Source organism: Lactuca virosa, chromosome 3 (genome assembly GCF_052849685.1).
Source record: "Lactuca virosa cultivar CGN04683 chromosome 3, Lactuca_virosa_CGN04683_v6, whole genome shotgun sequence".
In the NCBI taxonomy this organism is placed as follows: Eukaryota; Viridiplantae; Streptophyta; class Magnoliopsida; order Asterales; family Asteraceae; genus Lactuca; species Lactuca virosa.
This window is the reverse complement of record NC_136428.1, coordinates 411,790,134-411,934,312: the sequence shown is the minus strand read 5'-3', so window position 1 is coordinate 411,934,312 and position 144,179 is coordinate 411,790,134. Positions and strand designations below refer to the sequence as shown.

General features: G+C 38.1%; 3 protein-coding genes and 1 long non-coding RNA gene across 9 annotated transcripts; 3 read left to right on the top strand and 1 right to left on the bottom strand.

Annotated features, from left to right (window-relative positions):
- Positions 1-37,766: 37,766 nt before the first annotated feature.
- Positions 37,767-42,070, top strand: LOC145167798 (uncharacterized). 6 transcript variants are annotated; one of them, XR_013741437.1, is made up of 5 exons: positions 37,767-38,245; positions 39,402-39,600; positions 40,298-40,393; positions 41,128-41,461; positions 41,699-42,070. XR_013741437.1 is itself a non-coding variant. In XM_079087045.1 (4 exons), exons 1-4 carry the CDS (start codon positions 37,876-37,878, stop codon positions 41,216-41,218), a joined length of 756 nt encoding a protein of 251 aa, XP_078943171.1. In that variant the 5' UTR covers positions 37,767-37,875; the 3' UTR covers positions 41,219-42,070. The 6 variants fall into 6 exon arrangements, 1 of the variants encoding a protein (XP_078943171.1); XR_013741436.1 differs by having other exon boundaries at positions 41,542-42,070; XM_079087045.1 differs by having other exon boundaries at positions 41,128-42,070.
- Positions 42,071-42,618: 548 nt separating this feature from the next.
- Positions 42,619-46,611, top strand: LOC145163203 (uncharacterized). Its single transcript, XR_013739638.1, has 4 exons — positions 42,619-42,845; positions 44,015-44,584; positions 44,675-44,756; positions 46,526-46,611. It is a non-coding gene; the product is annotated as an uncharacterized LOC145163203 (long non-coding RNA).
- A 4,324-nt stretch (positions 46,612-50,935) lies between these two features.
- LOC145165032 (calcium-dependent lipid-binding protein-like) lies at positions 50,936-88,386 on the bottom strand. Its single transcript, XM_079083670.1, has 16 exons — positions 88,153-88,386; positions 87,364-87,471; positions 60,229-60,327; positions 59,950-59,957; positions 57,519-57,793; positions 57,319-57,444; positions 56,994-57,091; positions 56,763-56,813; positions 56,199-56,319; positions 55,999-56,120; positions 54,392-54,490; positions 53,554-53,634; positions 53,371-53,456; positions 52,907-53,132; positions 51,972-52,136; positions 50,936-51,453 (listed from the first exon to the last, which is right to left on the bottom strand). The coding sequence occupies exons 1-16, from the start codon at positions 88,384-88,386 to the stop codon at positions 51,304-51,306; spliced, it is 2,049 nt and encodes a 682-aa protein (XP_078939796.1). The 3' UTR covers positions 50,936-51,303.
- A 19,904-nt stretch (positions 88,387-108,290) lies between these two features.
- LOC145165030 (WD-40 repeat family protein / beige-like protein) lies at positions 108,291-130,222 on the top strand. The gene is made up of 32 exons (XM_079083668.1): positions 108,291-109,995; positions 111,347-112,131; positions 113,480-114,124; positions 114,654-114,788; positions 114,880-114,984; positions 115,871-115,984; positions 116,172-116,248; positions 116,346-116,427; positions 116,798-117,049; positions 117,747-118,378; positions 118,474-118,558; positions 118,688-118,882; positions 119,509-120,063; positions 121,009-121,152; positions 121,295-121,744; positions 122,275-122,393; positions 122,832-122,901; positions 122,997-123,080; positions 123,210-123,266; positions 123,374-123,442; positions 123,760-123,846; positions 123,927-124,043; positions 124,185-124,334; positions 124,835-124,919; positions 125,007-125,127; positions 125,200-125,296; positions 126,259-126,372; positions 127,040-127,406; positions 128,081-128,808; positions 128,887-129,009; positions 129,150-129,331; positions 130,048-130,222. Exons 1-31 carry the CDS (start codon positions 108,291-108,293, stop codon positions 129,282-129,284), a joined length of 8,484 nt encoding a protein of 2,827 aa, XP_078939794.1. The 3' UTR covers positions 129,285-129,331; positions 130,048-130,222.
- Positions 130,223-144,179: the final 13,957 nt, after the last annotated feature.

The window sequence follows — 144,179 nt, the reverse complement described above, 5'->3', positions numbered from 1 at the left end:
GATGGTGAGGAAACACTTTCACTAAGTAGATTTTAGCTAGATAGCAATTGTGATATTTGCATTCTCAAAGTCGTTAGTGGAGCGTGTGTGGTTTACCGGCACACTAACATGGACTTGTGAGAAGTGGCAAAGGTCTAAACAATTGAGACTATGATTAAGGCATCCCTTTTTATAGTTCTAAAATTGTTTAAACACACATGTGAGCTATCTAAGAGAGGTGTATGATTTTGATAAAGTTTTATCAAAACAATCTAGTATCAGAAATCTAAACTTTGGTAAGAAAGTCAGCTGATTTCTGAGTACATGTCAAAGCTAGTGGGAGCATAAGTGTTATGCTAATAATCATCATGTTAGTGGGAGCATGATAATTATGACAAAGGTTGCAAGTTAGCAATGTTAATTATAGAAAACAAAAGTTTCAATTTGTGAGGTTGCAGGGGTTGAAAAAGTTGTTTTGCTATAATTAAGGGAGAGAAAATTATACTTCATTTCAATTCTAAAAGCTTAGATTGAGATTTTAATCGTATTTAATCAAGGATATATATATGAATTTCATGTTGGAATGGCTCAACATAAGGAAATTCTATATATGGGTCCATTATTTGCGTTCTAAAATTCGATTATGATTACAGCATCCCTTTTCATAATCTGAATTTTGAGAACTTGGCAAATTGAAATGGAAATATTATAGCAAAAGACTGGTTTAGTCTTTATGTGAGACATCATGAATCGTGTCCTATATGCTTCGGATATAGGATCGATTACATGTGCTATATTCATCCTTTCTAAAATTTTCCAAATGCCTAGGGCATTATGAAGGGAAAAGGTCTAGAATTGGATATGACTAAAATGATTAAGCAATTGTCGAGGACAATCTAAGGTTTACCAAAGATTGGTTGCTCAAGGACAGTTGGAAGTATAATGTTAATTCTGGAAGGACCATATTGACATAATCTGTAAGGAGGCAACTCTTGTTCAGAAGTGATAGTCAAAATGGAATATGGAAATGTTTCAAAGTTAGAAATTATTCAATTTGTGTAAGATTAGGAAACTTAATGAAAGAAGGATGTTTCCAAGGAGCTGATCTCCTTTGGAATGCTCTGTAATGATTGTTGTCAACAGATTTCATTAAGAGTTTAGAATCTAACAGATTTCAGTAAATGACATGAATTTGGAATTCTTGCATTTGCAGTAAGGATTTGCGACTGTGAAAAGAGGATCATTGGAGTGATGTTCAATTGATCTATTTTACAAAGTAAAGATCATAGACACACATAGTATGCATACTTGGTGTATGGCATGACTAGTGTTTAGAAAACATAGTGTACATGCTTGGAGCATGGGACAACTACTGTTTTAAATTCAAGTATAAAGTTGATAAAACCGAAACAATGAATAATGAGTAATCAGTATGGTGGTAAATATAAGTGTTTATTTATATTCATAGGGTTTGATACCATATTTGATTCATTTATTCTTGTGTTTCACTTTGCATGTTTTGACTTCCAGAATAACTAAGTCGCTCTTCCTGAATGATTAAGTTATTCAAACCATCCACAGTCGGTCATATGTTAGAAGTAGATATGAATCAAGACTGTCATGGGTTGGTTTGTAGAGGTCCAAGTTGGTGGACAAAGTGGTGCTACAACACTCATGAGTGCTCATAAGTTCTGAGTATTGGATTCAACCCGTTCTCATTTGAATCACTTCATGGATTTTATCACGAGTGATCATGAGACGATAATATCTTATATTCTTCAAACCTAGAGATATGAGTTGTTACTATGAGTTGGTTATACATTGATTGCACGAAAACGCATTGGTAACTCGATGTTATAAAACGTGCCTTTATGTATGATTCAACAAGTAGTAGAACAAGCCATATGAGTCGAAGTTTATCCATTCCTTTTACCTTCGGGATAAAAGCAATATATGTGGGCCCCTCGATGATTTAAAGATGATACATGTGAGTGCTTGGCCAAGCCAGGACTGATTTGATTTGTTCAATCAGTCAGTCATCATGAATCGGAAACCGGGAAACAACAAATGGACAGAGAGAATGATTGATAATCCATGTCTCAGTCCATATGATATCTAGAATGGAGGAATATATGATCCCTTATCTAATGGACAAGTCATTGATAAAGGTCAGAGTTCATCGACAAGGTCAGAGTTCGACAGAAGCTTTTGAGAGCTACGATTGCTGATCGGTTCCTGAAGTCATACGCAATAATAGTTTTAGACTTATCCAAGTGGGAGACTGTTGGATTAATGTCTAAGTCCATAACTATAATTGGTAAGACTTGACCCGACCCGGCATGGTCCATTTGGGTTGCATGGCATCATGCATTTGGATAGACTATAATGAGATAAATAACACTTAAGGTTGGTTAATATATTATAAGTTCTAATATATATTAATAAGGTTATTTAATTAGTATTGATCAAGAATTAATTTGGAATTAATTAAGTGATCAAAAGGAGACTAATTAAATATATGGGTTGATTGTGTAAATCATTCATTCTTATATATGTGGGCTTGTGATCCAAGATTCCTTATGTTGGACTAAGTCCATGGGGTGACCCATGGATACTCCATGGAGGTTAAAATCCATGGAGCATAAGGAATGGGTAAAGTTATGAGTTACATGGTGTAACCCTAATAGCCACCATATAAAAGAATCCCATGGCTCAAGAAATCGTGCACTAATGTGTGAGTGTGAGGGCTAGACGATTTCAAGGAGTGTTCAAGTTTCTCTCAAGTTATTCCAAGTGTATTTGGTGTTGTGTGAACCATTTGAGGTGTCACACTTGGGGCACTAGGCACTCAAGCTTCATGAAGACATTCTACATCAAAGAGGTATGTATTCTATCTTGTTATATTTATTATTTTGTATGCTAGATTAGGATAATACCTTGGATGTTCATAATTGTATGTATAATAGAGAAAACATAGATCCAAGGTATTTAGGGTTGCATGTACACTTAGGAGTGTTAGAATGCTCATAACCCAACATGATAAGTGTCTCACCTTCTGCAGTAATATGAAAACCATAATAATGCTCAGGTGCATTCCTAACTCTGGTGGAACGCCTCAGAGGTATAGATTCTTCAGTCGACTCAACAGGAGTTTTCTCCTCAGGTTGAGGGCTAGGGTTTGAGGTTCCTTCACCACTTGACTCTTGAATTTCCTCAAGGTCAATTTGCCTCCTACTGTCTCCTTGGCTCATGAATTCTCTCTCTCGAAAGAATCATCTTCTTGCTACAAAGACCACATTATCATTGGGTCTGTAGAAGATGTAACCAAAGGATTTCTGTGGGTAGCCGATGAAAATACACCTTTCGCTTCGGGGTTCGAGCTTATCATGAGTCTCGCATCTCACGAAAGCCTCGCAACCCCAAATCTTGATGTGGTCTAGATTGGGAACTTTTCCAGTCCACACCTCGTGAGGTGTTTTGGCAACCTTCTTTGTAGGGACTAGATTAAGGATATGGGCGGCAGTCTCTAAGGCATACCCCCAAAATGAGATTGGTAGCGAAGCTCGACTCATCATGGAACGAACCATGTCTAACAAGGTCCGATTGCGCCTTTCAGCTACACCATTCAACTGTGGTGTCCTAGGAGGTGTCAATTGTGAGACAATCCCACATTCCTTAAGATAGTCAAGGAACTCAGTACTAAGATACTCACCACCACGATCGGATCGAAGCATCTTAATGTTCCTGCCCAACTGATTCTCCACTTCTTGCTTAAACTCTTTGAATTTCTCAAAGGTTTCTGACTTATGCTTGATTAGGTAGACATATCCATATCTACTAAAATCATCAGTAAAAGTCACATAGAACTGATTAACATCTCTTGTGGCGGTTCTGAAGGGTCCACACACATCCGTGTGTATGAGGTCCAACAAACCTTCACCCCTAGCACAAGTGCCAGTAAAAGGTAACTTTGTCATTTTACCAAGCAAACAAGATTCACAACTATCATCTGACTTTAGGTCAAATGACTCCAAGACTCCATCCTTTTGGAGTTGGCCTATGCGTTTCTTGCTTACATGTCCAAGACGACAATGCCATAAGCATGCTTTATCTAAGCTAGTGGAAGAGTTAATACACAATACATTATTTCCTAGATTATCTACAACAGATACAGTTTCATACACGCCATCACAAGGTAGTGCTTTAAAATAAAGAACATTATTAAAGAAAGCATCAATACTACCATTATTATTATCAAAATAAAAGGTAAAACCTTGTTTATACAATGCATGAAAGGAAATAACATTTCTTGCCATTTCTGGCGAATAATAACATTTATTCAAATCTAATGTAAACCCACTATTTAGCACTAAGGAATAAACTCCTATCTTGGTGACAGGTGAAGCTTTCCTGTTTCCCATGATCAAGTTTATCTTTCCCTGCTCCACATTCTCACTTCTTTTTAGTCCCTGCAAATCACAACATATGTGAATACCACAACCTGTATCAAGGACCCAAGACTTAGAATGAGGTGAGTTATTAGACAATATAGTGTATATACCTGCATGGTTGGGTTTTACTTTCCCATCCTTCAAATATTGCTGTTACTTTGGGCAGTTTCGCTTCCAGTGCGACTTTTCATGGCAATAGAAGCATTCAGCCTCATTAGGGTTAGCAGAAGGAGTGACAAAACCTTTCTTGGTTTTGCTTGAAGAGGAGCCTTCAAGGGTCTTACCCTTGGTACCCTTAGAAGGGTTCTTTCTCTTCTTCCCTTTGCCATGCCCGATTGCCAAGACATTGGCCGCAGTTGGAGTAGGAGTAGGAGTAGTAACAACCGACTTACCCTTTAGACCACTTTCAGCGGTCTTCAAGAGTCCTTGAAGTTTGCTGAGGGTGACTTCTTCCTTGTTCATGTGATATGTCATGCGTAATTGATCATAACACGATGGCAAGGAGTGCAAAATGATGTCTATTGCTAACTCCTCAGGGAAGTTCACATTCAGCTTCAGTAAACGGTCCACATACCTTTGTATTTTCTGCATGTGGCCCGTGATGGGTTCACCATCCTTCATTCGGGTTGTTATCATGGAGGAGATTATTTCATATCGCTCTTGACAAGCACTTTGATGGTAGCGGTCCATCAAGTCCTGGTGCATCTCAAAAGGATAATAGTCCTCATAGGACTTTTGGAGCTCGGCTGTCATGGTGGCCATCATGATGCATGCCACTTTTGTAGCATCTCTTTCATGTACGTCATATTCAGCAAGCTCTTCAGGAGTAGCAGTTGGCTCAAGTACCTTCAGCTCCTTGTCGAGAACATATTCTTTGTTCTCATACCGAGTGACCATCCTGATGTTTCTGATCCAATCTGTAAAGTTGGACCCATCAAAGATGACTCTCCCACAAAGATTCATGAGAGAGAAGGAGCTAGTAGGGTTTGAGCCAGAAGCATTGTTATTGGAAGACATCTGAAAAGAAGAGGGAATAGATTAGATTAGATATAGAGATAGTCCTTAACAAAACACCCAAATGTAATATTAAGGCTAGGACCCAACACAATATTTTATAACTTAGAAGAGGGATGCCGTAATCTAAGCTATAAGATATTTGAAGGTAGGTGAATGACGATTCACCAATTTCCACCATGAAAAACGAAATATTTAATTAGGTTTTAATTGGTTTAGAAACTCCTAGATTCTTTGAGATTCATTGAACTTTATTCAATGGCATGTTTCAATCTCGAGTGTGCCCTTCAAGTTTTGTGACTGGGATGCCGAGGATCACAAAACAAGGTGTGAAGTAACCATGAAAATTACTTGGTACCCTTAATGTATTACCCCTCAATCGATGTGCCGGTTAACCACACACGCTCCATCGATACTATGATAAACATTAAGTCACCCTTTACCTACCTTGTTAAGTTCAAGTTAGTGTGCCGGTTAACCACACACGCTCCACTAACGACTTAAACAAAGTGTAAAGTGTAATTTCATGGATTAGAACCTTATTCACATTTTCCTAAAATAACTAAGATTGGGAATTCAATAAAGTTTAGTTACTTTAGTATTATCATTATACTTTTAATGAGAATTTATAAGTCCTTGTCCTACCCGTTCGGCTAACGACCCTCCACCGATCAAGGAAGCGGTGGGTGAGAGTGGACACCCATTAAGTTGCCATTTTATAGGCAACAACCTTATACCCCCCTTATAGACCGGCTTCGTGAATGAGGCGTACTAGCGGTAAGACGACTTGATCATATACATATATAAATATTATTAAACTTATAATATTATAAAGTATAAGGGTTGAATTTTAACTTTTAAAATTCTAGGGGTTGGAACAAAAGTTTTTAATATGACTTTACATGTTCCAAAACTTGAGGGCAAGTTTTGTAAACTTTCAAAACTTTTCATTTCTCATAACTTATGAGTTAATGGTTATTAAAAATGAAGACTCTTCATTTTTTGTAACCTATGTGTTCTTTTAATGGTTATTTATAAATGTGACTTTTGGTTATCCATAACTTAAGAACTAGTTATGGACTCCATTAAAACACATAAAGATCAAGAATTAATCTAATCAATTATTAGCACATAATTTCTATGATCTTCTAAACTCATATGTTTATGAATGTTCATATCAAAAATTTCAAGAATCGTAAGTACATATACAAAACTTGAAATTTTGATACGAGCTTTTGAACAAAACTTCGATTTTCAAGTTTTTTTTTGCATCAAGTATCAAATAAACAAACCAGGCTCTGATACCACTGATGGGTTTTCTGCATTCTAACACTCCTATGGTGTACATGCAACCCTAGAAACCTTGGATCTATGTTTGACTAAGATACATGCAAATAATTATTTTTCCAAGGTTCTTATCCTAACTAGCATGGCATGGAGTACTTGAATCAAATAAAACTAGTAGAATTACTTACCTTGTAGTAGTAGTTGATTGCTTGGAGTTTGAGAGCCTAGCACCAATAATGTGGATGCCTCAAATGGAAGTCACAAATCACCACAAACTTGGAAGCTTGAGAGAATAGTCACAAACTTCTTGAAATCGGCCCTCTTAGTATACACACATCAACTAGTGCCATTTCAAGAACCAAAGCCTCCTTTATATAGTGTGGTGGATTAGGGTTACATCTATGTAAACCCTAATACCCATGTCTTTTCATTTCCATGAGATCCATGGGTTAAAGCTCCATGGAGTATCCATGGACTTTCCATGCAAGCCTAGCCCATTCCAAATAAGCATTAGCCCACACTATATAAATACAAGAGCCCATATTTAATTAGTCATACTTTTGATCTCTAAATTAATTCTAAATTAATTATAGATCAATACTAATTAAATAACATGATTTTATATTAATATATTAGGACTTATAATATATTAATAAATCATAACTTATACTATTCTCAAACGATTATCCATAAATTGTTCGGGTGAAGTGCAACCCAAATGGACCATGCCGGGTCGGGTCAAGTACATACCAAATATAGTTATGGACTTAGACACTATATCCAACACATGTAACTTAGCATATTCATTTAATAGTTAACTCACATCAATATGAGTCTCACAAAGCACAAAGCAAGCAACATTTGAGAAGTGAAGCCGACTAGCACCAAAACACCATAAAAAAATCAGGAAGATCCTTACACACAAATTTTAGACCACTATGCCTAAGCATCAAGGATACACATACATCTTGCATCTACTCACTCAATAGTGGCTAAACATTCCTCATATGGTCACCTGCTTACACATATACTCATCCATGAAACTTCCACCAACCTTGTAGCACTCGCGTATGCTAATCATATATAACACTGGATCCTATAGACAGTCGAATACTTGATTCTACCCGAATCCCACAACCAAACAAGGAACATGAAATAAGGCTAAACCAAACATTCTCAGGCTATAAAATCTTATTTATGTATAATTATGATGCATTCACTAAGCAAGTACAGTAATGATGTCAATTCCATACAAGAAGTAATCCTACACTATCAGGCATCATATATCAGGAAATTCTACCATGCAATTCCTAAAGATCCCTAACCTATCACTAGCACGTAGTTCTATCATATCATAACAAATAACAATGTGGTAACTTGGGGTATACTTTCTTGCTCCGGCTGATCGTACACATCTCCTCCTTACTGGGTTACTTTTGAAAACAATTTAAATTTAACTTGAAAATAATTTGAAAATCATTTTGAAAACTTGTAACATCCCAAAAATATAGGCCAAAAATTTCTTTTTAAAATCATTTATATTAAAACCATACGTCATCCATCATCATAAAGAAAACCATAATCATGTATCCCAAAACATCGTGTCAAAATACTGTATCAAAATCATATGAAAATATCAGAGTCTAAACATCCCAGACTGAAGCTGTGGTGTGTGCCATGCGATCATCCCGAGCCCTTCCCCTTGCTAGTGGAAGTACCTGAAACCAAAACTGAAAACTGTAAGCATGAAGCTTAGTGAGTTCCCCAAACTACCACATACCATACAAATATCATGCAACTAGGAGATACGGGCCCTGCCCACTCTCATGGAGATTCGGGCCCCGCCCACACTCCTCTGTCTAGGAGATTCGGGCCCCGCCCACACTCCGCTGTCTAGAAGATTCGGGCCCCGCCCACACTCCGCTGTCTGGGAGATTCGGGCCCCGCCCACACTCCGCTGTCTCGGAGATTCGGGCCCCACCCACACTCCGCTACTAACATGCATACAAGTATCACACAGACAACAAGTATATCTACCAAACAATCACATATCTATACTCAAATAATACTATAAGCATCCGGCCCCGCCCACTCTAAGCTACTATGAGATTCGGGCCCCGCCCATACTTAGTTACTACATATAAGCATCGGGCCCCGCCCACTCTAAGCTACTACATATCACTTATACGGGCCGGCCTTGGTGCCGTAGACCCGTTCCTATTGAAGGAAACTCACCTCGCAAGACTGACTGCTGAAAAATCGAGCGAGGAATCCCTGTCTGCTGCTTCGGCGACTCTCCGGCTATCAATTCCATAATAACACTTAATCAGAATCTGCTAATCCTCTCTTAGGGTCAAATGACAATTTTACCCCTAGTCAAAGTCAAGGTCAACTCCCAGTCAACCCAACTCATCGAGTTATCTCCCAACTCGGCGAGTCCCTAAATGCTTAAACTCGTGGTCAACTGAGTCAACTCGTCGAGTCCCTTAACAGACTCTTTGAGTCCTTGCTGTCATAGTAATCGGGACAACCTGCTTCAACTCGTCGAATTCCCCTGTCAGATTGAGCCATCTTAAAAGTTTAAGCCCTTATCTTCTAGATCCAAGGTTCTTAGCTCGTTTGTCCACTGGAAAGGCCTTCCAAAGGGTAAAGTTTCCAACTTTACTCGTTCATAACTCTTCTAAAAGGGTTTAGACAAAACCCTAATTCCTATAAGACATGAATCTTGTCCAAAAGGCCATAAAATCTCAAATCCACGCATACAAACCCAAATCTAGGGTTTTAGCATCTATTGGACACATAAAGCTCCGAACTTTCCTGCCATGCATGGCCTTTGAGGGCTAAAAAGACCATAAACTTGCTTATATGATTGCATGGGGCTTCCATGGTCATAAAGTTTGCACCTTTATGCCATGGAACCCTTTCTAGATCCTAGATCTGAGATATTAAGTCACTTGGGACGTCCCAACCCCAAGGACCAAGGTTCTTGACCCAAAACTTTCATAATATGGAGATAACTAGATCTAAGAGAAGAATGATCAAGTTGGAAGCTTGATTACTAGAAAATGCAGTAAATGAAGTGTAACTCCTGGATCTACTTCTTCCCCTTTGGGCTTTTTATCTTATTCTTCTCCCACAAGCTTCACAATGCACATAAACACTAAAAAATGGCAAGAACTAACTCCAAATCACTCAAGATGGATTAGGGTTTCGAGATTAGGGTTTGGAGGTGATAGAGGCTGGGGTGGAGGCCAGATATGATGTTTAAATAGGGTGCAAACCCTGAAGATTAGGGTTTCCTCCTAATGGACCTACTCGTCGAGTCCAGTCTCTGACTCGTCGAGTAGACAATTTAAATCTCGCGACCAAGCTGGCATCTACTCGACGAGTTAGGGCTACCAACTCGTCGAGTAGCTTTTACAAAAATGAATATTTTAAATGGATTGAATGCGTACCAGGTACAGGGTGTTACAATTCTCCCCCACTTGTTCTAGACTTCGTCCTCGAAGTCTTTTGCATCTGAAAATAACTTTGGGTAGTGCTCCCTCATCTCCTTCTCGGGCTCCCATGTCCACTCTTAACCCCTACGGTGCTGCCACTGCACCTTCACTAACTCAACTTGCTTGTTCCTTAGCTCCTTCGTCTTGCGATCTAGAATCGTCATTGGTCTCTCAATGTAGTTCAAGCTGTCATCAACCTGAATATCCTCAAGGGACACCACTGCTGAATCATACACTAAGCACTTCCGTAACTGGGAAACATGGAAAGTGCTGTGGATCTGACTGAGCTCGGCGGGAAGATCCAGTATGTATGCTACCTTGCCCACCCGGGCTATGACTCGGAAGGGGCCGATATACTTGGGGCCTAGCTTGCCCAGCTTCCGAAACCTAATAACACCCTTCCAGGGTGACACCTTCAGGAGGACCATATATCCCACCTGGAACTCCAAGTCTGAACGCCGCTTGTCGGCGTAGCTCTTTTGCCGAATCTGAGCAGTCTGGAGCCTGCTCCGGACCTGCTGGATCCGCTCTGTGGTCTTGAGTACCACCTCCGTACTCCCCATAACTCTCTGACCGACCTCACCCCAACAGATTGGGGTCCTATACTTCCTCCCGTAGAGAATTTCGAAGGGAGGCCGGTCTATAATGGCGTGGTAACTGTTGTTATATGAAAATTCCTCTAACGGAAGATACGTATCCTAACTGCCACCGAAATCCAAACCACATGCACGAAGCATGTCCTCGAGATTCTGAATCGTTCTATCGCTCTGTTTGTCCGTCTGGGGGTGGAAAGCGGTGCTGAAGTGGAGACGAGTACCCATCTCGTCGTGAAACCGCTTCCAAAATCTGGAAGTAAAACAAACATCTCGGTCTGACACCACCGACACTGGCACTCCATGAAGTGCCACTACCTCTCGAACATAAATCTCGGCTAACTTCTCGGCCGAGATGCTCTCCTGGATCGGTCCTGGGAACTAAGTGATGAAATCCATAGTAATGTCCTCCCACTTCCACACAGGGATGTCTAACGACTGCATCTTTCCATGAGGCCTCTGGTGCTCTGCCTTGACCTTTCTGCAGGTCAGGCATCTCTCCACATATCAAGCTACGTCCCGCTTCATGCAGGGCCACCAGTAATCGGGTCGAAGATCTCTGTACATCTTCGTCACCCCGGGATGGATGGAGAACCTCGAATTATGGGCCTCATCCATCAGAACTTGCCGTACTCCACCCCAGTACGGAACCCATACCCTCCCATGCAGTGTCAACAACCCTCGACTGTCATAATCAAATGAGGCCACTCAGCCCACAATCCTCTAGCACTTCTGGCGCTCCTCCTTCAGGCCCTCAACCTGCGCCTCTCGGATCTGCTCCAACAATTGAGTAATCACTGTCATCCTCAGACAGATGTCTCGAATCGAGGCAGCCACCGCCTTGAGGCTCAGGGCATTGGCCACTACGTTGGCCTTGCCCGGGTGGTAAAGGATCTCACAATCATAGTCCTTAACCCCATCTAACCACCGACGCTGCCTCATGTTCAGATTCGACTGATCCATGAAGTACCTTAAACTCTTGTGATCCGTGTAAATGGTACACCGGACCCCATAGAGATAATGCCTCCAAATATTGAGGGCGAATACTACTGCCCCCAGCTCTAAATCGTGCGTCGGATAGTTAGCCTCATAACGCTTCAACTGCCTCGAGGCATAAGCTATCACATGACCCCGCTGCATCAAAACTGCTATACCTGTGATTGACGCATCACAGTAAACTACAAAGTCATCTACACCCTCTGGCAGGGTCAAAATCGGTGCCTCGCACAACCGCTATCTGAGGGTCTCGAAGGCTGCCTGCTGCTCAGGTCCCCAGCGAAAAACTATCGATCTCTTAGTCAGTCGGGTCAACGGAACTATAATCTTGGAGAAATCCTGAATAAATCTCCTATAATGCCCTGCCAGACCCAGGAAACTCCGAATCTCGGTTGGAGACCTCGGAATCTCCCACTGCATCACGGCCTCTATCTTGGTCGGATCGACCAGAATACCCTTCTGGTTGACAAGATGCCCAAGGAATTGCACCCCGCGCAACCAAAACTCACACTTGGAGAACTTCGCATAGAGTCTCTCCCTCCTCGGTGTCTCCAGCACCTCCCTCGGGTGATCCTCATGCCGCTCCTGAGTCTTGGAGTAAACCAAGATGTCATCAATGAAGACTATTACAGATCGATCCAGCATCAGTCTGCACACGCGGTTCATGAGGTCCATGAACGCAGCTGGAGCATTGGTGAGCCCAAACGGCATCACCACAAAATCATAATGACCATAACGAGTCCTAAAAGCTGTCTTCTGCACATGATCATCCCTGACTCGCATCTGGTGATATCCTGACCGTAGATCAATCTTGGAGAACCAAGATGCGCCCTCCAGCTGATCAAACAAATCATCTATCCTCGGGAGTGGGTATCGGTTCTTCACCGTTACCTTGTTCAGGTCCCGGTAATCGATACACATTCGATGTGACCCATCCTTCTTCACAAACAGGATCGGGGCTCCCCATGGTGAACTGCTCGGCCTGATGAAACCTTTTTCTAGCAGCTCTTGCAGCTGCGTAGACAACTCCTGCATCTCGGTAGGAGCCAGCCGATATGGTGCCTTGGCTATCGGAGCCGCACCAGGGACCAAGTCAATCCTAAACTCAACATGTCTCTCCAGAGGTACCCTAGGTATACGTCCGGGTACTCTCGCACCACCGGTACATCATCAACTGTCGCCTTACCCTTATCCCGGGTATCCATGACATATGCGACGTATCCTGTGCAACCCTGCTGAAGGTGGCGCCTCGCCCTGACCGCTGAACATAAAATCGGTCCGCGTTGTGGCCTCTCGCCCTGAATCACTAGCTCTCCCCCACTAGGATTACGAACCCTCACTACCTGCTGCTCGTAGTCAATCACTGTCCCATTGGAACTCAACCAATCCATACCCACTATGACCTTATTCCCACGCAGGAGAATAGGAACCAGAGCTACTGAAAACTGCTGATCGAATAACTATAGCGTACATCCTCTATGAACCCTCTCAACCCTGACGGTCCTATCATCGGCTATCTCTACATCAAGTGGGCAATCCATCTCCCCCGGAGCTCTACTAAATCGCTTGCTAAGTGCGAGCGACACAAAAGATCGGGTAGCCCCCGAATCAAACAGTACCATAGCTGACATGTCGTTCACTAAGAACGATCCTATAGACAAACACACAAACATGAGTAATAATCAGAAATAATAAAGAGATAATGGAGAAGATAAATACCTGTAACCACATCAGGGGCTGCATGTGCCTCCTCTGCTGTCAACTGGAAGGCTCTACTCTTCGCCGCTGGCACCTCTGCCCGACCCTGACGGCTGTCTGTAATCCTCAAAGTGGTAGGAGCGGGTGCCACCATCTGTCCTGTTGATGCTAGACTCGGACACTGGGACTTCTTGTGTCCCCTCTGATTGTAATGAAAGAAAATCAGATCAGATGTTGTAGTGGTGGTGGTAGTAGTAGTACAATCCCTGCTGACATGTCCAGTTCGACCAAACATGAAGCAGCCCGAACTACCCGCCCCACACGGCCCCTCATGTACCCTACCGCACTTGCCACAACGGCCTTGGCCCTGCTGTCCCTTCCCTCGGGAATCTACCTTGGGCCTTTTACCTGAAACCCTCCGTGCCAGACACTGCCTCTGGCTTCCTCTTCATCTCCATCTCTAAATCAATCTCCCTCTCATGAGCCCTCACTATCATATCCTCCAGCGTCCTGCATCTGGATCGGCTCACAAACTGTCTGAACAAGAAGGGCCCTCTCCCTGAACTTGGCGGTAATCCCCGCCACTGTCTCGGTCATCTTTCGTAGATCCTGGAACTCCCTAGCAACCTGCTACACCTCAATAACAGGTGCGAACTCGGCCCTGAACCTGGTCGTGAAATCACTCCAGTTCATCTCATCCAACATTGCATCATCACCAATAGCTCTCCCAACATCCTCCCACTAGTCACGTGCCCTGTCCTTCAGAAGACAGGACGCAAGCCTAACCTTGTCCCCCTCGGGACATCTGCTAGTGCGGAACGCATTGGCAACATCAGCCAACCATCTGCTGCTAGCAATGGGGTCCCGAGCCCCATGATAGTCGGGAGCTCCACATGCCTTGAACTCCCTGAAAGTCAGTGTACGCAACCCCATCATGGCCGCTATCTCAGTGCGAAAAGCACTCAGCTTCTCATCCAGAAGCTCTAAAATACCCTCCTTGACTGATCCAAAGATCACAGGAGTTTGCTCTAGGATGCTGCGTGTAACCTCAGGCGAAATTAACTCCCTCGTCTGCTCATCCATCTGCTCAGATCCAGAGCCTGAGCCTGATCCCTCACCTGAAGTGCCCATCGGCCTAGGGCGTAGAACCACCACACTAAAAATATACCATAACAAACATCAGTATACTCATCAAATCTCGAGGGATCTAACATGCTACAAGTTTCCTGGATTCATCTCAGCCTTCCTTGATTCGAGTACGGATCCTCTGCTTTCAGTAGTACGGGCCCATACTACCTTCCACATCTATCTGTACTTTCCTCAAGAACTGCCTTGACTCCACCAAGTCCCTTCTACTACTACTGCTGATCTCATACTAAACTCTTCCTAGGCTTGCCCTAGGGTAATCACCAACCCACTCTCCGCTATCACCTACATAAGACGTCCCTGCTATCTCCCCTTAACTAGCTCGTGAATACTATTACATATCACTAAGACTAGATAATTCTTCGAATGAGAGATCCTACCCTACAACGGTTGGACTCAAACAAGAGCTGCGAAATAGAGCTAGACCTAACCTTCTGAAATTATCTAATCCTCGCAATATGTTACATAACATATTCACTTACTAGTTAGTAAAAGGTAACTAGAACTCCTAAAAGCACAAAGCAAGTAGCATTCAAGCATCGAGTAAACATAATCAAGCATATCTCTATCAGGCTATCCCTGACTAATCTATACTAGCATGCAGTTCATAAAGTTGAGATACATATAACAGGCACATAAGTCATCCTTCCTAGATCCTTAGTCCTAAACTAGCATGCAATTCTCATAAAGCTGATACACATATAATTGGCACATAAGGCATCCTTCCTAGATCCTTAGTCCTAATCTAGCATGTTATTCTCATAAAGCTGATAATCATAACATAACATAAACTTGTATGGGTAATTATTTGGGAGTACTTACTTGAGCTCGGCTGATTGCATGGACCACACCCTTTTCTCTTTTTCAAAGTTCTTTTCTCTTTTCAAAATTCTTTTCTTTTTCTCAAAGTTCTTTTTATAAAAATGATTTTCTTTTGAAAATTTTCATACCAATTTCTTAGTTTGAGTTCAGACACACCCGAGAGCGTGCCTGAATCCCTCAAACCAAGGCTCTGATACCAACTTGAAACATCCCAAAAATATAGGCCAAAAATTTATTTTTAAAATCATTTATATTAAAACCATACGTCATCCATCATTATAAAGAAAACCATAATCATGTATCTCAAAACATCGTGTCAAAATAGTGTATCAAAATCATATGAAAATATCAGAGTCTAAACATCCCAGGCTGAAGCTGTGGTGTGTGTCATGCAATCATCCCGAGCCCTTCCCCTTGCTAGCGGAAGTACCTGAAACCAAAACTGAAAAATGTAAGCACGAAGCTTAGTGAGTTCCCCAAACTACCACATACCATAAAAATATCATGCAACTAGGAGATACGAGCCCTGTCCACTCTCATGGAGATTCGGGCACTGCCCACACTCCGCTGTCTAGGGGATTCGGGCCCCGCCCACACTCTGTTGTCTAGGAGATTCGGGCCCCGCCCACACACTGTTGTCTAGGAGATTCGGGCCCCGCCCACACTCCGCTGTCTAGGAGATTCGAGCCCCGCCCACACTCCACTACTAACATGCATACAAGTATCATACAGACAACAAGTATATCTACCAAACAATCACATATCTATACTCAAATTATACTATAAGCATCGGGCCCCGCCCACTCTAAGCTACTATGAGATTCGGGCCCCGCCCACACTTAGCTACTACATATAAGCATCGGGCCCCGCCCACTTTAAGCTACTACATATCCTTTATACGGGCCGACCTTGGTGCCATAGACTCATTCCTACTAAAGGAAACTCACCTTGCAAGACTGACTGTTGAAAACTCGAGCGAGGAATCCCTGTCTGCTGCTCCGACGACTCTCTAGCTATCAATTCCATAATTACACTTAATCAGAATCTGCTAATCCTCTCTTAGGGTAAAATGACTATTTTACCCCTAGTCAAAGTCAAGGTCAACTCCCAGTCAATCCAACTCGGCGAGTCCCTGAATGCTTAAACTCGTGTTCAACTGAGTCAACTCGTCGAGTCCCTTAACAGACTCGTCGAGTCCTTGATGTCATAGTAATCGGGACAACCCGCTTCAACTCGTCGAGTCCTTCCCTGGACTCGACGAGTTCCCCTGTCTGATTGAGCCATCTTAACAGATTAAGCCCCTATCTTCTAGATCCAAAGTTCTTAGCTCGTTTGTCCACTAGAAATGCCTTCCTAAGGGTAAAGTTTCCAACTTTACCCGTTCATAGCTCTTCTAAATGGGTTTAGACAAAACCCTAATTCCTATTAGACATGAATCTTGTCCAAAAGGCCATAGAATCTCAAATCCACGCATACAAACCCAGATCTAGGGTTTTAGCATCTATTGGACATATAAAGCTCCGAACTTTCCTTCCATGCATGGTGTTTTAGGGCTAAAAAGACCATAAACTTGCTTATATGCTTGCATGGGGATTCCATGGTCATAAAGTTTGCACCTTTATGCCATGGAGCCCTTTCTAGATCCTAGATCTGAGATATAAGTCACTTGGGACGTCCCAACCCCAAGGACCAAGGTTCTTGACCCAAAACTTTCATAATATGGAGATAACTAGATCTAAGAGAAGAATGATCAAGTTGGAAGCTTGATTACTAGAAAATTCAGTAAATGAAGTGTAGCTCCTGGATCTACTTCTTCCCCTTTGAGCCTTCTATCTTCTTCTTCTCCCACAAGCTTCACAATGCACAAAAACACTCAAAAATGGCAAGAACTAACTCCAAATCACTCCAGATGGATTAGGGTTTCGAGATTAGGGTTTGGAGGTGATAGAGGCTGGGGTGGAGGCCAGATATGATGTTTAAATAGGGTGCAAACCCTAAAGATTAGGTTTTCCTCCAGATGGACCTACTCGCCGAGTCCAGGCGCTGACTCGTCGAGTAGACCATTTAAATCCCGCGACCAAGCTGGCATCTACTCGACGAGTTAGGGCTACCAACTCATCTAGTAGCTTTTACAAAATGAATATTTTAAATGGATTGAATGCGTACCAGGAACGGGGTGTTACAAAACTTTTACAGATCCTTAGTTTGAGTCTGGGTTCGCACGAATGCTCATTCAATTCTCTCAAACCAAGACTCTGATACCAACTTGTAACATCCCAAAAATCAGAGTAAAATTTTCATTTTTCCAAAACAACCCCAAGTCAATAATTGTTTACAAAAACTTTGTTTCAAAAGTATAGTTTGTAAATCAGATTTTCCCGATCATCTGAAGGATGTGCACGATCACTCCTTTGTTTTTCCTGATCATCTGAAGTACCTGAAACCATAACAAACAACTGTAAGCACGAAGCTTAGTGAGTTCCCCCAAAGTACCACCACACAAAAATATAACAATACAACAAACATGCATACATGGTTTGTTGGTCCTTGACCTAAACCCAACCATCCAGGGTTTGTTGGCACGTGGCCTCAACCCAAAAATTTAGGTTTGTTGGCACATGGCCTCAAAACTTTACCATACTGGGTTTGTTGACCTCCAGTCTCAACCCAACCATACCGAGTTTGTTGGCACGTGGCCTCAACCCGACAATCCAGTTTTGTTGGCACGTGGCCTCAACCTTTCCATACCGTGTTTGTTGACTGGCAGCACAAAGTAGTATAGTGTTAACTCAACCACACTATGTCGACATATGCAACAGATAAACATATAGCCAGTAAACAGATAAACAAGCAGATCTACAGATCACTACCGCATAGCAACATCCTAAATACCATGATACATATCTAACAGATTACTACAACATAGCAACATCATATATACCAAGATACATAACCTAGTGGGTCGGCATCGGTGCCTTCGACCCACGAGTACAGTGAGGAAAACTCACCTCTCGGTCTTAAAAGATCTCCGAACAGGACACAACTCTGAATGCCAGCTCAACGGATCACCTATTCATTAAATAATGACCAATCTCAAATATAACTCAAAATACCCAAAATACCCTTAGGTCAAACTTGGTCAAAGTTCCAAAAAGTCAAAAGTCAAACTCGGTTAACAATGCTGAGTACGCTCAGCGTACTTAGCTGGTACGTACGACGATCCGAGGCTTGACCAAAATGGGTAGTGTTAACCTCGTACGCCCAACGTACTTGGGTTACGCCCAACGTACGCGATGGGGTCTTTTTCTTCTTATTAAGAGCTTAATCCTTAAGCTCTTTTGCCCATATTCCAGATCTAATCTTAAAATAACGGTTTTAACCATAAATTTTCCAACTTTATGCCATTTCATGGCTATTAAGTTCCCAAACACAAAAACTCTAACTACTTAACCTATTAAGACAACCTAGATCATGCATGGAAGGAAACTAACAATGAAGACTACATTTTTATGCTTCCTAATAGCTCCATAATGGATAAAGTTTCCAACTTTATCCATTTGAATGGTCCAAACAACCAAGATCTAGTCTTTAAGTCTTAAAGGGACCCAAAAGTGCATCTTTATCAACTTAATCCATTAAGTCCAAGTCTCCAACCTTCAGATCCGAATCAAGATGATGTTTAGATGGATAAAGTTTCCAACTGTAACAACATAAATTTTCAAACAAAATTTTTCATTTAAAACCCAAATATCTCATTAAAAATCACAATTTCCGCAAACATCAAGTTATCAAAACACATGTCTCAAAAATTGTTTATAACACAAATCCAAGATCCTCCAAAATACAATCAAGTCGGCGCCTTCCCGTGATCCTGAGAAGTACCTGAAACACATAACACATAACACGGTAAGCACGAAGCTTAGTGAGTTCCCCAAAATACCACACACAACTCATTAGCCACTCTAGGCTATAACTCAATAAGACCCTCCTGTTAATGTGTCTCAGTGGGACCCTCTGGTCCCAACTCAGTAAGATCATAATAACAATACTCAGCATAAATCACAAGACATGATGCAAAATAGTAAGATACGCAGATAAGCTCAATAAACATCTCAATCACATAAAGGTACCACTCATGGTAAGTATAGTGAGAAGACTCACCTCGTAATCTAGCAAGTAAAAGTCTCGCACTCGGAAATCTAGGACTAGCCTCCGCCTAACACATAGGATAATTATCTCTAATTAATACTCTACTCATACCCGAATACCCCAAAGGTTGCTCTTTCTTTCTCTTCAACTCATGGAATGGGTAAAAGACCATTTTACCCTTCCATGGTCTCCATTACTCATGTTGACCAGTCCCTAAATTCAACAGAAGTCAACTCGAGTCAACAGTCTAGGTTTGACCTGACTCACCGAGTGCACTCATGTGACTCGTCGAGTCCAATCGTTCCTCAGTAGTCTCGCGAAGGTCCAGCTCATCGAGTTAACCCCTAACTCGCCGAGCTATAGGATGACCAGCTTATCGGGACAAACCCTAACTGACTCGTCGAGCCGGCTCATCGACTCGGTGAGTCCATTCAGACTCATTTCTCATTCAGACGATTTCAAGGCAGAGAACCTTCCCAAACTCTAGATCTAGACTCTAAAGGCTCGTTAATCACGTAAAGTCACGAGCTTTACGTACATGCATGGCACTTTGGGCTTGAAATGCCAAGAACATGCTCTAATAACGGTTTTTCACTCAAGAGCTCTATTAAGGCTGAATAAAGCAGGGACCTTTGGATTCTAGGGACCTCACAAGGTCCAGATCTGAAGTCTAAACCTCCATACGAACTCAATACCCTCAACGTCCCAATAATAGATAGAAAAGAAGCCCTAATCTCTAATAATATGAGTTCTATCCAAACAAATGAGAAAGGTATAAACTTTATACCTTTAACAGGAGCTCTTGGATGAAAAACAACGGATCTAACAGCCTCCTCTTGCTCCTTGCTTGAAATCCTTCTCTTCTCTTCCAAAGATGCACCAAAATACTCAATATTAGCTTACACACACTCTCTTTTAGCTAAAGGGCGATTAGGGTTTCTCTGAGTGAAGGCAAGCAGCTGATGATCCGCAAATGAGGCTATAAGTGCCCTTAAATAGGCCCCAAACCCGGGGATTTAGGGTTTCTCTTCACAGCATCTACTCGGCGAGTCGGCTCTTGGACTCGTCGAATAGTTCATTAATCCCACGTGCCACATCGCGACCCTACTCGATGAGTTGTAGCACCGACTCGTCGAGTAGCTCAATAGTCCTCAAAATAAATAAATAAACAATATACCTGGAAGTCCGGATGTTACAATTCTCCCCCACTAGAATCAGACTTCGCCCTCGAAGTCATGATCTGGAAATAAATCTGGATACTGCTCTCGCATCTCGGACTCCGGCTCCCAAGTCAACTCGGACCCTCTCCAATGTTGCCACTAGACCTGAACCAGGGGTACCTCTTTGTTCCTCAGAACCTTCACCTTTCGATCCATGATCGCAATCGGTCTCTCAATATAATTCAGACACGTGGAAGGTGTTATAAATATGAATCAACTCCGCAGGTAGCTCCAAACGGTATGCTACCTTACCCACTCTGGCGGTCACCCTGAAAGGACCGATGTATCGGGGCCCCAGCTTGCCCCTCTTCCTAAATCGGATCACCCCTTTCCATGGGGATACCCTCAGGAGGAGAAAATCTCCAACATGAAACTCAAGCTCGGATCGTCGCCTGTCTGCGTAACTCTTCTGGCGACTCCGGGCCGTCAGTAACCTCTGTCTGGCATGCTGAATCTGCTCAGTCGTCTTGAGCACTATCTTAGTGCTACCCATCACTCGTTGCCCCACCTCTCCCCAAAAGATAGGAGTCTGACCCCTCCTCCCATAGCATACCAATACTGGAATGGTGGCTGTTGTTGTAAGAAAACTCAGCCAAGGGCAAATATGTGTCCCAACTTCCACCGAAGTCCATAACACATGCTCGAAGCATGCCCTCGAGCGTCTGAATCGTCCGCTCACTCTGCCCGTCTGTCTGTGGGTGGTAGGTTGTACTGAAGTGCAATCGCATACCCAACTCCTCGTGAAACTTCTTCCAGAACCTGGAAGTAAAGCGTACATCCCGATCTGACACTATCGATGTTGGCACTCCATGCCGAGCTACTACCTCTCTTACATATATCTCGGCCAGTCTCTCTGCAGAAGAACTCTCACTAATAGCAAGGAAGTGAGCGCTCTTCGTCAACCGGTCCACAATCACCCAAATCGCGTCGACACCTCGCACGGTCCTCGACAATTTGGTGATAAAATCCATGGAAATATGTTCCCACTTCCACTGGGGAACCTCTAGTGACTGCAACTTGCCGTGAGGACGCTGGTGCTCGGCCTTAACCCGACGACAGGTCAAGCACCTCTCGACTACCCAAGCCACGTCCCTCTTCATACAGGGCCACCGATAATCTCTCTTCAGGTCCAAGTACATCTTAGTGGCTCCTGGATGGATCGAGAATCTCGATCTATGCGCCTCCTCCATCAGAATACGGGGAGCTCCGCCAGTATAGGGCACCCAAATCAGCCCTCGGAAAGTCATAAGCCCTCGACTATCCGTAGTAAACTCAGACACCTGCCCAATCACCCGCTCCTTCTTGCAGTTGTCCGGTCTCACGGCCTCCACCAGGGCCTCTCGAATGGTATCTAAGACCGGAGTCATCACCGTCATCCTCATACACATATCTCAGATCAGAGCACACTCTGCTCTACGGCTCAGGGCGTCGGCTACCACATTAGCCTTGCCCGGATGGTACAGGATCTCACAGTCATAGTCTTTTACCACATCCAACCACCTTCTCTGTCTCATATTCAGGTTGGGCTGATCCATTAGATACTTCAGGCTCTTGTGGTCCGTGTATATGGTACACCGAACACCATAAAGATAGTGATGCCAATCTTGAGGGCGAACACCACCGCCCCTAAGTCCAAATCATGGGTGTGATACCTCGTCTCATGAGTCTTCAGATGTCTCGACACATATGCTATCACATGACCCCTCTGCATCAACACTGCACCCATCCCTGAGATAGACGCATCGCAATAGACCACAAAGTCCTCCACACCCTCCGGAAGGGCTAACACCGGAGCTTCGCACAACCTCTGGCGAAGAGTCTCGAATGATGCCTGCTGCTCAGGCCCCCAAACAAAAGTAACGCCCTTCCGGGTCAATCTGGTGAGATGAACCGCAATCTTGGAGAAATCCCTGATAAATCTCCGATAGTAGCCGGCCAATCCAGGAAAACTCCTGATCTCGGATGGGGATCTCGGCACCTCCCATCGCATAACCGCCTCAATCTTGGCCGGGTCGACCAATATCCCATTCTGATTAACGAGATGTCCCAGGAACTGGACCTCTCGTAACCAGAAATCACACTTGGAGAATTTGGCATACAGCCTCTCCAACCTCAAAACCCCAAGAACCTCTTGCAGATGCTCCTCATGCTGCTCTTTGGATCTCGAATATACAAAGATATCCTCGATGAACACGATCACCGACCGGTCCAACATAGGCCTGCACACCTGATTCATGAGATCCATGAATGCCACCGGTGCGTTGGTGAGCCCGAAAGGCACCACCAGAAACTCGTAATGCCCATAACGAGTCCTAAAGGACATCTTCTGAATATCCTCCTCGCATACTCTCATCTGGTGATATCCGGATCTCAAATCAATCTTGGAAAACCAAGATGCCCCCTGCAGCTAATCGAATAAATTGTCGATCCTCGGAAGTGGATAACGGTTCTTGACCGTCAACTTGTTCAACTCCCGGTAATCGATGCACATCCGGTGCGAACCATCCTTTTTCTTAAAAAAAGGATCGGCGCTCCCCACGGTGTGCTACTCGGCCAAATAAATCCCTTCCCCAGCAGCTCCTGAAGCTGTGAGGATAACTCCTGCATCTCTGGTGGCGCAAGGCGATAAGGTGCATTGGCGATAGGCGCCGCTCCCGGAACCAAATCAATCTGAAACTCTACTTGCCTCTCGGGAGGCACACCCGACAACTCCTCGGGAAAAACGTCAGGAAACTCGCACACTATCGGAACCTCGGAGATAGAACTCTGCCTCTCTGACACAATCCGCGTATCCATCACGTACGCCAGGAAGCCCATACAACCTTGCTGCAAACTCTGCCTCGCCCTGGCAGCAGAGCAGAAAGCTGACCCTGATCTGGTACCCTCGCCATACACTATAAGCACTCCCCCACTAGGGTCTCGTATAGTCACCAACTGACGCTCGTAGTCGATCACTGCTCCAAAACGGCTCAACCAATCCATGCCCACAATGACACAGACATCACCCATCGCGATCGGTACCAGGTCAATCGGAAACTCGACACCAAAAGCCTCCAGCACACATCCTCAGAATACATCAGTAGCAAAAACCGCCTGCTCATCTACTATAGAAACCCTTAGAGGTCGACTCAACGCCTCACGTTGGATATTGATGTGACGACTAAAAGCTAAAGACACGAAGGATCGACTCGCACCCGAGTCAAATAACACTAAAGCAGGTACATAACTCACACGAAATGTACCTAAACATAGCACATAATAAGCATAATAAATCTCAGAATAAATAAATAAGGAAATACGTACCAGCCACGACATCAGGTGCTGCGTGGACCTCCTCCGCTGTCAGCTGAAAAGCTCTTCCACGAGCCTTCGGAACCTCGGCCTTCACCGGCAGAACATCAGTAGCACACAAAGCAGCAGGGGTGGAACCCTGGGCTGATACCTGAACAAGCTGAGGACACTCGGCCTTCCGATGGCCGGTCTGATTGCAGTGAAAACTGACTGCAAAACCCTTGGGGCAATCCTTCGCCATATGCCCTTCCTTGCCACATTTGTAGCAAATCCCCGCCCGGAAAGATCCCTCATGACTCTTGCTGCACTTGCAATAAGTGCGGCCCTTCTGGACTCCTGATCTCGAATCAGTGGGCTTAGCCCGCTTGGCTGCCGGCTTGCACTGCGCTGGCCGCCGGTCTCTCCCTTGAGACTCCGCATCCTCCCTTGCCTGAGTCTCCAGCTCGATCTCCCTCCTCCTGGCGTTTGCCTGAAGCTCAGCAAATGTCTGATAAGACGAGTTCGCCAAAAACTCTCGAATATCCCTCCTCAGAATGCTCAAATACCGGCTCATGCGTGCCTGCTCAGTCGACACATGCTCAGGGCAGAACAACGCCCTCTTGTGAAACATCCGCGTAATCACAGTCACCGACTCTGTCTTCTGCCTGAGAGACAGAAACTCCTGGGCCAACCGTTCCCTCTCCACAGGGGGAACATACTCATCTCGGAACATTACAACAAATCTCTCCCAAGTCACTGCAGAATGCTCAGCAGGAGTAAAACTGGCTGTCGCAAACTTCCACCAGTCCTTCGCTCCCAGGCGAAGCTGGTTCAACACGAACCGAACCCTCAAATGCTCGGGGCAAGAACAAGTGTAGAAACACCCCTCGATATCAGATATCCACCTCATCGCAGCAATCGGACCCTAAGCCCCATCAAACTCTAGTGGCTTCGTGTTGTTGAATTCCCGGTACAGCAACGAGTCACCTCCCTGTGGCCTAGCAGCAGCGACAGCTGCGGTGGCTGCAGCAGCAACGGCCTCACTAATAGCGGCATAACGCTCATCAAAAGTCTCAATCAAATTGGTCTTAATAGATCCAAACATCTCAGGAATCTCCGCTCGAATAGCTGCGGCCACCTCCTCGTGAATCATCCTGCGAATCTCATCATCACTATGTTGGATTAATGTCTAAGTCCATAACTATAATTGGTAAGACTTGACCCGACCCGGCATGGTCCATTTGGGTTGCATGGCATCATGCATTTGGATAGACTATAATGAGAGAAATAACACTTAAGGTTGGTTAATATATTATAACTTCTAATATATATTAATAAGGTTATTTAATTAGTATTGATCAAGAATTAATTTGGAATTAATTAAGTGATCAAAAGGAGACTAATTAAATATATGGGTTGATTGTGTAAATCATTCATTCTTATATATGTGGGCTTGTGATCCAAGATTCCTTATGTTGGACTAAGTCCATGGGGTGACCCATGGATACTCAATGGAGGTTAAAATCCATGGAGCATAAGGAATGGGTAAAGTTATGAGTTACATGGTGTAACCCTAATAGCCACCATATAAAAGAATCCCATGGCTCAAGAAATCGGGCACTAATGTGTGAGTGTGAGGGCTAGACGATTTCAAGGAGTGTTCAAGTTTCTCTCAAGTTATTCCAAGTGTATTTGGTGTTGTGTGAACCATTTGAGGTGTCACACTTGGGGCACTAGGCACTCAAGCTTCATGAAGACATTCTACATCAAAGAGGTATGTATTCTATCTTGTTATATTTATTATTTTGTATGCTAGATTAGGATAATACCTTGGATGTTCATAATTGTATGTATAATAGAGAAAACATAGATCCAAGGTATTTAGGGTTGCATTTACACTTAGGAGTGTTAGAATGCTCATAACCCAACAGTTGTATCAGAGCCTAGGCTTGTTTTCTTGTTATACTTGCAAAAGTAGCTGAAAAATCGAGTTGGATGCATATATTCGATTGTTTTGGCTGGAATTAGACTAGGAACATTACCCTAAGATGTTTTTGTAAACTTGTTTTTGATGTGGTAATGTTCATGCTAATCCAATTTCTAAGATAATTGTCATAATTTCAAGATTTGTATTAGTTTGTATGTTCATGCTAATTTCTTGAAGATTGATGATTTGAATTATCTTGTTCTTATGAGGTTCTTAGATTAATAGAAAAAGTTGTGTGAAATAGTTGTTTTCAATCCATTTTAATCTTAGAGTTGATTCCAAAGTGTGTTTTTGTAACTTGTCCTCAAGTTATATGAAAAGTCACATTTAAGAATCATAAAACTCATAAAAGTTGGCAAAGGTTACAAAATGAAGAGTCTAGTTCTAATTAAATGGTTTTATGACTCCATAACTTGTCCTCAAGTTATGGAGGTTCAAGAGTCTTTTCATTAAATTAAAAAAAAAGTGTAACCTTAATTAGTTCCATAAGTTACAATAAAAAAAAGTTATTTTTTTTATTAATTAGTTTAAAGTCTTCCATAACTTGTCCTCAAGTTATGGAACTTGAAGAGTTTTTTTTTTTTTAATTAAAACTACTTTAAACTCATAAGTTATGGAATTAATTAGTTTTGAATAGTTTCAAAACTTGCCCTCAAGTTTTGGATTTTTGAAAAGTTTTCACTTATGAATACTTTAATTCCAAGTTAGCCCTTAGAATTTTAAAAGTTAAAATTCAACCCTTATACTTTATAATATTATAAGTTAATAATATTTATATATATGTATAAGAGTAAAGTCAGTCTTACCGTTAGTAGACCTCATTCACGAAGCCGGTCTATAAGGGGGGTATAAGGTTACTGTCTATAAAATGGCAGTTTAATGGGTGTCCACTCTCACCCACCGCTTCCTTGACTGGTGGAGGGTTGTTAGCCGAACGGGTAGGACAAGGACTATAATTCTCCTTTCATTAAAAGTATTAATGATAAATACTAAGTAACTAAACTCTTATTAATACCCAATCTTAGTTACTTAGGAAAATGTGAATTTAGTGCTAACCCATGAAATTACACTTTGCACTTTGCTTAAGTTGTTAGTGGAGCGTGTGTGGTTAACCGGCACACTAACCTGGACTTAACAAGGTAGGCAAAGGACAACTTAATATTTATCATAGTATCGGTGGAGCGTGTGTGGTTAACCGGCACACTGATTAAGGGGTAAATATTAAGGGTACCAAGTATATTTGCATGGTTATTCACACCTTGTTTTGTGATCCTCGGCATCCCAGTCACAAAACCTGAAGGGCACACTCGAGATTGAAACATGCCTTTGAACAGTTCAATGAATCTCAAAGATCTAGGACTTTCAAATCCAATTAAAACCTAATAAATTATTTCGTTTTTCATGGTGGAAATTGGTGAATCGTCATTCACCTACCTTCAAATATTTTATAGCTTGGATTACGGCATCCCTCTTCTAAGTTATAAAATAGTTTGTTGGGTCCTAGCCTTAATATTTCATATTGGGTGTCATATTAAGGACTTTAAATCAACTATCTTGAATATCTCCCAAAAAGATGTCTGGTCTAGACATTTATGATCTTCCCAAATCTCTTGAAACAAGCTTTCCTAAATGAAGATGATGTCCCATGGATATCATACTTCTTTCACCTCCTCCAATTATTCTCCCTAACCCACAAGTTCCTAAAAAGTTTAAGGTCACTCAAGCCCTATTGGCAAGGCAAGGTCTAGGTGTGATCACATCTTGGAGATGTAGTCACATATTGACAAGCCGGGAGAGTTGGGTGTCAAAGTCTTGAGAAAGTTGGTGGCTCAACTACTTTCTAAGTCACATAGTGAGTTCTTTTGGGAATCCTATGAAACAGACTAAGACAAGACCCTTAATGATCTTATCCATTTGCTAAGATCAACTTCCAAAAACGCTATGGACATTGACAATGATGACATTGGATATCCAGTAAAGCTCTCTCTTCCCAATGGAAAGGGATCGGCCATAGTCAACTCGGTTGACCCAATGGTAAAGAGAGAGGCGAAGTCTGAGATAGTCCCATTATCAAGGGTCTATAGGTAACTATTGCCAAAGGAAGGGGCATTGGTTACGAAGCTGCCAAATTTACCTAAGGATGTTAAAGTCAATAAGTTTGGCTCTACTTCAGGTAAAGTCCATTGTCTAACTCTATTAAGTACATGTTGATTCTGATCGCGAAGATGGATTTCAATCGCATGGTTCGGTGATCAGAATTTTGGGCTATTACTTAAGAGTTATGATATTTATATTGCTTAGGAATAGATAACAACAAGGTTTTCATATGGATTGTAAGGATAAGTTTTTCCGCAAAGTTTTAAAATAAAAGAAAAAGGTTTTGATTTTATTTATTTTAAGTATCCTTACAATGGCATTTGTGAAAAGTTGTTGCTTATCAGATTCCATTGATAGCAATATTGGAAAAATGGATTTGATTCTTTCGGTTGTGGTGGTGTCTAATATTACCAAATAAGGAAAGATTCTCATCACCCAAGGTTCAATTAGACCGAAACTTGGAATCATGCAAGTTGTATAGTATGATGAATGAGAACTTTCAGCTTGGAAAATTAAGACTAATTCCTTATGTGAATAAGGAAAGGACTAAGGGATCGAGTACACATTCTTGTGCACTGGTCAAGTCCACCACAAAAGATCAAGAAGACTATTCGTCATGATTCAGTAAATATGGTTATACTTATAAGTTTAAGTATAAGTCTGTAGCATTGGAGAAGTTTCAATGTGAGACAGAACGAATAAGAAAAATCAAAGTATGCCAGAAAGATAAAAGTTTCTCAAATTTGAAAAGATGGGAGAGTACTTTAGTATCATGTTTATGATCATCTTAATGATTAAGATACCATATCACAATTGGTCCTCTAAAGTCATCTTAGTGCATTCTTATGACTAAGAAGAGGAGTCATGAATTGTTGAAATGGTTAAATCAAAAAGATGAGTCATACTTCGTTCCAAAACAATTCTTAGAGTCATACTCCAAGATTGTAACTTGAGTGACATATCTTAAAGAGGGTTTGTTAACACTAGTCAAATGTAAGAGTAAAAGGTTATCTACTCTTGTACATTTGAAATTGGTAAGTTGTGATGTTTTGGATAAAACAGAGACCAACTTAGGCCAATTGTGTAAAGTGTTAGTCTTGATAAAGAATCCGCACTATCTCTTGAATATTTGACCAAGGGAGTCTTATATGTCAAGAGGACAGTGGGAGTCTTAAAGCTCTTGAAAGTTTCAAGACTTAATCAAGAATAAAACCTAAAGTCCTTCACTAGCACACGACTTGAGGTTTATAACCTATCGTGTTGAAATTTTTGTGTCTATTCAAGTTGGCTTTGCATAGGAGTTCTGAGAGTTCTCAATTGGTTGCACAACTACTTGGAAGCAATAGCAGGCACCTGACCTGCCAAATGGCAAGAATTTAAGATTGCACAAGTTTAATCAATATGAGTTTGGATTTCTCACTAACCTTGTCTTGTGATTATGGTTTTGACAAATTCACATGGATAAGAACACATACACTATTAAATCTAAGTGTCATAAGGTTTCTCTCTGATTCATGAAAATGATGGTGAGGAAACACTTTCACTAAGTAGATTTTAGCTAGATAGCAATTGTGATATTTGCATTCTCAAAGTCGTTAGTGGAGTGTGTGTGGTTTACCGGCACACTAACATGGACTTGTGAGAAGTGGCAAAGGTCTAAACAATTGAGACTATGATTAAGGCATCCCTTTTCATAGTTCTAAAATTGTTTAAACACACATGTGAGCTATCTAAGAGAGGTGTATGATTTTGATAAAGTTTTATCAAAACAATCTAGTATCAGAAATCTAAACTTTGGTAAGAAAGTCAGCTGATTTCTGAGTACATGTCAAAGCTAGTGGGAGCATAAGTGTTATGCTAATAATCATCATGTTAGTGGGAGCATGATAATTATGACAAAGGTTGCAAGTTAGCAATGTTAATTATAGAAAACAAAAGTTTCAATTTGTGAGGTTGCAGGGGTTGAAAAAGTTGTTTTGCTATAATTAAGGGAGAGAAAATTATACTTCATTTCAATTCTAAAAGCTTAGATTGAGATTTTAATCGTATTTAATCAAGGATATATATATGAATTTCATGTTGGAATGGCTCAACATAAGGAAATTCTATATATGGGTCCATTATTTGCGTTCTAAAATTCGATTATGATTACAGCATCCCTTTTCATAATCTGAATTTTGAGAACTTGGCAAATTGAAATGGAAATATTATAGCAAAAGAGTGGTTTAGTCTTTATGTGAGACATCATGAATCGTGTCCCATATGCTTCGGATATAGGATCGATTACATGTGCTATATTCATCCTTTCTAAAATTTTCCAAATGCCTAGGGCATTATGAAGGGAAAAGGTCTAGAATTAGATATGACTAAAATGATTAAGCAATTGTCGAGGACAATCTAAGGTTTACCAAAGATTGGTTGCTCAAGGACAGTTGGAAGTATAATGTTAATTCTGGAAGGACCATATTGACATAATCTGTAAGGAGGCAACTCTTGTTCAGAAGTGATAGTCAAAATGGAATATGGAAATGTTTCAAAGTTAGAAATTATTCAATCTGTGTAAGATTAGGAAACTTAATGAAAGAAGGATGTTTCCAAGGAGCTGATCTCCTTTGGAATGCTCTGTAATGATTGTTGTCAAGTCTTTCTGACTTTGTGCATAATCATTAAGAGGATCAATGCATATAAGTTTAGAATCTAACAGATTTCAATAAATGGCATGAATTTGGAATTCTTGCATTTGCAGTAAGGATTTGGGACTGTGAAAAGAGGATCATTGGAGTGATGTTCAATTGATCTATTTTACAAAGTAAAGATCATAGACAAACATAGTATGCATACTTGGTGTATGGCATGACTAGTGTTTAGAAAACATAGTGTACATGCTTGGAGCATGGGACAACTATTGTTTTAAATTCAAGTATAAAGTTGATAAAACCGAAACAATGAATAATGAGTAATCAGTATGGTGATAAATAAAAGTGTTTATTTATATTCATAGGGTTTGATACCATATTTGATTCATTTATTCTTGTGTTTCACTTTACATGTTTTGACTTCCAGAATAACTAAGTCGCTCTTCCTGAATGATTAAGTTATTCAAACCATCCAGAGTAGGTCATATGTTGGAAGTAGATATGAATCAAGACTGTCATGGGTTGGTTTGTAGAGGTCCAAGTTGGTGGACAAAGTGGTGCTACAACACTCATGAGTGCTCATAAGTTCTGAGTATTGGATTCAACCCGCGCTCATTTGAATCACTTCATGGATTTTATCACGAGTGATCATGAGACGATAATATCTTATATTCTTCAAACCTAGAGATATGAGTTGTTACTATGAGTTGGTTATACATTGATTGCACGAAAACGCATTGGTAACTCGATGTTATAAAACGTGCCTTTGTGTATGATTCAACAAGTAGTAGAACAAGCCATATGAGTCGAAGTTTATCCATTCCTTTTACCTTCGGGATAAAAGCGATATCTGTGGGCCCCTCGATGATTTAAAGATGATACATGTGAGTGCTTGGCCAAGCCATGACTGATTTGATTTGTTCAATCAGTCAGTCATCATGAATCGGAAATCGGGAAACAACAAATGGACAGAGAGAATGATTGATAATCCATGTCTTAGTCCATATGATATCTAGAATGGAGGAATATATGTTCCCTTATCTAATGGACAAGTCATTGATAAAGGTCAGAGTTCATCGACAAGGTCAGAGTTCGACAGAAGCTTTTGAGAGCTACGATTGCTGATCGATTCCTGAAGTCATACGCAATAATAGTTTTAGACTTATCCAAGTGGGAGACTGTTGGATTAATGTCTAAGTCCATAACTATAATTGGTAAGACTTGACCCGGCCCGGCATGGTCCATTTGGGTTGCATGGCATCATGCATTTGGATAGACTATAATGAGAGAAATAACACTTAAGGTTGGTTAATATATTATAACTTCTAATATATATTAATAAGGTTATTTAATTAGTATTGATCAAGAATTAATTTGGAATTAATTAAGTGATCAAAAGGAGACTAATTAAATATATGGGTTGATTGTGTAAATCATTCATTCTTATATATGTGGGCTTGTGATCCAAGATTCCTTACGTTGGACTAAGTCCATGGGGTGACCCATGGATACTCCATGGAGGTTAAAATCCATGGAGCATAAGGAATGGGTAAAGTTATGAGTTACATGGTGTAACCCTAATAGCCACCATATAAAAGAATCCCATGGCTCAAGAAATCGGGCACTAATGTGTGAGTGTGAGGGCTAGACGATTTCAAGGAGTGTTCAAGTTTCTCTCAAGTTATTCCAAGTGTATTTGGTGTTGTGTGAACCATTTGAGGTGTCACACTTGGGGTACTAGGCACTCAAGCTTCATGAAGACATTCTACATCAAAGAGGTATGTATTCTATCTTGTTATATTTATTATTTTGTATGCTAGATTAGGATAATATCTTTGATGTTCATAATTGTATGTATAATAGAGAAAACATAGGTCCAAGGTATTTAGGGTTGCATGTACACTTAGGAGTGTTAGAATGCTCATAACCCAACACACTAGCCCCACTGCTCCCGGGGTTGTGGCGTGTACCTACCATGATGTCTCTGAAACACAACACAAAATCATCAGAGACCCGCTCGAGCATACCCACACTTGCTCACTCATCCTTACTTGTTCCTTGGCATCCTAAGGATTCTAACTTGGACTGCATACAGATCCGGTGTTTCCAGTAGTACGAGCCCAATACTACCTTCCACACCAATCTGTAGTCATCCCAAGTTTTCCTCTTAGGATTCTAATTCACAAGTACTCTATCTCTCACAATATCAGACTACTCTCTCAGGGGACTGCCCATTTGCTCACTTAGGTATCTCTCCCTAGATTATCTCTCGACTCAAAACTCAGAGCAAATAACAGATAATATTGATCAAAGCATCTCCTAAGCTAAGGCATCACATATCAAGCAACTCTAGCCCTAGAATATGCAATACCTAACCTACTCTCTAGCATGTATTTCTAATAAAATATTTCATAACACGAAAGTAAGGGTATTTTGGGAAATCACCGTTCGGGCTCTAACTGATTGTACACACCGCTTCAACTTATTTTCTCTTAAAAATTCTTGCTCGGTTTTAGAAAAATCATTTCTTTTGAAACCTTTTTCTCAAATCCTCAGTTTGAGTTCAGACATACCCGAAGGTGCATCCGAATCCCTCAAACCAAGGCTCTGATACCAACTTGTAACAACGTAAATTTTCAAACAAAAATTTTCATTTAAAACCCAAATATCTCATTCAAAATCACAATTTCCACAAACATCAAGTTATCAAAACACATGTCTCAAAAACTGTTTATAACACAAATCCAGGATCCTCCAAAAACATATCTCCGACACAGGTGTGTGTACAATCAATCCGACGCCTTCCCGTGATCCTGAGAAGTACCTAAAACACATAACACGGTAAGCACGAAGCTTAGTGAGTCCCCCAAAATACCACACACAACTCATTAGCCACTCTAGGCTATAACTCAATAAGACCCTCCGGTCAATGTGCCTCAGTGGGACCCTCTGGTCCCAAATCAATAAGCTCATAATAGCAATACTCAGCATAAATCACAAGACATGATGCAAAATAGTAAGATACGCAGATAAGCTCAATAAACATCTCAATCACATAAAGGTACCACTCATGGTAAGTATAGTGAGAAGAATCACCTCGTAATCTAGCAAGTAAAAGTCTCGCACTCGGAAATCTTGGACTAGCCTTCGCCTAACACATAGGATAATTATCTCTAATTAATACTCTACTCATACCCGAATACCCCAAAGGTTGCTCTTTCTTTCTCTTCAACTCATGGAATGGGTAAAAGACCATTTTACCCTTCCATGGTCTCCATTACTCATGTTGACCAGTCCCTAAATTCAACAGAAGTCAACTCGAGTCAACAGTCTAGGTTTGACCTGACTCACCGAGTGCACTCATGTGACTCGTCGAGTCCAATCGTTCCTCAGTAGTCTCGCGAAGGTCCAGCTCGTCGAGTTAACCCCTAACTCGCCGAGCTATAGCATGGTCAGCTTATCGGGACAAACCCTAACTGACTCGTCGAGCCGGCTCATCGACTCGGTGAGTCCATTCAGACTCATTTCTCATTCAGACGATTTCAAGGCAGAGAACCTTCCCAAACTCTAGATCTAGACTCTAAAGGCTCGTTAATCACGTAAAGTCACGAGCTTTACGTCCATGCATGGCACTTTGGGCTTGAAATGCCAAGAACATGCTCTAATAACGGTTTTTCACTCAAGAGCTCTATTAAGGCTGAATAAAGCAGGGACCTTTGGATTCTAGGGACCTCACAAGGTCCAGATCTGAAGTCCAAACCTCCATACGAACTCAATACCCTCAAAGTCCCAGTAATAGATAGAAAAGAAGCCCTAATCTCTAATAATATGAGTTATATCCAAACAAATGAGAAAGGTATAAACTTTATACCTTTAACAGGAGCTCTTGGATGAAAAACAACGGATCTAACAGCCTCCTCTTGCTTCTTGCTTGAAATCTTTCTCTTCTCTTCCAAAGATGCACCAAAATACTCAATATTAGCTCACACACTCTCTGTTTTAGCTCAAGGGCGATTAGGGTTTCTCTCAGTGAAGGCAAGCAACTGATGAGCCGCAAATGAGGCTATAAGTGCCCTTAAATAGGCCCCAAACCCGGGGATTTAGGGTTTCTCTTCACAGCGTCTACTCGGCGAGTCGGCTCTTGGACTCGTCGAGTAGTTCATTAATCCCACGTGGCACATCGTGACCCTACTCGACGAGGCTCAAATTACTCCAAGATAATGGAATGGGTTTCAATGGAGGGTGTTGGAGAGGTGGAGGCTGATAATGGAATGGGTTTCGGGAAGTTAAGGAGCTTAAATAGGGCTCAAACCACGAAAATAGGGTTTGGGCACTGATCGCGTATGCCCAGCGTACTCAATTTATTCCCAGGGTACTCAGTATGCCCAACGTACTCAATTTACGCCCAACATACTAGACTAAGCCTAAAACCTTCCTAACTTCAAACGGTCATAACTTCTTCGTTTCAACTCCGATTTCGACGATCTTTATATCCATGGAAAGGTATTGAAGAGATCTACAACATTATCTAAACATTTGGGACTATAAACTTATCGAACAAAAATCCATATTTCAAGCAAGAAGTCTGAAACATCACTTTTCCCGTTTTGCCCCTTTGACTCCAACACACAACAAGGGCTTGGATCGCACAACCAATATTATAAACATCCAATAGGGTCTAAACCCTATTCCATTGAAGCCCAAGGCCTTTACTTGATACATTCATTTCTCACGATCTCAAAATAAGAAACTTCTCGAAACAGGATGTTACAAAAAACACACACTTTCAAGCTCAAAAGAACACACACAAGAGATTAGGGTTGCAATGGACGAAATGGGGGTTGGAGGCTGGTGAGGGAGTGAGCATTTGAGAGTTAATGATGTTTATATAGGGTCCAAAGCTTAAAAATTAGGGTTTGTGGATCAGGAACGTACGCCCCGCATACTCTATGTATGCCAAGTATACGTGAGCTTGTCCCAAATATTACAAAAATGCAATTGTGGGCCATTTTGCAAACTTTCTCATATACAAGGGCAAAAAAGCAATAACTCTTCATACTTAGGGTTAAAATTGAAAATAATTCATCATCGGAATGTTACAGTTCTTGGGTCTTATGGAGGTCCCTATTAATAGTTGTAGGAAACCCTTATTTGAATTCAAGATATTAGTAAAATATTCCTAATCCTTATTAGTTTCTTTATCACCCAAGGGAGCTTCTAGAACCCTTCCAAGAAGGCTCCAAAAACGTCCCCTCCTAGGGAGGTTCTGGAATGCTCCTTGTTCAACTTTTAAACAAGTGCACTCTAACCCTTAGACCCATTAATTAATTCTAATTAATCAAAATAATTAATTAAATTAAATATGATTAATTCTTAATTAAGTAATTCTATTTCTAATTAATATATTAATCCAATAGTATATTAACAAATCATTTATCTCTCTCTTGTTATCAATCCAGGTCATTTCCCAGTTGTGAGGGTAACCCAAAAATGACTTTACTATTATTCAACCAGTTATATCAGTTTAGTTAAGGCCTTAGACACCCTAATCCAACAACATGTAACATCAGTTTTATGTTTTTATACAATTTTGTGTTATCTCTTGTTACATTTTCATTTTTTATCAAGAAAATTGCAGAGAATAGTAATATAGTCGATACTAATATGGGCAATGTAGTTTATCTTTTATGAATATTAGGGTAATAGCAACATACTTATTTCTTTACACATTACTATTATTGGTAAAGAAATACAAGTATGTTGCTATGATGTGTAGCTATAAGTATGCTACTTTATGAGTAATATATGGCCATTTTTGGTAAAAATAATATGTAACCTTGTGGCTAGTATGGTAAAGAATTACACTTATATTGACATTGTGGGTAAGGATAAAAATAAAAGCACATTGCTTATAATAATGGAAAGAGTAAAGTAGGTTGCTATTTCTATCTTACTAATTGGCAGTTTGATTTACTCTTTTGATAGTTGTTGAGCAGACTCACAAAAATGCTTACACCTCTTTGTTGGCCTGATTACGAGAACAAGAACAATCATGGATGAAATGGATTGTTTTGCTATATATGTATTTCTGTATCGACAAACAATATTTTTGTTTACTTTGAAATGTTTGTTTGCATTTGACATGTGGTGTACAATATTTTTTAAAATTATGACACGCAAACTGTGTGTCGTAAAATGCACGCCGTAAATTTATAACACACAAATGTGTGTCGTCTTCCTTTATTATGACAGAGGCTTTAATAACAAACATTTGCGTGTCATCTATACTTTTTTATAAAACGCAATGTGTATCATAAAAAAACATTTTTTTAATAGTAATGGCAGTAGATGCAATGTCTAGATAGACATATAAGTAAACAAACTTTTTCGTATGAGATGCCATAATGGAAACCATATATTGATTCAATATCAATGACCAAAAAACAAATTAAAAACAAATGACTATCATTTTATGATATCAACTCATTCTCTAATATGTATACATGTTGATCAATATTTTTATTAAACTATATACACATATTCTTTTTATTATTATTATAGAATACAAAGTTTTAATTGTTTTTATTCATTTATATAGTTGAACTTCTTTGCATTTGTAAATACGTTTTTTTAAGTATTTTGATACACCATGTGTGGAGTATGGATCAATAAAATAGTTGTCCAAGATTATTTTGGTCTGCCACGTGTGAAGGGATCCATTATATGTATGTATATTGATATTTTAATATCTAATCTAATCTAATAATTGGATAAATAAGTGCTATTTTAATATAATTTAATTATGCCATACAATTGGCCCACGTTATCAATATGTTTAAACTTGTGCGTTTGTTTCTAAATTATTAGTCGTTGAATCGTGATCCTTCCCCCCACCCCCATCACATCACACACATTAATATATAGGGATCCATTATATGTATGTATATATTCATGCTTTGAAGGCAACCTATAATCAGATCCAACTCTTTTTTTTTCCACACCATAACAACACACACATACAAGGACACCAATGGGCATGTATATGGGTTTCAAAGAAACAGGACTTTCCAAGTATATTCTATACGCATGTTTTGTTTTATGTTCAATTCAAAACATGGTTGTGTTTCTTTTTCGTTTCACCAACATCTTTAATTTGGCTCAACCCCACCATCATCACGATCATCAAAAACTATCTGGAAGCAGTCCTGTTTCAGCTGTGGTGACTCGTGAATTCCTTGTGGTCAGAAACTTCAAGGACATTGATGAGAGGAAAGATTTGCAGGAAAGTTGTGCAGTCTGCTTGAATGAGTTCGAGGGTGATGACAAGCTTAGATGCTTGATAAATTGTACGCATGCTTTCCATCAGGGTTGTTTGGATCGTTGGATGGATCATGTTCAAGGTACTTGTCCGATTTGCAGAACTCCAATTTTGCCATATGCATGTCAAGATGAATACAATAAATGACTCCATGTTGTCAATAATCTCCACATGAAGTCCTACTAGTTCAGAGTTTTTAACTTTGTTTGATATCATTGTTCTTTAGAATGACTAGATTTTTTCTTGTAAAAGTTAGTTAATGTTTGTTCAAATCGATGAAAGAGCAATTCACATATGTAACACGTATGTGTGTGAGACTGTGAGTTTAAACCTAACTCGAGCGGGTCAACCTGAGTCCAAATCTAGCCCAAGTCTTGCAAGAATTATGGACAAACTTGACAATTTAAAACTAAAAAGGAGGTTACTTTTTCTTTCGCAAGTGGCCAATGTTGTGACATGCCTACTTATTGGGGAGTGGGGTTGAGAAGTGGGTCGCCCTCTCCATTCAAATAGACTGATTTGCCTTTGTCTGTTTCCAACCTTTCCAGAAAATAGATATAGCACTAGCAATAGCCCTTTTGTTTCTTTATTTTGGCAGCACTATACAGTTTCATGTTATTTAATTGAAGGAAATTTTTGTCTTCAACTTTTCCTATCTCCCTTCTCAGTTCTCTTTGTTTCATCGAACCATTCCTACAGCCCTTAGCAATTTTCTGGTGACACATTCAAGCCTCAAACTGCATATATTTTGGTCATATTTTAATCCAACAAGTGATATCAAAGGCTCATTGTGTATGCCAAAGCCAACCATGCCGGTTTCGATTTCTTCCGGCTAAAATGAAGTTGGTGAAAAAGATACTGTCGCCTTACATTAATTACCCGAATCATAATAGGCTTTGAAAATGAGAAATGATTCGAATACAACAGTTTTTTTGCCATACCCAACAAAGCATGCTTTAGATGGGTTGTACAATATGCAAAAAGAGCATTTAAGGTACCTATATTTACCTTAAATCATTTTTGGTATCATATGACCACATTGATATTTTGTTGAAGGACAAGCAATAAGGTGCACTCACTAATAGATAATGTATGTAAGGTACCTATATTTACCTTAAATCATTCTTTATACTATGGACGACGGTGAGTGGAAAACCGTCGTCCATATCACAACCGTTGAAACTCTTGCAGCTTTTAATCTCAGCCCTTTAAACTCATTATTTACGGTTGTTGTGCAGTTCCAGCAATCGGTTTTCCGACGACCCTCCTCCTTCTTCTCCCCACTTTGCTTCCATGCTTCTTATTCGCTAACTGCTCCAAGGATGTCGTACAAATCGGCCTATATAATGATCCTTCTATGTTTAATGTTTCTATCTTTCACTTGGTAAAAAGAATTGCTTTATGGATTCCAGTTCATCTGAAATTTGTTCACCTAAGGTAATATTATTAACTTCTGCTTAATTTTTCAATGTTTCAATGCGTTTCTTTAATTGATTCCTTTGATTTGTACTTCATTGCATATTCAATTTCGTTGTACATTAACTGCTCTCCGCTCTCTTCATCGACCTAGAAACCGCCGACTCTCCTTCTGAACTTCTCTCCCACGTGGTTAGTCTATATAAGAGTACGTTGTGAAAGTAATTTCTTTAATCGGTTCATCAGTTGCTTCAATTGCTTGGGAGAAAATTCTCTGTGCAAACCCAATTTAGGTTTTGATTGGTTCGCGCTCTGAGATATTCGTTAGTCATCTTCTTTACTAATTTATGTGATACCTAATTTATCCATATTCTTGTGTGTTGTAGTGATTAAATTTAATTTTTGGTTTTGTTGAGATTAAAGATTCATGTGGGTAAATTTTGTTGATGTCGATAGTTTAAATTTTCTATTCTCGTAACAGAGATTGAATATAGCCCTTTCTTCCTTGGGAACGTAGGTTGGATTTCAACTTATATTACAAAAATTATTGTGTGATTCTAGGATTTAAGGTCTTAAAAAGAAATTTTGTTATGGTTTCAAGGATGAAAACAGTTTAACAATCATAGAAAGATCTAACTTTCTCAAGGAAAATTAGGGTTATGTTGATAAACAAAGCCTCACTGCTAACACTAAGGTAATGTTTGTTTTTTGTCTGCAGATCTGCGTGGCCTCTTCTGTCTGCGCCGCGCAGACCACGCGCAGACATTAGCCTTTGCAGATTGTTTGTTTTTTTGAAGACTGCAGACCTAAAAATGTATGTGCGCCCTCTTCTTGGCGCAGATGTGGACCAGAGTCTTCTAACATCTTCAGACATCTTCTAGCCTAAAAAAACATATATATATATATATATATATATATATATATATATCTTTATTTTTTTTAAGTTTTTTTTAATTTATATTTTTTCCAACTTTATTAATGATAAACAATTTGAAAAAAAAAATTACAAAACTTAAAAAAAACGTTCGACGATACAAACATGATATTTTTGACAAATTTATAAATAAAGATTTATTACAATAATAGTCGTTGAAGTTGTTTATATAAATATGAAAAAAAAAATCATAATATATTCTTATAGTTTTTTGCCAAATTTTGTAAAACATTATTTAATACAGTATTGTCAATTTCTCGAGAAAATATTTATGGTACGTTTTTAATGGATTTAGTTGAAAAAATCGAAGTTTATTTCCATCCATTTATGTATCAAATTCTTTGATCACTAATTATAATGTTTAGTTATAACTTTGCAACCAAAGTTGTTCGTTTTTATCAAATATATACGTTAATTCATACCATTTTTATTTTTATTTTTTATACTATAATACATAAAAGTTGATCTAGATTCGTTAATTATTTATAACAAAGTCATAAAAATATTAAAAAATCACTTTGAAGTTTAAAAAAATCATTTTATTTAGATTTCAGTTTATTTTAGTAGCCCGCAGATGTTAAAAAAACAAACAGTCTTCTTTTTTCAAACTGCAGACGTTTGGTCCACCTCTTCTACTGCAGAGGTCTACAGATGTGGTCCGCAGACTGCAGACATTTTGCCTCAAAAAAAACAAACAGCACCTAAATCTTCCTCCACCAGGCTACTCCATTGATGACAGGACTTGCAGTTGTAGCTGCTACTTATGCTGGTAGATATGGCATCCAAGCATGGCAGGTTTCCAAGAAAAAAGTAATTGGTAAGTAGGAATTTATTAAATTTCACTTGGTTAAGAAGTTTGTTCTATCTTGTAGAGCAGTAACCAGAATTTGGCAAGGTGGATGCCACTTTTAATGGTGTTTACTGATTTTTAAAGGAAATTATAAAAAGGTATGATTCATATTTTTAGTCTTAAGTTTTTCGTTTGTTGATGGTTTATTTGTATTCACTAAACTGTGTGTGTTATGTAGCATCACCTGTGAGTATATTAATCCCATCTAAATATAAGAAAGAGAATGTATTGGAATGGTGATATGCCCTTAGCTTTTCAAAGAACACACTCCAATACAACACATATTCAAATAAACAAAGAAATTACTGAATTCACTACTTCTGTCCCACATGTAGGTAATTGTCACTACTGAATTCACCTGTCAGGTATCAACCAACTCCTATTCTTTTTTTTATTAAAAGACCAAAATACCCTCGGTATAAGAAATTGGATACAGATGATACACCATGATTTATTACCTTCTCCCTTGGAAAATATATGTATGCTTAAATTTTCAGGTGGCCTTACTTAATGCCCATCCTCAGATATATCCTGCACTTTCTCGGTTCTCTTTTCTGTAATAGCAATATACTTTCAGACTTGTTTTTTTTTTAATACCATTGTATTTACATTTTTGCTTTTTACAACTTTCAATTTTAAAGTTAAATCTTACTAACAAATTGTACTTTAATCAACTGCTGTTAATTTTGACTTATTATTTAAAAGTACACTGCTACTTTGAGTCTAACATGTCAACGATGACTCCTATTTTTTGTTGGGGCTGAAAAGTTCATTGCTGTTTTTGGATCTCAGGCCTCATCATTTTTAACAATAATGTCAACAAACTTGTCATTTTTAACAATAATAGCAGTAAATATTGCACATGATCTAGATAAGTATGTTGTTATTACTATTGGGATGTAAGCTTGTAAGATATATTCTGAAATGTATTATATTGATTGAATTTAGCATGTAGATTTTATATAATGTTTACTTGTATATGCATGTTTTAAACTGAAATGAATGTATTCTTTGAATGAAATATATTTTTGTTAGTTTTCAGAGAATTGTCATGGTGTAGTTTTGCGGTTAGTTAATTAACCATTTTCTCTTTCATCTGATTAATGTTGAAAAAAAAGAAGCCAACACTTTACATTATCTTCTTTTTCTTTCGAAAGTCATCTATCTTTAATATCATTATTTGTAACATTTGACATTCGGTTTTCATTTTTACTGTTTTTGTTTAATTGATCAAATTATGTGCTTCGTTTGAAAATCAAACTCATTTCCCACAATGTTGGTGCTTGCTGCAGCGGTGAAAAGGTATTTTCTCTTTTGGGTTATATATTTAGGAGAAAGCTCCCATCTTTTGGACATTTGTTAATTTTGATATCTTTTTCATCAAAATATTGGAACATAAACTAGATTGTGGCTGAATATGTTGAGTATAATCTGTTGGCAATACGAGTTATTAGCAAGCATCAAGTTGTTGCTCAGGTAAGGGTACGTTTCTTAATTTTCTCCTTATTATGTGGTATGGACAAATTGTTGTATGGGTGAATCATAAATGATGACTTTCATGATAAAGTACTTAATGAACAAAATTGTTTTTTTTTTTCACTAAATGAATTTTTTAGATGATAATAATAGATCACTTTACCCCTCTATCTACAAACGATTCTTATCAAACAATACTTTTTGGATGATAGCAAATGACCACTTTACCCCTCTATCCACAAATTATTCTTACCAAAAAAAATATTTTTTAGATGATATTAAATAACTACTTCACCCGTGTATCTACAAATGATTCTTACCAAACAATACCTCTGCTATTAAAAACTATTACAAAAGTAAAAGTGTAACTAACAAAATTCAACAGAAATTTTTAAAATTAAATTAAAGTAAATAGTACTCACGTTATATATTATAAATAACGTCACCATTTAAAAAGTATATGTAAAATTAAAAATCATCATTTGAAAAAAATATATATATTAACTTTCAACATAATATCCTAGCAATGATGTTAAAAACATAGAAAATCGGTATCAAAATTGGTTTATTAAAGATAGACATTAGTTACTGGCTTATTTATGTATAATTATCATTATTTTAGATCAATTTCTTAAGCTGTATCTTTTATGTATACCCAACATTTCATTCAGTTTAGATAATTTACCTTCTTTTTTAGTCAAAGTATCAGCATGATTGTTTACTCATTTTTAAAAAAATTAAGAAATATTTACTAAAATTGATGAAATAAATAAATTATCTAAAATTTTGATTGACTAGAAAAAAGAACAGAATATGCGAAAGCTGGAGAAAGGGATAAAAAATAATCTGAATGGCTGATTGTGTAAGTTTAAGATTATAATAGAAAATAATATAACTTACTTTGTTTAATAATTTCAATAAAATAATTTAACGTGATGGTTAGTTAATAATAACGATTAAAATTTGTAAATGAATAAAGAGTCGATGGCATATGAAACCTCTTTATGACATTCTACAATAATATCCAAAAATGATTTGTTTTTAGTTCAATATGATACCTTTAAGTCTAATTGAATCGTGATATTTTTAAATTAGTATTACTTAAATATAAAGACTAAAGTGTAAACTTAAACATGACATTATATGTGACAACCCGAAAATTTTTATTGGATTAGGTCAAACACATGAACTTAAGGTCAAACTTATAGGTTTCTAGACCGAGTATACGTAAGGGTTGCGTGTTAGGAAGCGAACCACGTAAGAACCAAGAGCCTAGAACAACATTTGAGCCATAAAACCTCAACAAGTGAGGTTCACAACCAAGGACCATGTTCACGGCCGTGAACCCTTGTTAGGCCGTGAACTTATGCTATATGGATGAGTTTTAACCACTTTTCCTTCACTTCTTCTTCCCTTGGCCGCAATCACTCCATTCTCTCTCAAGTATCATAGTTCAAGAACACCATCTTTCACTCTTAAACACCCCTTTCCTTTGCTACTCCATAGAAGCTTACTAGGATCTTCAAACACTCACCAAAACACCAAGATCTTCAAGTGTTCTTCATCATTTGGGTCGTGAACATCAAGTGGGCCGTGAACCCTTCATCATTTGGGCCGTGGACACCATATTGGGCCGTGAACCCTTCATTATTTGGGCCGTGAACACCATATTGGGTCGTGAACCATTCTTCAATTTGGGCCGTGAACACCCTATCAGCCTCCTAACTTGCTTCTAGCACTCTTTGGTGAGTTATTCTTGCATCCTAGGTTGTTTCCCAATCACCTTTGTAGTTAGATTCACTAATTACATGCCTATATGTATCATTATATAACAGTTAGGACTCGTTTGTGCCTTGGGACTTCATTCGTGGAACTTGTCATCCTTACTCAAATCTTCAATTGAATCACCCACATAAGGTGAGTTCATACCCCTACAATCTATATTTTAAATGTTTTTAAATGCTTTTAAGGGGGGGGGGGGGGAATACAAGTTGAACACAATAATATTGTGTTAATATTTACATGTGATAACCATCACATTAAAGAATTTCTTATGTTTTTGTAAGTGATTAAATCAATTCAAAAACTCTTTTAAAAAGATGTTAGATAGTTGTTTATAAAACTCCATTTTTAAAGTACATGTTTAACTCAGTAGCTAATTGAGTCTTTTCTACAAATCAGGAACAGTTCAAACAGACATACTAGTAAACTATAATAAGTATAGTTTAGGGTTCAGTACATACTATATTCTAGAACAGAGAAACAATACATGATTCACGTACATATACTTTACACTCCTAGTAACCTAGGAAGGGAACGTATCATTAATTCATTTGTTTAAAACAAAATATGATAATACACATGGTATATGGATATATATATATATATATATATATATATATATATATATATATATATATATATATATAAGGTACATCTACAAAGTACCGGGTTATATATATGGGGTACATCTACAAAGTACCGGACAATAATAAATAAAACATAGCAATATATAAAACTCACAACAGTATCGACTGAGGCGTTTAGAGTACAAGATTTCATTACTTCTAGTAGTCTTCCTAACCAATAAAACAGCGCCACATAACTTCCTAGTAACATGAACATTCAGTTAGAAGGGGGCCTATAATGCTAACTTTATGATTCCTTGGTGGATACATTAGGGATATATATTAATCGGATCCAACAGGCAGTAGGATGTGTGCTTTCCGCTTCATTTCCTGTTCCTTGTTTGGTTGTGGGCTTAGAGCAGATTCGCACAGTCTACTAACTATTCGATCCTAGCTATATATATATATATATATATATATATATATATATATATATATATATATATATCATGTATACACCAAGTAATCATAGGGAGTAACAGGTATGGGTCAGGTCATAACATACAAATTCAGTATACCACTTTCTAGTACAAAAACATACTTTTTGGATAGAACATTAAGTAGGTGAAACTAGAAACTTATTTGTAAAAGGTTTAATTCACATTATTAAACCAGTATAACTTAAAGGGTCTTAAATGGTTAATTCTATAATACCTTAGTTTATACATCAGGGTTATATATAATTAATATCCGATAGGCAGTGGAATGTGTGCTTTCCGCCTTACTTCCTGTTCCTTGTTTGGTTGTGGGCTTAGGGCAGATTCACACAATTAACTGTCCGTTCGATATTAGATTATATATAGTTAATATAACCTAAGTGATTATAGAAGGAACTATTGTGGTTACCATTTTACTAAAGAAAATATATGATTTTCTTAAGGAATGTTTTCTTCAAATATAAAAGAACTATTACAGTTAACTCTGTAAGTACCAAATGAATACGCCAGAGTTATATACAATGAAGATCTAACAAACAATGGGATGTGTGACTTCCGCCTCATTTCCTGTTCCTTGTTTAGTTGTGGGCTTAGGGTAGATTCACACAATCGATTGTCTGTTTACTCTAAATTGTATATAACTTGTATCCATTTAGTACTCATAGAAGGAATTGTAGAGTCATTTTTACTTATCATTCATCACATCAGAAAATATAGGATTTTTTGGAGGAACAGGCGAACTTTTCTAAAGAAATTATAGTTTACTTTTTATAACTAAAATACTTATGAACTCACCAGCTTAAATGCTGATCTACTCTTTCAAAATAATTTGTATTCTCAGGAAACTAATAGACAGGTATGCGCTCAGGGATTCAGAAGATGGAGCATAGTAGCTTCATGTCTTGTTTTGCTATTTACTTTGGAGTCAATCTTTTGTGAATCACATACTTTGCAAACACTTTAATATTAATGCAATGGTTGTTTGTTACTTTGATTACTATGATGCATGTGTTGTGATACTACATATGACGTCCTCCGCCCCGGAACGTTTCCGTCGTTCCGGTTTGGGGGTGTGACATTATAAAATATAATATAATTTTGTTTTTCCATTTAACCATCTATGGTAAGAAAAAATGTGAACCGAAGACCTGAAGATTGTGCCTGTTAAGTTAGCAAAATTGAAGCAAATTAGAAAAATGGCAACACACTTTGCTTTATTTTCTTATTATATCATCCTACATGATTATAGTTACATCAATGCCACAAGAAAATATCATATTTTCCTTTTTTTGTTAGACTAAAAAATAGCAATCTACTTTGCTAGGTGTCAGAATAACAGAAGTTAAGTTATGAAATTATGCGATATGAAGAAAGTACAAAGCGTCCGTTGCCTAATGCAAGAGTTTGAGCTTGAATTCCATGGTTTTGGAGGTTAGTTTTGCCTTTTCACTAACCCATTAATCTCTCATCTTTCTATTAAAATATTTTCTTTTCTTTTATAAGAGAGGTGTTATGCTCGAACATAGCAAATATCTTAGCTTGAACATGAGTTAGGTTCAGTAAATCAAAAGCTTCAGGTACATTATCATTATCTTTATAGTAAGTTACATTTTTAGTCCCTGATATATATATATATATATATATATATATATATATATATATATATATATATATATATATATATATATATATATATATAAAGGGAGAGGATCAAACGAGAACACCTAAAAGGTTGAGAACGCGAGAACAATTCTGGATCAATCAATATATAAGGGCATACTAGTAATTGTATATTTTAATTAAATTAAAATAAAATAAAATTCAATCAAATTCCCTTAAATTTAGGATCAGTTACCAAAAAAGAAATAAATATTCAATTTTTTATTTTTCTTATTAATGGAATATAAAAAACATTTTTACCAAAATTTATTTTAAAACTGAAAAAAAAATTCTTAAAAAAATCAATTTTTTTTCTCCTATTTCACGTTTTTTTTGTGTTCAAAAAAATGAATAGAAATCGAACACCAAATTAGTATATTTGTATTCATAAATGATTTTTTTTTTCAAATAACCTGATACTACTTCAATCACAAATAAATACACATCAATTTACAAGTAATCTAATTCCTTTTTTTAATCAATTGAAAATAAAAAGAGTGTAAAAGTTATCATTTCTTCATAAAAAGAATACCTCTAATCATAAATAAATATACTCATTAACACATGCTTACACTATTATTCACAAATGAATACACTGCTATTAACAAATGAGTGCCCTGTTATTCAGAATTGAATAAATGAATACCTCTAATCATAAATAAATACATTCATTCACTGTTATTCACAAATGAATACACTTCTATTCATACATGAATGTACTGCTATTCATTCACTGTTATTCACACATGAATGCACTGCTATCCACAAATGAATAACTGCTATTCATAGATAAATACAATTTTTCATTCTTCCATTTCCTCTCACCCTCCCTTCTTTTTCTCCTATCTTCGAGGTGCAACAAAAACACCCCCACCAGAGGTGTTTGCTGGTGGTTTCCGGCGAGCCAAGGGCAACAGCCCCCTCTGTTTTCTCCCACTGTTTTGCGACATACCAAGCAACCCAAACACCCCCTGTTGTCGTTTTCTTTCTGCCTTCCTCCCCCTCTCATTGACAGTAACTGGAACAAGAAAACGAAGTGGTGAAGAGGTTGCCAGAATAGCCCCAGCCACTCCACTACTGCGATGAACCACCAAATCGGTGGAGGTGCTCCCTATTCTTCTTTCTTCGCTCCTGAAACAATTTCATACTTCATCATTTCATGTTCTTGATAGAAAACCCCAAAATCAGAAAAACACAAAATTGAAAGTGAAAGAGATGGATTTGCAACTCAAAACATCGAATAAAGGTGATATATCAATGAATCGATTCTGAATAAATGAAAGATAAAGGAAGCCCTAATCATACCCTTTACCCTTCGTAACCAGGAAACCACCATCGACATAGCCTCCATCATCAACCTTTATCTTCACAGCAACATTCAAGCAAAATCGAGACCATACCTTCCAACTTGAAATCGATTGCTGGTCTAGAATCTCCAATGAAAACCGATGAACTAACATCGACTTGTAGGAGTGCTCTTTCGCTGATTCTATGGCCTCCTCCTGCTCTATGGTCTGGGTCGGCTTCTAATATGTTGTATGAGATGAGGCGGTGAGATGATGTAGATGCCGATTGTATGGTCAACAAAATAGAGTGAAATAGAGTAATTATAGGAGTTTACAAAATTAGGGTAATACTTATTTACCTTAATAGCCTTTATAATTTTTTTTTAATTTAAAATTTAAAATTTAAATGTATTAATAATTAGAAAAATAACAATTAATTATAGCCACACATCTTAAGAATTAGATGGCTCAGATCTGTTCTCGCGTTCTCAACCTTTTAGGTGTTCTCATTTGATCCTACTCCTATATATATATATATATATATATATATATATATATATATATATATATATATATATATATATATATATATATATATATATATATAACCCTCCGGCGTACCGGCGCGGCAGACCTTTATATATATATATATATATATATATATATATATATATATATATATATATATATATATATATATATATATATATATATACATATATAACCCTCCGGCATACCGGCGCGGCAGGCCTTTTATAATCATAAATGATTATATAGCGCCACCCGTTCCTTTCTCCTCCGCCACCATCCCCACCACCGCAACCGCCACCGCCAGCACAACTACCACCACCTCTGATATCGGCCGACCCCACCATCACCTCCGTCACTTATATCGTCGCCACCTCTTCCACCACCACCTCTTCTGCCACCAACTGTCATTTTACCTCGAATATGAACCGTCAATTGATAAATGCTACAAAAACGTCAATTAAGGACCAAATTTGCAGGAGAATACTATTTAGGATCAAATTCGCAAAAATCATCAATACTTAGGGACCACAGATGTAATTTACTCTTATCTTTATTAGTGTGTTAACTATACAATTAACTTTCAAATGATTATTACTTATTACTATTTTTCCAAATAGATGGTTGATTTATCTTCATCAGCGTTAAGGAGAACATGTCGACCAAAAAACAAATTGTTTCAAAATTAGCGTGTTAAATAACCATTTTTTCCATTATTAATTATGTTTTGACAACTAACTCGATGTTTATTTGGATTTAGTGGTTTTATACTTGCAGGAGCTAAAACGGAAATATAAGGTTAAGTCATCGATATAGTTGAAAGTGGTATGTTTTATATTGTCATCTTAACAAAGGGACATATACATGGAACAGTTACCTACTTTAGTCTAACGACCAATAGGGCAATATATTTTATATGTTACCTTTAATAACAACGTGCTTCCATTTTTTTACTGATAATAGCAATGTACTTGCATTTCACTACTTATATGGGTTTTGTAATTTGTTTGTTATACATATTGCTATTGTTGATAAAAGTTTTTAAGTACATTGCTTTTATAAGTAAACATTTTAGGTATGTTTCTATATTGTGATAGCACCATATTTTCATTTATTCACGTTACAACATTTTCACTTTAAGAATTTACCAATTATAAAAATATTATCCTAATGCGATTTTAGTTGAATTTACAGCTAGATTAACTGTAATGAATGTAGGCTGCTATAATAATAATAATAAAAGTTTGTATGTGTTTGTATAATCGGAACAAAAGAACAATATAAATACAAAAAATAATGAATTTCATAGTATATCTTTCCGCTTATACTAAATTTTAGTCCCTCGAGTTAGATACAACATAAAGATGACCCAAAATTTGTTATTCTAACCAAAAATAGCAATGTACTTATTGTACTATCTAAGTATATTTTTAGGCAACTTACAACATGTTTACCGTTATTATATGAATGATATTAACTATAACTGGGTAGATTTGTCATTATAAAATATTTTAATGGGAACAAATTAAAGTATGATGCTATAATAAGCAAAAAATATACTTTTTATAAATTTACCTAACAATCAAAAAACTTTTATAGAATTATATTCATGCTACACATATATTTACAAAATATAATTGTATTAAATTGATTGAATATCATCTTCACACGGTTATTATAGCCATCCATGATCACGTTCTTGGCTATCAAATTCAAAACAACTTTATATGAAAGATATAACTATCATTTTATACGTTTTTCATACTACAATGCTATAATTGGAACTAATGAAAGTAGGACACTATAAAAGAAAGTAAAATCGATCTATAATTTTTACATCGGTCAACCCGACCACCAGACGGGTATAACACTAGTTAAAATGAATGTTATACAATTGAGACAAATCATCCGTATACATAATATCATTGGTAAAGCGACAATAATAAACAAGACAGAAAGAAAATTCATTTATGTAAAAGGCGCATCTCAAAGAAGTGAGAAATCATAATCTCCTATGCAACAAAATTTACATGTAGTCGATCTACAAATATAAAAGTTACAAAAAATATCAATGAATTTTAAGGACTCTTTTCAAAAAGACTTAAGATTCTGGATTCGAATCTTACACTTGAATATTGTCTCAAGCTCATTTATCCACGTGTGTGGGATCATCAATGGCATCCATGGTGCTATTAATGGCACCTTCGTTTCTCATTTTCTCTTTCTCTTCAAGTGCCCTCTTCTCTTCTGCTAATGCTGCATCTTGTTCTTCTTTCGTGAATTGATGATACCTTGCCTACATATTCAAACATTTTCAAGAAATAGCAACATACCTTATTAATTTGTTTATTATAGTATCCTAGTTATATTTTTTTCTTCCTATTATAGCATTAACCTTTGAAAAATCTATCCAATTATACTAATGTCATTTTCATCCTCATCCTCATCATCCAATAGTTACTCGATCATAAAAACAGCTATCTTAAGCAATAAGGTTAAATGAAGGGAATAGCAATGTACTATCATTAATTAGTTTATTGTAATGTAACATTCTACTTTCATTTTTTTCCTATTCTAGTGTTAGGGTTTAAAAAATCGACCCAATTATAGCAATGTCATCTAAATTCAAAGGTAGTTGCACTGTTATAATTGGGTAGATTTTTCAAAGTATAATGTCCTATTAAAAAATGTGCTAAATTTGGTAGATTTTTTAAAGTTAAACGCCTTAATAAGAAAAACAAAAAAACTAAAAGTACGTTGTTTCTTTCATTTAGCTCTAAAAGTAGAGGAAACCATCAATATGTTTTTTTTTACCTTGATTGTAATAGTTCCTCTATCCTTCTTATCTTTGATCTTCATCATATCAAGGGAAGGTTGTAGTCTTAATTCAAGTTCCTTCTCAATTTCAGGTTGAAGATCAATCAACTGTAATTTTGCTATGCCCAACCGCTGGTCAGCTCCAATATCATCATCAAAAACCTATTTTGGATTTACACATTATATATTTTAAATACAATAAAAAGGTCTTTGTAATTGTATTATCTTCACCATTTAATCAATTAGGCCACTAGACTAATTTCGGTAGTAATTAAACCATTATACTCTTTTGACCGTTTAAAGAAAATAACCATTTTCTGAAAAAGACATAATACCGAAAAACACAGCGTACTTTCACCACTTCATTCATTTAGTCACTAAATTATTAATCTTTAATGATTATATTCATAGTAGTTCAATGGCTACATCGATAAATTGTGAAAGTACATTGTGCTTTTCTGCATTCATAACATGGTAACGGGGAAAAATGTTTTTAAGGGTTAATGACAAAAATAACCACCCATTTTGAAACTACCTTTTTTTCTTGCGAAATGATTTCATTTTGCAAACAAAAAAAAAAGAGCTTTGCAAAAAACTTAAGATTTTTATGTAGTGGGGTCCATTCATAGAGTAATTTTGCAAAAAAAAAAAAGAAATTTTGCATAAGTCCATGGTTATCTCGTGATAAATGTTCAAAACATGGTTATTTTGTTTACTTACACCTCCCATTTTGGTCAATTTTGTGATTAACCCTTGTTTCAAAGCATCAAAAACAGTATAACGGTTTATTCACTACAGAAATAGTTAAGTAGCTAAACCGATAAAGTGGTGAAAGTATAAGTGCTTTTCTGTATGTTTGTCCTTTCTAAAAGAGGAAGTTGTTACATTTATATTAGACAAGAAAACAAACAAGGGGAAAATACGAATTTGACCTCAACAACAGCAAATTGGGTCTCTCTATCTTCCACAGTGAGATGAAATGTTTGATTCCAAACAGGATTCAAGTTGTTCTCAATGACTTTGGTTTTGAATTTTTCAAGTGGCCGAATAAATGCAACTGCATACGGATCAGATTTTCCCATCATTTCCATATTTTTTAAATTATGTGCCTTCACAACTGTTAACATGAGCTTTCCTTGTGGTTTAAGCTCCAAATCACTGCATAATTATCAACAAAACATCATTAACTTTTATTTTCAAAAGAAAACAAAGTATTAGTGGTTAAAGCATAAAACTGCCCAAAATATTTTTGTAATTGTGTAGAATTGCCATTTTTTCAGGCTCTTAGATATTTTTTTTTTTTGCATTTTCGGTGAAAAGTCAAGTAAAATGGTTGAAGCATTTGCTAAAAATGAGTGATAGTATGTAAATATAATATTTTCATATTAAAATTTACCTTGTATCTACAGGTATACCACCAAGGGGGACAACAATTCTGTGTGGCCATTGAAGCATATCTGTAATAATTGAAGTTACTGTATCCTACATAAATCATAAATCAGGATAAATATTGATATTTTTCTTTTGTAATGCCTAAATGATCCAGAAAATAGCAATCCAATTATATAAAAAAACTTACTTCAATCATGTCCGAAAGTCCAGGAATGGCTGTTAAACTTCCACCAACAGCCTTCAATGTATAATCGAATCTTGGCTTTGGCTGATACCAAAAAAATATCAAGTTAAAATTTCATTTATTTGTTTATTATAACATCCTATTTTCATTTCTTCATAATACAATATTATACTTTGAAAAATCTACACATTTATAGCAATGACATCCGAATACAAAATCACTGCTATAATAGGTAGATTTTTCAATATACACTCTACAACTAAAAGAAGATTTAAACTACGTTGCTATCATTGGGTAGATTTTTGAAGTATAACGCATAAAGAAAAAAATCTCAAAGTACAATACTGTAATAGACTGAAGTGGAAGTATGATGCTAGAATAAACAAATAAATAAAAGTATGTTGCTATTTTTGCATTCTCCCCAAAAGGATTTATTGACTTTTTTCCATTGTATTTGAATTTCTTGCAAATAAACAATTGTTCTCATGAAAAGACAAAAAAAAACACTACACTTTTTACAAGTATTAGCAATTTAGAGGAAGAGTGACATGTACGATCATTAATCTACAATCGTACTTGAGTGTTTGACCATTCAAACCATTATAATCATTTTTCTATTACAAAAAAATCATTATTATTCTAAAATGAAAAAGAACACTAGTGTTTCAAGAATGAGCGTTTTTGGACAAAAGAATCAAGTGTTTCTTCGGCATTTATGTTTCCAAAATTGGCTAAAGTTGTTCATTATTTCAAATTAAACTTTTCCTTTTCAAATTCCCACATCATAATTATGATTAATAGAATTTATTTACACGGTCTCATATAATAAATTGAGAGATACCTCAGAAAGTAAAGCCACAACAACAGCAGAGATGCAAGGAATTTCCTCAGAAAGTTGGAAAATCACACGAATAATTGTAAAAACTTGAAGATCCTTCAACTGTAAGGAATAGAAGAACAACAAAAAAAGATGAACATTTATTAAGTATATAGCTCAATAACATCATTATATTAAGGGCTAATGTCATAAAAGCCCTTAAATTTTCAAGAAATTGTGGGTTTTACCCTTTGGTGTCTTTTGTGTTCATTAAAACCGGATATTTGATTTAATTTTTGCATTTATGCCCTTTTAGAGGGTTTCCAAGTCAACTGCCGGTAACACACACATAACCCATTTAACTCATTGAAGTTGAAACCATTGAATCAAACATAACCCATTCAGACCTGCAAATATATACTTAAAAGGTAAATCATCATCTATACTCTACATAACTAAAGATGCAAACAACAACCCATCACCACCTGTTCGTCGTCTTCTTCAAATATGTTCATCATTTTTTACAAAAACCTCACACACCTGAAATCCACCACTGTTACCATAACTGAAAACCACCATCACCACCATATCTACATTGACATGGTCCACCACCACCTCTCATTCTTGCCCATATCTAAACTTACCTCCTGTGATACTTTCCTCCTCATTCACCATGGTCATCATGGAAATACAAAGGAACACAAAATTACATGCATAACATACAAATCAGTACCAAATCATACGTTATGTGTGTTGTATTTAATCACAAATTAGATATTGGTAAAGCCCAAAATGGGTGTGTTATCGACGACGAAGAGGTCTTAATCAGGCAATGAAGGTGATGAACAAGTGCCGCCTTGACTCCAAGATATGAATAAGGTGATGAATGTGATGAGCAGACGATGAACCCCTTTGCTCTGATTCATATTTTACTGTTGCAGCCACTTGAGGTTCTTTAGGATTCATTAATTTCAATGATGAAACCCGATGAGTTTGAGCATGACGGCAACTGGGAAGCTCCTTATATCAATCTGGAGAATTAGAAGGGAAAGATGGTGGATGAGATCGATCCGCCGGTGGAGGAAGAAAACTCTGATCAGCCACAAGCCCTAATCTTCAAAAATTGTGGATGATTTTGATGGAGTCAGGTAAACAGAAGAAAGGGAGGCAAGGTTTATGTGTATAATGAAGATATAAGGATATGCGTCGATGTCAGGGGGTGGAGCTACGCCGGTGGACCGACTCTGGTTGTAGATGATGTTGATGGCGAATCTAAGGAGGCGATTTTAGAGGAGCTCCAACACTCTTTTCCTAGGTTTCATGGTGGCTGGGGGAAACATTCAGAATGAAGAGGAAGGGAGACCAACGTGGTTTGTTTCATTACACCAGAAAAGAAGAAGAAGAATGGTGAACAGAAGAAGGATGTATGGGGATGAAGATGACGATGGGTGGGGTAAGTATAACCGGGTAACCGGTTGTTTACCTGTTAAATGGCGATTTTGACACAATTAGTCTAAATATCCGGTTTTAATGAACACAAAAGACACCAAAGGGTAAAACCCACAATTTCTTGAAAACTTAAGAGCTTTTATGACATTAGCCCTTATATTAATGGTTCAAAAGTAGGTTACCTGAATAGGTAATGAAGCAACACCTGCAGCTTCGACTCCTAAAACAATATTTGGATCACCACCCCATCTAAAATCCATGTCCATTGATATTTGACCTTTCTTAGGGCTTTGAATACGGATTCCTACACATATGGTTTTGGAAGGAATGGAATATGTTAAAGAAGATGTGAGTTTTGGAACAATTTTCCTATAAATTATACCTTCAATTTTTGGTGCCACACTTCCAAGAGAAAGTTTGCTAAACTTCAAAGATGAAATTCCTGATGGACGATACTCTTCCAATATAGGTTCAACAGATTCTCTAATTATTATCGTAGCAGCCTATAAAATGTAACATTTAATACATAGATATAATAATCAATCAAGAAAATCAGGAACAAAAGATGCAACCAGTTGAAACATGGTTGTATAATACATATAGCATAAATTGTTAAAGAAAAAAGTGAAAAATTATTCCATAAATTGGTAAAAGAAATGAAAATTCATTGCATAAATTGGTAAAAGACATGAAACATTGTTGCATAAATTGGTAAAAAACAAGTGAAAGGTATTTGCATAAATAAGCATTTAACCGATGCAACCATCATGAGGTAACTGGTTCTTGGTTATAATGCTGCATATTTTGGTAATAGATTGAAAATAATTGCATATTTAATATAAAAAAACCACATTTTGCAAAAAATGAGAAAAAAAAATGTGAAACATTGTTGCATACATGTACATTTAACCCTTTAGAAAATACTTAAAAAAGATAAAGAAATTACTTCGGCAACATACGGCCACAGTTTGCTTAGTTGTTTGTTAAGCCATTTCACCTGAAATATTAGTCAGGAAGGTGAGAGACAAAAAAAAAAAAAAAAAAAAAATTATCACCACAAAGTTTCAATAGCATATAGTAATGTTTACTATGGGCAAATGGGTATTATGTGTAATTCAAAATATAAAGACTTTATGTAATTTTTCCTAAAATATATAATAAGAAATTTAACTCTAACCTGCTCATAAACAGGAAACGATATCCATTCAGGAAAATTATCACCACAAAGTTTTTTTAAATCTTCTCTATCAAGAGACCCCAGGAGCTTTATGTCACCTGCCTGATCATAAAAGTAAAGCATTTCAATAAAGCTCAAACTATTTTGTATAAACCCTATCATCACTAGAATTAATATGATAACAAAGTCAGAGGTGAATACTTAATACGAATCCCTAATGAACTATTATTACAATTTACACAAACTCGATATAAAAAAAAACAATCAAATTCTTCATAATATCAACTAATCATAACAAAAATTTGATGATGAGGTAACTAATTACCTTGGAAGTACGATTTTTGCTTCTTTGTCTCATCATATGACGCCAACCCACCATAATCCCAATTCCAAATAAAGCCCCAAGAAACATCCCAGACATGAAACCCATTTTTGATCGAAATCAAATCACCTGTAAACACAAATCAATTGGAAATCAAAATTTCGAGTCAATCATCACAATGAGAAAGATAGATCGATACTCACTATGTGTATCCAATGTGTGTATGTTTTTCTCTCTCGAAATTCCGATCGGTTTCGTTGGTTCTTGGCATTCTCTGTTAATAAGTATCCATGTTTTTTGCAGATGAAGGATCAAGGGTAGCGTGATGATGAAAATACGATGACGAGTGATTGCGAGAAGGAGCTGTAGATGTTCATCTAGGTTCACATCAAAGTTTTGATTGCATGTAAATTTGTTGATGATTTGTGATTCCGTGAAGAATATGCTGGACAAAAATGTGCTTTTACGAAACTTTTGTCTTAATATGAAAATACAATGCAAAATAGAAAAGAGAAACAAAGTTTCCTCGAATAGTTAAATTTCCGGATTAATTTTTTTATTTTTAAAAAGACCTTTTATTTTTATAATTTTTTAGTTTTTTATTTGATTACTTTAAGTTTTTAACGGGATGTTTCAAAAATGTTTAAAAAAGACCTTCCAAGTTTTCAAGCTATTTAAAAAAAATAAAAATAAAAGTACTTGATGTTGGAAATAAGTTACACCAGAACAATTGCAATCCTTATAATCCATCTGTGAATCATTATACCAAACTGAGGATAACAACAGGGACAAATTGGTCCAGCTGTGAGGGGCAAAATGGTCCAGTTATGAGGGGCAAAATGGTCCAGCTGTGAGTACATTGCAGCCCCTGTACATAATAATTTTCCACAATGGTTATAGCAGCATTTAGTTAATCTTGAAGAAGTTCATCATGAAGAGCTATAATCATTTTTTTGGAACATTTCTTGACAGTTGACAGTAACAGTAACTGTCCATTTATGGTGTGGGGATGTTACATGCTTAATCGTTTCATCCACAGTTCATCAATTTTTGTAAGATCTGCTGCTTTCAGAATTCACGGTTACTGGTGGGAGTTTTTTTTTCCAATATTTTGACCATTTTACCCTTATTAGTTAATTTTTTATGTAGTGCTGTTGTTGTGCTCTGTTTTCCAGCTTGATGTTTAAGTTTTTTTTGCTGTCGTTATAGACGCTTATTTATCCCATTTGTATCATTTATGTTAATATAATCAACCATTTAGATTTTAACAAATGTTTTGAGTCGTGGGTATAGTGCATAGTGCGTTAATCATTTGTAATTAAAAGTGGATTTGGGTGTTGCTTCTGTACATGGGAAGGTTATTGGATGTAAAGAAATAAATACACACATAAATGCCATCACAGGACCTGAAGAAGAAGAAGAAGACAGTGCAGGATGCAGGAGAAGAAACCCCAGGAGAAGTCGTTCCTTATTATGAGCAAAAGCCCTAATTGGATTTAAAGAAAGAAATACACATATAAATGCCATGTCATCCACTCTTTCTCCCACATCATTAATCTTAGGCCAGCTCAGCAATTTTACCCATAAGAACCGGTTACCATTAGGTGGGATGCGAACAAAAGATATATTTCATTGGTGTTTTTTATACAAAGACTTTAGTTGGATGATATTTTTTAAACATGCAAAACTTTGATGATCTTTTTTGAACATTTTTGAAACATTCTTACCCTAATAAGTCATTTTTCTGTTTTTAACGGTGTTACTTGATAATATTTCGGTCTTAGACAATTTTTATTTTCAGAAAAACCATCATTTTTTTTCTGGAACATCTCTCAACTTTTTTCTTTTCAAAAAAACTTCCATTTGACAAATTTTTTTGAAATATAATTTCATCTTTTATGTTTTTTTTGTTGGAAACATTGTCAGATCCATAATAATGTAATTATACCCGTTTGAGACTCAATTTTTGCTTCCGTTTGAACCAACTTTTTGTTTTGACTTATAATTCACATGTTCTTTTTGTTGTTGCTTATAGTGTTTCTTAATGGTTTTATGCATTATTGTGTTTCTTAATGGTTTTATGCATTATAATATGAAAGAGTCATTTGTCTTGTTCGAAATCTATTTATACATGTTCAAGATTGTAGCAAGTGAAGAACAACGGTTTATGTTGACTTAGTATCTTAAATTGTCTTAAGAATTAAATAGAAAGACAGTTTCTAAACACTAATCTATATTTGGAATATGCTTTAAGTTCTTTATGTTTTCCCTGTTAGAAACATTATCAAGCCAAACTAGTTAATTGTTATTCACATACTACAATCTTTGAGCATCTTGCAATTACATAAAGATATGCATTTTGCCAACATAAATTGGACATGTCTTTTTTTGTTTGAAAAAATCAAATATTTTCTATAATATTTTGATGTTAAAAATTATCAAAAACACTATACATTAACATCAACAATAAGAAAAACATGAGAATTAAGAACAAAAAAAAAAGTTGGTTTAAAAGAAAAGTTTATCAAGTGTGACTGTGTGAGGGTTTTTTCGAGGAAGATGTTGAGGATGTTTTTCGGGAAAAAAAAGTTTAGGGCTTTTTTTTCTTTTTAAAAGTTGTAATTAGAAGATTACATGTAAACCTGCTAAAGGAGACAAATTGGAAAAAAAAATGAAAAAATGCTATTTTTTTAGGAAAAATTTTGAGGTTTAATATGAAAATGTGTAGACTCTTTTTATGATATCAACTCATTGATAAAAGAAAAAAAATAAACAGTTTACAATAAATAACCTCTTTTATGATATTAACTCTAGAAACCAAAAACTTCCTGCCATCATGCCTTGGTAGGGACTTAACACATGTAAACTTCAATCAAGTCCAAACAAAGCTTGAACTTCTCTCTAGGCAATTACCTTTGTCAAAATGTCTGTTAGATTCTCCTTGGTACCAATCTTTTGAATGCAAAACTTATCACAGAACACGATAAGTTTATCCACCTTCAAAACAGAACTCTAAAAAGGAGCATACATAAATGATCTACTTATCACCAGATCACCTCCATGGTACGAGTCTACAGATCCAACCAAGTTACTATGTCATGCGTTAGCACCATACACCAACCAGGCATCAAAAGTTCTCGTCAAGTGTCGCAAGATCCACTTGACCACTTCACATTGAGCTTTCCTAGGATTACGTCGAACCGCCAAAAGAGTATCAATAGCTTTTTACTAATCAAGGTAGAACGACTACAAGACTTACTCAATGTAAAGAGAAATGTATAACTGTCTTGCTCTTCTATCCTGCTGACTCTCCATTTATGATATCTAATTTTAGCTCCTAAATCCTTCATTACAAACTCATTCTTCATAAGCTCCTTCAAGTCATCTTTTTCGGCATCAACATCACCAGACCCTTTTTCCCTATAGTGTAAAAGGGATTCCCCATGTCTATGTTGTTCCTTTCCACCTTGTTGTTCCTTATTTTATCACACATCTATGTGGGATCTGTGTTACAAACTCCACATTCTAGGTAATACTCAGATCATTCCCTATAACACGTGTACCACCTCCTTTCTGGTTACACATAGGAGATTCATCAAAGGTCACATCTCTACTAATAACGAATTTTTGAGTATTTCCTTTTTCTATACACCATAGACAGTGACCTTTCACTCCAGTTTCATATCATATATATATGCACTTCATTTCCCTTAAACCTAGTTTAACATCATTCATACAAGCGTAAAAAGGGCATCCAAAAATTATAAACTAGAATAATCGGAGGGTTTCCCAGACCACACCTCTTAAGGAGTCTTACAATCAACTGCAATTGTTAAGAAGACGATTGGACAGTACTTCGGCTCTAAAAATAATATTCTTCAATGAAACCGGGATGTTTTCTCAAAAACCGGGCTTCACGCGGGCAGAGTTTCGGCTCGAAAACTCTTTTTCTCGGAATCTTCGGGGGCGTCGGGATGCTTCGGATGTCCATATGTAACCGGGGTGTCGGGGTAGTGTAGAGGGTCTTAAAACCGCTCGATCTATTATTCGAATTTCGTCTGTCTTTTTATCGTTACGCTACTATTAACGAGATCTTTGATTCTCGTTTAGGTTGTGTCGGCTAAAAACCGCTCGATCTATTATTCGAATTTCGGGTTGCATACTGCTAAGCCGAAACTTCGAAAAATCATAACTTCCTCGTACAAAGTCAGATTTGGGCGTTCTTTTTATGTACGCTCTCGGTTTAACGTATTCTACGACTTTCTTTTAGATCGCTAAGGCCAAATATCGCTCTATCGTAAATTCACTATTTACGTCGCGCTGTGTCGTGCCGGTTCTGTCGCGAAACTTCGACGAGTCATAACTTCTTCGTTCTAACTCGGATTTCAACGTTCTTTATATGTATGGAATCCTTGTAACATATACTAAAACTTAGTTAAGATTACTCCTTCTAAATAATCTTCCATTAAAAAGTAATTTTTGATGCTCATTGTCCTTAAATTAACTAGCCCGAATCTGCGGGCGTTACAATTATCTCCCCCTTACGATGATTACGTCCCGGAATCATCAACGAAGTAGGGCCTGTATAATGATTCCATACGTTATCTTTCCATCCTAAGTAATAACCGTAATCTATATGTTTCTTCGAACGAGTACGTAGCTTTTGGACTTCTCGATCTCAGGTAGTGCTCAATCCTGCATATGCTCTTCGTACTATGTTGGACGCTCAATCGTAACCTTTGAGTTACAAAATAAATCCTTACTGAGGACTCCTTCTTCTTTTTAGGATACGTACTTTCCTTTATCTATTGTAAGAGACCAATGGGTCTTGCTCTAACGATCTCTCATCGAATGATGCAACGCTTAGACTCATGTCTCTTAGAGTCAAATTCCAGAATGGAATATACCTTCCTTCATATTCTAATGTGATATAATCACATTTTAGCATGTAGCATTTCTAGCTACAAGCTTCTTTAACAACGAGAGCGATGCTATTGATCGCATTGATTTCAATCTTCTGACTTAAGTCAGATGTTACATCGAACTTGGTTCTCTGAACCGCGTAACAAACTCATCGTAGTCGGACTCAATTTGATATGACCACTAGGGTCGGAATAACAATAATCTCATTAGTCATTACCGAAACGATAGTAACGATATACATGAACAAAAACGAAATCAATTACTAGCTTCTTGGTAACCTTGTGACTTTCCCTGATCCAAGTGTGAGTCCTGTGCTTCCAGTAGTATAGATCTCTACTACTATTCACACCTACTCATACTCATTCCAAGTATTGTCTCGTAGTCCCCAAGTCCTAAAATCACAAAACAATTTAACACATACGAATGCGTCTAATTAATCATAAAAAATTTCCTAGACTCTACTAGGACTTCTTCCATACGTATCTTCAATCATCAATTCTACTTCAACTCGGTTGGTGATAGAAATTCCAAACGATGGGACAACTTCAAGAATTACACCAATCGTTCCATCATCCTGCCAATCGAAGGTGTACTTCAGACGTACCGTACTCCTCTAAACGTTCTGTTATTTTATCAAACACATTCTAAAGGCAAGATACCACTCTTACGATATCTTCTGATAGGTGTCATTCACTAGCATAAGCCTTTCATTTCCTCCATCTACTCAATTCTCTACGAGTCTTCACCATAACGTTTTGTACACCCAAGCAGACGCTCGGTGTATTTAGGTGAGAATTTTAAGATAGGAAAGCTTTATTTACGATAGATGTACAAATCTCCTTATCACTCCGAAATGTTTACATGCTAGTTCTAATATCGTAGTCGTACGCTTAGAATCCTAAACAAGTAAGGTTTCCAGATCCGGTCGGCAACAGACTATAGATCCCAACAAATAATAGCATATATGGTAAACATATAGTATTTAGCATATAAAGGCATTTTAGGCATCTTTCTGAAAATAAACTAGTGCTCGTGTCTAAAATATGGTAGACACTCATCTCACAATCATCACTTAGCATTCTAAGTTTAAGTCTAGAAATCCTACAAATTCCTAGTTCACTTAAACTAATGCTCTGATACCAACTGTGACATCCCCAAATTTCTCGGCCAGAAAAGACCGATTTCGTTTATTCTTTTTAAAATAAAATCAGAGTAATCTTTCAAAAAGGTGTTGCGGAATTTTTTCCCAGAAAATACATAATAAATACTTTATCAAAGCATTTCCGAAGAAATGTATTTTATTCATATTAAAACTTTGGGATGTCATCGTCAATACTGAAACATAAGCATAAACAGACCTTACATTTATTTACACTAGTGATCTACATCTCCTTTAATCTCTCATTGTACTCTCCCTTGGCTGTAAACCCTCCCCAAGATCTTCATTGACCATAAACTCCCATGGCCGTAAGCACCTTGGTCGTAAACACCTTGGCCGTAAACACCAAGGCCGTGAATACACTTGTGTGGCCGTAAACCCCTTAGTGCAATCATATGTGATTGTAACACTTCTTTCCAAGTGTTTCCTAGTCCCTAAGGTGGTTCCATATCATGATTAGTTGTTATATACACTAATTATATACATATATGTATCATTATATGCTTAATAGGATCCGTTTGTGCTTGAGGCTTCACTTGACACTTAGCATCCTATATCGACCTTTCACTCAAATCACTCACTACAGGTGAGTTCATACCCCTAACTTACCTTTTAAATGATTTTAAATGATTTTATAGGGGGGGGGGAATACAAGTAGAAAACATTATCGTTATTGTGTCAATCACATACGATTAATAACTATCAAACAAGTGGATTTCTTATATTTCAAAATTGTGTTATCAAACAAACTGCTTCAAATCGTTTTATAAACTCTTTTCTATGTTAAACTCTTTATCATTTTACAAAACTCCTTTTTAAACTTATATATTGTCAAAATCATGTCTATATAGATATAGTTATATAAATAAGGTTGAAAGGGCTTAGGACTGATAACTCGCCTTATTTCATGTTCCTTGTTTGGTTGTGGACTTAGGGTACCGGTTGTTTGTCTGAGTGTCGTTTGAATCTTAGTTATATATTATGTATATGTGTATAGATATAAAAGTTTTTACAACAGTTCAATACCTTTGGTTAGCAAAGGTGTACAAACATGATTCAGTCATACAAACAACATCACTAGTAAACTATAATAGGTACAGTTTAGAGGATTACTACACACTATTTCTAGAACAATGAAACATACAAGAGTCAGTTCAAACATACTATAACGAGAAACAGAGAGAACATACTATACACTAGAACAGAGAGAACATAATATACACTAGAAAACATACTATACACTAGAACAGAGAGAACATACTATACAAATAAAAGAATATTATAACATTAATGTAAGCCACTACTTCATGACACGACAATATACTGATGTGTCACGTTTTGTAACCAGAGTCTCCTGGAGGGAGAGCGTGAATTTGTGTATAGATCTATACGAGATTGACCATCCTACACCTTGCTGCTAGCTACAGTGGGACCTGCAGGTCTACGGGTGACGAATGTCATACCATTTCGACGTCTTTGATCGTCGTGTTTTACTAGTCAATCAAGTATGGTTATAATCTCATCACATTTGACCTTAATTAAACAAACTGGTTTAAGGTAGTGTAAACTATATTTTGGTAATGATAGTCATACTTGGGAAAAACACTCACTTTTACAAAAGAACAAACTTACAAACCAGTCGAGTCTTGGTAGAAGGCTACTTTAGTAGAAAATATAGGATTTTCTAGGAAGTATTCAAACATTTACAACAAACACTTACAAACTTTTACATCAAACATTTGTAAACACTTTCATCAAACTTATACAAACAATGACATTAAATACTTATGAACTCACCAACTTTAATGCTGATCTACGCTTTCAAAATAACTTGTATTCTCAGGTCACCAGTAGACAGGTACCGATGACCAGGTTTTGAGAAGACGGAGCACGTTCAAGACTCGTCTTTTATTTTGATTCATATTGTGGTGTCTTATAAACTACACAGAACACACTTGTATTGAATTATATTATTAATGCAATGGATGATGTTGTTGCTTGTTTTACTATTATGCATTGTTATGATATTGTACATGACGTCCTCCGCCCCCGAACGTTTCCGCCGTTTTGGTTTGGGGGTGTGACAGATTGGTATCAGAGCTTTGTTTATAGTGAATTGAGTATATCAACCCATAAAAGATATACAACTATAAACACATCGGGATTAAAAATACTCTGACCAAGATTTTAAACTTTTAAATAATAAAATATTTAACTAAAAGTATACTTACAAGCATTCATACTAGGATCAGTGTCATACTAGAACAGAACAAAAGTATTGTGATTGTTGGGCAGTATAATTAGGCTTGGGGACATATAATCAGACGTGGGAGTGATATAGCCTGATCAACTATATCTTTCCGAGAAGTGATTAGCATGTGCCTAGGAATGGTTGTGGTGTTGCAGCAAGTCTAAAAACTTACCAACACTACTATAATGAAAACTTTAGAACAAAACATAAACTTAAAATACTATAGGAGTATTTGTGTCACTATAATTACTTATGTGCAAACTAAAAAGGTCTTTACTAGTATGTCAATAGTTGCTGAGTGAATACGCTAAGGTTATATGTGACTAAGGTGTCATAGACTTAGAATATGTGATCTTTGCTTTACTTCCTGTTACTTGTTTGGTTGTGGACTTAGAGTTAGGATCACTTATTCGAAGGTCTATCCTGTTTTGGTTACATATAACTGGTATGCACTATGCAAATATTGGAGTAACTGGTAAGGATCATCTTATAATTATCTTAAGTAGTATGTCTATTAATTATTTCTTTTACCCCTATTCTCGCGTAGATAACATGGCTGGATTCCATCCCCATGGTGACCCGTACTTTCCCAACCAAGGTAATGGTGGATGGCTCAATGAAGAGCCAGAAGAGAATCATGCAATCCCATTGGATGATGACTTCGCAGAGAACTTCCCGGAGGATTCTGACTCCGAGCCAGAAATCAATGATCTACCCTTGATAGTTCCAATCCCAAATCCTAACCCTCGTCCGGATTTTCAAGGCCCGACGCCTCTGTGGGTGGAAAACTTAGGAACATGGAGTCAAGAGCAGGGTCAACCCATGCCATATAACGGAGACAGAAGCTTCTACAACCTGTGCGAGGGAGGCTCAGCATACAGAATCCTGCCTATTTTGGTTCGCAGGGTAGGTCAGCCATCAACCGATTCATGGAAGTTGATGCTAATGCGGGAATTAATACGGTCCGCATTCGCCGTCTTGAGGATGCTCGTGAGAGAGCTACGAGAGACGATGAGGCTCTGCTTCAAGAACTAGCGGTAACCCGAGTCATAGAACTCCGAGCACGCCAGACAGTGTATGAGCCACACCTTCTTGATGTGGAGCGTCAGCTGGCTGAATTGAGGGTTCGTCCGAGGGGTGCCCGTCGCTAGTAGGAGCGTCAGCTGGCTGGAATTGGACTAGGAACATTACCCTAAGATGTTTTTGTAAACTTGTTTTTGATGTGGTAGTGTTCATGCTAATCCAATTTCTAAGATAATTGTCATAATTTCAAGATTTGTATTAGTTTGTATGTTCATGCTAATTTCTTGAAGATTGATGATTTGAATTATCTTGTTCTTATGAGGTTCTTAGATTAATAGAAAAGTTGTGTGAAATAGTTGTTTTCAATCCATTTTAATCTAAGAGTTTATTCCAAAGTGTGTTTTTGTAACTTGTCCTCAAGTTATATGAAAAGTCACATTTAAGAATCATAAAACTCATAAAAGTTGGCAAAGGTTACAAAATGAAGAGTCTAGTTCTAATTAAATGGTTTTATGACTCCATAACTTGTCCTCAAGTTATGGAGGTTCAAGAGTCTCTTCATTAAATTAAAAAAAAAAGTGTAACCTTAATTAGTTCCATAAGTTACAATAAAAAAAAGTTATTTTTTTTTATTAATTAGTTTAAAGTCTTCCATAACTTGTCTTCAAGTTATGGAACTTGAAGAGTTTTTTTTTTAATTAAAACTACTTTAAACTCATAAGTTATGGAATTAATTAGTTTTGAATAGTTTCAAAACTTGCCCTCAAGTTTTGGAATTTGAAAAGTTTTCACTTATGAATACTTAAATTCCAAGTTAGCCCTTAGAATTTTAAAAGTTAAAATTCAAACCTTATACTTTATAATATTATAAGTTAATAATATTTATATATATGTATAAGAGTAAAGTCAGTCTTACCGTTAGTAGGCCTCATTCACGAAGCCGGTCGTGAATCCGGTCTATAAGGGGGGTATAAGGTTACTGCCTATAAAATGGCAGTTTAATGGGTGTCCACTCTCACCCACCGCTTCCTTGACTGGTGGAGGGTCGTTAGCCGAACGGGTAGGACAAGGACTATAATTCTCCTTTCATTAAAAGTATTAATGATAAATACTAAGTAACTAAACTCTTATTAATACCCAATCTTAGTTACTTAGGAAAATGTGAATTTGGTGCTAACCCATGAAATTACACTTTGCACTTTGCTTAAGTCGTTAGTGGAGCGTGTGTGGTTAACCGGCACACTAACCTGGACTTAACAAGGTAGGCAAAGGGCAACTTAATATTTATCATAGTATCGGTGGAGCGTGTGTGGTTAACCGACACACTGATTAAGGGGTAAATATTAAGGGTACCAAGTATATTTGCATGGTTATTCACACCTTGAAAGTTTCAAGACTTAATCAAGAATAAAACCTAAAGTCCTTCACTAGCACACGACTTGAGGTTTATAACCTATCGTGTTGAAATTTTTGTGCCTATTCAAGTTGGCTTTGCATAGGAGTTCTGAGAGTTCTCAATTGGTTGCACAACTACTTGGAAGCAATGGCAGGCACCTGAGCTGCCAAATGGCAAGAATTTAAGATTGCACAAGTTTAATCAATATGAGTTTGGATTTGTCACTAACCTTGTCTTGTGATTATGGTTTTGACAAATTCACATGGATAAGAACACATACACTATTAAATCTAAGTGTCATAAGGTTTCTCTCCGATTCATGAAAATGATGGTGAGGAAACACTTTCACTAAGTAGATTTTAGCTAGATAGCAATTGTGATATTTGCATTCTCAAAGTCGTTAGTGGAGCGTGTGTGGTTTACCGGCACACTAACATGGACTTGTGAGAAGTGGCAAAGGTCTAAACAATTGAGACTATGATTACGGCATCCCTTTTCATAGTTCTAAAATTGTTTAGACACACATGTGAGCTATCTAAGAGAGGTGTATGATTTTGATAAAGTTTTATCAAAACAATCTAGTATCAGAAATCTGAACTTTGGTAAGAAAGTCAGCTGATTTCTGAGTACATGTCAAAGCTAGTGGGAGCATAAGTGTTATGCTAATAATCATCATGTTAGTGGGAGCATGATAATTATGACAAAGGTTGCAAGTTAGCAATGTTAATTATAGAAAACAAAAGTTTCAATTCGTGAGGTTGCAGGGGTTGAAAAAGTTGTTTTGCTATAATTAAGGGAGAGGAAATTATACTTCATTTCAATTCTAAAAGCTTAGATTGAGATTTTAATCGTATTTAATCAAGGATATATATATGAATTTCATGTTGGAATGGCTCAACATAAGGAAATTCTATATATGGGTCCATTATTTGCGTTCTAAAATTCGATTATGATTACGGCATCCCTTTTCATAATCTGAATTTTGAGAACTTGGCAAATTGAAATGGAAATATTATAGCAAAAGACTGGTTTAGTCTTTATGTGAGACATCATGAATCGTGTCCCATATGCTTCGGATATAGGATCGATTACATGTGCTATATTCGTCCGTTCTAAAATTTTCCAAATGCCTGGAGCATTATGAAGGGAAAAGGTCTAGAATTGGATATGACTAAAATGATTAAGCAATTGTCGAGGACAATCTAAGGTTTACCAAAGATTGGTTGCTCAAGGACAGTTGGAAGTATAATGTTAATTCTGGAAGGACCATATTGACATAATCTGTAAGGAGGCAACTCTTGTTCAGAAGTGATAGTCAAAATGGAATATGGAAATGTTTCAAAGTTAGAAATTATTCAATATGTGTAAGATTAGGAAACTTAATGAAAGAAGGATGTTTCCAAGGAGCTGATCTCCTTTGGAATGCTCTGTAATGATTGTTGTCAAGTCTTTCTGACTTCGTGCATAATCATTAAGAGGATCAATGCATATAAGTTTAGAATCTAACAGATTTCAGTAAATGGCATGAATTTTGAATTCTTGCATTTGCAGTAAGGATTTGGGACTGTGAAAAGAGGATCATTGGAGTGATGTTCAATTGATCTATTTTACAAAGTAAAGATCATAGACAAACATAGTATGCATACTTGGTGTATGGCATGACTAGTGTTTAGAAAACATAGTGTACATGCTTGGAGCATGGGACAACTATTGTTTTAAATTCAATATAAAGTTGATAAAACCGAAACAATGAATAATGAGTAATCAGTATGGTGATAAATAAAAGTGTTTATTTATATTCATAGGGTTTGATACCATATTTGATTCATTTATTCTTGTGTTTCACTTTGCATGTTTTGACTTCCAGAATAACTAAGTCGCTCTTCCTGAATGATTAAGTTATTCAAACCATCCACAGTCGGTCATATGTTGGAAGTAGATATGAATCAAGACTGTCATGGGTTGGTTTGTAGAGATCCAAGTTGGTGGACAAAGTGGTGCTACAACACTCATGAGTGCTCATAAGTTCTGAGTATTGGATTCAACCCGCGCTCATTTGAATCACTTCATGGATTTTATCACGAGTGATCATGAGACGATAATATCTTATATTCTTCAAACCTAGAGATATGAGTTGTTACTATGAGTTGGTTATACATTGATTGCACGAAAACGCATTGGTAACTCGATGTTATAAAACGTGCCTTTGTGTATGATTCAACAAGTAGTAGAACAAGCCATATGAGTCGAAGTTTATCCATTCCTTTTACCTTCGGGATAAAAGCGATATCTGTGGGCCCCTCGATGATTTAAAGATGATACGTGTGAGTGCTTGGCCAAGCCAGGACTGATTTGATTTGTTCAATCAGTCAGTCATCATGAATCGGAAATCGGGAAACAACAAATGGACAGAGAGAATGATTGATAATCCATGTCTCAGTCCATATGATATCTAGAATGGAGGAATATATGATCCCTTATCTAATGGACAAGTCATTGACAAAGGTCAGAGTTCATCGACAAGGTCAGAGTTCGACAGAAGCTTTTGAGAGCTACGATTGCTGATCGGTTCCTGAAGTCATACGCAATAATAGTTTTAGACTTATCCAAGTGGGAGACTGTTGGATTAATGTCTAAGTCCATAACTATAATTGTTAAGACTTGACCCGACCCGACATGGTCCATTTGGGTTGCATGGCATCATGCATTTGGATAGACTATAATGAGAGAAATAACACTTAAGGTTGGTTAATATATTATAAGTTCTAATATATATTAATAAGGTTATTTAATTAGTATTGATCAAGAATTTATTTGGAATTAATTAAGTGATCAAAAGGAGACTAATTAAATATATGGGTTGATTGTGTAAATCATTCATTCTTATATATGTGGGCTTGTGATCCAAGATTCCTTATGTTGGACTAAGTCCATGGGGTGACCCATGGATACTCCATGGAGGTTAAAATCCATGGAGCATAAGGAATGGGTAAAGTTATGAGTTACATGGTGTAACCCTAATAGCCACCATATAAAAGAATCCCATGGCTCAAGAAATCGGGCACTAATGTGTGAGTGTGAGGGCTAGACGATTTCAAGGAGTGTTCAAGTTTCTCTCAAGTTATTCCAAGTGTATTTGGTGTTGTGTGAACCATTTGAGGTGTCACACTTGGGGCACTAGGCACTCAAGCTTCATGAAGACATTCTACATCAAAGAGGTATGTATTCTATCTTGTTATATTTATTATTTTGTATGCTAGATTAGGATAATACCTTGGATGTTCATAATTGTATGTATAATAGAGAAAACATAGATCCAAGGTATTTAGGGTTGCATGTACACTTAGGAGTGTTAGAATGCTCATAACCCAACATCACTCTCATCATACTCTCTATTGAATACTTACCAATATCTTCATCGTTTTAAACTTATAGCTACAAGATGCCTCCACGTCGATCAGCGAGACGCACTACTCCGATAACTCCGAATCAACAACCACCACCACCTCCTCCACTATACAATCCAGTAGCTATCCAAGCTGCAGTGAATGCGGCTGTTACGGAAGCCCTAGCTCAATTCAGTGCTAGTAGAACTAGCGGGAGTGGAACAACGGTTCATTCCACTCAAGGTAATGCTCCAGTGCGCTCTAGAGAGTGCTCGTATAAGGACTTCACCAACTGCAAGCCCAGGACCTTCAACGGGACTGGCGGAATCATTGCCCTCTCGCAATGGTTCGAGAAAACGGAGTTGATCTTTGAGATCTGCTCCTGTCTGGAAGGGAGCAAAGTTAAATTTGCTGCCTGCACCTTCATGGACAGAGCCTTGACGTGGTGGAATAGTCATGTCAAGTCACTAACTCTAATAGTGGCTAATGCTATGGGTTGGGAAGCTCTGAAGGAGCTCATGGTAGAGGAATGCTGCCCGAGGGGCGAGGTTCAGAAACTTGAACATGAATTGTGGAGCCTAACCATGAAGGGCTCCGACATAGTCTCCTACACTGCCAGATTCAGCGATCTGGTGGCACTATGTCCGGGAATGGTCCCTACTGAGGGAAAGAAGATAGAGAGGTATATCTGGGGGCTGTTGCCTCCATTTCAGGGGAATGTATTAGCTTCATACCCCACTACCTTTGACAGTGCCAAGCGATTGGCACAGCGGCTCATTGATCATGGAGTCCGCACCCCGACAACGACAACAACCCTGGCAATCCCAGAACCCTCCAAGGCCGCTGACAACAAGCGGAAGTTCTGGGATAACAAGAAGAAGAACGCGGCGTAAAACGCTGCCAAAAAGCAGCAGGTTGTAGCTGTTCATGCTACAATAACACCTACTGCTACTGCGTCGATGAAGAAGTATGTTGGAAGCTTGCCTAAGTGCAACAAATGCAGCTTCCACCATAATAGACCCTGCCGGGAAATGAAGTGCGCTAACTGCGACAAGAAAGGGCACACTGCCCGTTTCTACAAGGCTCAGGCAAGGCCAATCACCCAAGTCCCCGGCGTTGGTGTGGGCCAGGCTTGCTACGGATGTGGTGAGGTGGACCACTACAAGAGAAACTGCCCGAAGGCAGGGAATGCCGGCGGAGTGGGAAGAGTTTTGGCTATAGGCCACGAGGAAGCGGTAGCCGACCCCACAGTGGTCACTGGTACGTTTCTCCTCGATAACTCATATGTATGCATACTGTTTGATAGTGTAGCGGAGAGGAGTTTTGTGAACCAGAAATTTGCTCACTTACTTAAACAAAAACCACGTGCACTTAAAGAACCATTCACTGTAGAAATGGCTAACGGAAAGACAGAGAGCACTAGCTGCATATACATAGGATGTACACTAACTCTAGATAGCCATTCATTTCCAATCGACCTCATGTCGGTCTCGATTAAAAGTTTCGACGTCATTATCGGCATAGACTGGTTGAGTTCTCATCGTGCCGACATCATGTGTTACGAAAAGATCGTTCGCCTTAATCTACCGTCTAGCGAAACTCTAGTGATCTATGACGACAAGCCAGACACGAACCTTCGTATTATCTCGAGCATACAAGCCCAGAAGTACTTACGAAAGGAATGTCGCGCATTCCTTGCTCATTTAGTCGATATGAGCCAAGAGACAAAAGACATAAAGAACATCCCAGAAGTACGCGACTTTACCGACATCTTTCCAGAAGAACTACCAGGATTACCTCCGCAGCGTCAAGTCGAGTTCAGAATCGACTTAGTTCCAGGAGCTACCCCAGTAGCCAAATCTCCCTATCGTCTAGCACCAGCTGAGATGTAGGAGCTATCCAGTCAACTTAACGAGTTGCTCATCAAGGGTTTCATTAGACCAAACTTCTCACCCTAGGGAGCACCGGTCTTGTTCGTCAAGAAGAAAGACGGATCGTTCCGTATGTGCATCGACTACAGAGAACTGAACAAACTGACCGTCAAGAATCGTTACCCTCTGCTATGCATAGACGACTTGTTCGACCAACTGCAAGGGGCGAATTACTTTTCAAAGGTAGATCTGAGATCCGGGTATCACCAGTTACGAGTGTTAGAGGAGGATGTCCCGAAGACAGCCTTCCGAAATCATTATGGACACTACGAGTTTGTAGTGATGCCGTTCGGATTGACCAATGCGCCCACATTATTCATGGACTTAATGAATAGGGTGTTCCGTCCTTACTTGGATCAATTCGTCATTGTATTCATCGATGACTTACTTATATACTCTCGTAGTAAGGAGGAACATAGTCAACATCTACGTCAGGTCTTAGGAACACTGCGATCAGAGAAGCTTTATGTGAAGTTCTCTAAATGCGAATTTTGGATTCGAAGAGTCGAATTCTTGGGTCACGTGGTTAGCGAAGAGGGAATTCATGTGGACCCTTCCAAAATTAAGGCCATTGAGAACTGGTCAGCACCGAAGACGCCTACAGAAATTCGTCAATTTCTAGGCCTCGCTGGCTACTATCGCAGGTTCATTCAGAACTTCTCTCGGATTGCGAAACCGCTTACAACATTGACCCAGAAAGGTGTGGCCTTTGAATGGGAAGAGAAACAAGAGAAAGCGTTCCAAACGCTAAAATGAGCCTTATGCACTGCACTGATACTATCCCTACCCGAAGGGATAGAAGACTTTGTGGTTTATTGCGATGCATCCAACCAAGGGCTTGGCTGTGTTTTGATGCAACGAGGTAAGGTCATCGCCTATGCCTCAAGAAAGCTAAAGACACACGAGGTCAACTACACCACACAGGATCTTGAGTTAGGAGCAGTGGTATTTGCTCTGAAGATCTAGAGACACTACCTGTATGGTATAAAAAGCACTATCTTTACAGACTACAAAAGCCTCCAACATATATTTGACCAGAAGGAGCTCAATATGAGACAACGACGGTGGGTTGAGCTACTTAGTAACTACGAATGCGAAATTCGTTATCATCCCGGCAAAGCCAATGTAGTAGCTGACGCCCTAAGTCGGAAGGAATGCTCTGGTCGTAGAGTCAAATCATTGACTATGACTATCCATTCACATCTGTCCACACAAATTAACGAGGCTCAGCTAGAAGCCTTGAAACCTGAAAATGTGGTGGGTGAATCCCTGAGAGGGATGGATAAAAACTTAGAAGTCAAGGGTAGTGGAGCCTTATATCTCATGGATCGGATCTGGACACCGAGACACGGTGGTTTCAGAGACTTGGTCATGACCGAGGCACACAACACTCGATATTCCGTCCACCCAGGTTCAGATAAGATGTGTCTGGATCTTAAAAAGCTATACTGGTGGCCTAACATGAAAGCAGAGATTGCTACCTTCGTGAGCAAGTGCCTTACTTGCGCCAAGGTTAAGGTCGAATACCAGAAACCCTCAGGTTTACTTCAACAACCAGAGATACCTGAATGGAAGTGGGAGCGGATCACAATGGACTTCATAACCAAGTTGCCCAAGACATCGGGTGGTCTCGATAACATTTGGGTGATCGTAGACAGGTTAACAAAGTCCGCACACTTCCTGCCTATCAAAGAAACTGACAAGATGGAGAAACTAACTACGACATACATTAGGGAGATTGTACGACTGCATGGTTTTCCCATATCCATTATCTCTGATAGAGATAGTAGATTCACTTCAAGGTTTTGGCAGTCGCTACAAAATTCCCTGGGAACTAGGATGGACATGAGTACAGCCTACCATCCGCAAACCGACGGACAAAGTGAGAGGACTATTCAAACTTTGGAAGATATGTTGTGAGCCTATGTGATAGACTTTTAGAAGGCATGGGATGCTCCATTTGAAGCCCTCTATGGCCGTAAGTGTAGATCCCTTCTGTGTTGGCTGAGGTGGGTGACACTCAGTTAGCTAAAGGACGAATTCCTGACAGCACTCTCACAGGTCCGGAAATCATTCGGGAAACGACAGAGAAGATCGTTCAGATTTGTGAACGACTGAAAGCCTCTAGAGACCGACAGAAAAGCTACGCAGACAAGAGAAGGTAACCTTTGGAATTCATAGCTACCAACGTAGATCTATACCGTACTAAATCCATAGCTACAACAGGCACTAAGTCACATCGTCGCCAGGGTTTATACAACAGGCACTAAGTCCATAAATGCTAAGGTACTAAATCCATAGCTACCAACGTACATCTATACGGTACTAAATTCATAGCTACCAACGTACATCTGTATCGTACTTTCATCCCTCATTCTTTATCTACCCATGTTTTACCCAACATATTTGAAGATAAAATATATATACATTTTAAATCATTTTAAACTTGTATAAAACATTCATTCAACATCCATCTCAAATAAATAAACAACATATATACACATAGCACGTATTTTATATAAAACACTTCATATTTATGTGTAATATGAAAGTGACTATACACTCATTTGTTAAGAAGACGATTGGATAGTACTTCGGCTCTAAAAATAATATTCTTCGATGAAACCGGGATGTTTTCTCAAAAACCAGGCTTCACGCGGGCAAAGTTTCGGCTCGAAAACTCTTTTTATCGGAATCTTCGGGGCGTCAGGATGTTTCGGATGTCGATATGTAACCGGGGTGTCGGGGAAGTGTAGAGGGTCTTAAAGATGAAAAAAAGTAGGAGAGAGGTTAGAAAATGACAACCAAATCCGGAGAGCTTCGATTCCTATTTATAGGCTGAAAAATCACATTCACGTCGTGAACCAGGTATATTCACGTCGTGACTTTTGATCCTGGTCATCCCCTAGGTATGGCGTGTGTCTTCTAGGCTCGAAAGGTGTCGTTCACTGAGTTCACGTCGTGAACATTGTGTTCATGTCGTGAACGCAGTCAGGTCTCGAAGTTTGTGCTCCGAACTTCAGAAATTCATATCTTTCTCATACGAACTCCGTTTTTGACGTTCTTTATATCCACGCGTAGGTAAAATTATGCTCTACAACTTTCGTTTAGACTCCATCGGTTAATTTTGACTTTATTTTTAATATTATATTTTTAACGGGCCGGGACAGGAAAAGTCCGCTAAAAATTCATAACTTCTTCATCCGACGTCCGTTTTCGTCTGTCTTTTTATCGTTACACTACTATTAACGATATATTCGATTCTTGTTTAGGTTGTGTCGGCTAAAAACCGCTCGATCTATTATTCGAATTTCGGGCTGCATATTGCTAAGCCGAAACTTCGAAAAATCATAACTTCCTCGTACGAAGTTAGATTTGGGTGTTCTTTTTATGCATGCTCTCGGTTTAACGTATTCTACGACTTTCATTTAGATCGCTAACGCTAAATATCGCTCTATCGTAAATTCACTATTTACGTCGCGCTGTGTCGTGCCGGTTCTGTCGTGAAACTTCGACGAGTCGCCGAGTAGGTGCTGGGCAGAGAAAACCCTAAGTTCCGGGGTTGAGCCTATTTAAAGGAACTTATGACCTCGATCTCGATCTCGTCGAGTGGGATTACAAGAGTCTCGTCGGACGGACACTTTTTCAAGTTCGAGACGTGGAAAGTAGAATGTACGTTACTGAGTTCGAGTGGTAAGTTAAGTTTGTAAGCTACAGGGCCGATCCTAGCGAGAATCTCGAAAGGCCCTATGTATCTTGGATTTAGCTTTCCACGCTTTCCAAAGCGTATTAAGCCCTTCCAGGGTGAGACCTTCAAGAGAACACGGTCGCCCACCTGGAATTCCAACGGTTTCCTTCGTTTATCTGCGTAGCTTTTCTGTCGGTCTCTAGAGGATTTCAATCGTTCACGAATCTGAACGATCTTCTCTATCGTTTCCCAAATGATCTCTGGACCTGTGAGAGTGCTTTCAGGAACTCGTCCTTTAGCTAACTGGGTATTACCCACCTCAGCCCAGCACATAGGGGATCTGCACTTTCGGCCATAGAGGGCCTCGAATGGAGCAACCTTTATGCTCGTGTGATAACTGTTGTTGTAGGAAAATTCGACAAGGGGTAAATGAGTATCCCATGCTTTCCCAAAGTCGATCATACAGGCTCGCAACATATCTTCCAAGGTTTGGATAGTCCTCTCACTTTGTCCGTCGGTCTGTGGATGGTAGGCGGTACTCATGTCCAGCCTAGTTCCTAGGGAAATTTGTAACGACTGCCAGAACCTCGAAGTGAATCTACTATCTCTGTCCGAGATAATGGATATGGGAACACCGTGCAGTCGTACAATCTCCCGAATGTAGGTTCTTGTAAGCTTCTCCATCTTGTCTGTTACTTTGATAGGCAGGAAGTGTGCGGACTTGGTCAATCTGTCGACGATGACCCATATGGTATCAAGTCCACCCGTTGTCTTGGGCAACTTGGTTATGAAGTCCATAGTGATCCGCTCCCACTTCCATTCAGGTATCTCCGGTTGCTGGAGTAATCCTGACGGCTTCTGGTATTCGACCTTGACCTTGGCGCAAGTAAGGCATTTAGTCACGAAGGTAGCAGTCTCTGCTTTCATGTTAGGCCACCAGTATAGCTTTTTAAGATCCAGACACATCTTATCTGAACCTGGGTGGACGGAATAACGAGTGTTGTGCGCCTCGTTCATGACCAAGTCTCTGAAACCACCACGTTTCGGGGTCCAGATCTGATCCATGAGATAATAAGCTCCGCCACCCTTGACTTCCAAGTTCTTATCCATCCCTCTCAGGGATTCACCCGCCACATTTTCAGGTTTCAAAGCGTCGAGGTGAGCTTCCTTAATTTGTGTGGACAAGTGTGAATGGATAGTCATAGTCAATGATTTGACTCTATGACCAGAATATTCTTTTCGACTTAGGGCGTCCGCTACTACGTTGGCTTTACCCGGATGATAACGAATTTCGCATTCGGAATCACTGAGTAGCTCGACCCACCGTCGTTGTCTCATGTTGAGCTCCTTCTGGTCGAATATGTGTTGTACGCTTTTGTGGTCTGTAAAGATAGTGCTTTTTGTTCCATACAGGTAGTGTCTCCAGATCTTCAGAGAAAACACAACTGCTCCTACCTCAAGATCGTGAGTAGTGTAGTTGACCTCGTGTGTCTTCAGCTGTCTCGAGGCGTAGGCGATGACCTTACCTCGTTGCATCAGAACACATCCGAGTCCTTGATTTGACGCATCGCAATAGACGACGAAGTCTTTTATCCCTTCGGGGAGGGATAGTATTGGTGCGGTGCACAAGGCTCGCTTAAGCGTTTGGAACGCTCTCTCCTGCTTCTCTTCCCAGTCAAAGGCCACGCCCTTCTAGGTCAGTGTTGTAAGAGGTTTCGCGATGCGGGAGAAGTTCTGAATGAACCTGCGATAGTAGCCAGCGAGGCCTAGAAATTGACGAATTTCTGTAGGCGTCTTCGGTGCTGACCAGCTCTCAATGGCTTTGATTTTGGAAGGGTCCATGTGTATTCCCTCTTCGCTAACCACGTGCCCTAAGAATTCGATTCTTCGGATCCAAAATTCGCATTTCGAGAACTTCGCATAGAGCTTCTCCGAACACAGCGTTTCTAAGACTAGTCGCAGATGTTGACCATGCTCCTCTTTACTACGAGAGTAGATAAGTATGTCGTCGATGAAGACGATGACAAACTGATCCAAGTAAGGACGACACACCCTATTCATTAAATCCATGAATACTGCGGGCGCGTTGGTTAATCCGAACGGCATCACTACGAATTCGTAGTGCCCATAACGAGTTCAGAAGGCTGTCTTCGGGACATCCTCCCCTAGCACTCGTAGTTGGTGATATCCGGATCTTAGATCGATTTTTAAAAAGAAGCTCGCCCCTTGCAGTTGATCAAATAAATCGTCAATGCGAGGCAGAGGGTAACGATTTTTGATGGTCAGTTTGTGGAGCTCCCTGTAGTCGATGCACATATAAAACAATCCGTCTTTCTTCTTGACGAACAAGACTGGAGCTCCCCAGGGTGAGAAGCTTGGTCTTATAAAGCCCTTGCTGAGCAGTTCGTTAAGTTGACCGGATAGTTCTTGCATCTCTGCAGGTGCTAAACGATAGGGCGATTTCGCTACGGGGGTAGCCCCTGGAACTAAGTCGATTCTGAACTCAACTTGATGTTGCAGAGGTAATCCTGGGAGTTCCTCTGGAAAGATATCGGGAAAGTCGCATACTACTGGAATGTTCTTAATGTCTTTCGTTTCTTGGCTCACATCGACCACATGAGCAAGAAATGTGCGGCATTCCTTTCGCAAGAATTTCTGAGCTTGAATGCTCGAGATGATACGAAGGTTAGTGCCGGGTTTGTCGCCATAAACTACTAGAGTTTCGCCAGACGGCAGATTAAGGCGAACTGCCTTTTCATAACACTTGATGTCGGCACGATGAAGACTCAACCAATCCATGCCGATAATGACGTTGAAACTTTTAATTGAGACCGGCATGAGGTCGATCGAAAATGAATGGCTATCTAGTGTTAGGGTACACCCTATGAATATACTGCTAGTGCTCTCTGTCTTTCCATTAGCCATTTCTACAGTGAACGGTTCTTTAAGTGCTCGTGATTTTTGCTTAAGTAAATGAGAAAATTTTTGGTTCACGAAACTCCTCTCCGCTCCACTATCAAATAGTATGCATGCATAAGAGTTATCGAGGAGAAACGTACCAGTGACCACTGTGGGGTCGGCAACCGCTTCCTCGTGGCCTATGGCCAGAACTCTTCCCACTCTACCGGCATTCCCTGCCTTTGGGCAGTCCCTCTTGTAGTGGCCCACCTCGCTACAACTGTAGCAAGCTTGGCCCACTCCTGCGCCGGGGACTTGGTTGAGTGGCCTCGCTGGAGCTTTGCAGAAACGGACGGTATGTCCCTTCCTGTTGCAGTTCGAACACTACATTTCCCGGCAGGCTCCTGTGTGGTGGAAGTTGCACTGGTTGCACTTAGGCAAGCTTCCAGCGTACTGCTTTACCGGAGCAGCAGCAGTGGCAGGTGCTATCGCAGCATGAACTGCCACGACCCGCTGCTTTTTGGCAGCCTTCTTCTTCTTCTTGTCATCCCAGAGCTTCCGCTTGGAATCAGCGGTTTTGGAAGGTTCCGAGATGGCCAGAGTTGTTGTTGCGGCCGGGGTACGAACCCCATGGTCTATAAGCCGTTGTGCCAATCGCTTGGCACTATCGAATGTAGTGGGGTTTGAAGCCAAAACATTTCCCTGGAATGGAGGCACTAGCCCCCATATGAATCTCTCTATCTTCTTCCTCTCTGTATGAACCATGTTGGGACAGAGGACCACGAGTTCACAGAACCTGGCGGTGTAGGAGACTATGTCGGAGCCCTTCATGGTTAGGCTCCATAGTTCCTCCTCCAGTTTTTGGATTTCGCCCCTCGGGCAGTACTCCTCAATCATGAGGTCTCTTAAAGTTTCCCAGCCCATAGCATTAGCCACCACAAGAGATAGTGACTTTACATGGCTATTCCACCATGTAAGGGCTTTGTCTTCAAAGGTGCAAGCAACAAACTTGACCTTGCTCCCTTCTGGACAAGAGCAGATTTCGAAAACTGATTCGGTCTTCTCGAACCATTGCGAGAGGGCAATGACTCCGCCAGTCCCTCTAAAGGACTTGGGCTTGCAGTTAGTGAAGTCCTTATAGGAGCACTCTCTCAAGCGCACAGGAGCTTCACCATGAGTAGATTGAATAGGGGTTCCTCCTCCAGTGGAACCAGAAGAATGGTATTGAGCCATGGCTGTAGCCACAGCCGCAGCTACAGCAACATTCAGTGCTGCCGTATCGATTTGAGGAGCAGGTGGTGTTACAGTTGATGGAGGATCGCGTCTTATTGATAGACGTGGAGGCATCTTTTAACTATAAGTTTAGAAAGATGTGGATATTGATAAGAATTTAATAGGGAGAATTTATGAGAATGACTCATGGACTAACTCTCCATAGCCCAACAACACAATTGAATAGCACGATTGAATGTAGATCTAGTACTAAGAGATGATAGCATTTGGATAATAATTTCCATGAGATTAGATATCTGTCAATATTACTGGAATTACAGATGTAATAAGTTCGGAAAAATGACCTAGAAGTAGGCCTTACATCAACCAAGATGGGAAAATTTTGACAGAACTACGACCTAATCAAGACCTAACAGGTCTAAGATTTACAAGTCTAGGAAATTAGACTAAAGTTTTTACATAAACTATATTATATCCAAAAGAGAAGTCGATGAGACTCTATCGGCGACGAGAACTACTAGAGTGAGTTCTTGAATCCGACAGAAGGCGTTCTATGTCCCTCATGCGCCTTTCAGATCTTACTTGCTGAGCTCGAAGTTCCCTGACTTCAGCTTGGGTTTCAGCAAGTTCCCTCTGCAGAACTGCATTGCGGACCTGAGTCCTTTCATGAGCAGACTCTAGTTGGCAAATGCGGACAGTGTTAACGCCAGAGTTGGCGTCAATCTCCACGACTCGGTCGATAGCTGCTCGACCTTTCTCGGTGTTCCGAGAAATCCTATGAACCATGATGGGTAGGACCCTGTCAGCTGAACCTCCCTCGGTGAGGTTGTAGAAGCTTCTGTCTCCATTGTAGGGAATGGGTTGACCCTGTTCCTGACTCTATCTATTCAAGTTTGTGGCCCACAAAGGTGTGGGTCCTTGAAATATTGGACGATGGTTTGGGTTTGGGTCTTGAGCAGCTGGGGGTAGGTTGTTGACTTCTGGCTCTGAGTCAGAACCATCAGAAAAACCTTCAGCTTCGTGATCATCCAAAGGTATTGGGTGATCATCATCTGGCTCTTCTCCCAACCATCCAGCATTGCCGTGGTTGGGATAGTACGGGTCTCCGGGGATATGGAATCCAGCCATGATCTACGCGAGAAAAGGGATATAAGAAATAACTAAATAGACGAACTAATTAGATAATTATAAGATGATCTTTATCAGTTACTTCAACATTTGCGTAGTGCATACCAGTCATATGTAACCGAGACAGGATAAACCTTCGAATAAGTGACCCTAACTCTAAGCCCACAACCAAACAAGGAACAGGAAGTAAAGCAAAGATCAGATTCTAAGTCTATGATATCCTAGATACATATAACTTTAGCGTATCCACTCAGCAACTATTGATATACTAATAAAGACCTTTAGTTCTCAGATAAGTAATTATAGTAACACAAAATACTCCTATAGTATTTTAAGTTTATGTTATGTTCTACTGTTCTCATTGTAGTAGTGTTGGTAAGTTTTTAGACTTGTTGCAACCTCACAACTACACTTAGGCACATGCTAATCACTCCTCGGATAATGTAGTTGATCAGGCTACATCTTCCCAGGGTTGACCATATGTCTCTAAGTCTACTTGTGCTGCCCAACAATCGTAATACTTTTGTTTTGTCCTAGTGACACTGATTTTAGTATGAATGCATGTATGTATACTTGGTTAAATATTTTATTATTTAAAAGTATAAACTCTTTATTTGAGTATTTTAATCCCGCTGTGTTTATAGTTCGTATATCTTTTATGGGTTGATACACTCGATTCACTATAAACAATGCTCTGATACCAATCTGTCACACCCCAAAACCGGAACGGCGGAATCGTTCGGGGGTGGAGGACGTCATGTACAGTATCACAACAATGCAAAGTAGTAAACAAGCAACAACATCATCCATTGCATTAATAATATAATTTAATACAAGTGTGTTCTGTCAAGTTATATAGACACCAACAATATACATCAAAATAAAAGATGAGTCTTGAACGAGCTCCATCTTCTCAAAACCTGGTACTGGTACCTGTCTACTGGTGACCTGAGAATACAAGTTATTTTGAAAGAGTTTATCAGCTTTAAAGCTGGTGAGTTCATAAGTATATTTGTGTCTGTATTTGTATGAAAGTGTTTGTAAGTCTGTAATGTATAAGTTTGAAAATGTTTGTAATTGTTTGTAATTGTTTGAACTCCCCTAGAAAACCCTATGTTTCCTACTAAAAGTAGCCTTCTACCAAGGCATCTAGTGTCTGTGTGTGTGTCTCTTGTAAGAGTATGTATTTTCCCAAATATGACTATCATTAACCAAAACTATGGTTTTTACATTATTGTTTATTTTGTGTGAAGATCACAAAGTGAATGTAATGGGAAAATGAAATAGTACTGTAGTGTGGTATTAAGTAACTACTGCTGTACTAACTACCTTAAACCAATTGTTATTTAAAGTACCATGTGATCGGCCTGTATCCTGCTACCGACTATAGAACGCGACAATGTAAGATGTCGGAAAAAATGACGTTTGGCACCCGTAGACTTGCAAGTCCCACTGTAGCGAGCAGCAAGGTGTAGGATAGTCAATCCAGTATAGATCTATACACAAACTCATACGTTCCCCACTTAAGGAGATTCTGGATACAAAAACGGTCATGACAGGTAATGCCATGCCCCGTTACGTGGCTCACATAACTATAGTAATGTTCTAGTATATGTATGTGCTAGCTGTATTGTGTGTTCTCTCCCTGTCTAGCATGTATGTATGTTCTCTCTGTATGGTATTGTTTGTTTCTCATCATAGTATTCTCTATATGTATGTTATGTTCTCTCTGTATAGTATTGACTCATGTATGAACTGACTCTTTGTATGTTTCATTGTTCTAGTAATAGTATTAGTATCTCCCTAAACTATACCTATTATAGCTTACTAGTAATGTTGTTTGAATGTATGAACATGTGTGTATACCCTTGCTACCCAAAGGTATTGAACTGAATGAAAGAAGGAACCTTTATACCTATATACATATACATAATATATAGCTAGGATTCAAACGACCTTCGGACAAATAACCTGAATACCCTAAGTCCACAACCAAAGAAGGAACAGGAAGTAAGGTGAGCTATCAGTCCTAAGTCCTTTCAATCCTACTTATATAACTATATCTATATAGGTACACATTTAATAGAAAATAAGTTTAAAAGAGTTTAATAAAAGTATTTGATATGTACAAGAGTTTGTAAAACAGTTTGAAGTAAAACAGTTTGATAACACAGTTTGAAAAGTAAGAAATCCACTTGTTTGGTAGTTATTAATCACATGTGATTGATATAATAACTAAAATTTTTCAACTTGTATTCCCCCCCCCCCCATAAAAGCATTTAAAAACATTTAAAAGGTTAATTAAGGGGTATGAACTCACCTGTAGTGAGTGGTTTGGATGAAAGTGTCGGATAGGATGCTAAGTGTCAAGTGAAGACTTGTGCACACACGCAGATCCTATTTAACATATAATGATATATATATGAATACAATTAGTGCTTATAACAACTAATTATTGACTTGGAACCACCTTAGGGACTAGTAAACACTTATTTTGAAGTGTTACAACCATATATGATTGTATATAAGGGGTATATGGCTATACAAGGGAGTGTATGGTCAAATTACACACTATTTGTGTGTGTGCGGCCGCACACTCCCTATGGAATGTGCCAAAACGTATTTTAAGGCTTTAGGACTCATCTAGGAAGGTTTCTTACTTCATGCTTTAACCTTATATGGAGTTTATTGCCATTTTTGGACCTCAAAAGAGTGTGTGCGGCTATACTTGGTGTGTGCGGTCGCACACATGGTGTGTGCGTCCGTACACACTTGAAGATCATATGAAATGGCGTTTTTCATGTGTAAATTCAAGGGTCTTTAGCTTATAACAAGCTATTGCAACTGTATATCCGATTTAGAGGCTTAAAAGGGTGATTTAAGGTCCAAAACTAGTGTGTGTTCTTGGTGTTCTTGGTGTTCTTGACTAAAAATGGATGTTTTCATGGATCAAACCAAAGGGTTTTGCTAGTTAGGGTCGTGTATCAACAAATAAAAGGAAGGATTACTACCTTTTATGAAGATCAAGATGAAGATTTGGATGATACTTGAGAGGATTTCGAGTTCTAGTTTTGAAGAAGTGGAAAAAGTGTTCAAAATGACTAAGTGTTCTATATATAGGTGGGAGTGTGCGGTTGGGATGGGTGTGTGGCCGCACACTCCATATGTTAGAGTGTTTGGCCCGATTTTGCTTGATATGCATCGAGTTATCCCCTTTCTAGGCTCCTACCTTGATGGTACTAGGTTTAGAACACTCAAATAGACTCTGTACAGTGCTAAAGGATAGCAAAACAAGTCTAATTTTGGTTGAACCGATTTATTGTACATGATAAAATTTTCAGGTTGCCATACGATAATACCATACGCTTGGGTTATCTTTGAGATTATATAAAGAACACCGAAGGAAACATACAAGATCTGGTAGTCATGGATCGTGAAACCCAAGAACCTATTATATATGTATATGGTTTTGTGCAGGTGACCTTAAAGGAAGGTGTTCTTGATATCGAGCTAATAGATCGGCCAATATCAGCAAAATAGAATGAGAATTGTTTGTATAGTTGATGGTTTCATAACGGCACCGAATGTCTCATCAAAATCAATCCCTTCTTGGTGGTTTTGACCATTGGTCATAAGTTAAACATTATAGATAGCAAGGGTACCATCAAAATTAAATTTTGTTTAAACTACCATATAAAACGTATCACATTAACTCTACTAGGTTATGGAACAAGAACCCAAGTGTTATTAGAAATAAGAGCATGGAATTCCTCAATTGCTTTATGTAGGGAGGATTATGTAATATTTTCATCAAAATATTAAAGTTTGTATAATATATTCAAATCTTATAGTATTTTCATCCAAATATAATATTTTATATATTGTAATCAAATTATGTATTGTAAAGTCCTATATTTCAAACCAAAATTTTCATTTTTAAAATAAGAAAAATAATTCAAAACATAGATAAAAACCCATTTGTTTGATAATCATAAAAAGCAAGTATCCAAAATCAGAGTAATAGCCATAATAGCTGAAGTAGTAACAAAATATTAACATTGATGTGAATGTGGTACAGTCAAGCCAAGCCCTTCCCCTTATCAGCATAACTACCTGAAAACATTTAATCAACAACTATAAGTACAAAGCTTAGTGAGTCCCCAAAGATACCACATACTCTAATACATATACAATGCATATAAACAAATAGTTTGCGACCTTGCATTGTTCTGCATGAATCACAACCTAGTGTTATTCCTACAACAACAATTGACTCATAACCTAGTGTCGTCCCGTCATCAACAATGGTTATCTAGGCTCACAATCTAGAGTTGTTCCACAATCAACCCCTCAAACATGACACATAAATGCATCATACATTCAATCAATTAATATACAAAAGATTATTCTGATCTACTTGTTTAATCACACGCTAATTGTACAACTATATCCTATCATACAAATGATATATTTACTGTCACACATAGTATAGTGAGAAAAATTAATTGGTGCAAACAACTACAATATCACAAGAGCAAACCTAGATATAGATAATGCAGATCACCTATAACCAAACAGAGGTCTATCCTATGTCTAAAGCTGAAATCCATCAAAGTTTGACCAAAAGTAAAACTAGTAAAAAAGTCAACGGTCAACTAGTCAAAGAGAACGGTCAACGGCCAAATGCGCCACGTCCATTAAAGGATAAAATTAGTCATGAATTTTGTAGTGCCCAAGTCGCCAGGTATGGATTTAACCTATTATCCTATTTAATTAGACCAAAAAGGGGGAAGGGGCTCGCGAGTAAGCTGGGCGTACATTAGGTACGCATGACGTACTCCGTGCATGCGCCCCATCGGGGCTGATCCCGGCGTACGTTGGGCGTACTCGAGTAAGGGAAAACCCTAAATTTTAGGGTTTGCACCATATTTAAAGTCCTTAAGTCCCTCAAGTCCATTACCCTTTCAGCCTTCATTGCCCTTTTAGTGCCAATCTCAAACCATAGCCTTCTTGAGTGCATTTTTGAGCTTACCTTGAGTGTTTGGGTGTTCTTTGGTGATTTTGAAGAAGAAGGAAGTTTGGGAAGAAGCAAAGGAAAATAAGGAGCTTGTAGATCCAGAGTTTGTGCACCATTTCTATCCTATTGTAGGAACAATAAATAAGATCGAAAGATTCTATAATAATGGAGTGAATTAAAGATAAAAACAATGAAGATCAAACGTGTGTCGAATGCTTTGATTAAACAACTCTAGAAGAGTTCTAAGGAACTTCTCTGTAAGAGTGTACAAACGGCTGTTAGGGTTGCTAAAGCGTAAAAAGCATTAACCCTAATGTTACATGCATGCACTATATATAGGCTAAGACTGGAAACATGAAAACGAGAATGGACAGGCCCATCTCGAAATAAATAAACCTATATAAGACATAAATGACACAACACTAATAAACCAAGAATCTCCCCATTTTTGTCAAATTCCAAAGGAGAGTCTTCACTGTTGCCTTCTCTGTGTGTTGAAAATTTTGGGCATTAAATTCAGAAGAACGTTTCAGACACTTAGATACATTTGATCATATCTAAGAAGCTTTTCAAATCCGCACCTGAGTTCGCTTTGTAGGTTTCAACCATGGAGAGAATAGTCTTCAGAGCTGTAGTTGAGTAAAGATGTTTGTCTCTCAGAAAGAACATACTCTTTTGAACTACATCACCAACCTTTAAGTTATAAGCAACACTCCAGTTTTCTTTCTGAATAACTCCCAGCCTAAGCTTCTTAAAATTCGTAGGCTCCTCTTCGGGTTTCATAGTGGGTCTTTTCTGCTAAACCAGTGCTATCTCTGTATCCATCTTCGCAATCACTAGGATATAGCAGATAAGCATTCTTCTTAGATGGGCAACGATGGGCTCGTATTTCTTCTCATCTTTCACAACAATGTTGAACAAAGAGATCCAGTCATATGGATTCATAAACGACAGCTCTGCCAAAGTGAATTCATCCAATACTCTATCGACTCCTACAAATCCCTTGAACCTTATGTTCATAAAATCTTCTGTAGGCATAGCTGAGCAAACCTTCAACCTGTAACGACCGGATTTCCAGGGACATGATTGTGTATGTTAATCTTGAGATTTGAGGAGGGACTCGACGAGTTGAGGGACCAACTCGCCGAGTCGAGTCGAGATTGCCGCGTGGATTTAATGAGCGGACTCGACGAGTCCAAGGATGGACTCGCCGAGTAGGTGCTGGGCAGAGAAAACCCTAAGTTCCAGGGTTGGAGCCTATTTAAAGGAACTTATGACCTTGGGTGCGCCTCATATCTCCTGTGAGAAACCCTAAATCTCCATTGGAGCCAAGGAAGAGTTCTTGTGATGAAATCAAGTAATTTTGGTGTGGTTTTTCAAATGAAGTGAAGGGATTCAGCTTGAAGGACCAAAGGAGGTTGTTATTCTGAGACATCTAAGCAAGGATCTCCATTTTGAGGTAGTATTTCGCCCCTTTCCTTCTGTTTTTGTGTAAATCCTTGAATCTAGGGTTTTCCTTACCCTTCCTTGGATAGTTTATGATGCATATGAGGTCCCATTGTGGAGAAAGTCTTAGATCTGGACCTTAAGAGGTCCAGAGAGTCCCAATCATTCGGCTTTATGTTGTTTCCTTTGAGATATGAGCCTAGGTTGCCATTTTAGAAGCTATTTCACCAAAAGAAGCTTTATGTGTGTTGCATGAGTGTAAAGATTGGACCTTTACGTGATTATTGAGCATTGGGAAGTCAGATCTATAGGTTAGAGAAACAGATCTGACCTCAGAAGGTCTTTTGAGTGTTGCCATGGAGGAAACTCGCCGAGTGCATAAGGGGATGTGACAACCCGAAATTTCTATTCTGTACAACCATTCAATTCAATAGAAGTCAGATCAGTTTCTGCTAACTTTCAAGCTTTTTGGAATAAGTTTGAGTGTTTTAAAGTTAGTACTTCAGGAGATAACAGGAGAGAGGATGCCCTAGGGTTTATTGTGCAACAATAAAGTCCCAAAACTCCAAGAGTTTGGAGTTTACGGCCTAACACAAAGGTGTTTACGGCCGTAAACCCCAAGGGGTATAAATATGGCACTTAGCCATTTTATTCACTTTTTCACATTTTCAAGAACTAGAACTCATTTCTCTCTCAAGTATCATCCGACTTTTCTTCAAGATCTTCAAGAAAGTATGTGTTTCTTGCCTTGTTTAGTCGATATCTTACTTAATCTAGTGATCTTACGTGATTTCATCCGTGAAATCGTTCCATTTGTGTAGATCTTCAAGTGTTCTTAGTTTCACCAAGAACACCAAGAACACACACTAGTGTTCTTGGACTTTTAGCACCTTTTCAAGCTTCTACCTAGTAAGTACTCTTACCCTAGTGTGTTATAAGGCTTGTTACACTTCATAATCATCTAGAAAACACCAAGAATCAAAGGATCAAAGGTTTTTACGGTCCAAGAACACCTTGGACCGTAAACCCTAAAAAGGGTGCCAAAGTGTGCCCTAGTCCCTTACAAGCCTTGGAAACTAGCCTGGACCCCTTCCTTGATGTGCTTAGTTCTTGAAAACATCAAAAGACCATAAACCATTTGGGTTTACGGCCGTAAACCCAAGGAGAAGTGGTCCAAGGACCATAAACTCCCTAAAGGAGTGAAATGGTGCCCTAATCTCTTCCTAAGGCTTAAACATGAAGTAGGAATGCTTCTTATGATCTTAATGGCTTCAAAACACAAAATGGTCGAGTACCATGAGTTTACGGCCGTAAACTCATGGGTTTACGACCGTAAACTCAATGAGTTATGGGTTTACGACCGTAAACTCAATAAGAGTTGGTCACAAAACCGTAAACTCCAAAGGAGTTTACCCTTGAACCCTAAACTCAAATACAAGGTCCTACCACCCTTAGATGAAATCCTTAGGACTTATAGCACTTAAATCAAGTGTTTTACATGTCTTAGGATGTCTTAAACTTGGTTAATTAATTGTTTAAAGACTAATTTGATACATATATGTGTTATTATATGTTAACTAGGATCATTGTGTGTGTACAAGTCTTCACTTGACACCTAGCATCCTATACATTCCGTTCATCTAAACCACTCACTACAGGTGAGTTCATACCCCTTAATTAACCTTTTAAATGTTTTTAAATTCTTTTATGGGGGGATACAAGTTGAACAATTATAGTTATTATATCAATCACATGTGATTAATAACTACCAAACAAGTGGATTTCTTACTTTTCAAACTGTGTTACCAAACTGTTTTACTTCAAACTATTTTATAAACTCTTTTTCATATCAAATACTTTTATTAAATTCTTTTAACTTATATTATGTGTATCTATGTAGATATAGTTATATAAGTAGGATTGAAAGGACTTAGGACTGATAGCTCACCTTACTTCTTGTTCCTTGTTTGGTTGTGGACTTAGGGTTTTCAGGCTATTTGTCCGAAGGTCGTTTGAATCCTAGTTATATATCATGTATATGTGTATAGATATAAAAGGTTACTTCATTCATTTCAATACCTTTGGGTAGCAAAGGTACACAAACATGTTCATACATTCAAACAACATTACTAGTAAACTATAATAGGTATAGTTTAGGGAGATACTAATACTATTACTAGAACAGTGAAACATACAATGAGTCAGTTCATACATGAGTCAATAACAAACAAACAATAGATACTATGATGAGAAACAAACAATAGATACTATAATGAGAAACAAACAATAGATACTATGATGAGAAACAAACAATAGATACTATGATGAGAAACAAACAATAGAACACTATGATGAGAAACAAACAATACATGCTAGACAGGGAGAGAACACACAATACAACTAGCACATACATATACTAGAACATTATTACATTTATGTGAGCCACCTAACGGGGCATGACACTACCTGTCATGACCGTTTTGTATCCAGAATCTCCTTAAGTGGGGAGCGTATGAGTTTGTGTATAGATCTATACTGGATTGACTATCCTACACCTTGCTGCTCGCTACAGTGGGACTTGCAAGTCTACGGGTGCCAAACATCATTTCTTACGACGTCTTACATCGTCGTTTTTCTATGAGTCGGTAGCAGGATACAGGTCGATCACATGTTACTTTAAATAACAATTGGTTTAAAGTAGTTAGTACATCAGTAGTTACTTAATACAACACTACAGTACTATTTCATTTTCCCATTACATTTACTTTGTGATATTCACACAATAAACAATAATGTAAAAACTATATTTTTGGTTAATGATAGTCCGATTTGGGAAAATACACGCTCTTACAAGAGACACACACAGATACTAGATGCCTTGGTAGAAGGCTACTTTTAGTAGGAAACATAGGGTTTTCTAGGAGAGTTCAAACAATTACAAACTTTTACAAACTTATACAAATACAGACTTACAAACACTTTCATACAAATACAGACACTAATATACTTATGATCTCACCAGCTTTAAAGCTGATAAACTCTTTCAAAATAACTTGTATTCTCAGGTCACCAGTAGACAGGTACCGGTGTCAGGTTTTCAGAAGATGGAGCTCATTCAAGACTCATCTTTTATTTTGATGTATATTTTTGGTGTCTATATAACTTGACAGAACACACTTGTATGAAATTATATTATTAATGCAATGGATGATGTTGTTGCTTGTTTACTACTTTGCATTGTTGTCATACTGAACATGACGTCCTCTACCCCCGAACGTTTCCGCCGTTCCGGTTTTGGGGTGTGACAGGGGACTCGACGAGTCGAGTCGGGTTGCCCCGCGATTCGTGACCCGTGGTAACCCGTCGAGTGAAGGGTTAACTCGACGATCCGTGAGAGGCCATAGGAGGATTCAAGGGACACGCTTGGACTCGCCGAGTCACCCATGTGCACTCGACAAGTCTGGTCAAAGTTTGACCGTTGACTAGAGTTGACTTCAGTTGACCTTGGGGTTTTGGTCAAGCTGATTCAAGAGAGGTCAGAGAAGGGTAGAATGGTCTTCTACCCATCATTAGGGATGAGAACATGAGAGGATTTTTATTAGAGATGTTATCATTTTGATAGGAGGAGGCTAGGTCGGGTTATCGAGCATGAGAGGGTATCCGACATCATGCGAGGTGAGTCTTCTCACTATACTTTACCTTGAGTGGTAATAGAGTTATGTGATAGAGTATCTTATATGCTATGTATGTGATGCGTTGCACTGTATTATTTCTATGTGATTTATGCTGTGTGTATTCCAGAGTTTACAGAGTTAGGACCGGAAGGTCCACAGAGTTAGGACCAGAGGGTCCACAGAGTTAGGGCCAGGGGGCCCACAGAGTTATAGCCTTGAGTGGCTAATATGTGTTATATGTAGTATTCTGGGGAACTCACTAAGCTTTGTGCTTACCGTGTTATGTGTTATGTGTTTCAGGATTTTCTCAGGATCGCGGGGCGGCACCGGCTTGATTGTACACACGAGAGAAAGAGTTATATTTTGAGGATCCTGGATTATTAAGGGAGTTGTGCTTGTAATTTGAATAAACGAGATTTCTATACAAAATGTTATGAAAAGTATGCGATTTTAAAATGAAAAATCTGTTTGAAAAATTACGGTGTTACAAGTTGGTATCAGAGCCTTGGTTTGAGGGATTCGGATGCGCCTTCGGGCAAATCTGGACTCAAACTGAGGATTTGAGAAAAAATTTCAAAGAAATGATTTTTCTAAAGCGAGCAAGAGTTTCTAAAAGAATACGAGTTGGAACAGTGTGTACAATCAGCCAGAGCCCGAACGGTGATTTCCCAAAATACCCTTACGTTGTATTATGAGATATTTATGAGATATGCTATGAGATATTATGCATGCTAGAGATAGGCTAGGTATTTCATATGTTAGGACTAGAGTGGCCTGATTTGTGATGCCTTAGCCTAGGAGTTACTGTTATCTGTGATGTGCTGAGTAAGAGTATTCAGCGAAAATCCCATAGAGAGGGATTTGAGTAGAAGAGTAATCTAGGAGAGATACCTAGATAAGCATTTGAGGAGTCTACTGAGGGAGTAGTCAGATGCCCGCGTGGGGTATAGTTGCTTGAGTTTGGTGGTATCCTTTGAGTATGAGGAGAGCAAGTGGGTAATGACCTAGAGTGGTTTTGCATGTTGGTAAAGATTATTCGATGCCCGAATGCTGCTTGCTTCGTGCTTTGTGGAACTCTTGATGATGAGAGTCAGCTACTAAGTGAATATGACGATATTCAGGAGGTAGATGGCTGGCATCATAAGGAGTTCTTCAGCAGCTGATGGCGGAGAAGTGTGAGAACCTAGCAAGAGCCTAGGAAAGGGTGACCCTAGTCAGATGAGTATGCTGACAGAGTAGGATATTTCGCAGAAGAGCGAACACGCATGACGGGGTTGGTGATTGAGAAGGTCGAGCAGCTACTTAGGAACTCGGGGATGGTCCGTGTGGAAAGTATGGGTAGATGTGGCAGGTAGTATGGGCCCGTACTACTGAAAGCAGAGGACCCATACTCGATACAAGGAACATTCCGGAAGTTTTAAGCAGCAGATCGAGAGGTGATTTCATGGTTCGTGTACCATGATTTGTGGCAGATCGAGAGGTGATTCCATGGTTCATGTACCATGATTTGTAGCAGACCGAGAGGTGATTCCATGGTTCGAGTACCATGATTTGTAGCAGATCGAGAGGTGATGTCATGGTTCGAGTACCATGATTCGTAGTGGATTGAGAAGAGATAACATGGTTCGGGTACCATGATTCATAGCAGATCGAGAGGTGGCCACATGGTTCGAGTACCATGACCCGTGGCAGTTAGTGTTATTGGTTCTACCAGTTATTCCGTGGTGATTGGTTAGACCGAGATTAGAGGTGAAAGAGTATGGGGCTAGAGGGCCATGATGAACGAGTTTTAGTGAAGCATCCCTTAAAAGGGAAATCGATTTAGCTCCGAGGGATAGTTGGTGAGATGCCAATTGGAGTCGCAAGACTCAAGAATGAGTAGAGATGAAGGTTATGGAGGATTACAGCATGAGTTGAGCAATCAGCCGATGGTGGAGATGTCATTTTCTGTGACCTGAGCGGTGTTATTTTTGTTCCTGTGGGGAACAGGAGAGGTATTGAGATTTTCGGTTTCCAAGATTGGGGGTGAGCCCTGTGGGGTAGCTTTGGTTACGATCTTTCATCAGAGTATTTGGGCAGTATGTCTGCCGAGAGGTAATGTTAGGGCATGAGCAGGTTGTCAGCGGGGACTGAGATGATTAAGGACAAGGATACACCCTATTTGAGCTTAGTAGGGCATGTATTAGCTGCAGCGGCAGACGATCAAGAAGAGAATATTGGGGCGGTGGCTCTTATTGTCTATGATGAGTATCGAGTGTGGTAATGAGGACTCCACTCTTATTACAACCCACGTGATGGAACGTTGGTTGAAGAGTCAAGGATGAGGAATATGATAGTTCGTTATTTTCAGACTGAGAGTCAGGGCTACGACGATGTCCGATAGTGGGATGGTACGAGATTCTGAAAGACTAAAGGTATTCATGATGAGAAGTTTCTGAGGATTTCATCGAAGATTCGGGGTATTTGGAATTGCTTGACCTCCATCGGGGAGATCATCGAGCATTACGTATCACCTTCCAAGAGTAGGTGCGATGTGATTGGTAAAAACAGTCTGTGGGATAGATTGTTGGCGAACCAATTGGTGATGGTTCGAACCCTGAGTGGGGGAGAACCGGGTACTTTTGAGGAGATAAGAGATTTGTTCAAGAGCGGTTAGAGAACTGGATAGAGAGGCCTACGGTACGGATTCCTGAGACCAGGGTTATTGGTGGTCAATGAGAAGTGCAGAGTGAGATAGTGCATGTGGTACATGTTTGAGAAAGGATGAGTGTCTCCACGACAAGTGGCCGTTGGTCGGAGACCTTATGGTGGTTAGGAATCCTTCAAGGCTAAAATGGTGAATTCGAGGTGGTTGGCCTGTGAGGTTAGTTCGGCGGTTGAGAATTTCTGGTTCAGAGTATGGGCTATTATATGCAGTATGGGAAGGGAAGAAGTTGATTGGGCAGCCAACTTCAAGGTCGTTATGAGTATTCTTGCATGAGTGTTGAGCAATAGAGAAGGAAGTTTCAGATTGCCAACTCGTGTTCTGAGTCGTTGGCAATTTCTCCGTGTTTTAAATTGGGAGATGGAGTATTCCGGGGTTACAAGTGGCACGAGAGAAAGACCGGTTGCGAGGTTCCAAGGAAGCAATACGGTATCTGAGTATGATGCCATGAGTATGAGATCAGTGGTAGAGTCAAGACACTGCGAGGCGTTGTGATGATATTACGGGGTATCCGAGTTTAATGTCCTACAATCTCGGATTATTTTGAGTTTGAGTTTGAGATGACGAGTGGTGTATCAAGTGTCTATGGTTCCGGTGGGGGCCCTTCAACTAATTGGCATCAAATGGATTTATTTGAGAATGCGAATCGCAGCGAGAAAAAGAGGTTTTGTCACGACGGTGGTCGTCCGAAGTAGTGATGCTTAGCCCGGATGGGTGTGTGTTTACCTATCTATGCTGGGCCGCAGAGCATGAGTTAATGATCGCAGTATGGCGTCAACCTGAGGATGAGATTGTGAAGTGGTAAGAGTAAGTGCGGTAAGACTGCGGGGAGCTGCAGTTTCAATGAGTCAGCGAGAGGGCGTTGTGATACTGCGGGGAGCCGTAGTACTCACTAGTCGGCGAGAGGGTGTTGTGATACTGCGGGGAGCCGTAGTACTCACTATTCAGTGAGAGGTTGTTATGAGACTGCGGGGAGCCGTAGTACTCACTAGCCAACGAGAGGGTGTTGTAATACTGCGGGGAGCCATAGTACTCACTATTCAGTGAGAGGTTGTTGTGAGACTGCGGGGAGCCGTAGTACTCACTAGCCAGCGAGAGGGTGTTGTAATACTGCGAGGAGCCGTAGTACTCACTATTCAGTGAGAGGGTGTTGTGATACTGCGGGGAGCCGTAGTACTCACTAGCTAGCGAGAGGGTGTTGTGATACTGCGGGGAGCCGTAGTACTCACTAGTCAGCGAGAGGGTGTTGTGATACTGCGGGGAGCCGTAGTACTCACTAGTCAGCGAGAAGGTGTTGTGATACTGCGGGGAGCCATAGTACTCACTAGTCAGCGAGAGGGTGTTGTGATACTGCGGGGAGCCATAGTACTCACTAGTCAGCGAGAGGGTGTTGTGATACTGCGGGGAGCCGTAGTACTCACTAGTCAGCGAGGGGGTGTTGTGATACTGCGGGGAGCCGTAGTACCCACTAGTCAGTAAGAGGGTGTCACGGTGTGGCAGGGAGCCGCGTTATTTGTTGATCAGAGCATGACGCGGGAGAGTTCTTAGGCTTGAGTAGCCTTATTTGGGTTGAGTATTCGGGAGCCTGGGGGCCAGATCAAGAAAGAGAATGGGGTCTCCATATTTGTCGGGAGTCGTTATATTCTGAAATGAGTAGTTGTTGTCGCAACCAAAGGGAAGTGGATGAGTGGGGAACGCATGGGTTGCGGGTTATGAGTCATGAGTTGAGTGGTTCGTTGGGATGAGTGATTCCAACTCTGTACCGGACCAGACTCTCGAGTTGAGTTCGATCCTAGTGGTGTATTGAGTAGGCAAAATGAGATTCCGGATTCAGATATGAATTCCTTTGGAAGGGGGTATTGGTTCCATCTGGTGTCTTAGACCTGAGTGGGTCAATTCGTTGGTATGAGAAAACTGCGAAACGCATGGAACTAATGAGCAGTAGACGGCAGAGGTCGAGAGTGATTCGAATTCCGTATTCGCTTGAGGTGAAGCGAACTTCGTGACTTGTGTGTCACACAGGGCAGAGATAGTTGCATTGACAAGGAAGTTAGTGAGGCGTCTTGGTACACGCAATGGGTAACCTTTGGAGGTTCAATTGCTGGATCGGGAGATGACCTGGTGCTCAGTCTTGAAAAGGATATTGAGAAGGGAGCTGAGGTTTATGTTTGTCAGATGTCGGGGGACGCTTCTTAACAAGCATAGTCATTGTTCGTGTCTGAGGACAGGGTGTTGAGGGTTAGTTGTTCAGAAGGGTTGTGATTGCAGTACAGTGGATGAGTCCATGGTGTGATGTGATCCTTCCACTCCTTGGTTTATGATCTGGATTGTTTATCATGTCTGGGACGAGTGATCGGTAGCCAGTTCTGGGCATGGACTTGTTTTATCGGTTCCCACTAGAGAATCAGAGGGGCAGTGAGCTATCGGGGTTTGTTATTTGAGGAGTGAATAACGTGGTGACAACTGGAGAGGGCAGTCTGGCTGTGTGTCAGGCTACTAGAGTTCCAGATGCTTGAGAGTCAGAAGGGGTAGCATAGTGGCAGATGGGTCTGTCCTTTTCCAGGGAGGAGTTCCTGTTTGGATTCAGGTGCCCAGAGAGGAAGATAGTTGTGTGGTATGAGACCCTTTCGATGGTGCTGTTTGGTTATTGAATTAGATCTATATGTGGAGGAGGAGCGATTTCGAGGGCGAAATCTGATTCAAGTGGGGGAGAATTGTAACGACCGAATTTCCAGGGACATGATTGTGTATGTTAATCTTGAGATTTGAGGAGGGACTCGACGAGTTGAGGGACCAACTCGCCGAGTCGAGTCGAGATTGCCGCGTAGATTTAATGAGCGGACTCAACGAGTCTAAGGATGGACTCGACGAGTAGGTGTTGGGCAGAGAAAACCCTAAGTTCTGGGGTTGTAGCCTATTTAAAGGAACTTATGACCTTGGGTGCGCCTCATATCTCCTGTGAGAAACCCTAAATCGCCATTGGAGCCAAGGAAGAGTTCTTGTGATGAAATCAAGTAATTTTGGTGTGGTTTTTCAAATGAAGTGAAGGGATTCAGCTTGAAGGACCAAAGGAGGTTGTTATTCTGAGACATCTAAGCAAGGATCTCCATTTTGAGGTAGTATTTCGCCCCTTTCCTTCTGTTTTTGTGTAAATCCTTGAATCTAGGGTTTTCCTTACCCTTTCTTGGATAGTTTATGATACATATGAGGTCCCATTGTGGAGAAAGTCTTAGATCTGGACCTTAAGAGGTCCAGAGAGTCCCAATCATTCGGCTTTATGCTGTTTCCTTTGAGATATGAGCCTAGGTTGCCATTTTAGAAGCTATTTCACCAAAAGAAGCCTTATGTGTGTTGCATGAGTGTAAAGATTGGACCTTTACATGATTATTGAGCATTGGAAGTCAGATCTATAGGTTAGAGAAACAGATCTGACCTCAGAAGGTCTTTTGAGTGTTGCCATGGAGGAAACTCGCCGAGTCCATAAGGGGACTCGACGAGTCGAGTCGGGTTGCCCCGCGATTCGTGACCCGTGGTAACCCGTCGAGTGAAGGGTTAACTCGACGAGCTGTGAGAGGCCATAGGAGGATTCAAAGGACACTCTTGGACTCGCCGAGTCACCCATGTGCACTCGACAAGTCTGGTCAAAGTTTGACCGTTGACTAGAGTTGACTTCAGTTGACCTTGGGGTTTTGGTCAAGCTGATTCAAGAGAGGTCAGAGAAGGGTAGAATGGTCTTCTACCCATTATTAGGGATGAGAACATGAGAGGATTTTTATTAGAGATGTTATCATTTTGATAGGAGGAGGCTAGGTCGGGTTATCGAGCACGAGAGGGTATCCGACATCATGCGAGGTGAGTCTTCTCACTATACTTTACCTTGAGTGGTAATAGAGTTATGTGACAGAGTATCTTATATGCTATGTATGTGATGTGTTGCACTGCATTATTTCTATGTGATTTATGATGTGTGTATTCCAGAGTTTATAGAGTTAGGACCGGAAGGTCCACAGAGTTAGGACCAGAGGGTCCACAGAGTTAGGGCCAGGGGGCCCACAGAGTTATAGCCTCGAGTGGCTAATATATGTTATATGTGGTATTCTGGGGAACTCACTAAGCTTTGTGCTTACCGTGTTATGTGTTATGTGTTTTAGGATTTTCTCAGGATCGCGGGGCGGCACCGGCTTGATTGTACACACCAGAGAAAGAGTTATATTTTGAGGATCCTGGATTATTAAGGGAGTTGTGCTTGTAATTTGAATAAACGAGATTTCTATACAAAATGTTATGAAAAGTATGCGATTTTAAAATGAAAAATCTGTTTGAAAAATTAGGGTGTTACACAACCCCGTAATCCTCTTCAAGCTCCAATGAGGCTTGACATACTTCAAGTAGAAGTTGAAGAGTTTCAGACTCACCTCATTGTTAGAAATCAAAGCCTTCTCTATTTTCTCAAAACACCGAAACAGAATAGCTCTTGGAGTTATTGGAAAATCAAATTGCGAATCTACTTTGTTATTCAGCTCAAAAGATACTATAGGCTCAAGCCAATAAACACTTGGATTATTAATAACTTCCTTCTGAATTATTTTAATCTACCAAGAAGGAAAGAGTGACTTCTGAGTTTCAAGCGTCACTTTTGCAATTTTGGAATCTGCTTCCTGTGCTTCCAACTCCTTACGAATTTTCAGAAGATCGTCTAACTCTTTATCTCTCTTTTTCCGAACGAGCTTCTCGGATTCAGAAAGTTCTTCTTCTTCTTCTTTATCAATAAGTTTCTCTTTTCCTTTGTTTGATGCAGAAGCTTCATTACCCTTCTGATCATTTGCCTTCGGTTTTTGTTCTTGTTCTTGTTCACCAGTGGTTTGCTTTGCTTGGGGTTCTCCTTTATCTTCTTTGTCTTCACCCCTTGTTTCGGAAGAGCACCACTTCCCGAAACACATTCTATTTGATTTAACTTGGCAAAAACTGGTTGAAGTTTATCCGAAAGATGTTATCTAACAGAGACTGTGAATACGGAGTCACGAGTCTCGACAAGACATTGCAGATACTGATTAATTTCAGAAGCACAACTTTTGACGACTGTCTTCTCGGATTCCAAGTCATCAACACGCTTGTTGTTATACTGCAACTTTACTGAAAGAACCCTGGCCTTTTGTGTCTTTTCTGCCAGTTGATCCATGATGTTGTTTTCAGTAGCAAGGTCTGATTGAAGCTTTTCTATTTTTGATACGATGAAGGCGTTGAGTTCAGCGTTGTCAAGTTTTATTTCGGAACAGACAAGTGAGAGAGCCTCCTTCTCAGCTTGTAAAGATGAACGAAATCATGCAATGACTTTGTTCATGGCTTCGGTATTTGAGTCAGAGGAGGTTCTGAACTCAGCCATAAACTTAGTTACTTCTTCATGTAGTTTTTCGACTTTTGCGGTCGCTTCTGAAATTGTCTGTTCGGACTATTTAAGTGCCTTGGACGATGCTTCAAGGCCTATGGCATTTTACTTGGTAATCATCTCCACTATAGACATGTGGGTTGTTAACAGATACTCCCAATTCGGTGAAGATGATGATGAAGATTTGGAAGACTCTAAGAGTGAATCTAATTTTTCATTGAGTTGCTTGAACTGCCTTTTCGTCATAGGGGCATCATCATCATCACTGTTGACATTTACAATGAAGGGGATAAAAACGAAATCAATGAAAGACCCTGGATCATCATAAAAAAGGATGTATGGATCGTCATCACGTAATGGAGAAGCTGTAGAGGTGCCTGGACCCATAGTTACACCAAAATCGACATCTGCCCCCGTATCAGATATGTTGACATGAATGCTGGAAGTATGTACATCCTACGTAATAGACTTGGTAACAGTGAATTCTGGTGGAGGGGTAGATTCAGAAAAGATGGTGGAGGTTAAGGGAACAAAGATTTGAGGAAGTGAGATTCCAACAGAAAACTTTGGTGGTAATGGAGGGATGGAAGTGATCGGAATAATTATGCTGATAGGAGAGGATGGTGGAGTGGGAATCTGAAAGTTGTCTGAAAAAGGAACAAAATAAGGAGTTGGAGTGGATACCTTTAGAATTGAATCAGTAGGGATGGGTTCCGAAGTTGCAGTAGTATCCTCAACTTCATTTGGAACTGTGGCATTCCCTCGAATTTTCGAAATCGTTTGGGATTTCGAATCCTCCGGAGCAACCGGAGATGGAGATCTCGGTTTCCTAGCTTGCTTCTTGACCTTCTTTGGAGTTTTCACTACTTCAGAAGGATCAACTTTCACTTTTCTCTTGCTTCTCCTCTTTGGTTTGTTACCTTCCTCCATGACCTTTCGCAATTCCTTTGTCATAGGGCGAACACCAGATGTAGGTAACGTGCAGTATTCATTCACTATCGCATTGTCTGTGGGAACTTTTACCAGCATGGCTTCTAGAATAGAACCAACAAAGCTGAACTTGCTCGGATCGGAGATCATAAAAGTTGATATTTGCAGAATCGGAATGGCAACAATTATCGAATCATCCAACTGTGGAACCTTGAAGTGGCTTAGGGCTCGTTTGACCACAATAGACTAAAAGCAAGCACATGAGATCTCAGTGTGACGGGTGGTGGCGACTGTGCTTTGGATCAACTGGGTCCATAAGATAGAACCAAAATCGAGATTTACTCCATGGTAGAGGCCATAGAGAATAGTATAGAACAACCTGCTTGCACTGTCAGAGCCTGCAACTCTTTTTGAGAAGCTCTTGAACAGAAGAGTGAATAGCCCATTCCACATTGGAGGAAGAAAGGGCTTCCTGAAATTTGACAATAATGAAATATCTCCAATGTATCACATCTGGTAAAACATATCGATGAGAGCAGAAGTTGAAATCGATTTTGGATCCACGAGTCCTTCAGATGAAACAAACCCTAAAAGTCTGCAAAAATAGGATTTGGAGATCGAGGTCTTGTGAGAAGCTACCTCGAAGTGAATGACTCCATCAGATTGACTGTAATTGGCAGACGAATAAGCCTTAGAAAGATGGACCAAAGGAACTGATTCCGCTATGGTTAAAGCTTGAGCCAGTGGCGAGAACCGTAAGCATTCGATCATGGGCCTTAGGGTTTCATTGTAGCGAGATGATTCGAGATCGAGAATGAGATTCTGGTTAGGCTTGACGTTGAGCACAATGACTGATGCAGATTGGTTGGGAAATGAAGTAGTTTCAGATGATCCGGCCATTGTTGATTTGAGGAAGACGATGAACAGTAGAGAGAAAAAAGGGTGTTTGCCTTGAGATTTTTGAATACTGTGTGAGCGGTTAGAGAAAAACAAACTGTCGATAACCCTTTTAAACGTTAATGATAAGTGGCGAGAGAAAACCGCCATTCCACATTCCCATATCCCGGTAAATCAGCCTTGAAAATCGTGATAGATGTATGTGTCAGACGTCGTTGTAACAGACACGCGTGATGTCATGTAATTCAAAAGACGCGCTTGTTTTGAAAATTTATCTCCAAGAAACCGCCGTTTTGGTATTGACACATTCGGAATAATAAACCAATCCACCAGCTTTGCAATAATGACCTGTTCTCAGATTGAAAGTAACCATTCGAAATTAGAACTAGACTTGGAAAAATCATGAGGATTTTTGTGCAAGAGTGTGCCAAAGATAAAGAAATAAAGCAAATAAAATTTTAGGGAGTATGTGATGTCAAATAAAATCGACATGAAATTCAGATGGATCCTGGGAAACGATCTCTTCCTTCTGAGTTAAGAGAGACTCTGACGTGCTTGTTTGGTATCCTGTTGAATTACGATCATCTATTTGTTGAGAAATAGTGAAATACTTCTTTTAAGTAGGCTATAAGGGTGGCTTAAGCTTCAATCAAATTCCAAAACTTGACATAAGTACGAAGATCTGAGAGAAGTACTTGTTTGACTAGTGTAGCCATAATAACAAGTAAACTTTGGATATTATTTAAGTGGCTGGATATGATGAAAATCTCAGGAAAAACAAAAAAAAATTGGATCTTGTTGGGAAGAAATGTCTTAGGTCTAGAGCATTTCATTAAGATCACTCAAAATGAAAAAAAAAATGAGATTTCATACATGTAATGGTACAAACCAAATAGGTTTTATGCATCAATTCCGTGGTGAAAATATCTAGGACATTTGATTGTTCACCGTCAATTCAGAAATAGGTGTTGAATTTTGGATTTCACTTAAAATCATGGTGCCAATGATTTTTAAGATCATGAACACAGATGTTGTGTAACCATAAACCTCAGTGGTAATTGTTGAGAGTCTCAAGGGTTACGTTTATGAATACAAATTTGATGGAAAAATTGTAGATTGGTTCCGAAGAAGAAAGTGTACCTCTGCTATAAATGACAAAGCAGTCAACTCTTAACTCAATGTGAGAAGAGTAAGGTAGCTCGATGACTTATGTGAATAAATAGCCTGATTGGGAAGAAACAATCGAAATGAAAGTTTCATTAAGGCTTCAAACATAGAGTCTAAGAGGCTTGGGTCAACATGCAGCATCATGCTTCTAGCGACACTTAACTAGTACAAAGATTCAGAATTATATCTGCCCCATCGTTCTGAATTGAGATTACAAAGAATGTGTACCCGAGAAAAGAGCGTTTTCTGAAGAAAACACATGAAAAATAGTAATAAAGAAAATATTTTTATGAATTTTTGATTTTCTGAAAAAGATAAAACAGAAATAAAGAAAAATATTTTTGTAATTTTTGATTTTCTGAAAAAGATAAAATAGAAATAAAGAAAAAATTAAAGATAAATCAATCCAGAAATACAAATGAACAGTAACTTCCGAATCATTCTGAAGCTCGGAACTAATCGGAAGCGACTTAACTTACAAAGGGTACAGAGAATTTTGAAACTCTGATCAACAGTAGATTCCGAACCATTCCGAAGCTCGGAACTGATCGAAATTTGAAAAATGAATTCTGAAGCATTCCGAAGCTCGGAACATTTCGGAACATGAACAGTAAATTCCGATTACGAAGGGGATTTCGGAACTGATTCCGCTTCAATCATGCCTAGCCCTTGTAAATTCCGATTGAATGTTGCTTCAGGTAGGGCTTTTGTAAAGATGTTTTCCAACTGATCTGAGGATCTAACAAAATGAACTTAAACATTTCCATCCATGACGTGATCCTTAATAAAATCTTATCGCAATGCTATGTGTTTCGTCTTTGAGTGTTGCACTGGATTGTGACATATCCTTATAGCACTTTCAAAATCACAATATAATGAGATTCGCTTCATGTTAATTCCATAATCTCTAAGTTGATTCTGAATCCATACTACTTGTGATGTACATGATGCTGCTGCTATATATTCAGCTTCAGCTGTAGATAGGGAGACACAAGTTTGCTTCTTAAATTGCCAACTTACAAGTTTGTCATCCAGAAACTGACAACCCCCAGAAGTGCTTTTACGATCAAGTCCACATCCACCAAGATCGGCATCAGAATATGCTTGCACAAAGAATCCGGAATTAGAAGGATAGCAAATTCTGAGAGATGTTCTTTTAAGGTATCGAAATATGTTCTTCACAGCTACCATATGTGGTTTACGGGGATTTTCCTGAAAAGACCTTATACTACCAAGAGTATATTCAGACTGCTCTTCGTATTACGGAATAGGCAGATCATTCAAGAGTAGTCAAAAGGTCGGCTAAAGGCAACAAAAAAGACCTTATACTACTTTTCTAATTTATAAAAATGTTGCTAATGAAAAATAAATATATAAGGTTTTGGATACGAAATAACAATCTATCTCGGACATATTCTATGCATTTCGGACATGATTTCAAAATTCCAACCATCTTCTTTAAGTTGTTACTCTCTAAAAAACACAGAAACAAATAAGAACTAACCCGTAAAGTCTTAATATCAACATGATCGAGTGCACTTTTTGTAGTTCGCCAATAAGTTCTATGTGTAATGCTTTAGTGTGCATTCTGGAATTACTTTAAAATAGGGGTCCCACCCTGTCAGGTAACTATTTCATAATAGGCTAAGATAGGGGTGAGCATAATAAACGAAAAACCGAACCAAAACCAAATTAACCGATATAACCGAACCATAATAACCGAACCATTTTAAAAACCGTTGGTTCGGTTTCTAATTTTTGTTAACCGATAACTAACGGTTCGGTTATGGTTTTATAGGTTAACCGAACCATTATTAACCGAACCGCTAACTTTATATTTTAATATATAAAAGTTATAGATTATATATAAAATAATATAATCAAACTTATTTGATATCCATTAAAATATTGAAAATATAATCTATTAATCCTCACTTATCAGGAGACGAACGAGCAATCAAACCATCAAAGGCTGATCACGCAGACACACACTAACTTCCAGTCATGCATTGAGTTAGATGATTGATTAATGTTGTAATTCCTAATCGGCTAATTCTACAATTTGTAAACATTATTCATAATTAGTTTAATCTTCACACTCATAATCGTAACCGAATGCTTCTCACACCGTTAATCCTAATCAAAGATTGTTTTGACTTTATAGTCCTAATTGAAGGATTTTTTGACTTTATAATCAAGACTTTTAGGTAAGTTAAGTTTTTGGCTCTTCTTGACTCTATGAATTAAGAATGTATTTTTTTTTTATTTTTTTTGGCTTTTTTATTTATTGTTTTTGACTTAATCACATTGAATGTATATGAGTGATTGTCTTTTTTTTATCCAATAATACATAATATGAATGTTTGACTCTTTTATTTTATAGTTTTTGATTTAATCGTATTGAACGTGTATGAATGTTTGACTTTATTTTAATATTAAAATCAATTATCAATATATGAAATTATTAATGTCAACTTTTTTTAATGTTTATATTTTTGTTGAATGTTTTTTATTTTGAATGTGACTATGTGTTATATCACTCTAAGTATTAAAGGTACACATTTTATTCAATTACTATAAGCTAAGTTACAAACATTGGCATGGAGGACTTTTTAGTATTCTATTTTCATTTTTTATGTCAATATACTTTCGCCATTTATATTATTTTGAACATTATGGTTAACCAATATTAACCATTAACCAAAACCGTTAACCGATAAAAACCATTAACCATAACCAATATTAACCATACCCAATGGCTACCAAAATGCATTAACCAATCATAATGGTTATGGTTCGGTTTTAACCAATAACCGAATCAAACCGTCCCATACACACCCCTAGGCTAAGACTGGACTTAGTACAAAATGATCGGTTCAAAAACTTATTGGTTATTTCATCGGTTTACCAAAAAACAGGTTATTTTGATTAAACATAGTTGAAATTATGGTTAGTTTAATATCTATTGTTTTTTTTAAATGACAAATCTAACATACTCCTAAACTCCACCTTAAATCTACCTATGTCCACGACGGGACTTGAACCCTCGACCTCAAGGAGGGAGGGCAACACCGGATACCGCTAGACTAGAAGCCCTTTGGTTTTAATATCTCTTGTATAATTATGTATTTAACCTATATTTTGTAGGTTTTTATGGCTAATTTTATACATACCCCACATGTGAGTGTTTGAGTCTATGTATATCGTCCATGTTTGAGTTCTTATGTTAGTAAGAGAGGGTACATACAGTAACACCTGTTTTATCACCGTGCGAAAGGTTGAAGCGGAAATTATTAGATGAATATCCACTTAATTTCTTGAAGAAAAAATGATAAAAAGACAAAAACACCCTTCATGCTATGCTAGATTTTAGACCATGCGTATGAATTTGACGAAAGTTGACGAATTATATTTGCCCAAATCTTTAACGACAAACCGTTGCATGGACGGGGTGGCTTACGAGTTACGACGCTCGAAATTCGGTGATATGAACATCGCCGGAACAAAATTAATCCCACAATCCGCCTTGATTCATCGTTCCTCATGTCAATTTCATCAACTGGGATTTTGAATTATCCACGAAAACGAAAAACCCACAGAAGATTACGATTTCATATCATCAAACCCGTTTGGATCCATGATACCAACAAGACGGAGCTGTTATAGCATTTAAGAAACGACGATTAGGTAATGTTCTGATTTTTTTCTACTGTTTTCTTCGATAATTTGCTGGAAAAAATGAAGAAAACCCTGATTCCATGCTTGTCCCCAAATCGGAATTTTGCGTATTGTATGGAAATTTTGAGAAATTCTCTACGATATTGATACCATTTGGGGGTTTGTAGGATGAGAATTAAGTTTGTAATTTAAAGATGCTAGTTTGCGTTACAATGTGGTTGCTAATCTTTCAAATTGTGTTTCTTTGTCTCTTTGGATCACTGCAAATGGGGTTGTTCCAATTTCAAACCTTTTTAAGTAGTTCTTTACTTTCTTTAAATTGCTTGACTGAGCTTCACTTGTAAACTCTATTGTTCTAAAGAGGTGTTCGGATTTTCAGCATGAAAGTAATCATCATTTTCTGCGTATGATCATCTTCTATAACTTGGCCGCTTGGGGTCACATTTGATAAAACTCATTATATTTCTTCCTTATATCAGAATTTGTTAAACATCAAAAACCATCAAATTACATGATTATTAGAACTTCAAGCAATAAAAACACAACCAAACACTACCACACAATTACTTTCAAGCCACATCCATCTCTACATTATCAAAGGGCAATTAAAATTACTTATATGCCCTTATTCCATTCATTATAATTAGAATCTGCTAAATAGTCGATACCATCAAAACTGATTATTACAGCTTCAACCGGTAGAAGACATCCAAACACAATCTCATGCACTATGATTTATTTTGTTATTCTGATTACCCATTATCATGAAATTATAATAATAGCACATCTTGTTAGTCCCACAATTATGATGTGATATTTGATGATTACAATTTATACCGACCATTTGGCTTAGTATGGGATCTAACACATCCAAACACCTCCTAAGTAATTAATTTCTTTATTCATTTTATAATATTACTTTATCTTGTTTTATGCTTGATTAACTCTGGCTTACAGTTGATTTCCTTAGGTGATTGTAATTGACACTTTCAATAAAATGATATCTTTCAGGTTACCATGCAAAAAGATTTGTTTCTTTACAACTAGTTAAAGTGATACCATGGATGGTGGAAAAGAAAAAAGTGGTGGTGATAATGGCCGTGTAAATAACAAGGCCTATATCGATACTAATGATGTGGATGCTCTTTGGAAGCAAGCATGTTTAGATAGAGAGAAAGATTTGGATAAATTAATGAATCCATATGGTGTTGTTACAGATGACACGTATGACTTACCTATTAAAAACGGATCTTCACTAGCTGCTATTAAAGCAAACCATGATCCTAATAATCAAGAAGAGGGTCGTTCACCTTTTTTCACCGAACAGTTTTACTTTGTTCCCTCATCACCAAAACCCAAACCGAAATCCGTCCCACTTGATATGAACACAGAAATCCTACGGTTAGTGGATTCTGCAATCATGGGTCAACCCGGTAGTATGGACTCCATAAAGAATATGGTGAGTGGTGTAGAGGATTGTGGAGATGGATTTGATCCAGAAAGTGTTGCTTTTTTACTAGTTGATACACTTCTCACAACAATGGGGGGAGTTGAATCTTTTGATGAAGATGATGATGATAATAATAAACCTAGTGTGATGAAAAACTCAAAAGCTGCTATAATTTCAGGCGAGCTTATTCCATGGCTTCCATGGTTAACAGACAGTGTTGGTTTCATGTCACCAAGAACTCGATTAGTTCGTGGTATGCGTACTATTTTGCACGCATGTACAAGAAACCGATCCTTGTGTTGTTCGGCTGGTTTGATAATGGTACTTTTGGAAACAGCTGAGAAGATATTTTTAGATGATGTGGGGTCCACAAAGCAGTTACATTGGAATGGGGGCCCATTGTGTTCGTGTTTGCAGTATTTGGCGGGACATTCAGTTACTGTAACCGAATTGAAGACGTGGTTTCGGTTAGTTAAACGAATGATTAAAACTCCATGGGCTTTAAGGTTAATGATTTCTTTAGAAAAGGCGTTACGTGGGAAGGAGTCGAGGGGCCCAAAAGCTTCGTTTGAGTTTGATGGTGAAAGTTCCGGTTTGTTATGTCCGGGTGAAGGTCGTTGGCCTTTTCTTCATGGATACGCGTTTGCCACGTGGATTTTTGTTGAGTCGTTTTCAGAGACTATACATAAAACAAAGGACGCAGAATCTAAATCCAAGAGGTTTTTGTTTAGTTTTATATCGGGTGATAATAATCAGGGTATAGAGGTGTATTTTCAAGCTCAGTTTTTGGAGGTTGAGGTTGGAAGTGGAAAGGGGAAAAGGGCAAATGTGTCTTTTACGCATGCGTTTAAGGCACGACGGTGGTATTTTATTGGTGTGGAGCATACTTCAAATAATGAATTGAGATTGTATATTGATGGGAATTTGCAAGAAACTCGTTCTATTGATCTCCCTCGTATCACAAAGCCGCTATCATTTTGTTGTATTGGTACAAGTCCGTCACCAAAAAAGGGTGGTTTGCTGCGAAATTTACGACAATGCCCCTTGTTTGCAGAAATGGGGCCTATTTATATTTTTAAGGAACCGATTGGGCCGGAAATGGTTGGTAGGTTGGCTTCTAGGGGACCAGATTCACTTCCTTCATTTGGTAATGCTGCAGGGTTATTATGGTTGCCAACAAATCCACATGTGCAAAATGTCGAAGAGGAAAGTGCGCGTTTGGATACAGAAATTGGAGGGTACCTTCACCTTCTTTATCATCCGATTTTACTTACTGGTCGTCATTGTCCGGATGCTTCCCCCTCCGGCCCCTCAGGTTTTGTGCATTTATCTTGTTCTCATGTACCGTAAATAATGAATTCAAAATATATTGTCCCCTTCTTTACTTTGAGCTTGTATTGCTAGTATCTGCTTCCTGCTTTATTGTTAGTCCTTGCTTTTACTGTTTGTGTGTTCATACAATATTGACTTACTTACCCTTGCCTAGCTTTCATTTTAGCTTTATTGTCTGTATCTGCTTTTGTTTTTCTTTCTTTAGTCACACACCATTGTTTATCATTCACATTACGTATGTAGGAGATCATCAGTGTGGAATCATGTTTCTCCTTATGATGTCATCTATGGTCTTAGTCTTCCTACTCTCGGTAGAGGCTGCCTACATCTTACCTTCCCTTTACCCCATTCTAACGGGATTGGGTATTGTTGTTGAAAAACTAATTTTGCTATATATGTTTTTACAATGATTTCCAATTTTTAAAATTAGATGTCTTTTATGACCTTTTAGGCTCCACACATTTGGTCAATTATCACCCCTCTAAATTCTTTCATCATCTTGTGGGTATATAAGCATCTAAAGATGGTGATAAAATAGAGAAAATTTCTTTTATCATCATGTTCTTAGAAATTATCTATTGGAGTCTAAGTTGCTACACCCTTAGGGGTGTACATTTTGTATTAGAAATTCAGATATCACATGTAAGGCAGATCTATAGGGTTCGTACTCATATTCTAGGGAATAGAATTAGTGCAATATCTATATACACTTCCATGTCCATTGAAAACTGCAAAGTTCATGTTTAAATTACCTATTTTCTCATTTATAACAACAATACTCAAAACCCCATAATGAAATGGGGTGAGGGGATATACAGTCATACCTCCATCCATGGTAGAGAGGTTGCTTCCATTAAATGACTTCTGACATATGAAACGGATGCCCCAATGGTGAAAATAGGGGGATTAAGCATATACATTCAGTAAAGCATGTAAACAAGCAATAGAGCATAAAGAAGGTATACATGCAATAAAAAGGGGAGAGGGGATAAGTATATACAGGCAATCAAGCATAAAGCAATTATACAGGAAATAATGCAAATCAAGTATCAATGTAATTAATCATAAAACAAGTATATAGACAATAAAGCATAAATCACGTATACATTCATAATAAGGGAGGGGGGGGGGGGGGGTGAGGGAATATGGGAATCCATCATCATTACAAAGAAACTGATCCACAATATATTGTCTCTGTTGTAGGGTAGTTCAGAAAATAAGCAAACGGATAAATATTTCTCTTAAAATTTTATGATCCTTAGGGAGTACCTCTTTCTGAATACTTGGATTATTGTTTAAAATTTTTTGACATATGTTATTTGTTTATGTTTCAGGTTTACTCCAAAGACCTGCTGAGGTTATAGGGCACGTGCCTGTGACTACAAGAATGCGACCTGCAGAAGCTTTGTGGGCCTTAGCATATGGAGGCCCAATGTCTTTACTTCCATTTGTAGTAAGCAAAGTTAACAATGATACACTGGAACCCGAAGAAGGCAATCTTAACGCGTGTCTAGCATCAACGGCTCTTGCTGCTCCAATATTCAGAATCATATCACTAGCAATCAAACACCTTGGAAATAGCAACGAGCTTTGTCGTGCAAGAGGCCCTGAAGTTCTATCAAAAGTTTTAACACATCTATTAAAAACTTTATCTTCAGTTGATGTTGCCAAGCATACTGTTGCAGATGAGGAAATTGTTGCAGCGGTTGTGAGTTTATGTCAATCTCAGAAGAGCGATTTTACACTTAAAGTACAACTTTTCAGTACGTTGTTGTTGGATTTGAAAATTTGGAGCTTATGTAGCTATGGGATACAGAAGAAGCTTTTATCATCGTTAGCAGATATGGTTTTTGAAGAATCAAGTGTAATGCGTGATGCGAAAGCTATTCAAACACTACTTGATGGATGTAGGAGATGTTATTGGACAATTCATGAAAAAGATTCAATGAATACATTTTCTTTGAGTGATGGACCACGTCCAGTTGGAGAAGTGAATGCTTTAGTTGATGAGCTTTTAGTAGTTATTGAGCTTATTTTGGTGGCAGCACCTCCTCCAATGGCTATGAATGATATTCGTTGTTTGCTTGGCTTCTTGGTTGATTGTCCACAACCAAATCAGGTAACATTCTACCCTTGCCCTCATCATGTTGGGAAAATGAGAAAATGGGCTAAAAAGTTCTCAACCAACATAAAGAAAAACAGTAGAGAAAATTGAACACAAATATATACATAGAGAACTCGAAAACCAGAGAAACCCCACGTGCCTTCAGAGAGAGAAATTAACTATATGGCGAATTATTATAATTGTGTAGAGTAATCTCTCAAGCAACCTCTAATTATATCACACTCTGCGAACTTTTGACTAACACCTTTCTACACTCTAAAAAAAGAGTAGAAGAATAAAAAAGAATTAAATATGTATATTTGATGGGGCTCTTAGCACCCTTTGTAACCAAAAGCTTTGCCTCCCTTTTATAGGCATGAAACCAACTCCACCTTTCCTCTTGCCATCAATATGGGATGGCCACTTATTTATCCATGAGCCTGATATGAAATGGTTTAATCTTGCGTACTTTTAGAAAAAAGAGGGTGGAGCTGCCGTTTTGACAAAAATAAAGAAACTCATTGTTTTATCTTAATGAAGTATTATGACATTGTCTTGTTTTTGTTTTCATTGGCCAAACCATCAAAGAATGGGGTATATGATTACTTTAAATTTTCTGAGCATTCTCTATGTCATTGTCTTAAAATCAACATGCCTATTCCTCCAATTCTTAGGTAGTGTTTGGCATGAAATAATCGAATAGGGAATGGAATAGAATATTACGGCAGAATAAAAAAAATTCCCGTTTGTTTGCCACAAATGAATGGAATGGAACATTCCTCACGGAATGTTATTCCTCGTATCGGCTGATTTCCATTCCATGGGGCAAGGATGCTTTTTTTTTTAACTTCTTGATGGAACGGAATAATATACTATAATTATAAATTACTTTTATTATGAAACGTTAAATAACATTAGTGGATTTCCATAAATTAAAAAATTCAAATATTTTTTCCCCCAAAAATAACGATTTTTTGTATTATAGTATTAGATGGTACTTAATTTCTATTTTGTATGAAGATTTTCCAAATGATAATAATTATTTGGACTATTTGAAATACATATATTCTAAATTTCAAACGACATGAACTATGTTTATATGCAATTTATATAACGATGTATCTTTATTTGATTGAAGTTTGTTTTTATAAAACAACATTTTCTTCTTTTATTTATTAGTTAAATTTTATTTAGTTTTCTAGTTATACTTAACAAACAACTTGTTTGAATGATTCATTCCATCAGGACAATAGAACGTAATGATCTATTCCATTCCTTTGTTGTTCTTGAATATTGTTTATGGTTTTAATCCTTTGTGGCTTTGTTAATCCCTTGATTCTTGATTACTTTATCTGCAATACAGGTTTCAAGGGCATTGCACCTAATATACAGACTAGTGGTACAACCAAACACTTCTAGAGCTCAAACTTTTGCAGAGGCATTCATATCATGTGGTGGTATAGAAACACTTCTAGTCTTATTACAACGGGAAGCAAAATTTGGAGATCATGACATACAAGACCACGATTATGAAGCCGAAAGTGGTAGTGGGTATCCAGATAATATTCATGCTGATGATAATACATCCTTCAATGGAAGTGAATTTTCATCATTTGACCCTCATAGACAGAACAGTGTCTTTGCGGGGTCCAGTGTAGGAAGCAGACTGTCAGCTTCCGAAAGTCAACTCATCAAGAATTTGGGTGGTATAAGTTTCTCAATAAATGCTGAAAATGCAAGAACCAATATTTATAACATTGATAAAGGTGATGGAATTGTTGTTGCAATAGTTGGGCTTTTTGGGGCTTTAGTTAGCTCAGGATATTTAAAATTCGGTTCTCATGCGCCTACGGATCTTTCGGGTAACCTTCATAGTTTGCTTGAGGGTGCAGGGAGTATGTTTGATGATAAAGTTTCACTTCTACATTTTGCTCTTCAAAAGACTCTTCAAGCTGCACCAAATAGGCTTATGACTGGGAATGTCTATACTGCTTTATTGAGTGCCTCGGTATGTCATACTATTTTACTAATCTTGTAGTTGCACTTTCATTGGCATTTTATTAGATTTGATGATGACTTAAGTATAGAAACAGATTGGTTTTAAGCAGAATCGCTTATCCTCACTCTTAGTTTTAGATCAATCTGACATTCTTCCTTGTAATCAAGTTGTTAGTCTACATATCTTTATTGGGTACCTCAATAAGTCTTACTATTTTACCAATCTTTCAGTTTTCTCTTTTGTTTTTTAATTTGTATTAAGGGGGTGTTTGGGATTGACTGTTTAAAGTGCTTATTAACTTATTGCGATTTGGTACCGCTAATAAGCAGTTTCATAAAAGTAGTTACATATTAACTAATCGGCAGTTTAGTAATGCTAATGAGCACTTTGAGCGTTTGGATTGAACAAAATAGCTTCTTTAAAAACAACTTATTAGTTTATTGCATTTTAATACTGCATAAGCTATTCCAAACATTTTTTATGACCCTTTTCCCATGTAATAAATATGGTCTTTTTTTTTTTTTTTTTACATTTTTAGTTAAATTCATCAGCAAGAGATGAGGAACTTAATTTCTATGATCCACAACATCGTTTTGAGCATTTAGAGCTCTTGTTGGTTCTTTTGCGTTCACTCCCATATGCAACAAAGAGTTTTCAAACTCGAGCGTTACAGGTACTACTTTTCACTCACCGCATTTCAGGAGTATTGTGTAATTTGTTTATATTTTCACTTTTATATGTATTTTCTGTTCCATTTGTTTCAGGATCTTTTGATTTTGGCTTGCAGTCATTCAGAAAACAGAATCAGTCTCACTAAGATGGAGGAATGGCCTGAGTGGCTCTTGGAAATTCTTATATCTAATTACGAGGTCTTACTTTTCCTCTTGAAAATCTTGTTTGTTTGCCACAAAGGAATGGAATGGAGCATTCATCATGGAATGTGAATTCTTCTCTTGAGTTGATTTTTATTCCATGGAGGAGGAGTATTTTTTTTCATTCCTTGAAGGAACGCATTGATGTGTTACAATTATAAACTAGTCTTACTTATATAATCTTCAATTATACTAATTTTGTTTTAACAAAAAAATCAAAACTTCAATTATTTTAAAATGATAAATAATCTTTTTTTAACTATTGGAAGTATATATATATATATATATATATATATATATATATATATATATATTAAATGAGATGAAATATGTTTCTATGCAAATTATTTAAAGATATATCTTTATTTGAGTAAAGTTTATTTTTATAAAATAGCGTTTTTCCTTTATTCATCAAATTAGTACTTTAGGTTGGTGGGTGTCATACCACACTCACCACACTTTTTAAGTGTCACGTCATTTTTTACCACATCCCACAAAACTGGTGGGTGTCATATTACACCTTACCACACCCACCACAGTACACATTTTTATGCATGACGTACAACATGTGAAGGAATGCATTTTTTTTCCTGTGTGGCAAATCCATACCACACACCACCTTTACCGCACTTCTTTTTTGCCCCTCGGTGCGGTGTTTACCGCATACCGCAGTATACCGCAGTATGCGGTAAGATGCGCACCGCATAGCCTTAGTTTTCTAATTATAGATAACAAATGTGTTTGAATGATTTTCCATTCCCTTGAGCATACCAAATGTAATGGAATGTAATGATCCATTCCATTCCATTACGTTCATTCAATTCCTTTGTGATTACATTCCTTTATGGCAAACAAACCTTAAATGTATTTCTTGTTCCTACAGATGGGCGCAACAAACGCTTCAATGTCTTCAAGCATAAGAGAGGTTGAAGACCTTGTACACAATTTTCTCATCATCATGTTAGAGCATTCAATGCGTGAAAAGGATGGATGGAAGGTTTGTTGTAGAATTAACATGCAACTTATTGATGAATTATTGTTAATCTTTTGAAGAACAGGCTATCGATTGGCACTAAAACATTGCGTGCTTGTTTCTTTTGATTTTTTATGAAGCATATGTGGTTCATAATTTCAAGCATTATCAGTTCATTTATATTGTTTTTGATCATACTTTCCCTTGACAGGATATTGAAGCTACAGTTCATTGTGCAGAATGGCTTTCAATGGTAGGGGGATCAAGCACCGGAGAGAAGAGGGCCAGGTATATTGTCCTCTATAAAATTACCATGATTTGAAATAATAAAGATGATTATAAACCAATCTTTAACAATGATCTTTTTTTTTTTTTAATCTTCTAGACGTGAGAAATCATTGCCAATCTTTAAAAGAAGGCTTTTGGGCGAGTCGTTGGACTTCATCGCTAGAGACCTACGGGTTCAGGTCAAAGTTTTATTCAATTTTCTTCCTTTCTCCCTCTTTTTTGGCTTGTGAACTTGTGGGTGACTGAAATTGCTTCTCTTTACTTTCCGCTTTATTGCTTGTATCTGCTTTATTGTCAGTATCTGCTTTCACTATTTGTGTATTCGTACAGTATTCACCTGCCTACCCTTGCTTCTCTTTACCTTCAACGTTATTATTTGTATTTGCATTTTTGCTAGTATCTACTTTTACTATTTGTGTAATAATACAATTCCTATTCTTATGGGAATTGGGTATTGGTGGAGTTGTTGAGACTGCTTCTGATTAAGACATTGTACTTTGAAAAATCTATGCAATTATAGCATTGTATTTTCATTTTTTTTCACTGCAGACGCAAGTTATTGCCACAGCATCTGCTGGTCTGGGATCCTTTGGGTTACCTCCTGAGGTCTCAAGGGCAGAAGTGGAAAATGCTGCCATACTTTCTGTGGCTTTGGTGGAAAATGCAATTGTGATGTTAATGCTTGTTGAGGATCATTTACGCCTTCAAAGCAAACTATTTAGCTCTAGCCATTTTCAAGCTGGTTTAAAACCATTGGAACAAGGGAATTCATCTAAAGACTTTGAAGGACTTTCTTTTGATGTATGTTTTCATTTTGTTCTATTTGTTGAGATACCTTAGTTAATAATTCAATTCGTTGCGTAGAGACCACAATTTCGACACATTTACCTAAAAATGGATCAACTATTGGGTCATGTTTTAGGGCTAAATTGCTTGAAACGGAAACATACTTTTGTTTCTTTGTTTATTAGGGACACCTACATTTGGTTTTTTCTATTATAGCACTGCACTTTAATTATTTTTTCTTTTTATGGCATTGTACTTTGTAGAATCTACCTAATTATAACATTGTAGTTTTCAGTTCTTTTTTCTTTTTAGAACATTATAATTGAAAAAATCTACCAAATTAAGTAGTGACAATTGCTTTGTATTTGAATGGCATTGCTATAAGGGTAGATTATTTAAACTACAATGTTGTAATAGGAAAAATCTCAATGAAACTACATTGCTATTTCTGGCATTTACCCCTAAATGTCATCGGGTCAAATAAAAATAGTTCAGCTAAAATGGAAAACGTCGGCCATACTGTATTTTAATACTATTTTTATTGGAATCATATTGTATATATTACTTATTTACAAAACTCAACAGAAACGAATAAAAAGTGTAAAAATTACTCGTTCTAGACTTCAACCCATTTTGATTTTTTTATGTCTGGACACTTTTCCACATCTACACTTGAGTGCTAAAGTTGTAATTTTTTTTTTTTTTTCATCAGGATCTTTCATATATGGCTGATGGTAAAGGTGAAATTTCAGCATCTGAAATGGAACGCCTTGCAGCTGCAGCAGCAGCTGAACCTTATGATGCTGTTTCATGTGCTTTTGTATCATATGGAAGTTGTGTGATAGATTTATCAGAAGGATGGAAATACAGAAGTCGCTTATGGTATGGTGTTGGTCAACCCTCAAACCCCGTTGACTTTGGTGGTGGTGGAAGTGGGTGGGACTCTTGGAAATCTTGTTTAGAAAAAGATTCAAATGGTAATTGGGTTGAAATTCCATTAATAAAGAAATGTGTCAACATGCTACAAGCTTTGTTGATAGATGAATGTGGGTTGGGTGGGGGGTTGGGTATGAGTGTGGGTACGAGTGGAGGAATGGGGGGTATGTCTGCTCTTTATCAGTTGTTAGATAGTGATCAGCCATTTTTATGCATGCTTCGTATGGCACTTCTTTCTTTGAGGGAAGATGATGATGGTGGTGAAAATGGGTTGATTATGAGGAGTGTTAATAATGGTGATTATGGATTGCATGAAAGATTACATGGAGATGATGGAAGTGCCCCATCATCGGTAGCAAGTAGTCCTGGAAGATCAGTGAGGCAACCCCATTCAGAATTATTGTGGAGGTACTTCCTTAACATTCTCCTCTTTTTACTGCTATTTCATCTGAGATAATGTGATTTCTAACAGATTTAAGATTTTTTCCATCTATGATGAACAGTGTGCTTTCACCAATCTTGAACATGCCGGTTTCTGAGACCAAGCGACAAAGAGTATTGGTTGCATCATGTGTTATATATTCTGAGGTTTGTTTCACATTTAAATAGAAAACCTTAAATATTTTCCCTAAACTATTTCCTGTATTGTTATTACTTGTAATCTTGAATTCAAGGTTTTCACTTGCTTAATTTGGAAAGTATCCTGGTTATGTGCAGGTGTGGCATGCTATTAGCCAGGACAGACTCCCTTTAAGGAAACAATATTTAGAGGCTATTGTCCCACCACTTGTTGCGGTTCTAAGGAGGTGGCGCCCACTTTTGGCAAAAATTTATGAACTTGGTCCCCCTGATGAATTAAATCCCCTTGCTATTGATGATCCAGCCCTAGACGTTGATGCAACACCTATAGAGGTTGAACTAATTTCCCCTACTTTCCTTTCTTATTATCTTTCACTGGAATGCATTGGCAGACCCACATCGTGTTTTGAAAATGGTCTCAATGATTCCCAACAATCCATCTAATGGAAAATAATATAAAATTTGAACACAAAAATATGTGTAGAAACCTACAAAACCAGAAAAAAACCATAGGCATCCGGGGATGAAAAGTCACTATATGATAAATTATTGTGATCATATAGACAAATCTCTCAAGCTAATCCCCCTCTCCAACCACCATCACCACCACCACAAATACACCTGCGTTCTCCAAAGTCCAAACATTTAATTCAGGGTGTCAGATTGGGTAATTATGTTGTGTTTTTATCTGACACGACAATATTTTATGCAACACGACACGATGCCGTGTGTTTCTTGCTAACAGGGAAATGACTCAATGAAAACACGACAAAAATAAAAATTAGTTTACTTAATTTATGCCTAATTATACAGACCAAGACAAACATGACATTCATGTGTAATGTCATGTAGAATTTTGAAAACGAACACAATCTCAACACATGGAAGCCATGCATACTCTAAATACCCTTTTAATGTATTGAATTGTAAAAAAATGAAAAACTGTTTGTTGTGACTAGGGTGCTCTTGCTATGATTGCTCCTGGATGGGCTGCTGCTTTTGCATCGCCACCTGCTGCAATGTCATTAGCCATGATTGCAGCAGGTGCTGCTGGAGGGGACTCAGTGGCTCCTGCTCCTGCAGTAAATGTCCATTTAAAGCGCGATTCTTCTACTTTACTTGGAAGAAAAACAGCCAAACTTCATACATTTTCAAGCTTTCAGGAATCCTTAGATGCTTCCAAGAAAGCAACAGCTGCTTTAAAGGATAAAGCTACTGCAAAAGCAGCTGCTTTGGCTGCTGCACGTGATCTTGAAAGAAATGCAAAAATAGGGTCTGGAAGAGGATTGAGTGCTATAGCTATGGCTACATCTGGTCAGAGGCGGGGGAAAAGTGATATGGAACGTGTAATGAGATGGAATGTCTCTGAAGCAATGGGAACTGCTTGGACTGAATGTTTGCAGTCGGTTGATACGAAATCGGTTTATGGGAAAGATTTTAATGCATTGTCGTATAAATTTGTTGCTCTGCTTGTTGGAAGTTTAGCTTTTGCCAGAAACATGCAACGATCAGAGGTTTATTTCTTTTTCTTTAGGCAACTTACAAAAAAAAAAAAAACATTATGTTTTGGGCAGTTTTGTGGTTAAAACACTAATACTTTTATCTTTTTCTAATCAAATTGTATAAGTTTCATCAGTAATTTGACACATTATGTTAGGGTTCTTTGGTAATTTTGTTCTATCAGGTAAAAACCAGTATCTTTGTAAATTAACCATTTTAACTTGTTATATTAGGTTGCATCTGTACTTTTAATATGTGAGGTTTCACCAGTAATTTTTAAAATTAACCATTTTGACTGATTTTATCCCCAGTAAAAATGGGTATTTTGGAAAAACAAATGTTTAAAACTTTTATTGTTTGATTGGAAAAAAAAAAAGTATACGTGCTTAAACCGCAAAATTGTTCAAAATATAAATATTTTTTTGTAATTTTACCTCTTTTTTCCATAGACAGATTACGAAAAAAAAACTATTAAATTTTGGGCAGCTTTGCGGTTTAATCAGTAATATTAAACTTTATTCAATCAACAATAAAAGTTTCACAAATTTTGACATGTTGTATGAGGTTTCACCAATGGCTTTGTTATATTAGGTTTCACGTGTAATTTTTCAAATTAACCATTTTAATCTGCTTTAGCAGGTCAAAATGGTTAATTTGGAAAAAAAAAATTGAGACTGTTACACTTTGATTAGAAAAAATAAACTATAAGTGTTTTTGACCGGTTATATAAGGTCTCACACGTAATTTGTTATATCAGTCAAAACCTGTAAGTTTTCTAATTAACCTTTTTGACACGTAAATGTCAAATTTTTATGGTTTGATTGGGAAAAGAATATAAGTGGTTAAAGTGCAAAATTTCCCAATATATAATTGTTTTCTTTTTGTAATTTGATCTTTTCTATGTTTTGTTTTTCTTTCTAAATTCAAATGAAGTTCTAATTTAAACTTCTTATTTTTAGGTTGATAGACGTGCTCGAGTTGATTTTGTTGCTCGGCATCGTTTATCTACTGGTATACGTGCATGGCGCAAACTCATCCATTACCTAATTGAGACAGAAAGTCTTTTTGGATTATTGAGTAAAAAGCTGTGCAATCCCAAACATGTATGTTACTTGCATTTATCATCACTGTTACATACACCACTCAATGAATTGTAATCTCACGCATTTGAGTCCACTTTCAAGCCATAAGATTAGCTCTAAGTTTATAAAAAATTCTGAAAATTAGAACTTTTTCAATTTATAGGTTTTTTGGAAAGTAGACTACATGGAAACTCCTTCAAGGATGCATAGATGTCTAAGAAGAGACTACAAAGGATCAGATCATTCCTATGTTCCTTCAATTTCTCTAGATGACAATAAAGATCCTAAGGCCTCAATCTTAGCCCTAGAATCTATCTCAATAGAACTAGCAAATGAAGATGATGAACAAGACACAGTTGTTAACATAGAGGGAAACACAGATGATATGTGGTTGTATGAAGATATTCATACAAGATCATCTGCAACTGCAGAACAACAGTTGCAGATTCCAATGGATTCTACAGAATCACAAGTTACAAATTATCAAGATTTTCCACAAAGTCCATCAGCAGCTGGCCCTGGATACATTGCTAGTGAACATTATGAAATAATTATTCTTGAACTTCCTGCATCAATGGTTCGACCACTAAAAGTTCGCCAAGGAACATTTCAGGTAAATTATTTTTTACCCAAAATATATAAAACCACAACATACTTACATTTTCTGTGCACATAACAACAATATTTATAATCACAACATACTTATATTTTTTTACCGATAATAGGAATATGTAACGTATAAAATACAATGCTCATATTGGTAACGAAATGCAAGTATGTTGATGTTATAGATAAAAAATAAAAATGTAAGTATGTTGATATTATTGGTAAAAACTAAAGCACATTGTCATATTGGTTATAAAGGTAAAGTACATTGCTATTACTATAATTTATAGGTAAAAAAAAATAAAGTACATCGCTATTATCAGTAAAGAAATAAAAAGATGTTGCTATTATAGGTCAAAATTAAAGTACATTGCCCATATTGGTAACAAAGGTAAAGTACGTTGCTATCATAGGTAAAAAAATATACTCTTGTTTCTACCATAATAGCAATTTACTTCAAACTTTTTACCCAAAATGGCAACATTATTACATTTTGTTTGAAGTGTTTTTAACTATATGTACATTATTTGTTTCCAGATAACAACTAGGAGACTTAACTTTCTTGTTGATAAATCTGAGAGAAAAAATGAAGATAAAGGTGAAGATAAGGACCGAAGTTGGTTGATGTCTTTACTTCATCAAGTACACAACAGAAGGTCAGATAAATAGACTACTTAGGTTAAAGTGACTGAATGGGTAATGATGTTTATCTAGATTAACTAATGTATACATAAGGTTTGTTTTCTTTCTAGACCGAATAATTTTTTTGAATGAGACTAAATGACCATTTATCCTTATATTTTAAAAAACAAAATTCACAATATTCATCATTTTTAACGTGAGAGGGGCTAGGAGGAAAAAACAAAAAACAAAAAACAAAAAACAAAAAAGACAAATAGGTAAAGGATGGTTAGTGTCTTAATACATTAAGCCAAGTTTGTTGGCTTAACCCATTAAGTCATTCCAATGATGAATAAAATACCCATTAAGTCAAAAAATAAACAAAACCTAACGTGGGTTGTGTTTGTACAAATGTCTAAAATACCCTTCAGTAACAACATTTGACTAGCTTCACAGTTGTACCGTTGTTACAGATATCTCCTACGGAGAAGTGCTCTGGAGTTATTTATGCTTGACCGGTCAAACTTCTTCTTCGATTTTGGGGTATTTTTTTTTATTAACATTTTAATATGTTCCTTGAAGAACATGATGTTGACTTTAGTTTATAAAAACTTTTTTTCGTTGACATTTTTTTTCAGAATGCTGAGGCAAGAATGAGCGCGTATAGAGCTATTGTTCATGCACGCCCTCCCCGTTTAAACAATATTTACTTGGCAACTCAGGTTTTTTTGCATCCCACAAACGTTGTTAATGACTAATATACCCTTTTGTCTCAAGAAAATTGCAATTTTTTACTACGCACAATAGTTTAATTTAAGAACCATGTTACATTTGTTTTATTTTTGTCTTAGAGACCTGAACAACTTCTCAAACGGGCTCAACTTATGGAAAGGTGGTCACGCTGGGAGGTACAATAGAAAATAATATATTTTAATTTTTTATGCCACATTTTTTTATAAAAATTATTTATATCTTGACTTTAAATAATGAAAATTGCTAATTATTTCTGTTACAGATCAGCAACTTTGAATATTTAATGCAGCTCAATACACTGGCTGGGCGTAGTTATAATGACATCACCCAGGTGAATATCTCCAAAAATGAATATTTTAAGGTTAATCACAAAATTAGCCAAGGTAATATCACAAAATGACCACAAATTTTTGGTGAAATAACTTTTTTTTTTTAATGAAATTGTTTTATCAGTGGTCCCCATTAGTTGGGGACACCGAAAAAGCAATTTTGCAAAAAATAAAATAAAAGGTATTTCACGAATTAGATGGTCATTTCGTGATTACCTTCTCAGTTTTTGATTATTTTTGTGATTAGTCCCATAATTTAATCGTGTTATTGGAATTAAATTTTCATTGATTATGCTGATAAGTTTGCATTTCACTGCAGTATCCTGTTTTCCCCTGGATTCTTTCAGATTACAAGTCAACTCATTTGGATCTTTCCAATCCCTCATCTTACCGAGATCTTTCCAAGGTAAAAAAAATATATTTATTTTTTTTCTCTAATTTGCATTTCAGACTTTACCCTAACAAAGTGATCAAATTACTTTTCAGCCCATTGGAGAATTAAATGATGAAAGATTTAAAAAGTTCCAGGAAAACTACAACAGCTGTAACAATCCTGCCATACCCAAGTACCATTATGGCTCACCTTACTCAACAGCTGGGACAGTAGGTTTTCCAATCATTTTCACATTATTTTGTGAATGTTGTACCCAAAATACCCTTCAAATTGTTTCTAAACTCTGTTTTAACAAGATTATGAGTTTATGACATGCAAATATAAAATTAATTCGTGTTCCTATCTGACAGGTGCTGTATTATCTCATGAGAGTCGAACCATTTACTACCCTTTCAATTCGATTACAAGGTGGCAAATTTGAACATGCAGACAGAATGTTCTCTGATATCAATGCCACCTGGAATGGAGTTCTTGAGGATATGAATGACGTGAAGGAATTGGTATGACTTTGTTTAAATTGTACAAATTATCGCTTTATTTATTTTTATTTTTTTGAAAGCTGATTAGCTTCCGTTGAGTACATTTGTTGAGGAAATGGTCTTAATGACTCACAGCAACCCAACCAATGAAAAATAATAGAGAATCCGTAAAGAAAAATTAACTAAATGACAAATTCTTACAATCATATAGACAGTTATCTTAAGCCAATCCCCCCCAATTACATCCACATCTCCATTCTGTTCTCTACACTCTAAAACAAGAGAAGAAAAGAAAGGAATCAAATACTTAAAGTGTATTTGATTGTGGTACTATGACACCAAAGCCTTGGACTCCTTTTATAGGCATGAAGCCCACTCCATGTTTTTACACTCTACCAATGTGGACCAACTCCTTTCATATTACATAAGAAATCTCTATGATTATCATATGCTTTTGTCTTCTGTTTCTACAAAATTAACGTATTTTAAATTATCTTTTTTTGCTTTTCTTTATGTTAAAGGTCCCTGAGATGTTTTACCTTCCGGAAATGTTGACGAATGAGAATTCTATTGATTTTGGTACGACACAACATGGAGATAGAATAGGTATAAACTTCAATTACTTTCCATTTTCGCCCTTCACTTTTGAAAGCTATCTTGTTTTTTTTCCCCTAATATTGCTTTTGTTCTCAGATTCTGTTAGGCTTCCTCCATGGGCTGAAAACCCGGTTGATTTCATGCATAAGCATCGAATGGCTCTCGAGAGTGAACATGTCTCTGCACATTTGCATGAGTGGATTGATCTCATATTTGGGTAGTTTTTTTTTCATTGATTATCTTTTATTTTCAAAAATTGCAATTTTTGTTGATGGTTTTCTGATATTAGGTACAAGCAACAAGGGAAAGAAGCTGTTGCAGCAAACAATGTGTTCTTTCACATCACGTATGAAGGGGCTGTTGATATAGACAAAATTCAGGATCCAGTAAGACCCTTTTTGTTTTTCCTCCATCAAAATAAATGACATTTAAAAGTTGATTAAACTACATTTTTGGTCCTTGAGTATAGCCCGTTTTGCATTTTTCGTCCCAAAAAGGTTTCTCTTGCAATTTTGGTCCTCATTTGATGTTTTTGGTCCCCTTTCCATATAATATGACTACTTTTGGGACCAAAATAGAAAAAATCTGCTATACTTATCTTCCAAGTCACTTTACTTGGAAGATATATACACCCCCCCCCCCCCCCCCTCCCCCCCAAAAAAAAAAAAAAAAAAAAAGTACCAAAATTGCAAGAGAAGACTTATCCAGACCAATTGCAAAAATCAACTAGATTAAGAACCATAAATATAACTTACTCTTAAAATATTTGAGAAAGTGACATCTCTGTTGGGAAATGGGAGGACAAAATTTTGTGACAAGTTAGGACTTAATAAGTCATTTTTGACTTTCTCTATTACGTTGTTGTTTCTACATCAATTAAGACTTATATATAGCTTACCAAATCAAGTCATGTCTCTGTTAAATTCATTAATTAAAAAAGAAACAACATCTAAGTCTGTTTATGGTTTTATTCATTATTATTGCCCCCATTGTCCCATGAAACTTGACACTCTTCCTTATATGGGAAGTCTCGTGAAAATTGCAACATTTACTTTTTTTTGAAGTTTGTGATAATGATTTGGGTCCCCGATTCAAGTTTAGGATAAACTACATAAATCGTCCCTGTGGTTATGTGAAAATTACGGATTTGGTCCTCGACTTCAATTTTAAGCTTTTTAATCCCTTAAAGAAGAAGTTGAAACGATTTTCGTCCCTCTAGTTAACACTATCTGATTTCCACCACCAGATCAATATAAAATGACCAGTTTACCCTTACTAACACATTTATTGTATTTTGTTGTTGGATTTGTATTTCTTTTTCTTATTCTGTTGAATGAACATTAAAAAGGTTCAAAGACGTGCTGTACAAGATCAAATTGCTTATGTTGGACAAACCCCATCACGTCTTATGGCGATCCCTCATATAAAAAAGATGCAAGTTGCAGATGTTCTTCATATGCAGGTAACCTCTTATTTAAGAAAGTAAAAGATAAAAAAATAGTAAATTTCAATATATGGTCTGTTTACTTACTGTTGTTACTGTGTTTTGTCTAAATTAAAACGTTTTTCGATTTTGGTCCTTTTTTTAAAGTTTCATATGGATTTGGATCCCTGAGAATTTTTGATTTTGGTCCTTATCTCAAAGTTCCAGCGACCAAAATCGATATGAAACGTTGATATATGACCAAACTGAAAAAGGATTCGGTTTTGGACAAAACACGGTAAAAATAAAAAGCATGGGATCTTTTTTTGTAATTTACTCTTAGAGTAAATTACATCTTTGGTTCCAAAGTATAGCCAAAATTTGTAATTTTGGTCCCAATTTTTTTTTTTGTTGCTATTTTGGTCCTTATTTGATGTTTTTGTAATGTTTTTAGTCCTTCCAAATAATATGACTATATTTTTAGGACCAAATGAAAAAATATAATAATAATAATAATAAATCAGCTATATTCGGGGAACAAAAATAGATAGTTTACCTGGAACATGGACCCGAAACATAACAAAAACTTCAAATAAGGATCAAAATTGTTTGACAATTTTTTAGGGATAAAAAATGTAATACTCTTTACTCTAATAGAAATGTAAAATAAAGGTAAATAAGTGATTTTACTCTATTCTAATGCCAGACCATCTTTCGGAATCCCAAAGAAGTGAAACCCTATCATGTTCCATCTCCACAACACTGCAATCTACCTGCATCTGCCATTCATGCAACTTCAGATGCTCTTGTAATAGTTGACACTAATGCCCCCTCAGCAAACATAGCATTACATAAATGGCATCCAAATACACCCGATGAACATGGACTGCCCTTCATATTTCAACATGGAAAAAGTAGTGTAAGCTCAAGTGGCGGTGGTGGTTTTTTGCGTATGTTTAAAGGAAAAAGTAGGTCCCGCTCACGGACGTTTCCCCAAGCTCATGCCCACGCAGCTTCCGGGATTAGAAGCTCTTCGATCGTCTCCATCACATATAACAATGAAGTTATCACCGGTAAGGACTAATTTTTTTACATCGATAATTCGTAATATATGGAAAAGCACAACGTACTTTCACAATCTTAATGGTTTAGACACTTGGCTATTTTCTGTAGTGATTAAACCGCTATACTATTTTGATACCACATAATCCAATAAAAAACTTTAAAAAAATAAGTTATTTTAAAATTAGCTATACCAAACACCTCCTAAATGATAATTAAAAGCCAAATATGTAAGTTTATTGTCAATAATTAATATTCCTAATATTTTGTTTCACTGTTTAAGATGTTTTATAGACTAAAAATGAAGATTTTCGTATAGTTTAGGGCTTCTAAAAGTTGTATTAGGGCGTCCATAATCATTGAATTCTTTAGAGTTTAATGGATTGTCACATTATCTATCTATTCTTCATACAACACTACCCAATTTTTCATACAATGCATTAAACTCTACAAAGTTAAATGAGACATATTTAAAAAAAAAGAAATCATTTATTAGAAAATTTCATTTTTCCCATCGAAGAGTTCAATGGTCATTAAACTCCATATCCATTGAACTTGGAGTTTAAAACATCTTACAATGGTAAAGTTTAATCCATTGAATGTGAATTAGGCATAACTCTCCGATTAAACTATGCATGGTAAAAGCTCTTACTTGCTATATAATATATATTGTTTTTCATACCAGGTGGACATGTGGACAACAGTATCCGCTTGATTTCACCCGATGGAGCAAAAACCCTAGAGATAGCAAAAGGCCATTGCGCACCGGTGACTTGTTTATCTCTATCATCCGATAGCAAATACCTCGTTAGTGGTTCCCGAGACACCACCATTTTAATCTGGAGAATACACCGGTCACCACGATTCCGATCAGGCAACATCTCAGAGCCGCCCACTGGCACTGTCACACCAACTTCAGTCAGCGCCACCACCGCCGCTAGTAGCTTCATTGATAAAAACAGAAGAAGTCGTATCGAAGGTCCCATACAGATAATCCGTGGCCATCTCGGAGAAGTTATTGATTGTTGTGTGAACTCAGATCTTGGAGCTGTTGCATCGTGCTCTGATTTGTCAGATGTTTTGCTTCATTCGGTGATTAGAGGTCGATTGCTTCGAAAGCTTCATGGTGTGAAGGCTGATATTGTCAGGCTTTCAAAACATGGCATTATTGTGACCTGGAATAATTCACTGCGTGTTCTCTCAAGTTTCACGCTTAACGGGATCTTAATTGCTCAATCACGTCTTCCTCTCTCGTGTAGCGTTCATTGCATGGAGATTTCTTTCGATGGCCGGAGTGGTTTGATCGGAATAAATTCTTGCTCGGAAAATGTTGAATTGAATGAAGGTTCTAAAATCGAGAGATTAGATGTCCCATCTCCTTCCGTTTGTTTCATCGATCTGCATACTTTGAAGGTAAAAATTGAGAATGTTGTTGATTCATGATACGTACTTTTTCATTCGGATTTGGAGTTTGTTAACGTATTTTGACAGGTATTTCACACAATGAGACTTGAAGAAGGGCAAGATATAACAGCACTCACGATGAACAAGGACAACACTAATCTATTGGTGTCAACATCTGATAAAAAGTTAATAATCTTCACAGATCCTGCTGTAAGTTTACAATTCCAATCCTGAATCTTCAAAAAACTATTCTTTTTCCCGAAAGAAAAAAAAAAAACTTCGTTCTTTGAACGTAAACACAGTGGTATCATATGATTAGTGGTTGATTGGTGTTACTGTTATTATTCCAGAGAATTAATTCGGGGGTCTTTCAGGTGAAGTTCACAACGGTGGTTCGGAGGGCAGGAAGCAGTCTTATAGGATTGACCAGGGGCAGGAGGAGATCAAGGAGGAGCTTGGCAAGTGTTTCCAGTGATGATGAATAGCAAGTGTCACATCAAGAAGGTTTCTTACTACTTTGACCAAGTCAGAGGTACGTTTCGTAATTATATCAAACAATTATTTTGTGATAAATTTGCAACAGTTAAGGCTATGTTTGGCAGACTAATTGAAAAGCTAACTGCTAGTGCTAGCTGGAAAACTAGATGCTAGCCGATAAGCTAGCTGAAATATGTAAAATGACATAAAATGCATAGAAGATTGAGTTTTTTTGTAATTACTAAAGGGTATATGTGGAAAAACAAAATAAAATTTCACATTTTTACTAGTTTTTGCAATGATGTGGTTATCCTTATTTATGCAATAATTTGTTACTTATTTATTTTACAAATTTATGCAATAATATTTCACATTTTTACTAGTTTTTGCAATGATGTTTCACATATTACCAATTTCGGTAATTGTTATGAATTATGCAACCTGTAAAATATTGCATCTTTTGGCCTTAAAATAAAATGTCGTTCCATATTTCATGTAAAAAATCACCTTGTTACATAAACTGGAAAAAAATTTTGAAACGTTTTTGCATAAATTGCATGTTTAATCCTATTTCTATTGATTGATACCATACAATTCCCTACATGTAAAATGTCTAGAGTACCCCTTAATAGTAAACATGGTCTCCTTTTTATGATAATAACAATAATAGACAAATGAGTAATTTATCTTGAATTTTTTTAATAAGAGGACTTTGTTCGAATGATGTGATCGAAACTTCAATATTTGAAAGTTAACCTTCAATGCATGTAGGCTGAGCTTGAAGATGGTGGATGAGATGCTTATTTTATGAAATTTCTGGGGAAAGTCAACTTTATGACCGTTGACCGGAAGAGCAAGCTGGCCAGTATCTTGACTTGAGTTATCGTGTACAAATATTTCTCCCGGCTTCGTATATATGAATTGCAGAGTATTAGACGTACACTAGAGGGGCTTTTGAGTAAATTTTGACTTTGACCTTGTAAATTGTACATTTTTACTCTAATGCAATACTACATGTATTCTCATATGTTAGAAATAGAAGAAAAAGTGCTAAGACCAATCTTCATTTTTGTTTCTATGTGAATTTAGGTTGCAATTGGTGACATGGCTAAAAGGTAACTTTACACCACTTAATGGATTTCGTTAGATTCTTTCTTGAATTTTCTAAACTTCAAGTGAAGTAACCTGGGGTTACTAAAACGTGACTTAATTATATCGTTGAAACCGATATTTAGCTAGACAAATACGATAAAACATGAAAATGAGGGTTAGATGTGTGGGTATTGGACTTAGTCCCACCCGGGATGATTTAGGACTCCATTTAGCCTGCTTGTACTTGTGTTGTAGGGAACTGCTTGGCTTCAAAGTGCCTTCATCATGTCAAGCTTCAGGCAACTGGCAACTGATTGGCTTCAAGGGACATTAGAAGAAGAGAAATAAGCATAATGTTATCAAGGGACATTAGAAGAAGAGAAATTAGCATAATGTTGAACTATTTCTGTAAGCACCTCTCTGAAATAGAAATATATCCTTGATTCCATTGAGATTTCCTCCCCAACTAGCCACTTATTAGCCTAAAATGAAAAAGGTTTGGGAATCGTCATCCCCACTCAAATCGGCTACCCTGCCACCTTAGAATTCTAAAGAAACATTTCTTAAAAAAAAAAAAAAGGCTGAATGCTCAAGCTCAATATTATATGGGAAAAAAGTTAAATAACATTTTTCCCCTTTGACTATTATACTTTGTTTATATGTTTACCAAACTTTACAAGTGAGTCTAAACAACCTCAATAAAATTTCATAACCATTATTTAATCTCATTTAAGTTTTATATTCCATAAGTCTTAATAGTTAAGCTATTTAGACATCATAAAAGCTAAAAGAAAGCCTATGTAGACATCCAACATCTTCATTACTAAATAAGCTCCTAATAGTTTCCAAGTTCATTACCAAACATTCCATTCTCTTAATAAACTTTACTAACTACTAATAAACTCATAATATTCTCTCAAATCTCTTATTAAACCTTGTAATGCCCAATTCCATTGGATTCATGTGTTAGAATTGATGATTCCTTGAGTTTATGAACTTCAAATTCCATTCAACCTCTAAAAAAATATTTTCAACAAATTAATCTGTAACGACGTAAAATTTTAACCAAATTTTTACTTTTCAAAAACGCATTAATAACCATAAAATGCTGTGACAACCCGAAATTTTCTATCTTATACAACCATTCACTTCCATAGAAGTCAGAAAGGTTTCTGCTAACTTTTGAGTTGTGTAGAGTCAGTTTGAGTGTTTTAAAGCTTAGGACTTCAGGAGATAACTGGAGAGAGGATGCCCTAGGGTTTATTGTGCAACAATAAAGTCCCAAAACTCCAAGAGTTTGGAGTTTACGGCCTAAACAAGGTGTTTAGGGCCGTAAACCCTAAGGGGGTATAAATATGACACTTAGTCATTTTCACCACTTTTTCACCATTTTCAAGTCTAGAACTCAAATCCTCTCAAGTATCATCCGATTTTCCCTCTTGATCTTCAACCTTCTAAGTGTTTCTTGCCCTAATAAGTTGATATCTTATCTAATCTAGTGATCTTACATGATTCCATCCGTGAAATTATTCCATTTGTGTAGATCTTCAAGTGTTCTTAGTTTCACCAAGAACACACACTAGTGTTCTTGGACTTTTAACACCCTTTCAAGCCTATCTATTGTAAGTACTCTTACCCTAGTACGTTATAAGACTTGTTACACTTCTTAATCAACTAGAAAACATAAAGGAACACAAGATCAAAGGTGTTTACGGTCCAACATGTTCTTGGACCGTAAACCCTATGGGCCAATGTGTGCCCTATTCCCTTACCAAGCCTTGGATACTAGTCTAGATCATATCCTTGATGTGCTTAGGACCTTAAACATCAAAAAGACCATGAACCATTAGAGTTTACGGCCGTAAGCACATGGAGAAATGGTCCATGGGCCGTAAACTCCATAAAGGGGTGAAATGTTGCCCTAATCACTTCCAAAGGCTTAGATTTGAAGTAGGAATGCTTCTTATGACCTTATAGGCTTCAAAAAAAAACAAAATGGTAGAAGTACCATGAGTTTACGGCCGTAAACTCATGGTTTTACGACCGTAAACTCCAAGGGAGTTGGTCACAAAACCGTAAACTCCAAAAGAGTGTCCCTTTGAACCCTAAACTCAAATGCAAGGTCCTACAACCTTTAGATGCAATCCTTAGCACTTATAGCACTTAAATCAAGTGTTTTACATGTCTTAGGATGTCTTAACTTGATTAATTAGTTGTTAAATGACTAATTGGATACATATATGTGTTATTATATGTTAACTAGGATCCTTGTGTGTGTTCAAGTCTTCACTTGACACTTAGCATCCTATACCATCCGTTCATCCAAACCACTCACTACAGGTGAGTTCATACCCTTTAATTAACCTTTTAAATGATTTTAAATGCTTTTATGGGGGGAATACAAGTTGAACTATTATAGTTATTATATCAATCACATGTGATTAATAACTACCAAACAAGTGGATTTCTTACTTTTCAAACTGTGTTACCAAACTGTTTTACTTCAAACTGTTTTACAAACTCTTTTACATATCAAATACTTTTATTAAACTCTTTTAAACTTATATTCTGTTAAATGTGTATCTATACAGATATAGTTATATAAGTAGGATTGAAAGGACTTAGGACTGATAGCTCACCTTACTTCCTGTTCCTTGTTTACTTGTGAACTTAGGGTATTCAGGTTATTTGTCCGAAGGTCGTTTGAATCCTAGTTATATATTATGTATATGTATATAGATATAAAAGGTTACTTCTTTCTATTCAATACCTTTGGGTAGCAAAGGTATACAAACATGTTCATACATTCAAACAACATTACTAGTAAGATATAATAGGTATAGTTTACGGAGATACTAATACTATTACTAGAACAGTGAAACAAACAAAGAGTCAGTTCATACATGAGTCAATACCATACAGAGAGAGCATAACATACAGATAGAGAATACTATGATGAGAAACAAACAATACCATACAGAGAGAACATAACATACAGATAGAGAATACTATGATGAGAAACAAACAATACCATACAGAGAGAACATACATACATGCTAGACAGAGAGAGAACACACAATACAGCTAGCACATACATATACTAGAACGTTACTACAGTTATGTGAGCCACGTAACGAGGCATGGCATCACCTGTCATGGCCCGTTTTGTATCCAGAATCTCCTTAAATGGAGAGCGTTGAGTTTGTGTATAGATCTATACTGGATTGACTATCCTACACCTTGCTGCTCGCTACAGTGAGACTTGCAAGTCTACGGGTGCCAAACGTCATTTCTTCCGACGTCGTACATCGTTGTGTTTATAGTCGGTAGTATGGTACAGGCCGATCACATGGTACTTTAAATAACAATTGGTTTAAGGTAGTTAATACAGCAGTAGTTACTTAATACAACACTACAATATTATTTTATTTCCCATTGCATTCACTTTGTGATCTTCACACAATGAACAGTAATGTAAAAACTATATTTTTGGTTAATGATAGTCAGATTTGGGAAAATACATACTCTTACAAGAGACACACACACAAACATTAGATGCCTTGGTAGAAGGCTACTTTGAGTAGGAAACATAGGGTTTTCTAGGAGAGTTCAAACAATTACAAACTTATACATCACATACTTACAAACACTTTCATACAAACAATGACACTAAAATACTTATGATCTCACCAGCTTTAAAGCTGATAAACTCTTTCAAAATAACTTGTATTCTCAGGTCACCAGTAGACAGGTACCGGTGCCAGGTTTTGAGAAGATGGAGCTCGTTCAAGACTCATCTTTCATTCTGAATTACATTTTTGGTGTCTATTAAACTTTACAGAACACACTTGTATGAAATTATATTATTAATGCAATGGATGATGTTGTTGCTTGTTTACTACTATTCATTGTTGTGATACTGTACATGACGTCCTCCACCCCCGAACGATTCCGCCGTTACGGTTTTGGGGTGTGACAGATTGGTATCAGAGCATTGTTTGTAGTGAATCGAGTATATCAACCCATAAAAGATATACGAACTATAAACACAGCGGGATTAAAATACTCTGATAAAGAGTTTATACTTTTAAATAAAAAAATATTTAACTAAGTATACATGTCTGCATTCATGCTAAAATCAGTGTCACTAGGACAGAACAAAAGTATTACGATTGTTAGGCAACACAAGTAGACTTAGAGACATATGGTCAACCCTGGGAAGATATAGCATGATCAACTATATTATCCGAGGAGTGACTAGCATGTGCCTAAGAGTGGTTGTGAGGTTGCAACAAGTCTAAAAACTTACCAACACTACTACAATGAAAACATCAGAACATAACATAAACTTAAAAAATACTATAGGAGTATTTTGTGTTACTATAATTACTTATCTAAGAACTAAAAGGGTCTTTATTAGTATGTCAATAGTTGCAGAGTGGATACACTAAGGTTATATGTAACTAGGATGTCATAGACTTAGAATCTGTGATATTTGCTTTACTTCCTGTTCCTTGTTTGGTTGTGGGCTTAGAGTTAGGGTCACTTATTCGAAGGTCTATATTGTCTTGGTTACATATGACTGGTATGCACTACGCAAATATTGAAGTAACTGATAAAGATCATCTTATAATTATCTATTTAGTTCGTCTATTTATTAGTTCTTTATCCCTTTTCTCGCGTAGATATAATGGCTGGATTCCATCTTCCCGGAGACCCGTACTATCCCAACCACGACAATGCAGGATGGCTGGGAGAAGAGCCAGAAGATGATCACCCGATCCCTTTGGATGATCACCAAGCTGAGGGCTTTTCTGATGGTTCTGACTCAGAGCCAAAAGTCAACAACCTACCCCTAGCTGCTCAAGACCCAAACCTGAACCCCCGTCCAGTATTTCAAGGACTCACACCTCTGTGGGCCACAAACTTGAACAGATGGAGTTAGGAATAGGGACAACCCATGCCTTACAATGGAGACAGAAGCTTCTACAACCTCACCGAGGGAGGTTCAGCTGATAGGGTCCTACCCATCATGGTTCGTAGGATTTCTCGGAATACCGAGCAAGGTCGAGCAGCTATCGACCGAGTCATGGAGATTGACGCCAACTCTGGTGTTAACACAGTCCGCATTCGCCAGCTAGAGTCTGCTCATGAAAGGACTCAGGTCCGCAATGCAGCTCTGCAAAGAGAACTTGCTGAAACCCAAGCTGAAGTCAGAGAACTTCGAGCTCAGCAAGCAAGATCTGATAGGCGTATGAGGGACATAGAACGTCTTCTGTCGGAGTCAAGAACTCACTCTCGTAGTTCTCGTCACCGATAGAGTCCCATCGACTTCTCTTTTGGATATAACTTAGTTTATGTAAAAAGCATAGTCTAATTTCCTATCTTTGTAAATCTTAGACCTGTTAGGTCTTGATTAGGTAGTAGTCTGTCAAAATTTTCCCATCTTGGTTGATGTAAGGCCTACTTTTAGGTCATTTTTCCCGAACTTATTACATCTGTAATTCCAGTAATATTGACAGATATCTAATCTCATGGAAATTATTATCCAAATGCTATCATCTGTTAGTACTAGATCTACATTCAATCGTGCTATTCAATTGTACTGTTGGGCTATGGAGAGTTAGTCCATGAGTCATTCTCATCAATTTTCCTATTAAATTCTTATCAATATCTTCATCTTTCTAAACTTATAGTTAAAAGATGCCTCCACGTCGATCAATAAGACGCGATCCTCCATCAACTGCAACACCGCCTGCTCCTCAAATCGATACGGCAGCTCTGAATGCTGCTGTAGTTGCGGCTGTAGCAACAGCCATGGCTCAATATCACTCTTCTGGTTCCACTGGAGGAGGAACCCCTGTTCAGTCTACTCATGGTGAAATCCCTGTGCGCTTGAGAGAGTGCTCCTACAAGGACTTCACCAACTGCAAGCCCAAGTCCTTTAGGGGGACTGGCGGAGTCATTTCCCTTTCGCAATGGTTCGAGAAGACCGAATCGGTTTTCGAAATCTGCTCTTGTCCAGAAGGGAGCAAGGTCAAGTTCGTTGCTTGCACCTTTGAGGAGAAAGCCCTGACATGGTGGAATAGCCATGTCAAGTCCCTATCTCTAGTGGTGGCTAATGCTATGGGCTGGGAAGCTCTGAGGGAGCTAATGATTGAGGAATACTGCGCGAGGGGCGAAATCCAAAAACTGGAGGAAGAACTGTGGAGCCTAACCATGAAAGGCTCCGACATAGTCTCCTATACCGCCAGGTTCTGTGAGCTGGTGGCCCTCTGTCCCAACATGGTTCATACAGAAGGAAAGAAGATTGAAAGATACATATGGGGGCTAGTACCTCCATTCCAGGGAAATGTTTTGGCTTCAAACCCCACTACATTCGATAGTGCCAAGCGATTGGCATAGCGGCTTATTGACCATGGGGTCTGTACCCCTGCCGCAACAACAGCCCTGGCCATCTCAGAACCCGCCAAAACCGCTGATTCCAAGCGGAAGTTCTGGGATGACAAAAAGAAGAAGAAGTCTGCCAAAAAGCAGCAGGTCGTGGCAGTTCATGCTGCGATAGCACCTGCCGCTGCTGCTCCGGTAAGGCAGTACGCTGGAAGTTTGCCTAAGTGCAACCAGTGCAACTTCCACCACATTGGAGCCTGTCGTGAAATGCAGTGCTCTAACTGCAGCAGGAAGGGGCACACTGCCTGCTTCTGCAAGGCTCCAGCAAAACCAATCACCCAAGTCCCCGGTGCTGGTGTGGGCCAAGCTTGCTACGGTTGTGGCGAGGTGGGACACTACAAGAGGAACTGCCCGAAGGTAGGGAATGCCGGTGGAGTGGGAAGAGTTCTGGCCATAGGCCACGAGGAGGTGGTTGCCGACCCCACAGTGGTCACTGGTACGTTTCTCCTCGATAACTCTTATGCATGCATACTGTTTGATAGTGGAGCGGAAAGGAGTTTCGTGAACCAAAAATTTGCTCATTTACTTAAGCAAAAATCACGAGCACTTAAAGAACTGTTCACTGTAGAAATGGCTAATGGAAAGACGGAGAGCACTAGCAGTATATTCATAGGGTGTACCCTAACTCTAGATAGCCATTCGTTTTCGATCGACCTCATGCCGGTCTCAATTAAAAGTTTCGACGTTATTATCGGCATGGATTGGTTGAGTCTTCATCGTGCCGACATCATGTATTACGAAAAGGTTGTACGCCTTAATCTGCCGTCTAGCGAAACTCTAGTAGTTTATGGCGACAAACCCGACACGAACCTTCATATCATTTCGAGCATTCAAGCCCAGAAATTCTTGCGAAATGAATGTCGCGCATTCCTTGCTTATGTGGTCGATGTGAGCCAAGAAACGAAAGACATTCAGAACATTCCAGTAGTACGCGACTTTCCCGATATCTTTCCAGAAGAACTCCCAGGATTACCTCCGCAACGTCAAGTCGAGTTCAGAATCGACTTAGTTCTAGGGGCTACTCCCGTAGCCAAATCGCCCTATCGTCTAGCACCTGCAGAGATGCAAGAACTGTCATGTCAACTTAACGAACTGCTCAGCAAGGGCTTTATAAGACCAAGCTTCTCACCCTGGGGAGCTCCAGTCTTGTTCGTCAAGAAGAAAGACGGATCGTTTCGAATGTGCATCGACTATAGGGAGCTCAACAAACTGACCGTCAAGAATCGTTATCCACTGCCTCGTATAGACGATTTATTTGATCAACTGCAAGGGGCGAACTTCTTTTCAAAAATCGATCTAAGATCCGGATATCACCAACTACGAGTGCTAGGGGAGGATGTTTAGAAGACAGCCTTCCGAACTCGTTATGGGCACTACGAATTCGTAGTGATGCCGTTCGGATTAACAAACGCTCCCGCAGTATTCATGGATTTAATGAATAGGGTGTGTCGTCCTTACTTGGATCAGTTCGTCATCGTCTTCATCGATGACATACTTATCTACTCTCGTAGTAAGGAGGAGCATAGTCAACATTTGCGACTAGTCTTAGAAACACTGCGTTCGAAGAAGCTCTATGCGAAGTTCTCGAAATGATAATTTTGGATCCGAAGAGTCGAATTCATAGGGCACATGGTTGGCAAAGAGGGAATACACGTGGACCCTTCCAAAATCAAAGCCATTGAGAGCTGGTCAGCACCGAAGACGCCTACAGAAATTCGTCAATTTCTAGGCCTCGCTGGCTACTATCGCAGGTTCATTCAGAACTTCTCCTGCATTGCGAAACCTCTTACAACACTGACCCAGAAAGGCGTGGCCTTTGACTGGGAAGAGAAGCAGGAAAGAGCGTTCCAAACTCTCAAGCGAGCCTTGTGCACCGCACCAATACTATCCCTCCCCGAAGGGATAGAAGACTTTGTTGTCTATTACGATGCGTCAAATCAAGGGCTCGGATGTGTTCTGATGCGGCGAGGTAAGGTCATCGCCTACGCCTCAAGACAACTGAAGACACACGAGGTTAACTACACTACGCACGATCTTGAACTAGGAGCAGTTGTGTTTTCTCTGAAGATCTGGAGACACTACCTGTACGGTACAAAAAGCACTATCTTTACAGACCACAAAAGCCTACAACATATATTCGACCAGAAGGAGCTCAACATGAGACAACGATGGTGGGTCGAGCTACTCAGTGACTACGAATGCGAAATTCGTTATCATCCGGGTAAAGCCAACGTAGTAGCTGACGCCCTAAGTCGGAAAGAATACTCTGGTCGTAGAGTCAAATCATTGACTATGACTATCCATTCACACTTGTCCACGCAAATTAAGGAGGCTCAGCTCGACGCATTGAAACCTGAAAATGTGGCGAGTGAATCCCTGAGAGGGATGGATAAGAACTTGGAAGTCAAGGGTGGCGGAGCTTATTATCTCATGGATCGGATCTGGACCCCGAAACACGGTGGTTTCAGAGACTTGGTCATGAGCGAGGCGCACAACACTCGTTATTCCGTCCATCCGGGTTCAGATAAGATGTATCTGGATCTTAAAAATCTATACTGGTGGCCTAACATGAAAGAAGATATTGCTACCTTCATGAGTAAATGCCTTACTTGCGCTAAGGTCAAGGTCGAATACCAGAAACCCTCAGGTCTACTACAACAACCTGAGATACCGGAATGGAAGTGGGAGCGGATCACTATGGACTTCATAACCAAGTTGCCCAAGACAACGGGTGGACTTGATACCATATGGGTCATCGTCGACAGATTGACCAAGTCCGCACACTTCCTGCCTATCAAAGAAACAGACAAGATGGAGAAGCTTACAAGAACTTACATACGGGAGATTGTACGACTGTACGGTGTTCCCATATCCATTATCTCGGACAGAGATAGTAGGTTCACTTCGAGGTTTTGGCAGTCGCTACAAAGTTCCCTAGGAACTAGGCTGGACATGAGTACAGCCTACCATCCATAGACCGACGGACAAAGTGAGAGGACTATCCAAACCTTGGAAGATATGTTGCGAGCCTGTGTGATCGACTTTGGGAAAGCATGGGATACTCATTTACCCCTTGTCGAATTTTCCTACAACAACAGTTATCACACGAGCATAAAGGCCGCTCCATTTGAGGCCCTCTATGGCCGAAAGTGCAGATCCCCTATGTGCTGGGCTGAGGTGGGTGATACCCAGTTAGCTAAAGGACGAGTTCCTGACAGCACTCTCACAGGTCCGGAGATCATACGGGAAACGACAGAGAAGATCGTTCAGATTCGTGAACGATTGAAAGCCTCTAGAGACCGACAGAAAAGCTACGCATATAAACGAAGGAAGCCGTTGGAATTCCAGGTGGGCGACCGTGTTCTATTGAAGGTCTCACCCTGGAAAGGCTTAATACGCTTTGGAAAGCGTGGAAAGCTAAATCCAAGATACATCGGGCCTTTCGAGATTCTCGCTAGAATTGGCCATGTAGCTTACAAACTTAACTTACCTCGTGAAATCAGTAACGTACATTCTACTTTCCATGTCTCGAACTTGAAAAAGTGTCTGTCCGACGAGACTCTTGTAATCCCACTCGATGAGATCGAGATCAACGAGAGCCTCAACTTCGTGGAAGAACCAGTAGAGATCATGGACCGGGAGGTCAAGCAAACAAAACAAAGCCGTATCCCGATAGTGAAGGTTCGCTGGAACGCCAAGCGAGGACTTGAATTCACTTGGGAGCGAGAGGATCAGATGAAACTGAAATATCCTCGTCTTTTTACTTAGTTATTTGTAACTACTTATTTGCTTAAACTCTAATTTCAGGACAAAATTCCTTCTAACGGGGGGATGATGTGACAACCCGAAATTTTCTATCTTATACAACCATTCACTTCCATAGAAGTCAGAAAGGTTTCTGCTAACTTTTGAGCTGTGTAGAGTCATTTTGAGTGTTTCAAAGCTTAGTACTTCAGGAGATAACTGGAGAGAGGATGCCCTAGGGTTTATTGTGCAACAATAAAGTCCCAAAACTCCAAGAGTTTGGAGTTTACGGCCTAAACAAGGTGTTTACGGCCGTAAACCCTAAGGGGGTATAAATATGACACTTAGTCATTTTCACCACTTTTTCACCATTTTCAAGTCTAGAACTCAAATCCTCTCAAGTATCATCCGATTTTACCTCTTGATCTTCAACTTTGTAAGTGTTTCTTGCCCTAATAAGTTGATATCTTATCTAATCTAGTGATCTTACATGATTCCATCCGTGAAATTATTCCATTTGTGTAGATCTTCAAGTGTTCTTAGTTTCACCAAGAACACATACTAGTGTTCTTGGACTTTTAACACCCTTTCAAGCCTATCTATTGTAAGTGCTCTTACCCTAGTGCGTTATAAGACTTGTTACACTTCTTAATCAACTAGAAAACATAAAGGAACACAAGATCAAAGGTGTTTACGGTCCAACATGTTCTTGGACCGTAAACCCTAATGAATGGGCAAATGTGTGCCCTAGTCCCTTACCAAGCCTTGGATACTAGTCTAGATCATATCCTTGATGTGCTTAGGACCTTAAACATCAAAAAGACCATGAACCATTAGAGTTTACGGCCGTAAGCACATGGAGAAATGGTCCATGGGCCGTAAACTCCATAAAGGGGTGAAATGTTGCCCTAATCACTTCCAAAGGCTTAGATTTGAAGTAGGAATGCTTCTTATGACCTTATAGGCTTCAAAAAAACAAAATGGTAGAAGTACCATGAGTTTACGGCCATAAACTCATGGGTTTACGACCGTAAACTCCAAGGGAGTTGTTCACAAAACCGTAAACTCCAAAAGAGTGTCCCTTTGAACCCTAAACTCAAATGCAAGGTCCTACAACCTTTAGATGCAATCCTTAGCACTTATAGCACTTAAATCAAGTGTTTTACATGTCTTAGGATGTCTTAACTTGATTAATTAGTTGTTAAATGACTAATTGGATACATATATGTGTTATTATATGTTAACTAGGATCCTTGTGTGTGTTCAAGTCTTCACTTGACACTTAGCATCCTATACCATCCGTTCATCCAAACCACTCACTACAGGTGAGTTCATACCCCTTAATTAACCTTTTAAATGATTTTAAATGCTTTTATGGGGGGAATACAAGTTGAACTATTATAGTTATTATATCAATCACATGTGATTAATAACTACCAAACAAGTGGATTTCTTACTTTTCAAACTGTGTTACCAAACTGTTTTACTTCAAACTGTTTTACAAACTCTTTTACATATCAAATACTTTTATTAAACTCTTTTAAACTTATATTCTGTTAAATGTGTATCTATATAGATATAGTTATATAAGTAGGATTGAAAGGACTTAGGACTGATAGCTCACCTTACTTCCTGTTCCTTGTTTACTTGTGGACTTAGGGTATTCAGGTTATTTGTCTGAAGGTCGTTTGAATCCTAGTTATATATTATGTATATGTATATAGATATAAAAGGTTACTTCTTTCTATTCAATACCTTTGGGTAGCAAAGGTATACAAACATGTTCATACATTCAAACAACATTACTAGTAAGATATAATAGGTATAGTTTAGGGAGATACTAATACTATTACTAGAACAGTGAAACAAACAAAGAGTCAGTTCATACATGAGTCAATACCATACAGAGAGAGCATAACATACAGATAGAGAATACTATGATGAGAAACAAACAATACCATACAGAGAGAACATAACATACAGATAGAGAATACTATGATGAGAAACAAACAATACCATACAGAGAGAACATACATACATGCTAGACAGAGAGAGAACGCACAATACAGCTAGCACATACATATACTAGAACGTTACTACAGTTATGTGAGCCACGTAAAGGGGCATGGCATCACCTGTCATGGCCCGTTTTGTATCCAGAATCTCCTTAAATGGAGAGCGTTGAGTTTGTGTATAGATCTATACTGGATTGACTATCCTACACCTTGCTGCTCGCTACAGTGGGACTTGCAAGTCTACGGGTGCCAAACGTCATTTCTTCCGACGTCTTACATCGTTGTGTTTATAGTCGGTAGTATGGTACAGGCCGATCACATGGTACTTTAAATAACAATTGGTTTAAGGTAGTTAGTACAACAGTAGTTACTTAATACAACACTACAGTACTATTTTATTTCCCATTGCATTCACTTTGTGATCTTCACACAATGAACAGTAATGTAAAAACTATATTTTTGGTTAATGATAGTCAGATTTGGGAAAATACATACTCTTACAAGAGACACACACACAAACATTAGATGCCTTTGTAGAAGGCTACTTTGAGTAGGAAACATAGGGTTTTCTAGGAGAGTTCAAACAATTACAAACTTTTACAAACTTATACATCACATACTTACAAACACTTTCATACAAACAATGACACTAAAATACTTATGATCTCACCAGCTTTAAAGCTGATAAACTCTTTCAAAATAACTTGTATTCTCAGGTCACCAGTAGACAGGTACCGGTGCCAGGTTTTGAGAAGATGGAGCTCGTTCAAGACTCATCTTTCATTCTGAATTACATTTTTGGTGTCTATTAAACTTTACAGAACACACTTGTATGAAATTATATTATTAATGCAATGGATGATGTTGTTGCTTGTTTACTACTATTCATTGTTGTGATACTGTACATGACGTCCTCCACCCCCGAACGATTCCGCCGTTCCGGTTTTGGGGTGTGACAAATGCCACATTGTTAATCCACCAAAATTCATGTTCAAAAGAAAACAGTGTATAAAACTCCAGGATCCTCTAAATCATAAAATAATCTCCGGTGTGTGTACAATCAAGCCGGCGCCTTCCCGTGATCCTGAGAAGTACCTGAAATACATAACACATAACACGGTAAGCACAAAGCTTAGTGAGTTCCCCAAAATATCATGCACATCTCATTAGCCACTCTAGGCCATAACTCAAATAAGACCCTCCGGTGAATGTGTCTCAGTGGAACCCTCCGGTTCCAACTCAGTAAACTCATAGCAACAATATTCAGAAATAATCACAAGACATAATGCAGAATATTACAATACACAGATAAACACGTAAAACAGCTCAATCACATAAAGATACCACTCTTGGTAAGTATAGTGAGAAGACTCACCTCGTAAGTAAGTTAAGTGAATGAATACTCTGGCACACGAATCACCAAGTGTAGCCTCCTCCTAATCACATAAGATAATTATATCTAATTAAATCTTTAAATTACACATTTTACTAAGTTATCTCTCTCTCTCTCTCTCTCTCTCTCTTTCTCTTGAAGTGACCAATTTACCCCTCCATGGTTTCCCAAAGACGGGGTTGACCAAACCCTAAGTCAACAGAAGTCAA

Coding starts and splice junctions, on each gene's coding strand:
- LOC145165032 (XM_079083670.1), bottom strand. CDS start 88,386: ATGCCTACAGAAGATTTTATGAACATAAGGTTCAAGGGATTTGTAGGA. Junction 87,472..88,152: donor TGGATACAGAGATAGCACTG/GTTTAGCAGAAA, acceptor TTCCTACAATAG/GATAGAAATGGTGCACAAAC. Junction 53,133..53,370: donor GGTATACCTGTAGATACAAG/GTAAATTTTAAT, acceptor ATAATTATGCAG/TGATTTGGAGCTTAAACCAC.
- LOC145165030 (XM_079083668.1), top strand. CDS start 108,291: ATGGATGGTGGAAAAGAAAAAAGTGGTGGTGATAATGGCCGTGTAAAT. Junction 115,985..116,171: donor GTGAAAAGGATGGATGGAAG/GTTTGTTGTAGA, acceptor TTCCCTTGACAG/GATATTGAAGCTACAGTTCA. Junction 118,379..118,473: donor CATTCAGAATTATTGTGGAG/GTACTTCCTTAA, acceptor TATGATGAACAG/TGTGCTTTCACCAATCTTGA.
- LOC145167798 (XM_079087045.1), top strand. CDS start 37,876: ATGGGCATGTATATGGGTTTCAAAGAAACAGGACTTTCCAAGTATATT. Junction 38,246..39,401: donor TTGGATGGATCATGTTCAAG/GTACTTGTCCGA, acceptor GTTGTTGTGCAG/TTCCAGCAATCGGTTTTCCG. Junction 39,601..40,297: donor CTGAAATTTGTTCACCTAAG/GTAATATTATTA, acceptor TTTTGTCTGCAG/ATCTGCGTGGCCTCTTCTGT.